The sequence below is a fragment of the Apodemus sylvaticus genome, chromosome 12 (genome assembly GCF_947179515.1).
Source record: "Apodemus sylvaticus chromosome 12, mApoSyl1.1, whole genome shotgun sequence".
In the NCBI taxonomy this organism is placed as follows: domain Eukaryota; kingdom Metazoa; phylum Chordata; class Mammalia; order Rodentia; family Muridae; genus Apodemus; species Apodemus sylvaticus.
The window spans coordinates 71,598,164-71,717,457 of record NC_067483.1 but is presented as its reverse complement, the minus strand read 5'-3'; the positions used below and the strand labels follow the sequence as shown (position 1 = coordinate 71,717,457).

Sequence of the window (119,294 nt, the reverse complement as noted above, 5' to 3'; positions counted from 1 at the left end):
GTTTGCATTTTGGTCTTCCCAGTGCTGGAATTTGAGACAGGGTCTTCCACACACGCATGAAGCTTCAGTTTTGCAATCTCAGTATTGATAATACTGTTCAGCTATGTCGGTCTTAAAAAGTCAACACTCTAGTTAAAAGCACCTACCTAGATTTGTTGCACAACAAGACAACAAAGTTGGCTCTGAAATAGTTTTCATGTCTCATCACAAATATTAACATATAGAACATCATTCTTTCAAGTAATAAGGAAATACTTTTAAGTATCTCTCAAGATGAGCTAACCTTAGGAACAAAAGCAGGTCTAAGGTCCAAAATGCAGGCATCAAGTCTATCCTGGTTCCAACCCCAATAAAAATATTAAGAGGCTCAGTTTATATGGAAAAAAAAAAAGGCTGTGGAATAATCCAGTTCTGACTAACATCTTCATCTTGGATAAGAAAGCCAAGACAATGAGAGGCATATGGGAATGATATTGTCTCAAAGGAAAAAAGTTGATTTTGTTTTGGAAATAAATGGGTATGCAAATATAAAATGGGCTCCCTGTATCTCTAACCTATAAATGACCTTTTCAGTAGCAATTAGAAGTCCTTCATACCAAAGTTTTAAAGACAAGCAAACCTACCTGATTAGCCTCCTGGGTTATCGGCAGGCTTTAAAATCTGCCTTTTCTAATGAAATGAGCTTCTCTGGGAAGCATATGAATAACACAAAAATGTACTTCTAAAGAACGTTTCCAAAAATATACAACGGTCAAATGGGAAACACTAACAGTCATACAGTGAAGTTTTAAAATCAAATTAGACATAACACTCCTTAGAGGACAGAACACTGAATCCGAGCAGATATTTCCATCTGTAGATACACACATGCGCACAAGTAACACTGAAACCAGAATGAGGCTGGACGGGACAAGTGCTGACAGATCTCGTCTGGCGTGACTTGTACTGTCCTGTGGCTTCTGAAGCCCTGGTCCCACCAGGCCACAGGTCTGGGCGAGTGACAAATGCGACTAAAAAACATCACACTCACATGCTAATCGAGGGGATAGCAGAGTCCTGCTTGATCACTTGGTTTTTCAAAATCAAGTTTTGTGGGGTTTTGTTTTGTTTTTTGTTTTTGAATTAGAAAACTTCATTCTTAAATTACTGCTCCTAAGCAATCCATGAAAAAAAAAAAAGCTTCAGCTCTGGCTTCTCTCAACAGTATTATACTAACTCCAAGAATGCAAGGTGTTAGTTGAGTAGCCTGCTTTGAAGCCATGAAATACACATTCATGTAGAATTATCTGAACCATAAAGAGTTTAAATACATCCAAGCAGTTACTGTGCAGAGTCCTTGCTTGGAAGCAGCAGCATTTTGGTAGCATGCTAGGAAGTGGCCGCTTGAGGGCTGGAGGTGGGCTCTTCCCGATTCCTGCATTTCTTTATAATGCTGACTATGCCATTAGCCAGGAAAACCATAGAGATGGCTGCAAAGTAACTGGCGTAAATCAGGAACTGCAAGAGAGAAAAGTAGACATTCATAAAATTATCACGATGGTTGTATGTAAACATACTCTACACCCTGATTCCAGAGTGGATGTGAGCAGCCATTCTGTGAGCTTTTGCATTCATGTTTTCTCAATGGGTCGGTCACATGTTGACAATCATAGCACACTCATCAACCTTAACTGTTTGGTATTTGGGCAAAGAAGGGCTTCATAAAAAGGAGGTAGGAGACTTAAACAACTCTGAGGGACTATGAAGCAGGCATCTCACACAGTACTTCAGGTTTATAGATTAAGAATGAGGGGCTGGAGAGATGGCTTTGCAGCTCAGAGCATGGCTGTCCTTCCAGAGGGCCCGAGTTCAAGGCCCAGTGCCCATATGGTAACCACATGCATCTGTAACTCTGACCAAACATCCCACAGTTGAGAAGGACCTTTAGGACCTCATCAAAAAGATAATGGTCTCAACATCCTCCAGAAAAGACCTAAGAATGGGTAGGTGGTGGAAGAAGGGGGATGGGATACTTAGGTTAGATCTGTTTGGAAAAATTTGAATTTGTTTTCATAACGCATGTCCCACTTCTGCCTCCCTGATCAGGTAAACTACTTTCAATGTCGACAAAGACATCTCACCTGAGTAGTAATGCATAAGCCAAGGCCCCTGGCATCTACCACAATCAGTGTGAGCAGAGTCTGCAAAGCCAGGGCAATGAAGGTGTTCACACCAAACACAAGGGCATAACGTTCCATGCTGAGGTTTGCAGCAATCTGAAAACTTTCAAAAGAAAAACAGTGACTGGAGTATGTTTACCCTCCTCATGAACTGTCTCCCACTTTTTCTTTAAACGGGACCATAACCCCTTCTCTTTACTGCTAACTCCCTTTCCGAAATATGAAACATGGTTTGTTGCTGAGTGATATAAATCTTATGCAAACATATGAAGACAGTAGGTGTACTGGCTAGTTCTGTGTGTCAACTTGACACAGGCTGAGTTATCACAGAGAAAGGAGCTTCAGTTGGGGAAGTGCCTCCATGAGCTCCAGATGTGGGGCATTTTCTCAATTAGTGATCAAGTGGGGAGGGCCCCTTGTGGGTGGTTCCACCTTTGGGCTGGTGCTCTTGGGTTCTAAGAGAGCAGGCTGAGCAAGCCAGGGGAAGCAAGCCAGTAAGAAACATCCCTCCATGGCCTCTGCATCAGCTCCTGCTTCCTGACTTGCTTGAGTTCCAGTCCTGACTTCCTTTAGTGATGAACTACAACATGGAAGTGTAAGCTGAATAAACCCTTTCCTCCCCAACTTGCTTCTTGGTCATGATGTTTGTGCAGGAATAGAAACCCTGACTAAGACAGTAGGATAAAAATACAAGAGTACAAACAAATCTTCCCTAAACACTTGCTGAGGGAAAATATATAACAGCTACAATACGATGCTCTTCCCATTTGCCTCCTTTACATATTAATTTTAATTTTTTTTTGCTTTATAAAGAAATCCAAGTTTATCTTGCCCATAACTTTTCCTAACACTTCGGAGTTAGAATACATACGTTGCTATGGTGATGAGTACCATGTAGATGATTCTGAAGACAACATAGGATGCATAGCACACCCAAATGCTCTCTACAGTGTCCATGACGTACACTGCAGCGGCAATCAGCAGAGAGCACAGGAATAACGTCATTTCTCCCCAAGTTGACCATGACAGCTTTATATAACCAACTGCAAACACAGCACTAGCACCTACAAAACAAAAAAGGATTCCAGTTATTGACTATAGAAAGTCTTTTTCAACACATTGAAAATTCAGCTCAGATTATTATGTATTAAGGCCTTTCAATGTGTAAATTAGGAAGCTTGAGAATACAGAGTTCCTTGAAACTTAAGCAAAGCAATTTTGAACTTGATGGATAGCATGTAGCCACTGAGGTAAGCCTGAACCAGCACATCTGGGAAGCAGACAGAAGAGGAGCACCAGGCCCAGGGATACTGCTACGGAAATAAGTATTTGGCCTGAAGCACAGGCTAGAGTCACAGAAAATTACTGCATCTAATTTGATTTGGCAATATGCCTGGGTGAGTCATCTCTGCTTCAGACCCAGAAGCAAGCTAGTATATGCAAAATGCTGTCTCTTTCCTTGAGTGACATGATGCGGGTGGTGACAGCTATAATATGGGAGTGCCTTCTGGGTGCCAGCCATAATTAGTAAGTGCTTAGAGCTGCTATGGAGAATCTCCCAACAGCCTTATGAAGTAGAGCAACAAATCAGAAAAGAACAGAGCATGTTATCAATGACACAGGCTCTGAAGCCATCATGCCCGAGTTCCAATCTGTACGTCACTAACTATCATTTAATGATTTTAGGTACATTATCAACATGTCCAAAGTTTCCAATGTAAAATGACAACAATAACTGTAACTGCCTCAGGAATTCTGAACTACAACTAATCTACAACTGATCTACACAATAGTGTTCGGTCCATATTAACACTCAAGAGACAGCAGCTACTGTCATCAACTATATAGTATGCTGCTACTCAAAATCTCAACAAACACAGGCAAATGGAACATGGATGAGAGAAGAAAACCATCTCGAAAATCAGTACATCCCATTTCTGAGACTGTGTCTGTCGGTCAAAGGCCCCTACCATTTGATTACATTCAAGTGTTCTCCTAAGAAGAAAATCGGAGCTCCAAACAAGCCTTTCCTCTGGGTTCCTTCAGAGCTGGGAGGACGAAGTGAGCCTGATCCCTGTTGGCTTAGCTACTTACCTAGCAAGGTTGAAACAGCCTCCACGCCGCCATTGTAGATGACAGCGTTCTGAGAAGGCATCACCTTCTCCCACAACCCCTGTGCGTAGTTCACCACTTGGAAATAGCCGCAGGTGGACAGGGCCCACCACACGGACCAGCAGAGCAGAGGGCGGGAGGAGTAACACATCAAGAAGTCGTTCCACAGGACTTTGAACACCCGCAGCCGGTCAGGCTTGGGCTCCTCCTGCATAGCAAATAGAAACGAGAGCTGGAACGCTGTGGTAGGGATGCTGCGGCCCACTGGGCAAGCCCAGTTTCCTATCTCACAGATTATTTTTTTCCTTTGTAAAAGCCAAGTGCTTATTTTACTCAAGTAAAAGGTATATATTTGAAAGGAACAACAGCACAGTGTAGTAAGGACAGAAGCCCTGAAGCTATTCTCAGTTTTGGTCCTGGCTCCACTGTTTACATTTACTTAGGTAAAGTATTATCAACAGTAAAACACACACACACACACACACACACACACACACACACACCTATACTTATTAGCAATTATGTTTATATCCTCTTTGGTAGACAGGAAAGACTATTTACAAACTCACAGTTGGCATTTATAGCAAAGGGACAAATTTGTTTGCTATCTGTGGTTAGTGGTGACATCAGTACTGGCCACTGTGTACGAAATGTCTACTCTGTATTCTCATCTGAGAGCTTTATATTATCCCATTTATAATCAAAATATAGGCAGACCAATAAGGGGGAAAAGACTGAAAAATTAATAACTTGCCCTGGAAGTACTAGAAGCAGAGTTTAGAGTCATATTTTTTTTCTTTAAAACACTCCACTTGGCTGCTGGGAAGAGCACTATTCAATACTACAGGAGAAGCGTGGCCATGCACACTGGGAATGTGTACTCAAAGGAACACTGTCAGTGTGAAAACTCCTTTACAGGGAGGGAACTGTTAGGAGTGAGTGACATGGCAATTTCTATCTCAGAGAGAGGTTAATTTGAATTTTGTTTTATTTTACTTCAAGACACTTTGTGATATAGCTCAGGCTGCCCCTGCCCTTGAAGTCGTTCAGCCTCAGTTTCCAGAATAAAGGATAGCAGACCAGTGCTGCTACACCAGACCGAATTTTACTTTTTTTCAGTGCTATAAGTTAAGGCAAGGGCCAATGGTTTCCCACTGAGCCTAAGTCTAGCCCTCCTGAAAGAAAAAAAAAAATCACTGGCTCTGGGGCTCCTCCCTCAGTGTTGGTCCCCTCTGCTCTAAAGCAATAGGCTACCTAAGAACTCAATGCATGAGGTAAGTAGTCTAAGGCATGTGGACCATCACTCTGACTCCTCCTACTTAATTTCCTCTTTCTGCACAGTCACGATAAACCACCCATCTACTCTTAAATTAATACTGCAACTGTGATTTAATTTGGTTATACGCTTTGCTAGCTTAAACGGCTCTGCAATTCTCAATATCTATATCCTGGCTTCCCTTCATGCTGTCTGTAGGAAAACAGCAGTCAATGTGGTGGCCAAAGCACTGCCCGACTACCAGCAGAGCCACAGAGCCTGGGAGGTCAGGGAACCAACGGAAGCTAATTTCTCCCACACCTCCAGTCTGCAGATGTAGCTCAGTGAAAGCCTTTATGAGGTAAAGTGGGAAGTAAGTCTCTCACATGCTCAAATTGTGTGTGAATGCTATCTGTGCAAGCATGTGTAAGTTACTGATCTTGGATCCCAAGCGCTATAAGAAGGAGGTAGGTGAGATCTAGTCTAAGCTCTATAAGAAGGGGGTAGGTGAGATCCAGTCTAAGCTCTATAAGAAGGGGGTAGGTGAGATCCAGCCCAAGCTCTATAAGAAGGGGGTAGGTGAGATCTAGTCTAAGCTCTATAAGAAGGGGGTAGCTGAGATCCAGTCCAAGCTCTATAAGAAGGGGGTAGGTGAGAGCCAGTCCTCTCTGAGTGCTCCATGCCCTGTTGGGAGATCGCTTCTAGTGAAAATTTTCCTATGCTTTAACATGTATTTTTGTTGGGGTCTTTTGAGACATGGCCTCACAATGTAACCCAGGTTGACAGGGAACCTGCTATCTTCCTGCCTCAGCCTTGGAATGCCGTGACGATAGGTCACCCAGTCCTAATACTGACAGTTTGGTTACTGACAGATAATGAAGTTCAGCTATAGAATCGCTATGTGAATACAAGATTCATCCCAGCTACACTGAAGCAGTTTGGCTTTTCCTCTGGAATGTCGCTTGTCTGTAAGCCTATATCTAACATTCCTGTCTTGCTTAGGGAATCTAAAACTGAACTGAAACTGCAACTCAACTTGGCAATAAGCTATATTTAATAGGCTGTGACTTGAATTTAAAAAAGTTAATAAAATAGATAACAGAGTATTGTCTTGTAAAGCTCTTGGCTTTTGTTATACATATGCATACAAAAATCACACACACATTTGTATGTAGTGGCTGTTATGAACAAATTTCCTTTCCCATATATTTCTTAGCATCCAAAATCATAAAACCCCACTATTCTATAAAAATCTTTAACTATAACTAATGTTAATATTTAAAGTATATATTTATATAACTATTAGGTATATTCAGGTTTGCCAAAGCCCCTGTAACACACTTGAAAACAACCAGAAGTTTATATGTTTTCCCTACTGCTATGTGATAGCAAATGAGTAGACCTCTCAACCAACCCTCTGCTGACTCTGCACTGCCACTTAACTAATTACACCAGAATCAACATCTCTTCTATACTAAATCCCTGGCCATTCTGATTAAAGATGGTACCCAGAGTAGTCAGAGGTGTATTCCATGAAGGGTGTATCCCTGTCTGTAGTAGAGGAGGACTGAGGCTCCTTGAGACAGAATTTCAACTAGTTCCCTGGTCAAGGCTTTTATAGGTTGAGAAGAAACCAAAAGGTTGGCTTTAGGTAGAATCAAGCTATTCATAGTAGTTCTGTATTTTCATTCAGTCTACAAAACTTGTAATTCAGTTTTAGATTCCCTAAGCATGATGGGAATGTTATGGGCCAAGCAACATTCTAGAGGAAAACCCAAACTGCTCCAGTGTCGCTGGAATGAATCTTGTCCTTGTCTTTCACACCCTATAACCTGACAGGAAAAACAACACACACACACACACACACACACACACACACACACACACACCTTTTATATTAAAAAATAAACCGGGTAGTTAACTCATCTTTCTAGTTACAAAGAATGGAGGGACTATTTAAAACACTGGACTCTCTTCTAAGAAAGAGCTTTAAAATCATGTCTTAAATTTGTCTGCTGTCCTCTATCACTGCCTCTATTCACTGACCTTCTACAACAAAACAACAAAGCACCATTTGAAATAAATAAATAAAATGCATCACTTCTAGCCCAGAAGAGGAAAATACTTCTTTTATCTTTAAATACTCTGAGCTCCAAGTCAGAAGCTGCAGGTAGACACTGCATCATTTCAAACACTCACTAGTAAACATTTTCTGAGTGCTTTCTTTGTGTCTGTCTACCAAGCAGTAGGAATACAAAAACAGAGACACAGACCCAAGACATTTCTGACATGATGCATAATGCTACGCCAGGATGACTTTGAGGACCACGCACCCACTCTAGGAGAGAATAAGTTGATTATCCAGTATAGAAATCAGCTGCATCTTGATGAGTGAGTGGCCCGGTGACGTGGGCTTGCCTGTCTGTCTCACTACCATTAGCCAATGCACAGAACAGCAACCGCAAATGCAAGGCTGAACTCACCGGTTCTTCCACCGGAGGCTCATCTACATTTAGAGGGATTTTTGACTCAATGTCCTCCCATCCAGGAAGATGGTTAGATGCTGGGGTATCAGTAACGATGCCACCATTCTGTACCTTGAGGCCGTTCACTCCATGACAGGAGGGAGGAATGTGGTGAAAGAAGAGGCTCTTCTGTGGCATAGGCAGAAACCAGGCCACAGCAAAAGCCACGGAAACGCAGGTGAGGGAGATGACGTTCAGGCTGAACAGTGACCAGCCCGCCACAGAGACGAGGATCTGCCCTAGGACAGAGCCCACGGTAAAGCCCACCAAGGTGGCACTTCTACAGTAACTTGTGACTTTCTGGTACATGCCCAGGTCGACCACAGTGTAGATGTAGGAGTAGTAGGCAATTTCAGTGGCTGTGGCGATGCCATAGAAGAATTCCAAGAACTGAATGGCTAGCAGTCCTTGGGCATAGAGCAGCATGAACCATGTAACAATAAGGCTGAATCCCTGCAGCAGAATGACAGGCTTGTAACGGAGGTAGTCTGTGGCGAGGAACACGGGAAATAGCAGCAGCATGTAAGAGTATGTCCACACTGGATAAATTTCATTGAAGACCTGGTAGGAAAAAAGTATGAGTTCGTTAATGATCAACAGACCCAAGAGGCCGTAACAATGTATTCTTACAACACAGCCACCCAACACCCCTGTCACCTGGAGAAACGGGCTACAGTAAGCTCAGGGAACTTCTGGAATGGCCTTTCCTACCCCCTCGGCTGAATAAAATCCTTTCCAAACACCAAGGATCTTGCTCTGTGACCGAGACTGGACTCAAAAGCACAATAGAGATCAAACTAGTCTGGGTCTGTGGAGCCTCCTGTTTCAGCCTTCCTAGTGCTGAGATTACGGGTATTTTCTCTCACTCATGCCCAGCACCCTTAAGGTTTCTAAGGTGGATCCAGCATCCTGTCTGGAAGACACAGGGACCAACACATGTTTTGGAAATTAAATCACTGCCAATTCTTATCTCTAAAATTTATTATTATTATTATTATTATTATATTACTTTTATAATTTTGTAATAATTTCATACATATGTGTGACCTCCCCCTGCCCACTGCTCTCAAGAATAGCAGCCAGCAGCCTGACCACCCACCTCCTGAAGAACAAGAAGAACCGGTTTCCAGTCTTCAGGGGAGGGGCTTGGTCTGCCTTTGTTGGTTGGGAAAAGAGGCAGGATTAAAGATGGAGACTTAAACCAGAAGCCATGTGTTTTTGTTTCTCTCCATGTGATTTCTCTTGCAACCTGTTCCTTACTCATCTCTCCTTCCAGAAAACCCATGGTTAAAATGTGTGAGCTGGACTCTACACATATGTACAAAGTATTTAGATGATATACTTCTCCTCTCCCCTCCAATTCTTCATTATTACTTTCTCCTCTTCCCAGACTACTCCTTTTTCTATAACCCAAAGTCCAACTAGCATTGCTTATGTGCACAAAGGTGTGGGAATGGGGTCATCCAGGGAAGCATGGCCAAATATTATGGGCCACCCCTCTAACAGTGTAGCAAGGCTTCTCTGACGTTAAGCTTTGCTCAAAAGAGTGTGTCTGTTATACCCTGATGAGACACCTGACCCTCGGCAGGGGATTATAGGCAGTATCTATGGCTTTCTTACTTATTGGGAACATGACCTAAAGTTTAAGTGTTTGATGTTTTATTTTTCTTTCTTAAATTAAAAAATATATATAGTTATACATATTTATGAGATACAGTATAACTTGGTACATGTACACACTGCAATACCCAACTCAGAATATTTAGGTAATTTATTATCTCAAACATTTATTATATCTTTATAATAAGTACACAAGAATCCTTGCTTTAGCTATTTTAATTTATATAACATGAGGTTAACTGAAACTTACTGCTATTTCTTTTTCGAGCACAATTTAAAATTGAGATTCTGTAAACATAATCTTCAAGATGCATTTTAAATGAGAAAGACTGCATTTGGAATTTCAGTTCCATTACTTGTGTAATTAAGAGCTGTTCCTCAGCGTGGAATGGGTAAGTACCAGTAAAGTTGCTCTCAGCTGAATGTAAAAAAAAATTCACTTGGGGCTGGAGAGACAGTTCAGTTCAATATAAACATGGGGACCTGAGTTGAGACCCCCAGTACTCATGTAAGAAGCTGTTATCTCAGCACTGGGGAGGAAGAGACAGGAGGGTCCCTGGGGCTTGCTGGCAGTTAGCTAACATAGGCAATTTAGTGAGTTACAGGCTCAGTGAGAGACTCTGTATCAGAAAAATAAAGGAGAAGGACTGAGGAAGACATCCTATGTTTACCTCAGGCTAAACGTATCACCCTCTCATTTCTGAAAGCATGAACATGCATCACACACAGATTAAAAAAAAAGTATTTAGTGTACACACCCCAAAGAACCTCATCATTTAGCAGCACAGCACCCTGTAGAGTGTGTGTTATTTTCCTACATAAAAGAATGGCTGAAAGGGAACCCTGACTCACTGCCCAGCATCGCAAGGAAATGTCACTGCTTTATAGCAGAGGAAAAGGTCAAATCCAGATTGTGCCACATTCAACGAGTGCAGTGCGCACAGTATCACAAAGGGGAGAAAGGTAAGGCAGAGAGCTGTAAGCAGGCGCTTGTGCGTAGGTAAGGTTTAGTCCCCTCCGAATTCATCTTTACCATCAGCACCAGAGGACAAAACCTACACTACCCTCCTGATGCAAGGATTAAATGCATCAGCAATCACTTACTTTTCTACAACTCTGAAAACCAGAAGACTGAATGAAAAAATGGTTCCTGGACTATACGAACTAGCACCAGTTCAACTTCGAGCTTCCTTCTCCTAATAACAGTGACCACTGAAATGGCCCTTCTTTTACGAGGAGCTGACCACCTAGCAGTGCACTAAAGGGTTACAGCTGTCAGTTTAGGGAGTTTCTGTTTTGTTGTTGCTCTGGGGTTTGGGGGTAAGGGTCCTTGTGATGCAGTTCTGACAAGTGGTGTGCAACTTGCTATGCACTCTGGAGTGGCCTTGAAATCTGCATGATCATAGGAACTGTTGAAGGGATTCTTTGTCAAAGTGTGTACTTTCTAACAAGTGAGAAACAAAGCCTTCTGTGTCCCCTAGCAAGGGAATCTTGAGAAAGCCGTGAGGTGGGGCAAGAAGCCTTCCCTACGGATATTTTCAGTTGTGCTTCAATCAGCAACTCCGGTTCCCCCAGATACTACCCTCCTTCTAGTCTCTAAAGTTTAACTGTCTCCTGTGTGACTTAGCATGTTTCTGTGCCTCATGGGTCCCTTACCATGTCTTTCCCTACCACAAAACCATTGGCCAATGAACCTTTTCTTAACTAACTCAAACTTCTTCACAGAAACCATGGTCTAGCTGCACAATGAACTGTTACTGCACCAAACAGAAGAATGAAGCTGGTCACCTGCAGTATCCTGGATAGAAGCAGAAGCTGTATTTTAAGTTAAGTGATCCAGACACAGAAAGACAAATGTTACATGGAAGTCAAAAACAATCCAATATAAATCCCGAACAGAGATTACTTCAGACTGCGAGCATAGTTGAGACAGTCCTTCCACTATTCTCTGGAATGGCTGCATTCAGTCACAACTGATTATATATTTTATGAGCTTATGAATAACTGGAAGGGAGCAGCTCAAGGGCGCCAAATATAAGGAGATGATGAAGAGGGAAATGCTAGTTGTTCTGACTGGATCGCTGAAGCTTGTTGCCTGTGCTGAAGTTGTTACAGTAACAAATGGATACATACAATTACTATGTTACTAAAACAGTTTAAGATGTTCTCTATCACTTCCTTCAGCACCCCATCTTCTTTTGTTCTGGAGTTTTGTCCAACTGTTCAGTCTAGTAAAACTTTGTTTAGACAGGTAACTTTCAGCAGTAGCTGTCCTTAATTAATTGCCAATGTTCCATTGCATAAATCCCATCCTTTATCAGTTTAAAGGGTGTGGTGGTGCCTGCCTGTAGACTGAGGCAGGAGGACCATTAAGTAGTTCAAGATCAGTCTGGTAACATAGGAAGCCCTTTTTTCATAAAATATACATACATACATACATACATACATACATACATACATACATACATGCATAGCCCTCACGACGTTAATGCTACACTAACACAAACCCACAATTAGGATAATGAAGATGAGGAAAAGTAATACTACCAGACTCACCACATCAACTAAGTACACTAAGGGATGGGGCGGGTGGACCACGGGAGACCAGATGGGCTCTCTTCAACTCCCTCTAATCAAGTGATCTCTATTTACAAGGAACATCAAACAAGAAAAACAAAAACAGAAACCTCCTCTCCCACTATCAAAAAACCTCAGTGGCACATCTCCCACACACCATGCTGTGAACTTTACCTCAGTTATTTCCAGCTAATCCAAACAGTCCTACAAAGTAAGTGCTTTACCATCTCTACTTTACATGAAGGAAACTTGGTGTTAGCAGATGCTGGATTATACAGTTAGGATTGGCAGAGAAATGAGCCGAACCAGATATTCCCCAGCCACTACCCCAAAACATCTTTCTTCAATTAAACTGTTATTGATTCTGAATGCCCTAAGTTTCCCTAATGCTTGCAGAAGTTTGCCCATCTCTGTGGAGGTACTATGACAGGGACTCCTCAGAGACGGAGACCACATAGTCTGCAGAAGTAGGTCTCAAAGAATATTCTTTTAGAACATTTCTGGTAGAGAAGTCTTAACACCAGAAAATCTTGCTTTAATAGATATTTTGACTCTTGGAGAACAACTTCTCACAGTCAAAAACATACAAATGGCACATCCTTATTAACTTTCCATTAGCTAGCTTCTCATGGCAAGTAAACTCTACCACGTGACCAAAAGGAATTGACTTGTTCTATTCCAAGTGCCTTTCACAACTTTAGGCAGAACTTGTTTGTGTGCATTTCCTTCTGGGAGATATGGCACAGTTCAGTTTTAAACCAATTCACATTTTGACCAAAGAAAACTGGGTTAACAGTTCTGTTACCATACCTGATGAACACGTATTTGCATAACCTACTTAACCTGTATAGAGATTAAAAAAAAGAATGAATGAACCTTTAATTCCAGGAGTTCTGAATCTAAGAGCATGCACAGACACAGATTTAAAAATGGAAACTGCAAACAGGGTAGACCCAGAAAGATAAGGAAGATATGAAAGCAACACACACACACACACACACAGAGACACACACACATACAGACATGCACACACACACAAATAAAGATTATCTTAAGCAGAGATCATACATTTGAGTGCTGGACCATACATACATGAGTTGGTGAATACGCTAGATTTAGGATATGAATAAAGCAAAAGGGCAAAAGGAGTCTGCAAGGCTCAGAGTACCAAGCAGAATCAAGTATCAAGTACAAGTCAAAGAAAAGCAGTAAACATCAAAACTGTGTGCTACCAAGAAAAGATAAAAGCAACTTTTCAGAGATAAAGAATTCTGTTGGCTATGACAATAAACACTTGTAATCCCAGACAGGCTGAGGCAGGAAGGTCACGAGTTTAGGAATATTCTGGGCAACTTATAAGAACATCCCTAAAAAATGGTCAACGAGACTAGAGATGGCTCAGTGGTTAGAAGCATCGACTACTCTTTCAGAGGACTGGGGTTCAGTTTCCCAGCACCTATGTCAGTTGGTTCATATCCATCCATAACTCCTGCTACAGGGGATCCAACATCCTCTTCTAGCATTCGCAGGCTCCCATACACACATGGCAAACACTCATACAGTCATGCACATAAATACAAAATTAAAAAATAAATAAAAGTATGGAAATATGCTCAGCAGTATAGCACTTCTATAACATGCAGAAGGAGCCCTGGATTCAGTGCCTAGCATAATAAATAACTTTTATTAATGTTTGGCTTAATGGAAATGGAGAGAGGAAATTTTGCCCTCGGGTCTTAGGCACTCAGCACCATTTAAGATGACCCAGGTTGGCACTTCGGACATCTTCAAGGGGAAACTACAAACTTCAGTACAAATGTCACTAACTATAACCCAGATTTACTTTGCTTAAAAATCACGCAATGTTTTATTCAACTGTCCACTGCTGAAAGCAAGCACTCATTCATGAAGGACAACAGTGGTTCTAATTTAGCTACTAGGTTTTGGGTTTTTGTTTTGTTTTTTAATGTAGAATTCTCAACCTGGAAAGAAGGGCAACACCACTAGAATTTTGGCAAAGACTCCAAGATCCCACATCTCAGATGACTAGATTTCTTTTTAAGTCCCCTTGCCTCTACTATTTGGCATAAGAGAAGCATCCTCGTGTTGTCATACAATGAACAAGGATTTGCTGGCCCAGCACCCTGCTGTACTCCTATACCCCCTATATGTAAGGAAGGCCTGCTGAGAAGGCAGGGCAGGGCAGGCCATCGTGTGGCACCCAGCAGCTCTCCATCCAGGTCCCCTGACAACTTTCTAGTGTCAACACCGAGAGCACGATTCTCCTCACAGGCTTCTGTCAGGCAAGTCCATACACTGTGCAGCTCACAGAGCAGTCTGCACGGAAGCTTAGTCTGCCCCCATGCTGAGTCATGTCTGCCTCAGTGTCTACACCGCAGGTTCAGAGGTTGTTCTGGGTCTCCAAAATCGCACTTTCTTATAGCCACAGAGTAATTTTCTTCTTGGAGAACTGTTCTGATCAGAAGGCAAGAAGCATGATGTAACATTCAGGCAAAAGTCAGCTGTATTGCCTAAATATTACAGGATCCGGGATTCCACACTGACTCTAATTCTTTCCCAGGCAATACTGGATAAAGGCACCTGACAGCTACAAACTGGACTCTGAGTAATCCTGCCAGTCAGAAAAAGAGTCTGGTAGTGTCACCTCTTGCTCTGACCTGGTATGCTGAGTTGAGTCAGTTGCTCCTCAAAAGAGATGACTGGCAATGTCAGGAAGGTTTACATGGAAGTAATATTCTATAGTCACTTGGGCAGGGACGCAGTGTGGTAAAGAAGGGAAGGGGTATAGGAAAAAAAAAGTGACAATTATCCAGCTCAGCTGACAGCAGGGAAAAGACATCGGTCTTGAGCTTTCACCCTCTTTGGTACTCAAGGAAAGGGTCCTGGAGCAGCACCGATTTAATTTCTTTCTCAATCGACATACTCCTCTGACAATATCAAGTGCCAGGACAATGTGCTTTTAATCAGAGGAGTTAGGCACATTTCTTAAGTATGCACTTCTGAAGTGCCATGCTTACAAGTTTTTATCTTGAGTAAATGACTACCCAGGAGTTCTCGATCATGGCCCATGTGCATCACAGCCTTCAAAAACTCCACCTGTCCGGAAGGGACAAAACCTGTCCGTGAAGCAACAATTCACAACACGAGAAAAGCTAAGTGCCAATTATATAGCACCGTCTGTTTTCATCCCAGAGAGGTACTTCAAAGGGGGCAGGAACTCTTTGGACACAATCTCACCTAATCAAACAGCCAGATTCGGATGGTGTAGTACTGTTTGCCCTTATGTGATACAGCAGCGTATCTATCTTGTCAGAGGTAAACAAAGTCAAGGAGAAGAAGGAAAGGGGATCCTCTCACAAAAGCAGTGCCAACTAACACCCATCCGTCCATTCATTCATACATCCATATATAAATACACACATATGTATGTATGTATATATATATATATATCCTATTGAAAGTATACAGTTTTCTTTGTCCACTCACTGTCCCCGGTCCCCAGCAGCTCCAGCAGGACTTGTCCGGGCAGAACCGGGTTATGTCACCACACAGCACTATCCACATACATGCACGTGGGCTGCGGCCCTTCTGGTTTAGTCCCACACAGAACGTGCCAGAAACGAAAAGAGTAAGGCCACTTTTCCAAGCGAGCAGAAATCCTATCTGCGTAGCCGGCTCCGGGGCTCCGCCGCAAGGCCCTCCGCAAACACCTGCCGCGCTCGGCCTCCCCGCCTGCCGCGCCTGCCTACCTGCCTCTCGGTCAAGTTCTTGAACGGCCCCAGCAGGTAGGGCGTGAGGAACGGCTCCGACGGCCGGAGGTTTGCGAAGAAGCCGTAGGCGCAGAGCAGCGCGGTCGGCAAGAACCAGCACTCGCGAGGGACGCGGGCAGTGCGCAGAAGCATCCTGGCCGCCGCCGCCGCCGCTCGTCGGGACACCCGGGCCGGCACGTCCATCCTGGGCGCGAGGGGCTGGACGCCGACACGGCCCCCTTCCTCCTTCTCGGCCAACGGGAGGGCGCCCGAGCCGCGGCCCCGCGCGGGCACCTGTAAGCGTGCGCGACGCCGCCTCGCGCCAGGGTCAAGGTGCTGGGAGTCCCGGCCGCTGGCTGCTATAGATCGTCCGCCGAACGCCCTTCCCTTAGGTCCGCCTCCCGGTCTGGCCCGCCACTCGTGTGGCCCCGCCCCCAGGCCATCCTAGCTCCGCCCCACGCCCCGCCCCAGCCGCCGAATGCCCTTCCACAGGTCAGTCACCCTGGCCACGCCCCCACACCACGCCCACAGACTACGGACGCTCCGGAGCCACGCACTCGGGCACCGCCCCCTCGCCAACGCCTCCAACCGCAGCCAATCTCCCTGCTTCCCCTTGGGCTGGTGACTCAAAAGACGAGAAAGGCCGCTAGGGCTGCGGGCTGGGGCTCTGACGTGAGGGGTTCTGGGACATCGGACTGTTAGGAACCGTGTCTGGACTCTGTGTCGCGGATCCTACGTCCCTGCCCACACACACACACATACACACACACGCGGCGGGGATCCTACGTCCCTGCACACACACACACACACACACACACACACACTCTGCGGCGGGGAATCCTACGTCCCTGCACACACACACACACACACACACACCGGTCGGATCGGTCACTCGGTATTTTCCGATCACGCGCCACTAAAGCGGGATCCCCGGATGTGCACTTCATCACAGCGAGCCTGCTCAGTCTTATCCGCCAACCCTCTGATGTCTGGTTGGCCCTCTGCCCGGAACACGTGGTGACAGAGGCTTGCAAACCTTTAACCTTGAAGCGGGAGAATGCAATCCCTGGCCTCCTAGAGCTTTTTGTTGTTGTTGCTGGGTTTGATTTGGTTTGGTTTTGGTTTTTTAACAATGTTTTCATCTGCGGTAGAAAGATGCAAGTCGGACCTGAGAACTGAGCTTTGGGGCCTTTTACTATAGACAGAAAATGAGAATGCCCGAGTTAATGAGCGAGAGGCCTTTGCTTTATTTCGTCACTTTTTGTTGGCAGGATACAAAGGACAATTACCTGCAATATATCCTATGGAAAGGAAATCGCCCTAAAAGCCAAGGTCCTAAAATAGGCTCAAGGCTCCTGGAAGTGTGCAGCCCACGAAATACCCCCAGGGTGCAAAAGTAAAAGTATCTAACTCCCACCCCACACTGGGAGGTTACTTGACTTATCTCCTACCTAACCATTTGAAGAAAAGTATCTTATCCGTCCATCCAGACAGGCTACTCGTCTGCTCTTTCTCCAAGGAAGCCCTGCACTCCTCCTTCCCTACTCTTGGCTACAAAATCTGGCTCAGACCATGCACTGCTGGCTCTCCTGCATCTCTGGTCACAGCGACTGAGATTCGCCTCTCAGACTGATAGTCCTCTGTTGTTAGTGAGGGCGATCTGAATTCTTTTTCTTTAATTCCGCCTGGGTCACTGCATCTTCCCAGAGGAGGAAGACTAGACACTGGAGGGCTGGCGGGTAGGACTGAGAAGGCTCACTGTGCAAAAGAGCACGTCCCTAGTTCCTGCTCAAGGGAACAATCCTGATACTTAATCGGATCAAAATACGGAATCACTAAAGCAGCCATGAACGTTTCTTCACTAAAACAGAAAACGAGTCAACAAGAGGGCAGTTTCCTATCGGAAGTTTTCAAGGGCAAAACATGACAGGAATCCCCAGTGCTTACTTTCATCGCCCTCTGTATGGCTTTTTGCTAGACTCACAGACTGAGTCTGTTGTAATATCAGCAGAATCAAGCCGCTTGAGTGAATATACAATATGTGTGCGTGGATCAGTTTGCAAAAATGCACGGTGCGGTGTTGACATCTTTCACAGTCTTTCGAAGGGATGGCCTAGGAATACTTTATTCCTTTTACCTCGCAGAGGCTATATAACCTGTGATATCAGTATGTAAATGAGGAGAATGTGTGCCTGTGTGTTATGTTTATATTTTCTAGGTTCAATTTACTATCTTGATAATATCAATATTTCTAAGCCATCAAAATCAAACACCCCTCAATAACAAGAGCTCTGAGACCAAAAAGCTTGAAGATGTTTGGTCTATTAAATATATGGTCACCTAAATGCCCACCATAATATCAGTTTCTCATCACAACTATAGAGAAAAAGCTGAAACAGTTCTCTTGTCTGCCTTGCATGCACATGAAATATTTTAGTAGAGAAAAAGAAACAAAGAACCAACAAGCTGGCAGGGACCTCACACTGAGAGATCTATCTTCTTTTGTTTTTTGAAAGATTTATTTTATGTGTATGAGTACACTGTAGCTGTATTCAGACACACCAGTAGAGGGCATCAGATTTCATTACAGATGGTTGTGAGCCACCATGTGGTTGCTGGGAATTGAACTCAGGACCTCTAAAAGAAGTCAGTACTCTTATCTGCTGAGCCATCTCTCCAGCCCGCAATATCTATCTTCAAAAGCCATCTTTATGTTCTTTTGTTTTGTCACCTTGCTATAGATTGAATACTGAGGTTTCCAGTCTTTGTGATGAGTCTGGTTATAAACAGTTTTTTCTGAAATGGGTAGAAAATTACTTATTTTTCTGAAAGAGGTCCTAAGTAGAATTCTACCAATGATCCAAAATGAGCCTTGTCTTTCTATAATCTCTCTCCTTTTGAGTGTAGCATGAATGCTTACGGGTTTGATGAGATAATACTCCCATGATTGCCCAACATTTTATAACACAAATGAAATTAGCTACCTAGCTTAGTCACAGAGGCCCTTTGTAAGTAGAGAGTTTTCTTTCCACAGTAGCAGAAAGACAACCCAGATTTATTTGAAGGGTGAACGGGGTTTGACCTTTTGCTGCCTATGAACCAAGAGGAGGGAAATCTGTGATAAGGGAGTGTGGGTCCTGGCTGACAGCAAGGAAGCCAGGACCCTCAGTCCTAAGAGCATATGGAACTGAATTCTTCTAAAAATCTTAAGAATAGTAGCATACATCTGTAGTCCAGCACGTGGTAAGTAGAAGCGGGAGTATTTCAAGGTGACAGCTAACACGAGTAACTTGGGACGTGCCAGGACAAGAGAGCGTCCAGAGCGAGAGCCTGTCTCACAAAACTACCGCTATCACCATCACTCAGCATCTCAGGAGCTTGGACTGGAGTCTTCCTCAGGGCCCGCAGAGAAAAGTCTGGCCAACATCTTGTATTTGGCCTATGAAACCCTAAACAGAGGTCCTACCTACCTAAGCCCATATTGTTATGCTCAACTGTGAGCTAAGCTGTTGTAATTATTTTCAGATGGTAAATTTGTGTGAACTTGCAACAATAGGAAACTAATGTAGAACTAATATATATGTGTGTATGTATGTATGTGTATGTGTGTGTATGTATGTATGTATGTGTATGTATATATGTACGTGTGTGTATGTGTGTATGTATGCATGTGTGTATGTGTGTGTATGTATGTGTGTGTATGTGTGTATGCATGTATGCATGTATGTGTGTATGTATATGTGTATGTGTGTATGTATGTGTGTATGTATGCATGCATGTGTGTATGCATGCATGTATGTGTGTATGTATGTATGTGTGTGTATGTGTGTGTGTATGTGTGTGTATGTATGTGTGTATGTATGTATGCATGTATGTGTGTGTATGTATGTATGTGTGTATGTATGTATGCATGCATGTGTGTATGTATGTATGCATGTATGTATGTATGTATGTGTGTGTATGTGTATGTATGTATGTATGTGTATATGTATGTATGTACATATGCTCTCATCCAAGTATTAACCACAGCCAAGCTGAGATGTTCTGAGATGAAATGAAAGTGTGTATGTTCAGACAGTATGGTCAGAATATATATTTTTAAGTTGAGAAAATAGTCACATAATGCAAAATAAGCTATGTTGAAAGAGACAGCTCAGTGGCTTACTACATTCCTAATACCATAGAACTATTGCTTCTTTCTACTAATAAGAGATGTTCTCAACCCCATAAAGCAAATTCACACTTAAGAAGCTGTTAGTCCCCACTGATCCCTTACCCACGGCCCCTGGAAATACTAATGAACCTGTGTGTCTAAGAATGTATCTACATGAACGTTTCATACGTGCGACCTCTCATCTCTGACTTCTTTCACTTAGCATAAGGCCTTTATGTTTCACTTATACCTTAACATAAGTCGACACTTTACTTTCTGCTTTACGGCTGAGCCCTGAGCCACTTTTATGCATTCACCAGTCAATGGGCATTTGGTTTGCTTTCACTTTTTGGCTGTTGTGAGTTATGAACTTTTGTATGTAACGTGTTTGAATGTGTGATTCCAAAGAGAGGGACTGCTGCCTCACTTGGGAACTGTTTCGACTGAAGAACTGCCAAACCGTTTCCCATAGAAGTGGTACCATTTTGCTTTATTCAAGCGATATATAAAGCTTCTAATTTTTCCACATCCTTATCAACCTGTATTTTTCTTTCTGAGGGGTAACCTACCCAGTAAGTGTGGTGTGGTATCTCATGTTTTGGGTGTGTTAACCTCCCTGGAGACTGACAGAGCCAAGCACATTTGCATACACGTAGTGGCTAGCTGTATATCTTTATTGGAGCATGTCCATTCAAGTTCTTCATCCCCTAAATTGATTTCTTTTGTTATTAAATTACAAGTGCTTTTTATATATTCTGCATACTACATTCTTCCAGGAAGTATGGATAAATAGGGTATTAAGAGTTTTTTCCTCACTCATATGTGGGAATATATGTTTTGAAAGAAGTAAAATTATGTTATACACGTTTCTGGTTTTTTATTTATCTTTCTGAGGAGCACTATGTGGAGAACAGCCCACCTAATAAAGTTTACTTCTACTACCTTCTATACAGCATTCGTTGTGTGGGGGTACTATGATTTATTTAAGCATTTTTGTGGCATTTAACCATCTTTAACCATATATTTAACCATATTTAAATATTTAACCATATTTGTGACATTTATACTTCTAGTTTTAGGCCGTTAACAATGCTATAATTAAATCACTGCACAATACATGTTTACATATGCTTAACTTCATTTATTCACTAAAGAGTTGAAGAGTACATATTTTAAAAAATTCAAATATAATTTAAATTTCTCATTTGTCCTCTACAAAAGCTAAAGCTGGCTAGCTTACATTTTCACCAGCAAATATAAGAGCATTTATTTTGAGAGCAGTTGAAAAGCAGAGTCTTTTGTAATAGTCTTTGAATTCCTTGAGAATTTCCTACAGTATATTTTAAACATTTTTCAACACCCTGTACTTAGCTCCTCCCATGACAGCCCTCCCCACCCTCCCATTTCCCCCTACCCACCCCTGAGATTATGTCTAAAGGCAGAATTCTCCCCTTGCTGGCAGGAATGCAGGCAGAGAATGCTGAAGGACAGGAGGGATCTGGTTTTCAGTTTCTCTGGTAGGTGGAAAATAGTGGTTCTCAGAGTGTAATGATTTTGCCCCACAGGAGATGTTTGTCATTGTCTGGAGTGTGTGTTCATTGTCGTGATTAAAGCATAGATATTCCTAACTCAAAGCCAGCGAGTCTGCTAAATATTCTCTGTTCTCCAAGACAGTCCTTACAACAATTACCTAGCACAGGCTCCCTACTGCAGATGAGACAGCAGATAAAGGTTGAGAAATATTGGTATGCAGACTTGAAAACAGGACTAATGGAATGCTTTCCTGGCATGTGAGAGAGGCTGAATTAGATCCCTAGTATTACAAAATAATGACAATAAAATTGAAAACATTTATACCTGTATTTAGCACCTTTCTGTGTGTTTGTAACTATGCGGATATACCCTTCTATAAACACGCTACTCCTGACCTTTGGCCATTTTTCTTTCAGTTTTTCTATCCTTATTATTTTTAAGGTCCTTTTATATTTTATAAATCATTTATTTTTTTCATCTTCAGTGAAAACATCTTTCAACTATGTATTATACGGATTTTTATGGATTTTTTTTGCCAAATTATAAGTAATTTCACAGATAATAAAACAAAGTATCAATTGTCAGACACACCATATCCATATAATTAAATTGTTCTTTTACCCAAAGTCAATTTATAACTTTAATAAAATTCCAACAGGGATCCAAGAAATAGTCAATTAAGAATTCAAAAGTACCTCAAAGTTTAGATAATATAGTAAAAGTGTCCAAGGATAGTCAGTAAAGTCATACAAAGGAAGATTACTAATAGGGTTCAGCCTCATCAGACATCAAGGCAGAATTTAAAAGCTTTGGGATCAAATCAATTCAGCAATATTCACAGAGTAAACAGATACACAGACAAAAACAGAACAAGAAACTTCTAAATTGGTTTTTATGTCTATGAGAATTTATTTATTTTCTTCAATTGTATGAAAATAATGATAATTTAATAAACAGAAAAAAAAACAGTCGAGTCATGTTTGGAGCACTCTTTTTATTATATTACTGGAACTTGAATCCAGAGCCTGGTGTACAGTAGGCAAGCACTCTGCCACTGAGATACATCCCTACACAAATTTGAAACAGTCCTATGAGACACGTATCAGCAAATTACCGAAATGTAAGTGACTTAAAGGTACATAATACACACAATACAGAAGACCTCATGAGTACTTTAGGTGACAAGTGAAGACCTTGACTAAGAAAGAAAACACATTGCTATAAGATATGACAAAGGAGAATGAAAAAAAAATCACATTTCACTGTCTTGATTTTACTGAATAAACGGCCTAACCGACCCAGGAAACCTTGAGTTAGTATCTCTTGTTTATCTAGGACAGGAACTACCAGGTTGAAGGAACTTAATGAACCTGAGAGGATGAATGGTCCCCGGCCAATCTTGATTCTAATGCTTTCTACGTGACTCATTACAAACCTTAAGGGCGGCCAAGTGAGCAAGCTGTGACCTACAGAGTGTGAGTGGGTCAAACACTTTTTAACACTTGGTCTACTGCAGGCTGGAAAGGAGCACTCTGTGTCACACAGAATTTTATTTTCTCTGTATTTATTGAATGATGGATCACAGAACTGGGGAATAAACCTAGAGCGTTATACATGCTAGACACATGTTCTTGCACTGAGCCACATCCCTAGCCCATGGGACGACATTAAAATGAAAAGAACTGAGATTGGCTTCCCCATTGCATCGCTCCCACAGGAAAGCAGAGAAGGAAAATGAGCTGTGATAAAACTTGAAAAAATGCTTTTGGCCCACTTTAAAATGTATTTTACATACTAAATAGTGGAATTCAGTAGCAAAAAAACCATATTCATAGGCTGATCATTTTGAAAAGCTTATTAAACTGGAAGCCAAGAGATATAAAATCGATTTACCAGACTCACTGAAAGAGGCAGAAACAAACTCAAAAGTGTGTGTGGTTGTCCACACATGTGCTTGTAATGCTGTCACACACAGTGCAACTCCCTATATTCTTTCTCCTAATCCGTATCTCTCTCTCTCTCTCTTTTTAAAGAATTTTTTAAAAGATTTATTTATTATATGTGAGTACACTGTAGCTGTCTTCAGACGCACCAGAAGAGGGCGTCAGATCTCATTACAGATGGTTGTGAGCCACCATGTAGTTGCTGGGATTTGAACTCAGGATCTTCAGAAGAGCAGTCAGTGCTCTTAACCACTGAGCCATGTCTCCAGCCCTATCCGTATCGCTCTACTTTCAATATGCAGTCTGCTTTCCCTGTGCATGGCTTCTGCACCCGTGGTTTTATCTAGCCATGGGTTTTTGAATAGACATAGAAATCACATCTGTATTGATTACATACAAACTGTCTTCATTGTCCCTAAACAATAGAATAACAACTATCTACATAGCATTGTCGAGTATTATAAATATTCCAGAGGTAACATGAACAGGGCGTGTCTAGGCCATCCATAAGCATCATGGTGAGACAGAGGAGAGGTTTTGTACCTGAGGGTTTTGGGACCAACTCTTTATGCATTTGGAGGGAAAATGGTTCTATACTGCAATGCAGTTCTGGAAAACAACACATTGAAACACCTTCAAGGGCTGGAGAGATGGCTCAGTGGATAAGAGCCCTGACTGCTCTTACAGAGGTCCTGAGTTCAATTCCCAGCAACCACATGATGGCTCACAACCATCTGTAATGGAATCCAATGCCCTCTTCTGGTGTGTGTCTGAAGACAGCTACAGTGTACTCATATAAATAAAAATAAATTAATTAAAAAAAAACAAATTCATTCACTAAATACTGGATTCTTACTACAGTTCTCCAAGTATGATAGCTAAAACCATAGACTTTCCCTCTCAATTTACAGCTGAGAACACAGAGAATCAGTCTTCCAGATTACATCTGTTCCTTCTATGTGTTTTCCGAGAACCCATTGGTGAAGGCATTGTGCTTAGTTTCATAAAATAGTCTACAATCAGAGAAGTCATATGAGAAATCAGACATGCATCATTACCCACATCCCATTGTGGGCTGTGCCCCTGAAATGTCTCTAAAGCTATACCAGCTTTCACAAACAAACCCAAGTTTTGTCGTGACAATAATTGTGAGCTAGATAACTAGACTGTGCAGGAAAATGCTTACTCAGCAAAGAAGTAATGAGTCTCCACCCATTTTCTTGAATTCTTGACCCAGAATTTTGTATGTACTCAACAAGACATCATCTTACATGCTGAACTGCATCATGTTGCATCCCAACAAAAGAATACCCTATTAATCTGCAGCTCAGCCTGTGTGGGCTGGGAATGTGTTACCAAGCAGGAGAGGCATTGTCACACCTACAAGGAGTTATGGGAAAGTACTATGGCATGCTCAGCAAATACTTTGTGGTACCCTTCTCATACTCCACTCTGTCTCTGCCTAACTTCTTCCATCCTTCAAGTCTAAACTAGAATGCCTTCATCAGTCACCAATCTCAAAAAGTTCTACCATGTGCACACCATCCAGAGGGATTTTCTTAAAGTCTAAACAAAGCCACATCATTCTTCTGTTTACATATCCTCCATGCAGACCCATCGAATTTAAAGTTAGATTCCAAATTTTTACTATAGTCTGTATCTTATTCCTTTTTCTGTTTCAGGAACTGATTATCATAAATTGAGTAGTTCATGTGTGTGTGTGTGTGTGTGTGTGTGTGTGTGTGTGTGTGTGTGTGTGTGTGTATGAGAGAGAGAGGGGGGGAGGGAGGGAGGGAGAAGAGAAGGAGGAAGAAGAGGAGGAGAGGAGAGGAGAGGAGAGGAGAGGAGAGGAGAGGAGAGGAGAGGAGAGGAGAGGAGAGGAGAGGAGAGGAGAGGAGAGGTTTATTTTGTTCATGGTTCTGGAAGCCCAAGAGCATGGTGCTGGTGCCATGTTGGTTTCTGATGAGGGCTTTCCTGCTGGCTTGGTGACTCTGCTTCTAAGGGAATGGGCAAAAGGCTGTTCTAGGGACACAACAAATGCCAAGACCAAACTTTTTAAAAAAAATTACAGTCCCATTCTTGAGCTAACCCCTCAATTCAACCCATTACTGTATGAGCCGATAAACCCATTCTAGTCTTATTACTTAATCACATTTTAAAGGGGCCACTTTATCCTACCTCTTAACACCCCACAACAGGGACTTTCAAATGAGTTCTGTTGAGTAAATTCAAACCCACAGTGGGTGGCCTATAAGGTCCTGCTTGACCCATCCCCCACCCCCACTGATGTCTATCTGTACTTTTCCCCTCCTCATCTCCATCTTCCTACTCTGGACTGGTCACAGGGACTTCTTCATCCTTCTCCAAATGCTCCAAGCATGTTCCCGCCTGAGGACACATGCCCTTGCTGCTGCCCTGACCACAACATCCTCTTTCTAGATGTTTTCCCTGACCACTTCACAGTTTACAGCTAGTTATTTTACTGTATCATTTTTATTTTATGTATATGGGTGTTATGCCCGCATATAGATTGGTTTTGCCACCATGTGGGTGCTGGGAACTGAGCCCAGGTCCTCTGGAGAAGCTGCCACTGCTCTTTACTGATGAGCCAAATTTCCAACCGCATGCCTTATTACTTTATTATTTATTCATTATTACCTGTGCCTTATTATTTTATTATTACTTTATCCTATTTGAAGTAGCACATGACCCCACCCCAGCCACTTTCTGTTGTTCTATTCGATTCGCCATCTTCTCCCTTACCACTCAGCTCCATGTCCTCTATTACATACATGTTTGCTTTTCACATTCCTCCAGTGAACACTAAAATAAGCGCCCCATGACTCTGCTTAGGTTGCTGGTCTAGAATGCTTAGCTACATGCTTGTGCATCCAATGTGTATTTGTTAAGTAAATGAGGGGGTGTGACATCAGTTCCTCCCTGGCTCCTCTCAGCCACTTGCTGTAGTCTCTACTTTGGAACTGTGAATTCACTGTTATCACATTTATCATATTTTATTGCCTCATTTGTCTCAGCCCTCACATACCTATGAACGCCCCCAAAACAGATCTCTTATTCATATCCACTGACACCCAGCATAAATTGGGTGAAAAACCTACATGTCTTTGGAAAGGTGACTATCTTGCAACTCTGATTCCTTCAACATGGGAGTTGAAGTAGATGATTTTTGCAAATCCTCCCAGATGTGAAGTTCTCCACTACTGATTCAGCTGGGACACTATACCCTGGTGGCAGGAATCCACTGAGTCTTGGAAAAGGATATGCTTTTCCAATATCACCAATACATATTCCCACTCTTACCAATACAACTGCCATATATATATATATGTATGTATGCATGTATGTATATATCAAGCAACTGGGTTCCCAACACCACAGAAAGGAGAGAGAGAAAGGGTGGGGCACATGGCTAGCAGGTTTGAAAGGTAAGAGAAGAGTTTGATCAAGAGAAAGTGAAATTACCAACATTTCATGGGCTATATTAGGCCTACTGCTGAGTTTTCTCTGGAAAATAGCACCTATGTGACCTAGAATTCAGGGTGTGTCCTTTGGAAATTCCCAGGGTATGGAATGGCCAGTCACTTGCAAACTGGCAGGCTTGGATACATCACCTTTGACTCAGCTGAGGCAGCCTCCTCATGACTTCGCATTAGACATTCGTACAGATAAAATGGGTTTCAGATGAGATCAGTACTAATGGGATTATTTTGCCAAGCCAGGTGTGGAAATCATTTAGGTTCTAATCCTCTGTTTCTTAAAAAACAAACAAACAAACAAACAAATAAAATTTAAAAAAATTTAAAAAAAGTACTGTCCCAGATCTTTGTATGAAAATGTGTTAAGTGCTATTTTCTATGTCAATGTAAGTAGGCTTTCATGATAATCTCTAAACACATTCACAGTCACATGTGAGTGAGTCACCAGAACTCTACAATGAACCAAACAAGGGTGTGTTGATTTCCCATCAGATAGTCATTGGGGCACTAATCAACTGAAGGAACAGATCTTCGAGTGCGTTGACATTCCCAACACCATGGGCAGGCCAGATCCGTTAAGAGTCTACTCTGCGGCTCTCCTCCTTCTCTAACAGTGCATGAGCGCGCTAGACACATCAGCCCACTCTATTGTTTTCCCCTCCCAGTTCTAAGTTTTTCATATGGCTTCTGTAGATCGAATGTTTTATTTAACATCCTCTCAGAGAGAAGAGAAGAGAAGAGAAGAGAAGAGAAGAGAAGAGAAGAGAAGAGAAGAGAAGAGAAGAGAAGAGAAGAGAAGAGAAGAGAAGAGAAGAGAAGGGCTCTTGAATCTCAGTCTGAATAATGATTCCCGGAACTGAAAAATTCCCCTTGTGGTTTTTTTTTTTTTTTTTTTTTTTTTTGGCCCTGATTCTGAGGATGAGAGATCTTGGCTAGCGCTTCAATAGAGGATCTTCAAGAGTGAGAGAAATATTTAAGTATATGAGACATGATGACTAAGCCATATTTATAGCCTTGTTAGATAAATAATCTCTAGTCTTTATATGCATGAATTCCTATTTCACTAGTTGTGGTTATTATTGTTGATGTTATATTGTTATTAGTCATCATTATTATTATTTTATTGAGAGACAGTTTTGGCTGTGCAGTTCAAGCTGGTCTCAAAACCACCATCTACCTGCTTCAGCTTCCAAAGTGTTGCGAATACAGGTGTGTACTACCATGCTCTCAGCTACTGTGGTTTTGTGTGTGTGTGTATGTGTGTTTGTGTGTGTGTGTGTGTGTGAGAGAGAGAGAGAACAGATTGTGTTTTTTTTTTACCGTTTTCTGTGTTTCCTCTGTTATTTTATCTAATAAATATGTTGGCAGACCGACTTCAAGGCATTTATACATTTTGCAGATCAATTGTATATTTATAATGTCATACTAACATATCTGTGAAGCATTTTGTGTCCATGGCCATCCAAGTTATTCTATTTTAGTGTAAACATTTTTAGATGACTCCAAATTTATCTATACGTGAGTTGAAATGGCCCATTTTTGTGTTAGAATATGAAGATTCCTTATCTCCATTCACACATTTTCTGGTAATGCATTTATTTATTTATTTATTTATTTAATGTATATAAGCACACTGTAGCTGTTGTCAGACATACCAGATAAGGGCATCAGACCCATTACAGATGGTTGTGAGCCACCATGTGGTTGCTGGGAATTGAACTCAGGAGCTCAGTCAGTGTTCTCAACCAATGAGCCATCTGTCCAGCCCCTCATTACATCTTTCTAAACTTGTCTTCTCTCAATATCTTCCAGGACTCTAGGGTGCAGAAGTTCTTCATGCTAGGAAACATAAAAGAATCTACATGGGACCTGGAATCTGCTCATTACAGGCACCAGGGACACACACAGTACACATGCATACATGCAGGCAAAACAACCAGACATGAAAAGAAAAACCTTTGCTCAGTGTTTGTGCAGACAAAAGGCATGAGGTGGGTTTCACATTTTCCTTTTGTTCTGTTTATTGTTGTAGAGGCTGTTGTGTATTCATAAGGAGAGGGGCACAGGGGGAATTCAGAGTTTTTTCCTTTTTGAAAAGAAAATTTAACAATTTAAGTATAATTTCTGATGAGTAAAAAAGTCACTCAAATTTAGGTGTATAGTTGAATAAGCTTTGATAAATATATAGAAGTATACTGCTATCTCTGGGAGATCCAGATATTTTTGAAATTGTCCTTTGAGTTGGGAACAGTGATGGAACTGAAACTTAGATGCAAAGTTTGGTGTTGACGAAAAACGGAGCTTTCTCTCCTTCTAGGAGGACTTAAGGCAGATAAACGTCGTTCCAACAGACTAGAGTGCAGAATCTAACAGACTAGATTGCAAGACGCATCAGTGAGTTATGGGAGCACATTGGATACAGAGGAAATGAAGCCAGGAAGCAGGAATAGTATTTGCGGAAGGAAGTCATGCTTTTGGAAGTGTGAAATCCTTCCGGGATTATTAAGCGATCTGAAGGTGGGTGGCGTGGGCGTGTTTCGGAGCTGAGACGCTCCACATCAGTTGGGTTTAACATCCCATGGGCTTGTGCTAAGGACGCAAGGTTCATGCTTGCTCATGGGAACTGGCCATTGAGGTAGAGTGGACGATAAAGTGCTGTCCTCTAACAACCGATAGAAGACACAAGAACCATTGGCATAACTGAACAGCGCTCCACAGTCAAATGAATTTAGGTCACGAGTCCTGCAGATTCTTATCAGGAAAGGCGTTTTTTAAAGGTTTAAGTAGGCCAGCACTTTATGGACTAAACACCAGGGGCTAAATGTGTTTTGATAGAGTGAGTCACAAAAATGATATTTTTAAAATAAATAAATAAATGACTGACTGACAATAATTTAATATGGTGGGTTATATTAATCTGTTGAAGCTAAACTGTTGTTGAGTTTGATAGTGGAATACTATAGTCTTTGCCACAATTCTATATTTAATTTGTTTCTCTGTGTTTTCAAAGATTATTAATTCTTTGAGAATTTCATACATTGTGTTTTTATTATATTCTACCCCTCCCTTTACTCCTCCAGATCTATACTTCCTTTAATACCCATCTAATTTGGAGTCCTCATGTTTTTAAATCTTTCCAGTCTAATAACTAAGCACCAACTATACACTCTTGGGTATACCCTTAAAGAAAAATTAATTTACTCTCTAAGCAGATTTCAATTACCATAAGCTCCTTAGCTAGAGATAGAACTTTGTGGGGAAAATATTTCAAGTCTCTTAAAATGAAAGTGGGGATTGGGGGAAGTTAGCTACTTTCCTGCTGAGAAATTTAAGTGTAAGGGAATTGGCTGTTAGGAAAGAGGATGAGAGAGATGGTTAAAGATAAACCTGGCTTAATTTTCAAAGCTTTAATCTTGTTGAATGGTAACTTCTGAGAGCAAACACTGTGTTTGGGGAGCGAGTTTATATTTGTATTTCAACATCTGGGTTATAGTCTAAGTGATTTCAATCTGGGAGAAACTGCTTATCTAGAATCTGCCCTGGGTGTATGGCAACACACTGCAAAGCATTATGAAAAAAACAACATGTAATTAGTAAAACAAGACCTTAGGAATTAGGAATTTTTATGGTGGAGTGTAGGACTCAGTACAGTGCTGGCCCGGCATGCTCAAGGCCCAGGCTTTCATTGCAAATACCACACAAAAATTAGAAAATTTCAAACAAGTTTCTGAATACTAAAGATTCTGCCAGAACTACCCTTTGGGTGTCCTTTCTTGAGATTATTTACAATAAATATTCCTTACCAAGTTGAAAGACTATGGATATTATATTCATTTTCAGAAAAAAATGATTATCATAAATGTTAGTGTGTCCAAGATAAGGAATGATTGGAATATATGCATGCATACAATGCTTGGGTGTTGATGTCCTTTTCATAGGTTGTGGAGAGAATGTAAGGGATTTGAGTTTGAAATATTAAAATATTCTATTGCCAAAATAGAACGATAATCTTTTCTCAAATAGCAGGGAGGAACTTAGAGACAAATGAAAATAATTTTATAAAATTACATCTCTTATTATTTTCTCCAAAGCACCTGATTTCTATTAATATTTGTGTAGATTAGAATGAGATTAGAGAACACACCTGCAGAAACAGGGACGTCACAGTTTGCAGAGTGCAGTCTTCTCTTTATTATCACCAAATGACTAACAAAATCATAATTGGAGAATCAATAATTATGATTGGAGTGTTTACGTGAACATAAGCTATCTTTAGAGACCCTAAGCTCTTCCTTCAGGATAGCCAAACTAGAAGGGAGCCCAGACATAGAGAGCACATAGCACTTGCCTTGAAAGCCTCATTTCCACTGGGCTGTGTTTTTCTGAAAGCATCCAGATACTGAGGGTTGCCCAGGAAAACAGACACTGTTCAACCTCCTCAAAGGCAGTGTCACATTGGGTGGTGACCTCTTTTTATAGACTTTTGAGGGGGAAATTATGTTTAATTCCAGCCTCCAGGAAAGTGTGCTTCTTCTGGACAATTTATGAAAACATTGCATTATACAGCTGACAATAAGGTTTTTATTTTTCCTTTGACTATTAAAAATTTTTGTTCAACCCAAACTTATCCATATAAGGTGAAGGGCATATGGATGACATTTTCTTTGTTGATAATTAAAACAGTGTTATATTCTCACACATGAGGATACCTAGACTTTAGTGAGGCAGAGGTTAAAGAATTTGCCCATGGGAATTTGGCCACTGAATGCCAAAAGCTGTGTAACTGTTGAGAACTGGATTATATTTTCGTGTCATGCTTTCTGAGTTTTACGTTCTGATTCCTAATCTTGTTTTCTCTCCTACTTCTAATGTGTTATCTCTCAATAGCTTATGATTTCTTCCAACTAACCTTAAGTCTTTTGTATATGGGGTTTGTGTGTACCTGTATGGGGTAAGCTTGCCTGCGTGTGCACATGTTGAGGGGGTACCCTCACCTGTGTGTGTGCACATGTACAGATGCACACTTGTGTGTATGCTTACACATGTAGAGAGGGTCACTTTGTGTGTTCACAGAGATCAAAGTCGGTGTCTTTCTTTATCACTCTCTGCCTTATTTTCGTAGGCAGAGTCTCATTGAACAGGGAGCTAACCATTCTGGCTATGCCCCATCTGCCTGACGAGCACTAGGGGTATGGACACACATTACCCAGTCACATTGAATCTTCTGGGGCAGGATGAAAGATAAACAGGAGCATTCACTCATACATAAAATGTGCTGTCTTTAGGGATTATTATTATTATTATTGTCTTGGAGATTAAACCTAGGTATTTATATATACTTGGCAAGTTTCATTGAGCTGGGCCCCCAAACAATCTTTCTGGATTTTACTTTTAGTTGAGAGTGTTGGCTTCCAAATTCCTATTTGATTTAGCATGCTGGCTGCTAGGGAATAGGGAACCTTCTTTATAATAGCCCACAATATCAGAAAACATTATGTCTCTGTGTAATGGTCTAGTCTACTTGATGACAATGCACAGTGTTCTCTATCATGCTATTTTTTCTAGTTTGTCTTTAGTTAAATTTCTCTCTCTCTTCACCACTGGCCCATTTGAGACAGGGTTTCTCTGTGTAGCCCTGGCTTCTAGCAGCTCCTTCTGTAGATCAGGCTGGCTTTGAACTCAGAGATCTTCCTATCTCTGCCCCTTGAGTGCTGGGATTAAAGGTGTGCACCACCACCACCTGGCTTATTTCCTCTGTTAACAACAAGTTTTTGTTTGTTTTTGTTTGTTTGGTGTTTTTGAAAGAAACTTTTCCCTTAATTTCTGTGGTGGTTTGAATAGGCATTGACCCCATAGGCTCATACTTTGAAAGCTTGGTGACCAGAGAGTGGCATTATCAGTAGGTGTGTACTTTTTGGAGGAAGTGTGTCACTGGGGTGGGCTTTGAGGGTTTCAAATGCTCAAGGCAGGCGCATTGTTTCTCTCTTCCTGCTGCTTGCTAGTCCAGAGCTAGAACTCTCAGCTGCTTCTCCAGCACCATGTCTGCTACGTGACGCCATGCTTCCGGCCACAGCAATAATGGACTAAATCTCTGAAAGTAAGCCTGCACCAATTAAAGGCTTCCTTTTATAAGAGTTGCCATGGTTACAGCACCTCTTCACAGCAATAGAAGACTGACAAAGAAAATTCCATTTAAAATTTCCAATTTTCTATGTGGATATATTTTCTGCATCTTTTATAAGAAGACCCAGGGACTCAGTATATAAACAAATGTTAACTGTACTTACTTCTGAGGCAAAAAAACATAATCTGGTCAGTTAAAATCTATTTTACAAAGTTCAGGTGTGGCATTAAGTCATTAGTTTAGCCTCAGTGATTAAGGTTTAACTTTTGTGAAGGTCCTGGAACTCTATACGTGTAGTTGAATACCAATTCCTGAGAAAAATGAGGTAGAAGACAAAGCAGCAATGAAGACGATGAGTGTTGGAGGCAGGCATGTTTGAGAGAAACTTGGTCTACAAACAAATGGAGTATTAGATGAGCCAGGCTGACATCACAAGTCTGTTACCAGCAAACACATCAGCAAAGCCTGGCAAGTGGCGGTGATAGCCTCTCAGTGGAGGAACAGTACTTAAGGCAAGGAGTCGAAAACAAGTAGACCTGTGGAGAGACTCTCTTGCGTACTGTATGGAAGTATCATCTGTCAATAAAAGGCTGATAGCTGAGATTAGAAATAGGAGGTGAGAGTTCTGGTCGGGAGAGAGGAACTCTGGGATAAGTGTCAGGCGAGGGAAGATATTCCTCTTAGCTCTTAGGAGGCAGATGCATGAGACTGAGGAGAGGTGACCAGCCATGTGGCACTCACAGAATAGAACAGGCTGGCTAATTAAGCCAGTCTTCTCCAGCTTTCATGACTAATAATGACAAATAATGTTTAGAATTTTAATTGTTGGTTTCTCTTTGCAAATCCCAATTCCTCTGTGAGTCACTCAACTTCTTTCCATAGGAACCAGCTAGGAGATAACAAACAGTGCATTGTCTTTCGCCAGGGGAGGACATACCAGGTAGCTAAAGCTGTAATTTCAGCTAAATAACTTCAAAGGGAGGGACAAAGTGTGAAACTATGTGTTGCTTCAAAGTCACTTATAGGCCAAACAATTTTTTGCTGATACTCATTATTTTTCAGATCAATTATGAATTATTAATTAACACTCATATCTACCTCTCTAGGGGGTGTGGCTTACACACATTTAATTTCCATTTTATGCTATGATTGTCTGCTTGTCTGGTTTTACCTCTGATGCTAGCTAAGAAGTAAGAGTTCTGATTCACTTTTCCCTTAGGGTCTTATTTATCTCATAGATAATATAACCAGGTTGCATGCACCAGCCTGGTCTAGTGAGTTACAAGGCAGTTAGGGTTATATTGTGACACATGGGGGTAGGGGGGAGAGAGAGAGAGAGAGAGAGAGAGAGAGAGAGAGAGAGAGAGAGAGAGAAGAGGGGGAGAGAGAGAGGGAGAGGAAGAGAGAGGAGAGAGGGGAGAGAGAGAAAGAGAGAGAGGAGAGAGAGAGAGAGAGGAGAGAGGGAGAGGAGAGAGAGAGGAGAGAGATATGAACCCATCTAATTCTATAGAAGAAATACCAATGACTTGCTTTATAAATTATGTGGCTTATTGAAAAATAAAAATATTAATTCTTTATCCTTAAATTAAAGGTGTCAAGAGGATAACGGCTGAGCAGGAACCTAAGCCCTGAGCTCCTTGGTAGTTGAATCAATTGTGTATCTACAAGACCAGACTTGGAAAAGGCAGATATGTTTTTCTTTAACTTCAGATTCTCAGTTGCTGCTAACACAATGAAAATCTTAGAGAAATTGTGGTAGAATAGTAGCATGACAGTAACAATGGAAACATAATTACCTCTAAAAAGTCACTACTCAATGGATGTTGAAAGCACTCGTGCATATTTGCAAAATTCTTGGGAAGATACACTAAGTAACTTAGAGTTTAGAAACTCCCAGTCAACAGTGGTTCTGTGTGCACATCACATATAGTTTTCTCCTACACTGAATCTTGTGTCCCCTATTCTTCACTTGCTTCAACCAATAGAAGGTGGCAGAAATGAGGCTCTGCCTCTGCTGTGGGCCTAGACTTTAAAAAGAATGATGGCCATTCCATTCTGGCATTTGAGCATTGGCCTAGAGACACCTGGACCATCATATAAAAAGCCCAGCTACTCACTGGAAACAGAGTTGGAAAACCACATGTAGAAGTCAGGTAGTGGGGACTGGAGCTGAGACAACATTAAGAAATAGAAAGGACCCCCAACACACACCTCCACATTCACATAAATCCCCTTAGGAATGCAGCTGAGGCCATGGTTTTACCATAATTCCATGGGTGACACCAAATGAAGCTAGCAATTAGACTGCCCAGCTGAACCCAGTGGTTCACCTACAGCACCAGGAAAGAGAATAAGTTTGATGTTTATGGCATATAAGCATGTTTTGATATATGTACACACTATAAAATTATATTAGCACCATCTATATTATCACCTTAGGTATATTTTGCACAATTCTTACTTAAGCATTGGGGTGGTTTATTTCACAAAACCAGATGGTTTCAACTTTCTATTTGAATGACTATCCTGTGTGTATAAAGTGTCTATCCCAAGTGACTTTACAGATGTTGAAAGGCTCCATAGACTGGCGAGCGATGTAGGACCATGAAATTCCAAGTTTTCAGAGCTAACAGGAGAAGCTACTAAGAGAGGAGAGGCAGAAAGAAAGACACAGAAAGAGCTCTTCATCCACTTGCCAATTTGACCTGGAGCAGTTTTAACAGGAACTGTTAAGAGCTTTGAGCCAACTGCCCCATATTCTCCTTTGCAGGTAAGTGAACCTTAAATGAACCCAAGTTTTGAAACAGTATGCCACGGTGTGCCAGCTTTTCGATCAAGCCAAGGCATGTGACCAGTTCTTCCAAGGTCATCACTGACATCTTTTTAATGTCTGACAGCTGGTACGTGTGTGTGTGTGTGTGTGTGTGTGTGTGTGTGTCCATATGTGCTCTCTACCCCAAACAAGACAGATTCACAAGTCCAGTCAAAACATGAGAAATATGCTCAATTGTTTCTTTTTTCATGGAAAGTCAGAACGCTCGAGATGACATAGAAAGACAAACTTTGGAAATCTTTTATTTACTGTTAGTGCTTGTACATGGGTGTGGGTGCACACACAGGCCACAGCTTCATGCAGAAATCAGAGGACAGCTTTCTGGAATATGTTCTCTCCCTTCAGTGGGTTCTAGGACTTGAACTCAGACCATCGATTTTGTTTTGTTTTGTGTTGCTGTTGTTGCTTTGTTTGGACAGCAAGCACTTTTTGCCCACTGAGCCAGCCCAACACTGGGTATTTTAAGTTCTCACTTAATTACAACAAGATATTTTTCTCTGTTGTATTTGCAAACACTGGAAACAAATTACAGTTTGCCTTTAAAAGAAAAGTATAGAAATAGAGGTTTTTCTAGGTCCATGAAAACTTTCCAAAAGTAATATCTTTTTTTGTTAATGTCTACAGGATTTGAAAGAGCCACAATGAATCGTATCATTCCATTATATAAGTATTACAAGGTATAATGTCTTTAATCAGAGTGAAAAACAGTCATATTCTTGCCGGATCTTAATATTTTCCCATTTATATTCAAATCAGTGAAGAAACAATGGCTGCAGTCTCACTTAATGGCAGCGATGAAGGGTCACTGTAAAAGCTTCTCACATAAACTTTATTTTCTATTAGAAAAAGAATAGCAGAAAGTTTGTTAACATTTAAAATACCCATACTATATCGCCTGTTCTGAATGGTTTAGGCCTGAAGGAGTTCCTTCAGCTTTTATTCTTTCTTTTCCTTTTTTCTTTCTTTTTCTTTTTTTGGTATTTAATTCTAATAAATGTCACAGCCAAAGAGTTCCAGGCGAATTGCAATGCTTTGGTTCCATGTTTTAGGAATGATGCGAATATATCTGGAAATAATGGGTGGGTTGAAAAAATTCTTCACATGCCCTTTGGTATTGCTATTTCCTTCAAAAATCTGAAAGGAAAACATGATAAAAAATGGTCAACATTCGCATTATGGGAATTCATGTTTTACTCTTAATTTATCTTCTTATACCAAAGTCAGTCATCATTGTTTTTTTCTCAGGATACTGGGAAATCACAAGCCAGGTAGATTAAAGGCCCCTTAAAGACACCCATTTCTCAATGAGGTGTGTCAAATTAGGAAAAATAAATAAAGCAGACAAGAGTGTTTGCAAAACTACTTCTTCTTTAGCCTCTTAGCTGCTGTGTGGCCTTGAAGAAGTCATTATGTTCCTCTGCACTCCACTGCCCCGTCCTTAGAGTAAGGATAATTGCTCTACCTCACACGTGTGTGTGTGTGTGTGTGTGTGTGTGTGTGCGTGTGCGCGCGCGCGCGCGCACAGCAAGTGCGGGTGGGGGGGTGGGGGGGTGGGGAGGTGGGCATCATGGAGCAGATGCCAAGAATAACTTGCGATTACTGACATTCAGTAGTGACCCTGTGGTTTTCTTTATTTCTCCTTTTGGTTGTATGCCTCTTCCCCTTGAGTGTTTGCTCCTGTTTTTTGTTTGTTTGTTTGTTTGTTTTTGTTTTTTGTTTGTTTTTTGTTTTGGTTTCACTCTCAGGAAGTTCCCTGAGATGAACACACACAGCAGTCTTTATGACAGAAGGTTTCCTGGTGTGAAGAAACCCTGCTATAACAAGATAAAATTCACTGCCAGGGGTTTAAAAAATGAGAAAGGCGCACAAACATGTTCCGCGCTGAGTGAGCATTTGGGTAGAATTCAATAAACCTCAGTTCCCCTCCGCGTGGGAGTTTTAGCCCGGTTCCCACTCCTGGATTACTAAGCACATTACCCTGGCTCTGCTTCTGTTTGCATTATGAAACCAGCTGGTAGAAGGTAGAGGGAGGGGCTTAGGAACGGAATGGAGCAGTTGATTTCACAAGAGGGGGTAGCAATGTGGGTACAGAGGCTTGTGGTCCTGGACATTTGATTTGCTACAAGCCGCCAGTCTATCTGCAGCAAGGGTTTTATCATTTTATCGAAAGGTTTCCTGGAGAGGTTCTAAGAGATAACAAAAGCCTCGCAGCATCCCCTGGTAGTTCGTCCTCCCTGTTTCACATGTGGCTGAGTCAGAAAAGTGATACAAATGGTCCCTAATGGTCTGCTAAGACCGGCCACCTATAGAAGTGGGTGGGGGTAGGGGGAGTGGTAGATAATCAGCACTGGCAAATGCAAGGTACTGTTATTTCTCATCAGGAAACAGTTTCCAGACAGTTTCCATAACTTTCACCAGCACAGCATCCTGTACCTTGTCCACCATGGAGGATTTCTGCCGGTAAGGTTTCCACGTGACACCCTGGTCACTGTACTGGATACTGTAGCTTCTCACGTACATCTCAGAGGATAGAGACTTACAGCCCTGCGTTATGATGGCCGTTACCTTCTTGATTTTGAGCAGGTCAACTTGTAACCACTGCTTGTTGTTGTTTGCCTATGGAAACAACAAAACAAAGCACTGAAGTGAGAAAGGTGTTGATCCTTTCTTTCTTTTTGTTAAGAACGCGATGTTTAGGGCGGAAGCCATGACTCAGCCATTAAAGGCTAGGCTCACAACCAGACTCATGAGAACACAATGAGAACAAGGTGTTTAGAAAATGCATCAAGCTTTCCCATCTCCTCCCTTACGAGTCTCTGTCTTTTAGAAGTCTTCCCCGTGATTTCTTGTTTGTTGTTATGGATCCTAACCAGGAGGGGGGATGAGAGAGAGACAGAGAGAGAGAGAGAGAGAGAGAGAGAGAGAGAGAGAGAGAGAGAGAGAGAGAGAGAGAGAGAGAGAGAGAGAGAGAGTATGTGTGACTGGGGAAGGCAATGCTGAAGGGAAATAAATGATTAAGAACAAAGTATAATGACAAAATGCCACAAAGAAACCTATTATTGCTTTGTATACCAACTTAAAACGATTTAATTTCTACTGATGTACTCCATATCATACACAATAATTATTTGCTTGTTTAGGTCTTTTGCTGCTCCAGGGTGAGGGCTTATTCAGTTTTTCCTCCTGGTGTTCATGGCAATACAAGGTACACAGTTGGTGTTTAAAAGGTAGTTGCTGGATACTTAGTGACAAATGCATTTTACTTTAAACAAAAAGAATATATTTCCAAATTATTTGAAAGTGTTTTCTTAAGCAAGTTTGTTTAAACGGTATAAATTTTTTCAAGGATGACTGAAAGAACTGAGTATCTCCTTGAGGCCTGTCACACAGTCTAGTCTCCCAAAAGGTCTCCTCGTGTTCAGTGACATGCTCTTGGAGAGAGTTCAGAAGGACTAACATCTGGAGCAGTCTGGGATGAATTTCTATCTTTGAGAGATGTATCATACAATTATATTGAAATAAATTCTATTTCCTCAACATCATTCATATTTATGTTGACATATGTGTGTATATGAACATATATATATATATGTGATAAAGTTTTTAGAAGTAAATTGATTGAATTAAATGATTAAAACTTTGTTAATTTTGTGAGACCCCTGTGTATCATTTTAGAGTGACTTAAAATCAAGATCATATCAACAATACAAGACACAGGTGAAGGGTTTTCGTATATATCAGGTAAGAGACATTAGGCCATGGGCAGCTTGGCTATGCATACCTGCATGTGTCTGGCTTTGATTTTCAGCCTCTTTAAATATGTCATAAAGACATTTTGTGCTAAGAGAAGATTAGATCAAACAGAAATTTCTAACTGAAAAATTAAGTTTAAAAATGACATTTAAAAAAACCAAAGGTAGCATTTATTTGGAGGGGAGTCTTAATTACAATCCCAGTGATTAAAGCTAACTACATAGAAAGGATTTATTTTAAAGATTGTAGAATAGAGTATAGGGTGACAAGATTTACCATGTGCAGGTCTAAAGGGATGCCTGGAGAATAACTATACGGCACCTTTTATTTATTATTAATATTTTATGCAAGTATGTAATGTAATTTACTATTTTAATTTCTCTTAGTATAAGTTTTATTCTGCAAAAATTGTAAAATGAAATGTTTGGGCTGCTTCACAGAGGGGACTGGCTTGAGTTTCAGCCAAGAATGGAATTCTAGCCAAGATTCTGCCTCGTCAGCAAGTCGAGATGGTTTAATCTGTTGTGCATTTAGACATGGATGGAGAGATTTAGAGAGATGCTGCATTATAAAATGCTGCCAGCCCAGCATTCTGAGAGGCCACCATAGGCAAGGATGGGTTTCAGAGCACAGAGATTGGCTCCTAAAATACTACGTGGGACTCACATGCCACATTTGTCTCTTCTTTCTATTGGCTTACGCTAAGATTAGAACCAAGAGTTCTTTAGATTCTAGGAATTGGGATGTATTATATATATTATATCTTAATATGTATCTTAAGGGAGGGAGATGGGAAGAGACTAAGTAATGAACTTGGATTGTCTTGTCTGAATGGATCATAAAGTTCTCATGGTATTGTGATCCCACTATCAGGTGAAGAATAAAATAAGAATAAGTGAGCTATTAACAGATATCCTCACATTAAATAACCTGAAATACTTAGTGGAGCAATATCAAAGGAACTTCCAGGAAGGTGTTTATTTAACTTGGATCACTGACTTATACTCCTGGGTTTATAGCTGTGCCGCGTCCAACTGTCTTGAGGAATGTCACAAAGAAAGGGAAGGAAAAAATTTTAAAGTGGCCAATTATGAAAAAGGAGATATAAACCATAATCATTTGTTCATGATTAATGTTAAAGTGTCTCACCTAGGAACTAACCAGCGATGACTGTCCTCATTCACTTACATGAAGACTTACTTGTTTGCCATGCAGAGAAGATACAGATAAATGAGCCTAAAACAGTGGTTCTCGGGCTGGAGAGATGGCTCAGAGGTTAATAGCACTGACTGGTCTTCTGAAGGTCCTGAGTTCAAATCCCAGCAACCACATGGTGGCTCACAACCATCTGTAATGAGATCTGAAACCCTCTTCTGGTGTGTCTGAAGACAGCTACAGTGTACTGACATATAATAATAAATAAGTCTTAAAAAAAAAAAAGCAGTGGTTCTCAACATACGGGTTGAGCACCTTTGGGGGTCAAATGACCCTTTTTCAGGGCTTGCATGCCAGATATCCTGCATACTAGATATTTACATTATGATTCCTAACTGTAGCAAAAATATAGTTATGAAGTAGTAACAAAAATAATTTTATGCTTGGGGCTCACCACAACAAGAGGAGTTGTATTAAATAGCCCCAGTATTAGGAAGGTTGAGAACCACTGGCCTAAAATATTTACTTTCTAGTTCTTTGCAAGCTGTTGTGCTTTTCCTGTTTTAAATCAAAGTTACCAAGAACCACAGGGAAGAGGTGTGACTTTTCTCGGAGTCATGGTTAGAGCTGAAAGCTGTTGATTCTGCAGTCTTCCTAGACTCTCAGACCTGGGACTTCAGAGCTTCACACTCCAGTTCCCAGCCCCCCACCCCCATCCCCACCCCAGTCCCCTGGGGTGGCGGTCATTGTTTCTGGAAAGTTAGAGAATTCCCATTTATATGGTTGATGTCACCTTGGCTTGCCAGGCATTCACACGGCCCTGGGCATTCAAGCGGGCAAGAGAAGGCTCCCAGTCTCCCCACCAGGACTTTTTAAATGAAGATGCAGTAATTTGCTTGCTTTGAATCCTTCCATCTTCCAGGCCCAGTGGTGTGGAACATCCTGTCAAGAGGAAAGCAATATGGTTAATTACACAGCACTAATGGTCCCTGCATTGCATTTTGTAACACAGAAGGCCAAAAAAAAAAAAAAAAAATTACTTCCAGGAAACAGCAAACAAAGAACATTTGTTCAATTCAAGTGCAAATACTGTTCTGGTGCTACTAATATACTATTCAATGCACATACGTCCATTTGGCAGAAGTAGACACAGAGTACAGCAAGACACAAGAGCTTGCCCAACACAAGACTGTCAGAACAGGAAACTGAGCTCAACATCCAGTATCCCACCCAACACAATATCTTAAGTGCAAGTTCTCCCTTCTTCAGACAGCTGTGGGATCTCAAGTCTCTGTTTTGAGACAGATGATGGTTCTGAACAATATGTACCATCACGTGGCACATAATGACATTTCTGTTAATAACAGACTACATAAATACTAGTAGTCCCATTAGGCTATGGAGGTGTTGTGACATCATAGCTGTCATAACATACAGCCTCTGTGTGTGTGGTGGTGTCCATATAAATCAGCCTACTGTGCTGAGACATTTGTAGAAGTACAGTGCACACAGTTAGGTACAATTCAAAGCATTCAGTAATAAACCACAACACAACTGCTTTGTGTATTGACTATTGTCCTTATCATTTGTAGTCCTTACATTATTTTTGAACGTGTGCCTTCTACTTGGAAGAAATTAGCTTACTGTGAAACGGTATGGTGCTGTGATCACTAGCCCCCGTCTCTTGATTGTATCAAGAGACCACATTGAGTGACTGGCTGATTCTGTGTAAACACAATTTATCATGTTTGTATAGTAACAAACAAAATAGCCTAAAGATGCATTTCTAAGAAGAGATTTCTGTGGTTAAGCAATGCATGTCTATATTGAAAGGAGAATTTCTTCCAACAGAAGCTGTAGAGATGTAGTGGGGCTTTGGTAGCCACCTTTTCTGTTTTCCCTGTCAGCATTTTGTGTAAGCATACTTTTGAGCATTGGAGGCAAGCAAAGCTGACCTATTGGAGTAGGAAACCTAGCTAGGGAGTGAAAGCAGCTGACTTTTATCTTAGTGCTACTTTGTTTTTCCTTGAAAAAAAAACCAGACATTTTCTTGAAGCAATAACTTTTACTTTTTTCTCTATGTCAAAAATAAAAAGAAGGAAAAAAAATCCTAAAAGAAATGGGCACTGCTCACTATTTAAGTTCCAAAAAGTGAAGAAAAACCCAAGTTCCTTATGTAGAAAAGGAATGTTTTTAGTAAATTAACAGAACTGAACCTTACATTCTAGGTTTGTTAGACCACATGATTGACTGAAGCTACCACTGACACTGTGATTATGGAAATAGAACTCCCAGGACTTACAGATCTGTTTTACGGAGTAATCTTGCCTACACAAAATTTGCATTCTGTATGGGTGGGTTTCTACACTGCTGATGTCTAGATATTGGCAAGTGGCCATATCCATGTCTCTTTCAAATGTCAAGTGCAGCATTATCTGCTTTGGTAAGAGACTGATTCCAAAGTTCAGGTACTTTCTTCACATGAGTTGGGCCTTCCTCCCCTACCTCAGGGAAAAATCAGGTAGCTTCCCAGGGCATGACACAGCATGTGACTCTATCCCTTCACTTACTGTGGTCTTTAGCAGTCAGCTGAGGCCTGGGTGAGCCGAGCCCTCAGCCCATTGTTTTTGTCTTTTACCCTGGAATGCCTGGACAATGATAGGATTTTCTACACGTGCCTGAAAGCTAAAAATACTGGAAAGTTCTGTAACTCCAGGATCCTTCTTACAGACATATATGCAGCCAAAACACCAACATGCATAAAAAAGTATATTATTAAAATGATCCTGAAAAGCCTTGCTTAAAAAAAAAATCAGAGAATAGTCAGTAGACTCTTATGACTGTTGACTATGACCTAGATTTATTAGATCTCAAGACAAATTTCATCCCCTGAAAAAAAATAGAAGCTTAGGAAGACTTGGGTACTTATGCAGGGTCCAAACAGAATACAGAGCACACTCATGGTTTCAGAAATTGGACTAAAGAGACAGTTTCTGTGAAGCTCACAGCACACAGTGAGGAGCAAGGTGCTGTCCCCACCCCAGTCCCCACCCCACCCCCAGCCCAGAACTACTGGAACCAGGCTGGCTGTGTCCACTTAGACCACACTGAGAATATTCCCTATTGGAACTTGTCTTGCAAAGATGCTTCTGGAGCCTAAGGCCTTGACAGTTCGTATCTACGAATTCTACTCTTCCACACTACCCGCATCTTGATCCTAGAGTGTCCGTGAGACGGTGATGCTTCTTGTCCCTTACCGTTCACCTCACAGCCCTGCAGCTCCATCCGAAGGGTGGGTCTGTTATAGGATTTTGTTGGATGTATCCTAATGTATCTAGCCACAATCGGTGGGTCAAGTCTGTTCTCTTTTATTGTAGAGGCATCGGAATTGCCAGCAAAATACTAGACGGAAAGAGGAAACCATTAATAACAATTCTCTAAAAACTGACTGTATTTTTAAAAAGCCCATCTAGCAAGTTTTGTAAGGTTCTTTTATGGAAATGCGATCAATTTATTGCTGATGCTCTTTCTCTTGTTCTTCCTGCTGCACAGCAACCCTTCGCTATGCATAAAAGAAGCAAAAAGAGCCGGACGTGGTGGCGCATGCTTGTAATCCCAGCACTTGGGAGGCAGAGGCAGGTGGATTTCTCAGTTCGAGGCCAGCCTGGTAATAAAGTGAGTTCCAGGATAGCCAGGGCTACACAGAGAAACCCTGTCTCGAAAAAAACAAAAACAAAAACAAAAACAAAAAAAAAGAAGCAAAAAGAAAGATGGAAAGATGGTGTGAAGAAAACACACTATCCAAGCTTCTTAGGAACCAAAGAATAACATGGTGCTGCCCCCCCAGAGCTGGGGGGCTTTTTTGCTACTTTCTTTGTTCCAAGCTTATAGGTGAAGAAGAAAAAAATCTCATTAGATAACTGTTGTAAACCATCCAACTATCACAGAAAAACAAACACCCAGACCCAAGCCAAGCATAGAAGCAATGGGTAAAATGAAATGTTAGACTTTGAGGCTCCTGGGGCTAAAGTGGTAGAAGACCCATGCTAGGAACTCCAGACTATTCTCAACGAGGAGCCCTCAGCTGTGTCAGGAGAAACCAGTGTGGAACTCTGTTATCTACTTAGCAGCCAAGGGAAGCGATGCCTCCTAAGGTGCTCCAGGAGAGCCTGGACTCTGACCCCTACCTGGCAGTCACCAGGCTGTGCCCCACAGCCCTTTCCCTCACAGAGAAGTACTATAAAATGTCCAGTTAAAAGAGAAGCAAAGAGTATGTATCTGTAAGACTGAGCACAATTAAACAGTAGAAGGAAATTAATAAAAGAACTAGCATTTGGAAAAGATTGAAAACAAATTGGAAAATCTACAGCAGGTCTGACTTAAAAGTAAAAGAAGAGAAAAATTATAATATCAGAGATTACATAAGCAATGTTGCTACAGACCCTGCAGATGTCAGGAGGATATCAGAAGAATACTAATACTAGATTCTACACATGTGACCAACAACTTAAAGGAAAAGGGCAATTCATATTTTAAATATGAAAAAAGCACCATAATCGCCTACTACGAAAGACTATTCAGATAACCTCCAAACGGTTAATGAAAAAATTGAAAAAAAATTGAATTTAAAATTTCCCACAAAGAGCTTTTCAGGTCCTGATAGGTTTATGGGTAATTTCTGCCAAATGAAGGCCTTCTCATGGGCTTCAGAAATCTCATCCAGAGCCCAGAAGAGAATACTTCCTGATTTACTCTACATGCCTTCTATTACTATGGTATTAAAGTTTGAGACCACCAAACTACAAAACCACCAAACTACATGCTGACGTCCTGCATAAATATGGATGCGAAAATCTTTGAAGTATTTTGACTGCTATCGAATTTTCTCTCCCCTTGATAAGCACCATCATTTAAGATTTTTAGTGATTTTATCTAAGCTACATTACAAATATGTCACTATTAGAAATAGTCAAGAGAGTAAAGAAAACGTAGCACATGGTAATGCGATTTACATAAAGTAGCAACAGAAACGGACTCAAGGTGGCTGTGCAATGAGTGATGGCGGGCAGGCTCTGTGCAATGATGGCGGGCAGGCTCTCTGTGTTTGGATGTTTTTCTTTGGGGAGGAAGCTGGGAATGAGGAATGATCTAGGAATCTTGTCTGGGCTCATGGAATACCAGACAGGAGTCTGTAAGTCCTCTGGCACGTCCTCTAATGCAGCCAGAGAGGCACAGTGCCTCAGGGTATCCCTGGGTGACCACAGTCACCAAAAATCAAGATGGGCGAGATAAAGAACAAAGTAAAATATGATAGTAAATCAAAACTCTTTGCAGGCAGTTTCTGGTATAGGTTCTGTGTTGAACAAGGGCAGACCCTGTGCTGTATACTATCTGCCAATCTGTTTTGAAGTGGTGCTTGCTTTAATGTTTTTCCTTCAAGTTCTGCAGAGATTTGAAGCTTTTGTTTTTTATTTTACAGATCCATCATAATAATCTCATTTTTACTTCCTATGATCCTTAGAAAACCATTCACTTTTCTAACTCCTTGAAATGTAATTTGAAAGGCTACTGCTATGGAAAGCCCAACGTGAGCCCTAAGATTTAGTTAGAAACGTGTGCTCAAACCATCACTCTCTTTGTGCTGTTCCCTCTGAAGATCTGCCAGTTGACTTGATCAGAGCTGTAAGCCACTTGGAACTCCGTGGTAAAGCAGGACTTTAGGTAGTGTTTAGCACCTTGGGTTTGTATCCCGGTGACTACAACTTCCTTCTGCATGTCCACCTGCAATACAGCCAAGCCAGTCAACAGAACCATCCTTGCTAGTGAGTCACGCCTTGTCATAACTCATGATATAATCAGCTTTCTTTAGCATTGGACAATGGCCAAGGTCTTAGCTAATTCATTCAAGGTCTTTGCTCAACTGTGGGTTGAGCACAGCACATCTGAATTCCAGTGTCAGTGTGGGCACTGACCAGCTGCTCTTCAGTTTGGGAAAGCAGTTGAGACCTTTGTTGGGGGCTTTCTGTCTTAGATTTGGAAATTACTTGACCCGCCTCTCAGGGTCAATTATGAGAAAGCATCTGCCGAGAACAGTAACTACATCTACTCATGGCTGTTTCCTTAATTGCCATTTCAAGAAACAACTAAACCCACAACCAGTGTTGTCATAATCTCAATCAATATTATCAGGTTAGTTAGACATACCTGGATCCAAGGTTTAATGGGAAAATTTAATGCAGATTTTTCTATACTCCAAGCATTATATGAACCACCATTATTTAATCGTGCTAATCTGGGCTCCCAAGAAGCTAAATTCAAAAGAAGAAAAAAAGAGGAATTTGTGAATTAATTTATTTTTGAAAGAAAGTCTTGTTATGTAGCCCAGGCAGGACTCAAGTTCACTGTCTTTCTGCCTCAACCATATACTACAATGTCTGGCTTGAAATACTCTTTTATTTTTCCAATAGAAAATTACCAATTTCTCAAATATGTTTAGAACAGCAGAGAACCACACCCTTGGAGGGTTTATGGTATAGTTAGGAGACCAGGCAGGTGGCATGAACATTGGCTGCCAAGCCAGTCCTCAATGACAAAACCTTGGCTTCTGGCCATGTTTAGTCAGCTGTAAACCATCGTCCACCCTTTCTTGCACATAGGTCGTGTTTTCTCAGTTATGTTGATATGGCTACTGCTGAAGGTGCCTACCAAACAGGAAGACTTGGGAGGAATACATGGGAGTCTCATTATTCTTTGGAAGACAGCCTCAAGATCTCAGGAAGGGATTTGAAGCAGAATGAAAACATTTAAGAAATATTTTGGTCATAACACTTCTTGACTAGATGAATGGCTAACAAACACTGGGACCTTCTTCTTTGGATGATAGAGCATTATGAATCTGCCTGGAGGTTGTGTGTGTGAGGCAATATAGGCAAGATAAGTGGAGTTCGGAAAATGATTACAAGGTCATAAGATTAAGCTATTTACTCCCTGCCAATTCCCTGTCTAGCTACTAGGCTGCCTAGGTAGATATATCAGAAAAGTTGAGTTCTTGATTTTTTCCTAGAAAAGGCCCTTTGGGAACAATACACATCACAAGAAGTGGAAATGATAAATGTATGAACAGGATATTTGCTCCCAAAATATTTCTTCTTCCTCTACCAGAGGAGTCCCCTAAATGGGGTTGTTTCATTAAGTTATGGCAGACGAAAACCTGGAGACAGGAATTGGCCCATAGATGGCTGTCGTGAATAGTTTTATGAGTTGCATACTGCGACTGTAGGCGTGGCCAGTCACAGGCTATGATGTCATACTTACTCAGATATTCTGAAGCCTTGATCTGTGAATCAGATATGGCACCAGTACTTAGTCCCATTGGCATCTTACACTCTAGGAGAAAAACAAAAACAAAAACAAAAACAAAAACAAAAACAAATACTTTTTGCTTAGAAAATACACATAACAAGTAAAACCTCTATGGGTAGAGATTATTTTCATTTATCAAAATTATAATGACTTTAATATGCCTGATTAGAAAGAGATAAACACTCAGAAAGACTGATGCCTATCAGAATAGTAACTACCACAGCAGAAAACAATTGGAATCTTTAAAAAATATATATGTTTAAGCTGACATATGTCCATCTGGTTGGATTTTAAAGCAAACTATTTACATTAAGTACTCATAAGACTGCACTCTTGTACATTGACCTGGAGAATACAAGGTTATTTACATCTTGCTCAAGGAAAGAGATACCAGATAATGGGTACCTGGATGTGAGCACTGTATTTGGTGGACGACAGATGCTTGGCAAGAACTGATAATGAATGGAAAGATTGCTACTACCTGTTACTGCAGAATTCTGATGACTCTTTCTGCTGTACTCAAGGAACTTAGAGATTTTCTTATGTATATTTTCCCATAGATCACAAATTTAGAGGAAGGGCACTTTCTATCAGTTCCTCAGTCATGGAATATTTGACCCATTTGTTAGGGTTGTATAGAATTGCTATGTTCTTAATGGCTAGAAAAAGCCTGGTTTGATGTTTTTACAACAGAATGGTGAGAAACAGATTACTTTCAACCTGGAAGTTGGAAATAGTCTAGTACCAGGCATTTCCTCACAAGCAGATACCATGCGAGTGATACCTTTATCTATGACGAGAAATGGTGTCCGCATGCCGGCTACCTGGTTTTCTCCAACCTCTGTGTCTAGGAGCCACCAGCCAGGCTTGGAAGCCTTCATTTCAAGAGTTTTAAATGAACCTAAAATAGAGAATGAAGGACAAAATTACAAACTCAAGGGTTAACAAGTTAATGTTGTGATGGAGCTCTCTATGAATCTTAAAGTCCCTGTATCCCATACGTAGGAGACTTTAATTAAGAGATGCGTTTCTCTTGAGGCCGTTTCAGATGAAAATGAATCCAACAGCAGCTACAGCACCAGCACCCACAAATCACCAAAACAAGGGCAGGGATATAACAGTCAGGAGAATGCTTGCCCAGAATTCAGAGTCCCAACTTTGATCAAGAACCCTATAAACTGGGCACCTTAGTGTATGCTGGTAGGCAAAGTGCTCATAAGGAGGCAGAAGGTTTGAGAGTTCAAAGCCGTCTGTTACTCCATGGAGACACACGAGACTATTTTGAGCAAATAAACCATCAAACTGACAAATAAGGAGTTTTCATTTATCTAAATGTACTGTTACAAGTTATGCCATACACAATTCAAGTACACAGTTTCAAGTTTCAAAATGACTTTGAATGACTCATTACTCAGCTTTATGAGTAATTATGGCTATTAAATGTGCTTTTACTTTCTTTTTTGTTCATATGTAAGGAATAAAAATGTCCTTTCCCTATGGTTTCAAATGCTCTTAAAAAGTGTACACACACACTTGGACAAAACTGAATATAAATTGTTTCAGAAAAAATGGAAAGGTTTCTAAAACTTCAGCTGATTTATACTGACAATTGATGTCTACTCTGCCAATTGACCCTGTGCTTAGATTCTGTGACTATAATTTAGGACCACACCCCTGATTGTGAGTAAAAATTAATAGCTGATGGCTATACACCTCAAACACACTGAACAAGATTTCTCATGTTCTTTTCTTGTGAATGTATGGGCTGAATTTGGTGTTCCATCCTGTCTCTGAACTTAAACAGAACATCATTTTCTATATTTCTTAGAGAGTGGCATGGGAGAACCAAACAAGAAGCCATTTCTCCATGTTCTTAATAAAACAGACCCATCTGGGTTCCCATTTTCACATATAAGACCAATTCACACAATGACTTCATCCATGTCCATATATGAGACCAATTCACACAATGACTTCATCCATGTCCACATATGAGACCAAATCACAGTGACTACCTATATGTCCATATATGAGACCAATTCACACAGTGACTTCTTCCATGTTCCCGATTCACAGTGACTACCTCTGTGTCCATATATGAGACCAATTCACACAGTGACTTCCTCACTCTAACTCCTGAAAAGGGATTGCCTTTCACTCGGTCCTCAGACCTTGGAAGAGATGCAGAACCCCAGCTCTCCTCCTCAAGATCTCTACTTATCCAAGGTGTCTGAGAGTAAAGTCTCAGTGGATGTGCATCCTATCTAGTGTTCTGGGTTTTCAATGGTATCTTACCCTCATAATCTCTTTCGCTAGCAGATCTCCCTAAAAACAACTTAGGGACACAACAACAAAACCTTCACTGATGACTGCAGTTCATTTAATTGCCTTCACCCTCCCACTTTCACATGCAAAGCTCTAAATACCCCTGTTAGTTCTTCCCGTCATTAAAAAGATCTAGCCTTCCCAACAGAGTCGTGGATCTGTTCAAGATTATGATTCCCAGAGTCACTTACTTTGATAGTCAGGGCGAAGGTTTCAGAAGTGGATTTTAAGAATCCAGAAGAGCTCAATTTGAATTTCTAATCAACCTCTGACCAGCAACTGTTTCTCTTTTCCTGTAGCTTATCTTCTTGGTGACTTATCTTGTTATATATTGATATCTAATTCTTATGATGCATAGAGGCCCAGGAGAGACTGCACTGAGACAGAGCATCTCTGAGGAACCAAGTGGGCTCGCAGATCTGTCCTGCGAGGTGCCTACATACAGCTCATAGGAGATGTTTTGTGCTCTGAATACATCATGGAAACAGAGCTTTGCCTTGGCATTTAGATTAGCATCGTCTTTTCTGATTCCTTAAATAGTAGATGCACAAGGAGAGAAAAAGAGCCGAATACAGGTGCCCCAGCTCACTATCCCTTCTCAGGGACCTCTCCCATCGCTCAGATCTTTACCAGGCAGAAGGGGCCAGACCCCTAACTGGTGCTGCTTGGTCCTGTTATCCAGCAGGGTCTGGCCATGGAAGTGGACCACGTGAATATCTTGGGAGCCGCCCATGTTCAGCAGGTGTAGCCTCACCCACTCTTGCTCGTACATTCTCAGGCCGGGCAGGTTGTAGATCAACCCGTTAATTGCTGAAAGGAAAGAGAGTTGTCATCAATTAAAACCTTGTATACACAAGGAGGAGTCAGGTAGGCTTCTCCATTCAGATATAGAAAGAGTCCTTGGCAGTTCCACAGAACCAATAAGAGGCTGAATTAGAGCCTCCGGATACTTCACAAACACCTTGAAAGCATGAATCAGCTCCATTTCAAAACAGTTTTTAGACTCTCTTTTCCCTAGATTTTGTCCCTGTCCTGCTTCAGGATTTGCTCCTTTGTCCTCCACACTGATAGTATAAATGTTCCTTTGCTGCAGGAAAATGAGAAAGGGCGGATAATGCAAAGCCCTAGGATGAGAACAAATGACAGGTTCAGTGTGTGTGTCACCCTCTCCTTGTAGAGACAACTCCTCTACCTACCTCTCAGGTTAGAGTCTAAGACTGCCATGTTGTATCTCCATTCCTTTAGTAAAATAGGTGGATTGTGTTTTGTTTTGAGATGGGTTCAGGCCAGCCTAGAACTCACTTTTTAGCCCAAGGTGACCTTGAGCTCAAGGCCTTCTCGATTTATCCTTGGGCACACTACCTCTGTTTTCCTGTGTGTGTGTGCGTGTGTGTGCGCGTGTGCATGTGCATGTGCGTGTGCGCGTGCGCGTGCGTGTGTGTGTGTGTGTGTGTGTGTGTGTGTGTGTGCATGTGTGTATGTGTCTGTGTGTATGTGGTGTGTTTGTGTGTATGTGATATGTGTGTGTGTGGTATATGTCTGTGTATGTATGTATGTGTGTATGTGGCATGTGTGTATGTGATGTATGTGTGTGTGTGATGTATGTGTGTGTGGTATATGTCTTTGTGTGTGTCTATGTGTATGTGGTATGTCTGTGTGTGTGATGTGTCTGTGTGTGTTTAAAGTACCTGATACAATCTTAATTGCTTTAAAAGTATAACACAAAAAGGTTAATTATAAATCTTGTTGCTACTAAACTTAACTGGAACATAGGCAAAGGAAGAAATCCTTTCTTCAGGGGATTGTTGTAGGATTTTGGAAACTAATCAAGAAAACTTTTGGAAGGAAAGGACTTGAAATTATTTTGGCACTTGTGAAATCATGCCAAGTATGGGAACGCCTAGCTACACACATGGGCACCACCCGTCACCCCCATGCTTCAGCTTCTGTTAAAGAATTAGATGTTGTAAGAGCGAAGGGCATGAGGTCATAATTGTGTGGCATTGTGGACGGCTGCACCAGGGTACAGGAGTGAGGACTTTAATCAGAAGTACTCAGTGAACATTTGATAGATGGAGTGGAATGATAGAATTTGTTCATTTATTCACTGTTTCATATATCTCCTGAACACATGCTACAAAAGCCAGGCAGGGACTGAGGACTCTAGAGATCTGTTTGTCACACAGCCTGATAAATAATATAGGCTGGGATCACATAGTGTCCATGGATTATGAAGCACGTATTTAGTATTGAAGCTGTACTAAATGTATTTGACTTTTTGAGAAAATCAGGAAGTATTTCTTGAAGGACACAGCTGCGAGGCAAGCCTGTCTGACTCTGTAGCCGGTGCTTTCTTACTAGACTGAGGGGACTTCTAAAGGGTGTTTCCTGCTGTGTGAGCAAGCTCCAGGGCCAAGAGACCTAAAGGGGAGGGGAGTGGAGGGGAGGGGGAAAGGGAGGGGAGGAGCAAAGAGCACTGTCTGTAGTCTGTCTGAATCCACTGTATTCTACTTAACAGAATTTTTTGACATTTGAATTTTTAAAATCTTTAAATGTTTTTATGAAAAGTAGACTTCATCCTTCATGGGTGGGACTTTTTACGACAAATCATTGTTTGCCTACCTCAAAGTATTTTTTGCAGGTGACATTATTGAAATCCTCCCCGGATTAGGGTCAAATATAGAAGTGTGTCTTGAGTACGCTACTGATACAGGGCTACCTAGCCTGAATGGCTGGCTAGAGGTGGCATCTAAGAGGATGTTATAAAAATATCTTGACTGGTATTTGTTTGCTTGTTTAAGTTTTTATTTATTCTTTGAGACAGCTCTCACCTGGGAGTTCAGGCTTGCCTCCAGCTTTCAATCCTCCTACCTCAGTCTCCAGGGTGTTGGGATTATAGGCATGTGCAAGTTTTTTCTCCTCCAAGATTCTGATAGACTCATTAGCTAAAGTGCGAGTCCTCAGTAATCAGAAATTTCAGGACAACCACCTCCATTTTCAAACTGTGAAAATAGGCCTTAGTTGTCTTTCACTTACTTTTAAATTTATGTGCATGTGTGTGTGTGTGTGTGTATGTGTGTGCATGTGTGTGTGCATGCATGTGCATGTGTGTGTGAATGCATGTGCATATGTGTGCATGTAAGTGTGCATGTGCCCAAATGGCTATGATCGGTATGTGGAGATTAGAGGCTACCTTTTGGGAATCTGTCCTTTCCTCCCATCATGCAAGTTTGAGATAGTGATCCTCAGGTTTGGAAACAAGTGCTCTTCTTTGCTGAGCCACCTTAGTGTATACCTGCCTTTATTTCCTTCTGATTTCTAGCTGTTGTCATTTGGGCTATGCACTAAGCCCTTCATTCAGCCTTTTTCTAAAACTGTTTTGTAATTTATCTGCCAATTTACAGGCCACAGAAAGGTCAGATGGAAGCCGATCAAAGGACTTCTGAACGGAGATACTTTCTCCACTGTGACCTTCTAAGTGCGGGCAGTCTTGCCAGTGTCCTGTCATCTGGCTGCTTAACTTCACAGTTCCTTAAATTTCCAGGCCGCCTGCATAGGTGATGCCTACAACTGCTGAGAGAAGGGCCTCCAGGAGTCACTCTGATTTCAGAAGACACACACATATGGCCATTTCTTAGAGTGAATCAAGAGCCAATGATTTCATAAGAGACAAGTGTGTGATCATGTCTTAGCGTGAATTCTCACCTTTTTAGAGAAAAAGAAGCAAGGTCATTAGCATCATAAAGAGTGATGCTCACTCCGAATATAAGCTATTGACTGGGGCACAGTGCCTATTTTCTTGTTGGCTTGTCTGGCCTGTGTGTGCTATCCTGCACTCTCTCAATGATCTTTAGCAGGGTTTCCTACCAGGCAAATCCTGTCTTTAGGATGTTGAGGAGTCAGGCTTAATTGATGCTCCTGACTCCTCAGGAACACCTAAGGTCCGATCTTGTGAAGCCCTGAGTGCAGGAACCGCTGTGACCTGGTGCGCTTTAATCAGAGAGTAGATCAAAGACAGAGGAAAAGTACCGTAAAACTCGTGGGGATTTTTCGCTTCTGGGGATTCAATTCTCCACGATCCTTTGGACTTTTCATAGTACCAACTCTTCTTCTCATCAAAGACCATGAAGAGCAAGACAAACTCTCTCATGTCTATAGGCAGGTTGCTCTCCCGGTGAAGTGTTCCCTTCCTGCAGATCAGAAGAGGGCCGATCAAGCCTGAGTGGATGTCTTTCTCCTGGAGGAAAAGAAGAGTTATCCTTTATCTGAGTAACAATAATAACATTGACAACCAAATGGATAGCATTTATTGAGCAACTATACTGTGTTAAAGGCATTATCTATAGTATCTCATTTAATCCTAACAACTATCCTAATGGCAAATGTAAATAAATGCATTCAGTGAGCACGTGTTTACTAATTTCTCCCCCTCCCTCTCCCTACTTTCTCTCCCTCTCTATTCTGGAACTGGGAATTGAACTGATTTCCAATCCCAGCCTCTTTTTAATTTTTCAAGATAGAATTTCACCAAATTGCTCACACAGTCCTTGACTACACCCTGAGCCAATTTTGTAGCCCCCTGAGTGACTGGAATCACAGATCTTGACCACCATGCCTACCTTTTATCTTATTTTATTTTAATTTTAGAACCTGCAGTTATGAAAGGGTGAATTGTTTTCCAGTGTCCCTGTAGTGACAAGAATGGGTATTTACATCTAAGCCTGTAGGAAGAGCACCTACACAGAATTGGGGGTGGGTGTTGCTCAGTGGTGAATATTTGCTGAATATATAGGAGACTCTGGGTTTGGTGCTCGGCATGGGAAAAAAAAAAGCCAAACAACACCATCAACATGAAATAAGAAACTGAGTCTGTGCTCTTTTCACTGCCGGAAAAAATGAATCTCTCTCTTTCTCTTCGCTGAAAAACACATGTGCATTTACTACGTGTAGTATGTGGTTTTGAATGTTGTATATATTGTGGAATGATAACTGAAGATCCTTAAATTTTTAGTGAACAGCTTATAAAAGCTTAGCAATACTATTCATAGAGAACGTCAAAGCTTTCGGCTGCACCGGGAGGGTTGGGTGGGTGTGTGGGTGTGCGGGTGGGTGGCCAGGTGTTGTTCCCCTCACCCTTGCCTTAGGCTAACTCAGTCTGTGCTGTGTTGAGTCTGGTCCTCAAGTGGCACAGATGACTGATTACCCACATGGTGGCCCTGGATTCCCTGACTGGTGCTTTTCCCCAGGAGCACCGTGTGTGTGTGTGTGTGTGTGTGTGTGTGTGTGTGTGTGTGTGGGTCTCACATGGTCAGAGACAAGCATGGCGTTTCTTGTGGCAGTGAGTTCTGGAGGCCCCTTGGGAATCCTCTGCCCTTGACAGGGACTCTCTTCCTTATTACTTGAGAGGCCTTTCACATGAGGTGGGGTCATCACTAGGTCTGTGATGGTTTTTGTTGGTACCGAGACCTGCGAGGCCTGTGACGTCATATAGGCAACAATTAGAACAGTGTAACTATAGGCCTATTGCCAAGGCAACAGCCACCACATACCCAGAATTCAATGGCCCACCTTTACCTGTAATTTACATCATCACCCGTATATAACTGGGTAGCGTTTCTCCCCCCCCTCCCTTTCTTTTCCTTCCTTCTTCCTGCCCGCTACCTCTTTCCCCATCTTAAATAAAGCCCCACATGGAACTGTTTGGCCTGGTGTATCTCATTGCGGTGGTGTGTCTCCACCGCACCCTGCGGCCCATGCGGTGGGCAGACAAGTGACCTGTGCTGTGGTGTAGGCAGACGACCTGTGTGGAAAAAAACAACATTTGGCAAGTTCAGCCAGGAGATTCTGCCTGCAACCGCTACGGACAGGACTGCAGACACCCGCCACCGTGGATTTTGCAGCCTGAGACTCACGGGCTTCATCACGAGAGCTGTGTGCTACAGCTTGCCACGTGGGTTGTCTCTGGGCTACTAGACCAAACAGTTCCACACTCCCTGAAGAAGGGATCTGGCCAACCTTTTCTAGAGCTAAGATTTGCCTCTCCAGCTAACATTCGTGATAGGACATTTAACCCCTCGGGTGTACCCCAATCCGGAAGTGACCCTAAAATTCCCCATTAGCTTTTACAGCTGCAGACAAAGTCCTGGCACAGACGGGCACTTCCTCCGACATCCTGAGAACGTTTCAGCTCCTAAAGGCCTTCGTGACGGCCTAGGCCCTTTAGCTTAGGTGCATTTTGTTGCAATTTCTTTCAGGACGCTGAAATATATCTAGCAACTTCCCACCCACCTGATGCGCAATAAATTGTCTCCAGCAGTACCTCCAGGCACTCCACTGGGATGTCTTCTGGAAAATCTCAAGTCTCTGAAACTAACGCCCATTTTGAGGCGGTCAAAACTAATAAACCTCTGTAATAAGGTCTGGACTCAATATAAGTTAGACAATAATTCCAAATGGCCACCTAATGGCACCCTAGATCCAATTGTTTTAAGGGATCTTAATTTATACTGCCAGCAATCCGGTAAATGGGACCAAGTTCTATATGTTCAGGCTTTTATCTATCTCTGCTCTAAACCTTCCCTCTGCTCTGCCTGTTCCCCATCCCAGCTTCTCCTAGCCATGAAACCTACCCACCCTCCGCTAGATGGTGCTACTTTTGATCCCGCTGAGGAGCCACCACCCATCCACGGCAGGTCTATTGGGACTGCGAAATCCCAAACTGCAGCCTCGGTCTCTCCTTCACACCAGGTCCCGGAGTCTTACCAACCCGACCTCCCCAGATCCCTCCTCTCCCTCTGTGCCAGCTACAGGTCACTCCAAACACCCTGAACTAGCGCCAACCTTTACCCCTCCGATTACACGTTCTAAGGCTACAGCCAAACCCCCAAGTTCTTCTCCTCTGAGGACACCTGACCCAGCGCCAGTCCTTCCTCTGAGGGAAGTGGCTGGAATTGATGGTCTGGTTAGAGTACATGTTCCTTTCTTGTTGAGTGAACTTTCTCAAATAGAAAGTAGACTGGATTCTTATACTTCTAACTCCTCTAACTTTATTAGAGAGTTTCAGTACATTACTCAACCTTACAGCTTGACTTTCCATGATATCCATATGATTCTTACTAACAATTTACTTCCTGATGAATGCAGGCGAGTTTGGGAAGAGGCAAGAATGCATGCAGACGAAATTCACCAGATAGACAGAACCTATCCAATTGGATCCGAGACAGTGCCTGACAGGACCCTCAGTGGAATTACAATTCCATAGGTGGTCTTTTAGCCAGAGACAGGTTTGTTACATGCCTTCTGGCTGGTCTCAGAAAGGCAGCCTTAAAGCCAGTAAATTTTGAAAAACTCCAAGACAAACACTGCACATCTTGTTCTTCATGTCTGCTCCAAGCTACATTTTCCATGTTTGAACAATGCAGCCTGACAGTTAGTTTGTTTAAATTTATTTCTTAAAAGTAAGTAAACATAAGTATACACTTAAATTTCTTAAAATCTATCACTGCTTCTTGTAAAATCTGTCAGATGTCAAATTCCAACTCAAGATATCGTAGTTCCCCTTTCCCTACCCATCAGGCTAGAGGTTCCCTTCCTGGAACTGACTGGCAACTTGACTTTACCCATATGCCTACTGTCAAGCATGCCAAGTACCTCCTGGTCTTGGTGGACACCTTCTCGGGGTGGGTAGAAGCCTTTCCCACCACTAACAAAAGGGTTCAGACAGTCTATGATCTCCTCCTCTGAGAGATCATCCCCTGATTTGGTGTTCCAGCCTCCCTTCAGTCAGACAATGGTCCTGAATTTACTTGCCAGATCTCTCAGAATCTATCTAAGGCCTTAAACATCCCTTGGCATTTTCACATTCTCTACCATCCTCAATCTTCAGATAAGGTAGTAAGAACTAATCGCTCTTTAAAAACCACTCTTGCTAAGCTATCACAGGAACTTCAACTTGACTGGGTAAAACTCCTACCTCTGGCTCTTTTCAGGCTACGAGCTCTCCCCAAGCGACCTCTTATCTCACCCTTTGAACTCATGTATGGACGTCCAGTTTTAACTCCTGGTCTTTCACCCAAATGCTCTCCCCTCCCAGACCACCTACTCACCCCATTGCTTTGCCACCTTCGCTCTCTCCTATGGGACTTTGCTGACCACCATCTACCGCGGCCACAGACTGTCTCCTGTCCACTACCTGTCAACACTGGAGACCAAGTCCTCTTATCCCCTCCAGATCATCAGCCCTCACCCCTTTCTCCCAAATGGCAGGGCCCTTTTAAGGTGATTCTCGTGACCCCTACAGCTGCTAAACTCGAAGGATTTTCTTATTGGGTCCACCTATCTCACCTTAAACCTTTCATCCCTCCACCTAAAAATGATTCTTCTTCATACACATCAACCCTGACAGGACCGTGCTCTATTAAGCTCCAGAGGACATCGAGCCCATCCACCTTGTCCCCAATTCCAGAACATGAGACTCCACTCCGGCAGCCGAGCTCGACCTCATTGGACTAGACATGGGTTTCTTGTCCTACCCCTGCTGTTCTTTGTTTCCATCCAGGGCAATCCTTACATCTGGAGATTCAAGGTTCAAGAAACCTTGTTTGTTATCACAGATAACAAACAGTCTTTCCAAATAGGGTCGGGAAACTGCTCCATAGCCAGATGCCAGGAACCGATTCAAATCACGATCATCCCTGTATCTGTTATCCCATCTAAGTATTATGATCTCTATACTTGCTTTCTCTTTGACCAGACAGATTATTTAAAAAATGGCCAGATGAATATGGCGGCTGCCCATATTGGTCTTGTCAGATACATATGCTAGGATCACGGGTCAATCATTTCTTCTATCAACACCGCAAGACACTTTTCTTCTACATATAAGACCCGTGGGATTCCAGGTGGGAGACAGGAGTTGTTGGTAAGCTCTATCGTAAAAACCAGCCCAGTTCCCCAGTAAGTACCATCCATATTCAGAGAAAATATATCTCAATCGCCCAACCCCTAGATATTGGAAAAGTGGGCGAGATAATTAAACACTCCTCTGAGTCCTTGATTCTTTGATAGCACCCCTCATAAATGGCACTAACTTGTCATTTCACCTGTTGCTTCAAACCCTGATCTCAGCATACCAGCTTCTTAATGTCACCAGGCCTGGTCGCTTTAAAGATTGTTGGTTATGTGTACCCCCAGGAATTGACTCAAAACTGTCACTTACAGCATCTCCAGTGATACTGCCAAATAACCTTACCTCACCTTTTGTTAGCTATCCTGACTCCGATGTCATGACTTCTGTCCCTCTCTTTGGCATGGCAAACTGTTTTAAGACCTCTGGGACACGTTCTGTAGGAACACTAAGCTCCCTAGACTGTAATAAAACCGTAAGCCTTGATATATCATCTCTGCCACAATGCCCTGCAATCCAGAACACATCAATTCTTTGTGGCACTCAGGTATAACATTGCCTAACTGCCAGCTAGTCAGGAGTTTGCACATTGGTACTCCTTTTCCCTGAGCTGGAAGTAATCCATGAAAATGAGCCTCTGCCAATCCCAGTTGTAGATATGATAGCTGCTCGACATGAGAGGGCAGCTCAGATCATGCCACTCTTGGTCGCTACAGGAATAGCCATAGGTGTTGGTACTGGTGTGGCAGGAATAACGACTTCTCTGGCCCAGTACAATACATTCACTTCCCAGTTTAAAAGCCATCCCCAGGGAATGACTGAAACTGTGCTTACTATCCAGAAGCAGATCAATTCTTTGGCAGCCGTGGTGCTTCAGAACCAACGGTGCCTAGATGTCCTGACAGCTAAAGAAGGTGGTCTTTGCCTGTTCCTCCATAAAGAATGCTGTTTCTATGTCAACCAATCTAGGATAGTGAGAAACAAAGTCCAGGAGCTTCAGTCAGACATAAAGAACTTCAGAGATCGTGAGACCTCCAGTTCTGGCATTTTCGAAAACCCTATATGGAAGTGGATACTTCCTTTTGTAACACCTTTTCTAGTCATCTTCCTGGTGTTATTGTTTGCTCCCTGACTAACTAATCTTGTTTCTACATTCCTCCAACAGCAAATAAAAAAATTTTCTAACCAAACTATTAATCAGCTTCTGTTACAGAATTACCAGCTGCTGCCCACGGAAGAGCCACTGTCTGCAGAGGTACCTGATTGTAACCGTGGTTGCTCTTAGTGAGGTAGACAGGGCTCTGTGTTTTGTTGGCTGTGAACCTGGGAATAGCCCTCAGCCACTTCTCGTCTGGGGGTCTCACTGTGCAAAGACCTCTGTGGATGCTGGCTCCCTCTGGCTTTCCTAGGCACCGAAGGCCAGCCAAGAGGATTGGTGGGGGGGGGCAGCGGCGGTCAGCACAGCCGGCCATGGTCAATACAGTTTGTCTAGAGAAACTAGTTATTCCTACCTTCCTGTGGGAGCTTCCCGGGGGAATGTGCCTGGATTATTGCTATGGGGACACCCGCAGCCTCCTCCCTGTGTCCTTATTTAACTCAGAACAGGATTGACTTATTATCAAAATACAAAAAATTCTTTATTAACAAAGGCTATTCATGAAGTAACAAATTGAATATCCTCCCAGCTTAGTTGGTGCAGGGAAAAACTTTGTTCCTTAAACTCCCCAACCCAGCATCATGTGATCTGTGCCCACAGTTGGCTCAGTCCTTCCCTGGCCCTCTCCTGACCCCTGCAGTCCCCCAAAGCCTGGTTTAAGACTAAACTACTTTTGAATTGTTAATGAGCACATTTCTCTGTGAGCACACCTCATTTATGCAATTCCCATGACGTCCATTGGATGAACTCTTTTCTCTGCTCCATTTTGATGGAGAATTCCTGGCTATGGCAGCCATACTGTGGAAGGCAGCCCTTTCTTGTGCCCCTCAAAAGCAGAAGAGGCCTTTTTGGTGTGTGTGTGTGGTGGTGGGGTGTTAGGTTTTAAGACAGGGTTTCTTTGTGTAACCCTGGCTGTCCTGGAACTCACTCTGTAGACCAGGCTGGCCTCAGACTCAGATCTGCCTGCCTCTCCCTCCTGAGTGCTGAGATTAAAGGTGTGCGCCACTACCACCCAGCTCCCAGGAGAGAAGCCTTTAACAAGAAATGGTGAAGGATGGCTATATGATGAGGGAGAGATCAGAACTTGGAACCTACCACATTCACTGCAGAATAGTAGGCCCAAGCCCTGCAGGCAGAGCCAGGGTTCTCTGGTCCCGAGCGCTCTACGGCGTGCCATACATATGTATAACTGCTGTTGGGCTGGACAGCATCATCTTCTTGAAACCATTCAGGAGAATCATCTTCATAAGTCTTTCCCTCTGAGGACTTTTCATAGGAAAGTCCATGGGCATGAAGAGAATATGGTCTGGATGCTAAATTTTTAAATCGAACCTAGAGAGAGAGAGAGAGAGAGAGAGAGAGAGAGAGAGAGAGAGGGAAAGTGACTTACAAATGTATTAACATACCAAGAAACACCAAACTCAAACCACAACACTACAGGCTGTAACAGGCAGTTATGACATTAGAGATAGGGTATACTGGATGCTTATACTTGCAAATTAATTTATGCATATTACTTGATATATTTTACCAATGATCACATGAGTTAGGGCCTGAGCAACTTAACCCTAGAAACACAAAAAATGTGTTCTTAGGCTCAAGCTAAGCTATCATAAGTTACCTCTCTAACGTTCAAAGTGTCTGTTCCAGACTCGTGGGTTGAGAACTTGTTTGGTTGTGGGACTTCAGGATGATGATTATTACCATAAGGGTTCTGACCAACAGATAAATATGATGGCAGATTCATAATCTGATCATATTGGAAGGTGGTGAAAACCAGGAGGTTGAACCTAGATGAAGGAAGAGGCTCTCTGGGGCACACCCTTGATACGAATATCATCTGCCTGATCCCTTCTTTTTATTGTCCGCTTCCAGGACTCCACAAGAAAAGCAGCTATGCTTCCTGCCATGATACTCTGCCTCCACAGAGACGGAGAACAGGTAACTATAAACCCAAAGCATTAAACCCATAAACCAAAAGAGATCTTTCCTTTTAAATAGTTTCTCCTGTGTATTTTGTCACAGCAACAAGGATCTAACATACCCACAAGTGAGATCTGAACACGAATAAGGCATGGTTCTTGATTGTAATAAGCTTTTGGAATTCTGAAGAGAGACAGACGGGTGTGGACCCAAAGCACGAATCTGGATGTAACAGGTGCTATGAACAGACTGTGAATGGGTTTGGGAGGGCTGCCTTGGAAACACAGCTGCCAGCTGAATGTTTAGGAGAATTTGGAAGAACCATGGAAAGGTTCTCAGGAAGAATGAGATTGACCTTTGTAGAGTGAACAAATCAGAAGAGAGTCATTTCTGGTTCCCAAAAGAACAGAAAGATGTCTGCAGGGAATGACTGGGTGTGGCTAGGTTGGAAAATGCAGAGATGGACTAAGAACCCTGGTGACAGCTGAGACTGGGCATAGAGTCATCAGGCTCATGGGGGAATCTTCTGGTTGCTTTCCTCTGTGACTACTAGTGACCAATCACTTGACAGAAAGCTTCCTATGTTTTCAGGGAATGTATAGAACCATTAAGAGACTTCTATCTCATTATTGTTTTATGCCCCCAAAACCATGTGTTGATGATGATGGCTTAGTCACCAGCCTGTGACACTTTGGGAGGTAAAACCTTTGGATGTGGGGCCACATGCTTAATAGAAGAAAAATAGAGTACTTGGAGCATGCCTGGAAGTGATTTCAGGATATTGGCACCTTCCTTTCTTTCTCTTTAAGTTCTAGCCACCTTGAGGTGAGCAGCCATCTTGTCCAGCCTCATGGAGGATGCGAAGCAAAGGAGTCAAGCAACCATGGATGAAATCATGGCTAAAAGAAGTTTTTCCTCCTTTGAGTTCCTATCTCAGGTGTTTTACCACAGCAACAGAAAGCTGACTAAAACAGATTTCCATTGTCTTTTATGATTGGTTGGTCTGGATGTGTTGGAGTTCAAGGACAGGGTCTTGCATGTTCCATGCTAAGCTGTTACTCTTTACCCCCCTGAGCCATCTCCCTACCCTCTGTGTGCTCTTTGAAAAGGAACAAATGGTCATTGACAATTTGGCAAATGCACCGGTAAAAGGTTATGTTTTTGGACACCAGAATGGTTTGCTTTAGAACCATATCATTTTCTCATGTGTTTTGCTTGCTTGTTGTTATTGTTATTTTGTTTATTGTTTGATATGTGAGGTGAGGAAGGATGGGGGAGATAAACTCTGTTATGATGTAACAGGGTAATGGTTTCTCTATCTTGTCTCAGCTGAAGCAATCTTTGATTTTTAACCACTGCCCTGAAAAGTCCCATGGGAAAGCATCCAACACTGTTCTAGAAACCCAGGCTCAAAGGGCCCCAGCTAACTGCAAGTTCTTGGCTACTGTAAAACTGCTTGCTTCCTTCCTCCTGTAACTACCAACCAGGATGTAGTTTTCTATGCTCTTTGTCTTTATAAACTTCCTATAATATGCATTCTGTGTCGCTGGCCTGCTTAATAAAGACACCCAATTTGAATTCAGGTTGTGCAGATATTGCATATCAATAAAAATAAGCTATTATCTGGGAACTGGATACAGAATTTTGAAAACAATCAATGACTAAGTCTTGTACAATACTTAAGAAACTGGCCCATTTTAGGGCAGAGAGACATCTTTACTCTGTTTTCTAGATTCCTTTCATTTCACTATCTTGTCTCTTAAGAAAGTATGGGTTAACTTTTATAAATCAATGCTTTTACTGTCCCCACCTTAGCCATAAAATATTGTTGACTCATTTTCCATGTTGGCTCAAGATAGGCTGGCTTCAGCCAGAAATCTCAGTGATATTTCTTCCAGATTAAATCATTTTCACTGATAAAAAGTATAAGATCTTTTCTGTAGCTCAAAAATTGTCAAATAGCCAAGCAATCTTTGTGGGGAAAAAACACAATTATTTGTTAATTCTGGGAAGCTGATCACCTACAGTTTTGTTGCCTCCACCTTAGCAAGTTTTGGTGCTTGTGGAAAGTCCCCTGAAGATCTAGAGGGTTCAAAAGATGACTTACTTGGATCACATCATCCACTTCAGCCCGAATTACAGGACCAAGAATACCAAGGTGCTCCTCGTATTCTGCCTGAGGATCACGACTTGTGAAAGTACTATCAAGATATTTTCTGAAAACGACTTTCTTGTATGTGGTGTCCTTTGGAGTGTGGTCTGCGTCTTCATGGTCCATTTCACTAAAGCGATGGCAATAGTATTCATTTAAAATAAATTAAAAACTATAGAAAAAATTTACGAGATAGTTCAGTCATTCAGGGTACCCAGGTTTGGTTCCCAGAACCCACTTTGGCACACTTACAACCACTTGTAACTCCAGTTCTAGTTACTAATACATATATAAAATATAATATAATATAATATGATATGATATGATATGATATGATATAATTAATATAATATAATATAATATAATATAATATAATATAATATAATATAATATAATATAATATAATGGATATTCTGGCACTTGAAGGTACCAGGCACATACATGACTCACATACATACATGCAGGTACTAATACATTCATATAAAATAAAAATAAAAAATTGAAAAGAACTTAAATAATCTGCTTGGTAGCATAGAATATTTAAGAACCATTTCATCAATAAGCTAGTGAATATATGTAAATGGAAACGTGGGTGACTACATATGTTTTAATTTCCTGCTCAAATATATTTTCTTAGGTAAGACTTCCTAGGATCTTTTGGGCTGCATCAAGTCTCATTTATTAAACATACATAGTATTGCTATAGTCCACACAGTAAATTCCTATAGTATTTCTACAGTATGTATAATAATTCAATGGATAAGTGGCCTTTTACCTTAAGAGTGGCTATTCTGAGTTTTGATTTTGCTAAAGCATAATTATCCACAAGTTTTTAAGACACTGATTTGAGCAAAGATTTTCATGATAGGACTCTTGAGATACAGGTACAAAATATCAATGGACAGATGGAATACCACAAACTTCCACGGTAATGGTTCTTGTTTTGCCTGGGTGTCATCCAAAGCATAGAAGCTAATATTAAAAATGGCAAAGGAAATATCACTGGAGATTCAGACTGTATAAAGTATAATTTGTTCAAAATCATCCCAAAGAAATTATGTAGGTGATTTTCATAGCAGTGGTGACAAAGAATGAGAGTGTAAAGAGAAAACTAGCCAAACCTTTGTGCAAACTTTGAATAATCCCAGGATATTTCTTCAGCAGCAATATAGTAGAATTTTTTGTTTCCACCATGGCTGCGGAGGTACCCTGCTGCAATAGTATCAGGATTTCTGGAGGAGTTGACATCTGTCCTGGTGTCTGTTTTATAGGGGTCATTATAGGTTACGTAGTCATCCTCGGCATAATCTTCATCTATGCTCTCTAGCTCCTCACTTGGAATAATCTCAACGTCATCTCCATCCACTCTACTGAGACCTACTACAACAAGAGGGTTAAATTTCTTTGGCAAAGAAGTGTTGAGTGTGGGAGATGGTAAAGGAGGTGGTATGTGAATGAGATCTGGATGAGGAAGAGTGTGATTCAGTTCTGAAAGTGATGAAACCTCACCAGAATCTGGACGGTAGGATGCTTGGCCAGGGTCTGCAGAGGATGTTTTGTGCCTGTGATTAAGAGCAGAGTTTGTCTGGATGAGGTCTGGAGAGAGAGTCACCTGACCAAGGTCTGGGGATAGGATTATATCATTAAAATCTGGCGAGAGGGTCAAGAGACTGAGGTCTGGGGAAAGGGTCACCTGACTGTCATCTGAAGAAAAGGGCATCTGATCCAAGTCTGGGGAAAGGTCTGTCTGACCAAAATCTGGAGAGAGAGTCAGTAGGCTACGGTCTGTGGAGGAGGTCTCCTGGTTTTGATCTGAGAAGATAGGTATCTGATCCAGGTCTAGGAAGTGAGTCTTCTGGCTGTCATCAGGAAAAAGGGGCACTTGACCCAGATCTGGAGAAGAGGTCTTCTGGTTGTCATCTGGAAAAAGGGGCACCTGGCCCAGGTCTGGGGAAGTCATTTGGCTATCATCTGGAGAAAGGGGCACCTGACCCAGATCTGGGGAAGTCTTCTGGTTGTCATGTGGAGAAAGAGACACTTGACCCAGGTCTGAGAAGGTCTTCTGGCTGTCATCAGGAAAAAGGAACTCCTGACCCAGGTCTGGGGAGGAGGTCTTCTGGCTGTCGTCTGGAGAAAGGGGCACTTGACCCAGATATGGGGAGGTCTTCTGGTTGTCATTTGGAGAAAGGGGCACCTGATCAAGGTCTGGAGAAGTCTTCTGGTTGTTATTGGGAGAAAGGAGCACCTGACCCAGGTCTGGGTAAATAATTGTCTGATCCAATTCTGGAGAGATGGTAAAGAGGCTTAAGTCTGAGGAAGGGATTGCTTGGTCATCATCTGAAGAAAGAGGTGACTTCTGACTTTGGTCTGGAAAGAAAGATGCTTGACCAGTGTCATCATGGTATAATTCATGGCTTAGGTCATAATCAAGTCCATGGCTGTGCTCTGGAGAAGAGGGTCTGTAGCTAGGATCTGTGGTAGAGTGTGTTTGATCAGGATCTTGGGCAGGAAATGTTGGAGACTGTTCCTCTGGAGGCACTGACTGATAAAGATCTAAAGAAGAGCTCTTCTGCTCAGTGTCATTTGAGGGGCTCTGATCAGAGTCAAGAATTGACCTGTCAATATTCATTGAAGGGGAGGTCTGATTCAGGTCCGTGGAAAGAGCTATTTCATTGGACTTGTGGAATAACAGTGAGTGATTAAGTAGTCTCCTGTCTAAAAATGGGGAATGATCAGCTACTCTCAGAGGATGAAAGCCTCTTGGAGATAGTGGACTGTGTAGTGTATGCTTCCTATTTTTCTTCTTCCGTGTCCTGATGAGCAACTGTCTTTTCTTAAAACCACTGTTTTCCTCCTGTCTTACTTGTGATGATTTACGTCTAACTCCAGAAAACTTTGGGAGGCCACTTAGCTTTCCTGTTATGTTTGTGTGGGAGGTGATATCTCCCCAAGGCATTGAGATATTCTGATTTTGAGGGCTATTTGTCAGCTTATCAACATCTGTGTCTTCACCATCTGCTGGTATTAGTTCATAACTACCCTTTTCAGAAGCCACATGCCATCGTCTGTTCAAAAATTTGGATGCGATCTTTTGTTTTAAGAGTAACAAATCACTAGGAATGTCCTCCTCAGACTTTATTCTGGAATAATTATTCTTTGGGTTTGGATGCCTCCCAGTTTTACCAGCTGGCGCTTTCATCCAGGAGAACCTGTGCTTCATCACGTGAGGCCTTCCCGTCTTGATTGTTTTAGGTTTAGCCTGTTCTTGACTCGCTGATCCTTTTGCACCAAGAGGAAGCAGGTATACCACTGTGATGTCTGACTGTGGATTTTCCATATCATTTTCATGATATGATCTGGAACCATGTTCTGTAGAAGGGTTGAGGATGGAGTTCTCATCCAAGCCAGTGAGGTTTCCAAGGAGGGTACCAGCCTTAGTGGCTCCTGAGCCAGAAAGTGGTCTTTGAGAGTCTTTGAGGTCATTATTGATGATCTTACTAAGGTTTCTTGAAGAGTTTGAGTCAACAACTCTGTCTGTCCTTGGAGATATGAACTCAGAGCTGTGCTCTAGAGCAAGGGCAGTGAAATTGAATTCATCTTCTTCTGGATTCAACGATGAGTTTCTGAATGACCTAATTCCTAGTTCTGATGCCAGTATGGACTGGTAATCATGATCGTCAGTGTCGAAGCCATAGTCATTTTCTGAGGGTCCATGAATTTTCCGAGTTGTCATGGATGTAGGTGCAACAGGTTCATAAATCTCGTATGAGTTTTCATAGTCATCATTCCGGACACACTTAACATCCCTGAATCTCAGTCTTAGATTTTTGCGTTTTGGATTGGAATTCATGGTGGCCAACATCCAAGTTCCTTCATAAAAGACAGAGAAGAGAAGGTTTAAAGCTCAGGAAAAGTTACAAAAACAGGAGGATCTGTTGGGGAAAAAAATTTCTAGTGAATTTTAACCAGAGGTAGCCACATTTGGGCTACAGATCAGACTCTTCTAAGAATGATGAGTTACTGAGCCATGGCAACATAAAAAGGAAAAACCAAGAATAAGGTATTTAGGAATTTAAGGAAAATATAACTTGATATTTTTTTGGCATCTAACCACAAGGTTAATGTACTTATAGGCTATGGTATTTATGATATGTGGAGATTAAGGAGAAAAATAGACTTTCGGTTTGATTTGGATTGTTCAAGAGTTACTGTTTTAGAATATATCAAGAAAAAGATGGCAAGGATTGATGATAAAATGGACCTTGAAAAATCATTAATATCTTCTCAGTTGTACATTTTGTCTAAGACTTGGGGAGTTTGGGAAGTGATGGTGAGGTTGTCTTTTCACAAAAAAAAGGATATTTAAGTATTTCTAGGAAATGATGTATGTGGGGACAGAGTGAGTTTGAGTTACATTGAAAGTGAATTACTGACACACTAAAGATAACCTGGGACATCTCCAGTGGGAACTGTGTGTTGAGTGCTAAGCACTTGGCATATCTTACAGTTAGGAGCTGGTGCAACTCTGTAAAGCACTTCCCTGAATTTCAGATGAGTGACTTAAGGACTAGTGAGGGCAGGTAACCTGTCTAAAGTTGCAAAAACACTGAGTGGCAGAGCATGTTTTGAACTTGGGTGTTATATGCCACTGCGGTCTCTGAGACAGCCTCCAAGGATTATCTAATTACTGTTCAACAGAGGGTGGGATGGTCTCTGCTAAGAACTGAAAAGTGGGTCTAGGAGATGGTTCACCTGCCCAAGGACCTAAGTTTGATCCTCAGAATTCATGGTTTTTTTTGTTTGTTTGTTTTGTTTTCTTAAAAGCTAGGCATGGTATCACATGTTTGTAAAAACAGCTCCGGTGGGGGTAGGCTGGAGTGATGACTCAGCAGTTAAGAGCATTGACTGTTCTTACAGAGGTCCTGAGTTCAATTCCCAGCAACCACATGGTGCCTTACAAACATCTATAATGGGATCCAATGCCCTCTTCTGCTGTGTCTGAGGGCAGAGACAGTATACTCACATACATAAAATAAATAAACAAATCTAAACAACCAACAATTCCAGGGAGGTGGACATGGGTTGTCCTGGGGCTCACTAGACACTTACTATGTCCTAGTTGGCAAATTCTATGCTAGTGCTTCATCAAAAGGTGAACAAGACCTGAGGGAAGACATCAAGTGTTGTTTTCATAGCTAATGTCTTTATGCTGGTTCTCCATGGTTTCCTTTATCTTCTGCCTATGTCTTTATTGCTCAGTTGTTCCAGGGAAGTGCAAGTTAATTTCCCAACTATAAACCACAAGAAGCAGTGTAAGGCAAGACTGCAGGGGTCCTGGAGACACACTAGGAGTGGTGGTAATTTGGAGACTCAGTGGACCCTTTCCACCTGAAATCCCCTGAGCTCTCTCCAAGTATCCCCACTCTTACTCACCAATGTTATCCATCGTGACAGTCACTGATTCACCGTGCATGGGGAACAGGGTCAAGGTGTCCTCGTGCCTCCTCCCATAGATGAAGGAGTGCCCAGTGAAGTGGATGGTCAAAATATCATCATGAGTTCCCACACTGCAGAAGTGCCACTGGACAGAGTCATCAAAACAGAATCCTAGAGTGGAAATGCTCTCAGGCACGTAGCCATTGATAGCTGAAAGAGAAAAAGCTGTCAGATGCCAGGCCCGTTCAACAGGAGGACTCTTACCTTCTAATTATACCCAAGTCCCTACGTTCATTTGGCTGCATCAAAACAGTGATTATTTAAGATAAAGTTTATAAGGTCTGATTATGTGTGAGCAGGCCATCAGCCACATTGAGCTTCGCAAGTGACGGCTAATGCTCCCAAGTTAGCGAAGTGAGAAAAGTCAGGGTGAGGACCAAGCCTTCCATGCGAGTTGATTTAGCCACTCATCCACTAGGCAGATATAAAATGTTACTTTGGGCTGGAGAGATGGCTCAGCGATTAAGAGCACTGACTGTGGTTAAGAGCACTGCTCTTCTGAAGGTCCTGAGTTCAAATCCCAGCAACCACATGGTGGCTCACAACCATCCATAATGAGATCTGACTTCCTCTTCTGGAGTGTCTGAAGACAGCTACAGTGTAATCACATATATAATAAATAAATACATAAATAAATAAATAAATAAATAAATATTTTAAAAAATGTTACTTTATGGGCCAGAAGATGGCTCAGAGGTTAAGAGCACTGACTGCTTTTCCAGAGGTCCTGAGTTCAATTCCCAGCAACCACATGATGGCTCACCACCATCTGTAATGGGATTCATTGCCCTCTTCTGGTGTGTCTGAAGACAGCAACAGTGTATTCTTATACATACCATAAACAAGTCTTTAAAAAATGTTACTTTATGCTATGCCATAAGTGTATTCTCATAATTGATTTAAATTGTTCAAGAAGAATCTACTGGGGGAAGACAAGATTATGTATAAGAACTCTATCTTTTTGACATAGTAGATATGAGCAGAATGAATGTCACAAAAAGACTTAGCACAATTGTCATGGAAACCTATTATCTGTAACCCACAGCTGACCTAACAGTTTCCATGCAACAGTGTATTCTTAACAAGTATTGAGTTCATGTATTTTTATTTCCTTTAAAGGAAGACTAGTTTAGGTAACATTTTAATTTCCATATGTACTGAGTGTGGTGATCCAATTTGAGGGCACAATCTATACATACAAGCTATCACTGTGACCAACACCCTAGTATGATGCTTGGTACTAAAAGAAAGATTTTAAGTGACTTTGTACCAAATTCATGTAGAGTAGCTGATGGTGTGTGTTCTACATCATTCCAGATGCTTTTCTTAGGGGTCTAATGTGATGGACACTGGTTACACATGTCTACTAAAGTGTATGTGGACCCACTGACATGAGCTTTAAGCACCAATAAATACATATCCTACTGCAAAGAAAGCATCATGGTTTGAATATGCATGGCCCAGGGAGTGGCATGATTCAGAGGTGTGACCTTGTTGGAGTAGGTGTGTCACTGTGGGTGTAGGCTTTAATACCTTCACCCTAGCTGCCTGGCTGTTCCACTATCAGCCTTCAGATGAAGATGTAGAACTCTCAGCTCCTCCTGCACCATGCCTGCCTAGATGCTGACAGGCTCCAGCCTTGATGATAATGGACCGAATCTCTGAGTTTGTAAGCTAGTCCCAATTAAATGTCCTTTATAAGACTTGCATTGGCCATGGTGTCTGTTCACAGCAGTAAAAGCCTAAGACAGACAGTAATAAAACAAATCTCATTTTTCTATTATATTTAAAAATTATAATTTCTCTATATAGCGAGACACTGTCTCAAAGAACAACAGAAAGGCAGTATCTGAAATATACTGAGCTGAGTAAAACATTATTCTAATTAATTTCACATATTTCTCTTTGTTTTTCAATTTTCCCAGAAAACTTTATGTCAGTGGCTCACATGTGATTTTTGTTGGGCAGCACTGGTCTAGAGCTATCACAGATCCATTACTGAAAGGAAATGATGTGAAGAAAGCTGAGTGTCTATCCTGGAGCTCTGTGCACGGACCATGGGGAAGCCACCAGCATGGAAGGGGTTATCTGTCAGAAAAGGCTGTGGAGGAGTGGTGTGGGGGACACTGGTGGTTGGGGGGAGATTCGCTTGCAGACACCACAGAAAACCTCATCTCAGACGTCTCATGACAATGAACTTCGGAATCATAGCACGTGCTCAGAGAGATTGCCCTCCGCTCCCAACTCCTCATGACTCACTTTCCCCTCGACCTCTGTACACGCTGCCTCTCCGAGATGCTTGGCTCTCAGAGTCACTTTGGTTGACTTTGATTTCACAATGCAGTGTTCTTTAAAAACATCTCATTTCTGTGCTGGTATCAACTAGAGGGTATTCACTATGAACATTGCTAAAATCCTCAGGTACCACTGACCAAAGCCCTCAATGCCTCAATGCCTCCCCCACCTCAGGCCTTCCTCACTGCCTATAGTGTTTACAGTTAAACACACATACACAGACCACACAATCACACACATATATCACACACTCTGCACCAAACACACAGAGACATCACATACAAACGTATACCATACAGACACTACATACAAACCACAAACAACCACATACACACACTATATACATACTACCCCACATACCAAACACACACAATCACACACATACTATACACACACCATACAGACACCACAAACAACTACACACGTACACACACCACACACATACTACCCCACATAACACACACACACAATCACACACATACCACAGTCACAGAACATACACACACCACACACCACAGATGACCACACATACAATCACACACCACAATCACACACATACATATCACACATCATATTACGTGCCACCCTTCCCCCACAAATACACTTTGCAAGCAGGATGCCATCCTGACTTAAAGGATCACCAGGCTTTGAGCCTTTTGCTAACAGACTATAGGCTTTGGATGCAGTCTTGTCCCGCCATCAAGTCCTTGAGCTGTGAGGAGAGGAGAGGAGGGGAGGGGAGATGAGGGGAGGGGAGGGGAGGGGAGGGGAGGGGAGATGAGGGGAGGGGAGAGGAGGGGAGGGGAAGAGGGGAGGGGAGGGGAGGGGAAGAGGGGAGGGGAGGGGAGGGGAAGAGGGGAGGGGAGGGGAGGGGAGGGGAGGGGAGGGGAGGGGAGAGGGAGGGGAGGAGAGGAGAGGAGAGGAGAGGAGAGGAGAGGAGAGGAGAGGGTGCACTGGAGAGGATTATATCCAGCATCACATTTTTGCCTTTGGATACAGACACACTGTGACCACCAGAAGGAGATGGGAATCTGACTTACTGCTCATGATATTTGATTCGTAAAACTTGGGGTCATCACGCTTCACCTCTTCAGGATTCTCACAGAACTTGTTGATGTTGTCCTCGATGTACCAGCTCTTGTTCTCGTCAAACACAGCAAACACGACCTGCTGCTCCCTGTCCGCCACCCTCTGCAGGGGAAGAGGGAGTGATCACAGCTCCCATTGGCTACCTATTTCCCTATGGTCGTGGGGTCCAGAGAAGCCATGTGTCAGGCCCCTAAGAGGCCAGTATCTACCAAACACTTGTCAGAGATAAAGCTAATATGTGAACACAAAGAGAAGGAGCCAGAAAATTCACTCAAAAATACCCAGGGAGAAAACTCCGAGTCAGTACAGCACCTGCAAGTCAGTGTACGTCTGTAATGGAAAACTTTTCAGAATGAATGACTGACTGTTCCAAATGGATGAAAGGCCAGGACACTGCACCAGGAAAGCCCCACACCCATCGGTCCCTATGGTGTTTACTTCGCCAATGAATCAGGATCTTGTAAATGTTCTCATTTTTCTTTTTTTCTTTTTCTTCATTTACATTTCAAGTGATTTTCCCTTTCCTGGATCTCCCCTCCCAGAAAGTCCCATAAGCCCTCTTCCCTCCCCCTGTTCCCCAACCCACCCCTTCCCAAGTCCCTGTCCTCGTATTGCCAGACATTGCTGCACTGAGCCTTTCCAGGACCAGGAGCCTCTCCTTCCTTCTTCTTGGGCATCATTTGATATGTGAATTGTGTCTTGGGTATTCCAAGCTTCTAGGATAATATCCATTTATCAGTGAGTGCATACCATGAGTGTTCTTTTGAGATTGGGTTACCTCACTTAGGATGATGTTCTCCAGTTCCATCCATTTGTCTAAGAATTTCATGAATTCATTGTTTCTAATGGCTGAATAGTACTCCATTATGTATATATAGCACATTTTTTGCATCCATTCCTCCATTGAGGGACATCTGGGTTCTTTCCAGCTTCTGGCTATTATAAATAGGGCTGCTATGAACATAGTGGTGTATGTATCCTTATTACATGCTGGGGAATCCTCTGGCTATATGCTCAGGAGTGGTATAGGGGGGGTCCTCCAGAAGTATCATTTCCAGTTTTCTGAGGAACCGCTGGACTGATTTCCAGAGTGGTTGTACCAGCTTGCAACCCCACCAGCAGTGGAGGAGTGTTCCTATTTATCCACATCCTTGCCAGCACCTGTTTTCTCCTGAGTTTTTGATCTTAGCCATTCTGACTGGTGTGAGAATCTCAGGATTGTTTTAATTTGCATTTCCCTGATGACTAAGGATGTTGAACATTCCTTTAGGTGCTTCTCAGCCACTTGATATTCCTCAGGTGAAAATTCTTTGTTTAGCTCTGTACCCCATTTTTTCCTAGTTGTATATTGGGCTTTGGTTTTATTTTTCAATATATTTTTTATTTACACTTCAAATGATTTTCCCTTTTCTGGCCCCCCACTCCCCAAAAGTCCCATAAGCCCCCTTCCCTTCCCCTGTTCTCCCATCCACTCCTTCCCACTTCCCTGTTCTGGTTTTGCCCTATACTGCTACACTAAGTTTTTCCTGAATGAGGGGCCACTCCTCCGTTCTTCTTGTACCTCATTTGATGTGTGGATTATGTTTTGGGTATTCCAGTTTTCTAGGCTAATATCCACTTATTAGTGAATGCATACCATGATTAATCTTTTGAGACTGGATTACCTCACTTAGTATGATGTTCTCCAGCTCCATCCATTTGTCTTAAAAATTTCATGAATTCATTGTTTCTAATGGCTGAATAGTAAGTACCCCATTGTGTATATATACCACATTTTTTGCATCCATTCTTCCGTTGAGGGATACCTGGGTTCTTTACAGGTTCTGGCTATTATAAATGGGGTTGCTATGAACATAGTGGAGCATGTATCCTTATTACATGCTGGGGAATCCTCTGGGTATATGCCCAGGAGTGGTAGAGCAGGATCCTCTGGAAGTAACATGCCCAGTTTTCTGAGGAACTGCCAGACTGATTTCCAGAGTGGTTGTACCAATTTGCAACACACCAGCCGTGGAGGAGTGTTCCTCTTTCTCCACATCCTTGCCAACATCTGCTGTCTCCTGAATTTTTAATCTTAGCCATTCTGACTGGTGTAAGGTGAAATCTCAGGGTTGTTTTGATTTGCATTTCCCTAATGACTAATGAAGTTGAGCATTTTTTAAGATGTTTCTCAGCCATCTGAAGTTCTTTGGGTGAAAATTCTTTGTTTAGCTCTGTACCCCATTTTTAATAGGGTTATTTGGCTTTCTGGGTTCTAACTTCTTGAGTTCTTTGTATATATTGGATATTAGTCCTCTATCTGATGTAGGGTTGGTGAAGATCTTATCCCAATTTGTTGGTTGTCGATTTGTCCTTTTGATGGTGTCCTTTGCCTTACAAGAACTTTGTAATTTTATGAGGTCCCATTTGTCAATTCTTGATTTTAGAGCATATGCTATTGGTGTTCTGTTCAGGAACTTTCTCCCTGTACTGATGTCCTCAAGGGGAAAAAAACTGGCTATTATAAATAGGGCTGCTATGAACATAGTGGAGCATGTATCCTTCTTACCTACTGGCAAATCCTCTGGGTATATGCCCAGGAGTGGTAGAGCAGGATCCTCTGGAAGTAACATGCCCAGTTTTCTGAGGAACTGCCAGACTGATTTCCAGAGTGGTTGTACCAATTTGCAACACCACCAACCGTGGAGGAGTGTTCCTCTTTCTCCACATCCTTGCCAACATCTGCTGTCTCCTGAATTTTTAATCTTAGCCATTCTGACTGGTGTAAGGTGAAATCTCAGGATTGTTTTGATTTGCATTTCCCCAGTTTTTTTTCTATTGGCTTCAGAGTGTCTGGCTTTATGTGGAGGTCCTTGATCCATTTGGAGTTGAGCTTAGTACAAGGAGATAAGGATGGATCAATTTGCATTCTTCTGCATGCTGACCGCCAGTTGAACCAGCACCATTTGTTGAAAAGGCTCTTTTTTCCACTGGATGTTTTCAGCTCCTTTGTTGAGGATCAAGTGGCCATAGGTGTGTGGGTTCATTTCTGGATCTTCAGTCCTATTCCATTAATCTGCCTGCCTGTCACTGTACCAATACCATGCAATTTTTAACACTATTGCTCTGTAGTATTGCTTGAGGTCAGGGATACTGACTCTCCCAGAATTTCTTTTGTTGTTGAGAATAGTTTTAGCTATCCTAGGTTTTTTGTTAATCCAGATGAATCTGAGAATTGCTTTTTCTAACTCTATGAAGAATTGATGGGCATTGCATTGAATCTGTATATTACTTTTGTCAAAATGGCCATTTTAACTATATTAATCCTGCTGATCCATGAGCATGGGAGATTTTTCCATTTTCTGAGGTCTTCTTCCATTTCCTTCTTCAGAGTCTTGAAGTTCTTGTCATACAGATCTTTCACTTGTTTGGTCAGAGTCACACCAAGGTACTTTATACTGTTTGTGGCTATTGTGAAGGGGGTCATTTCCCTAATTTCTTTCGCAGTCTGTTTATCCTTTGAGTATAGGAAAGCTACTGATTTGCTTGAGTTGATTTTATAACCTGCCACTTTGCTGAAGTTGTTTTTTAGCTGTAGGAGTTCTCTAGCTGAGTTTTTTGGGTCACTTAGGTAGACTATCATATCATCTGCAAATAGTGATAGTTTGACTTCTTCCTTTCCAATTTGTATCCCTTTGACTTCCTTATGTTGTCTAATTGCCTGAGCTAGTACCTCAAGTACAATATTGAAAAGATAAGGAGAGAGGGGGTAGCCCTGTCTAGTCCCTGATTTTAGTGGGATTGCTTCAAGTTTCTCTCCATTAAGTTAGATGTTGGCTACCTCGGTTTGCTGTATATTGCTTTTACTATGTTTAGGTATGGGCCTTGAATTCCTGTTCTTTCCAAGACTTTTTGCATGAAAGGATGCTGAATTTTGTCAAATGCTTTTTCAGCATCAAATGAAATGACCATGTGGTTTCTTCTTTGAGTTTGTTTATGTAGTAGATTGCATTGATGGATTTCCGTATATTGAACCATCCCTGCATCACTGGGATAAAGCCTACTTGATCATGGTAGATGATTGTTTTTATGTGTTTGTGGATTCAGTTGGCAAGAATTTTATTGTGTATTTTTGCATCGCTGTTCATAAGAGATATTGGCCTGAAGTTCTCTTTCTTTGTGTGGTTTTGGTATCAGCGTTATTGTGGCTTTGTAGAAGGAGTTGGGCAGTGTTCCTTCTGTTTCTATTTTGTGGAATAGTTTGAAGAGTATTGGTGTTAGGTCTTCTTTGAAGATCTGATAGAATTCTGCACTGAAACCATCTGGTCCTGTGCTTTTATTGGTTGGAAGACTTTCTATGACCCCTTCTATTTCTTTAGCGGTTATTGGACAGTTTAGATGATCTACTTGGTCCTGATTTAATTTTGGTATTTGGTATCTGTCTGGGAAATTGTCCATATCCTCCAGATTCTCCAATTGTGTTGAGTATAGGCTTTTGTAGTAGGATCTGATGATTTTTTGAATCTCCTCAGTTTCTGTTGTTTTATCCCCCTTTTCATTTCTAATTTTGTTAATTTGGATACTTTCTCTGTGCCCTTTGGTCAGTCTGGCTAAGGGTTTATATATCTTGTTGATTTTCTCAAAGAACCAGCTCCTGGATTCGTTGATTCTTTGTATTGTTCTCTTTGTTTCCACTTGATTGATTTCAGCCCTGAGTTTGATGATTTCCTGTCTTCTACTCCTCCTGGATAAATTAGCTTCTTGTTGTTCTAGAGCTTTCATGTGTGCCATTAAGCTGCTAGTGTATGCTCTCTCCCATTTTTTTTTTTTTTTTTTTTGGAGGCACTCAGCGCTATGAGTTTTCCTCTTAGCACTGCTTTTGTTGTGTCCCAAAGATTTGGGTATGTTGTACCTTCATTTTCATTAAATTCTAAAAAGTCTCTGATTACTTTCTTTATTTCTTCTTTGGCCAAGGTGTCATTGAGTAGAGTATTGTTCAGCCTCCATGTGTATGTGGGCTTTCTGTTGTTTTTGTTGCTATTGAAGACCACTCTTACTCCATAGTGATCTGATAGGAGGCATGGGATTAGGTCAATCTTCTTATATTTGTTGAGGTCTGTCTTGTGACCAATTATATGGTTGATTTTGGAGAAGGTACCATGAGGTGCTGAGAAAAAGGTATATTCTTTGGCTTTAGGGTGAAATGTTCTATAAATATCAGTCAAATCCAATTGGTCCAAAGCTTCAATTAGTTTTACTGTGTCCCTGTTTAGTTTCTGTTTTCCTGATCGGTCCATTGAGGATGTGGAGTGTTGAAGTCACCCACGATTATTGTGTTAGGTGCAAAGTGTGCTTTGAGCTTTAGTAAAGTTTCTTTTACGGAATGAGGGTGCCCTTGCATTTGGCGCATAGATGTTCAGAATTGAGAGTTCTTCTTGGTGGATTTTTCCTTTGACCAGCAAGAAGTTTCCTTCCGTGTCTCTTTTGATGACTTTAGGTTGAAAGTCAATTTTATCTGATATTAGAATGGCTACTCTGGCTCATTTCCTGAGACCATTGGCTTGTAAAATTGTCTTCCAGCCTTTTACTCTAAGGTAGTTTTTATCTTTGACACTGAGGTGTGTTTCCTGTATGCAGCAAAATGTAGGGTCCTGTTTCCTTATCCAGTCTGTTAGTCTATGTCTTTTTATTGGGGAATTGAGTCCATTGATGTTAAGAGATATTAAGGAATAGTGATTATTACTTCCTGTTATTTTTGATGTTATTTTTATATTTGAGTGGTTATCTTCTTTTGGGTTTGATGAAAGAAGGTTACTATCTTGCTTTTTCCAGGGTGTAGTTTCCCTCCTTGTATTGGAGTTTTCCTCCTATTATTCTTTGTAGGGCTGGGTTTGTGGAAAGATTTTGTGTAATGCAATATTTGTCATGGAATATTTTGGTTTCTCCATCTATGGTGTTTGAGAGTTTTGCTGGGTATAGTAATCTTGGCTGACATTTGTGTTCTCTTAGAGTCTGTATGAGATCTTCCCAGGATCTTCTAGCTTTCATGGTCTCTGGTGAGAAGTCTGGTGTGATTCTGATAGGTCTTCCTTTATATGTTACTTGGCCTTTTTCTCTTACTGCCTTTAATATTCTTTTTTTGTTTAGTACATTTGGGGTTTTGATTATTATGTGACGGGAAGTATTTCTGCTCAGGTTCAGTCTGTTTGGAGTTCTGTAGGCTTCTTGTATATTCATGGGCATCTCTCTCTTTAGGTAGGGAAGTTTTCTTCCATAATTTTGTTGAAGATATTTGCTGGCCCTTTCAGGTGTAAATCTTCACTCTCATCTATACCTATAATCCTTAGGTTTGGTCTTCTCACTGTGTCCTGTATTTCCTGGATGTTCTGGGGTACAAGATTTTTGCATTTTGCATTTTCTTTGACTGTTGAGTCAATGGTTTCTATGGTATCTTCAGAATCTGAGATTCTTTCTTCCATCTCTTGTATTCTGTTGTTGATATTTGCATCTATGGCCCCTGATTTCTTCCCAAGGTTTTCTATCTCCAAAGTTGTCTCCCTTTGTGATTTCTTAGTTGTTTCTACTTCTGTTTTTAGATCCAGGATGGTTTTGCTCAGTTCCTTCATTTGTTTGTTTGCTTTTTCCTTTAATTCTTTAAGAGATTTTTGTGTTTCCTCTTTTATGACTTCTGCCATTTGACTCACTTTCTCCTGCACTTCTTTAAGTTTTTTTTGTTTTTGTTTTGTTTTTTGCATTTCTTCTTTATTGGCTATCGCTTGAGCCTTATTCTCCTGAATTTCTTTGATTTTTGTGTTTCCATTATTCGGGTTTCTAGCTTATTCATGTTCCCCTGTATTTCTTTAAGAGATTCATTTATGTCCTTTTTGTTTTCCTCTAGCAGCATCATGACCAGTGATTTTAAATCCAAATCTTGTTTTTCTGGTGTGTTGGGGTATCCAGGACTTGCTGTTGTTGGACAGTTTGGTTCAGATGCTGCCATATTGCCTAGATTTCTGTTGGTAGTGTCCCTATGTTTGCCTTTTGCCATCTTGTTATCTCTGGAGTTAGTTGGTCTTGTCTCTGGCTGTTGTTTGAGCCTCCTGTGAGGCTGTAAGGCTATTTTTGCAACACTAGATGGCTGGGTTTCTCCTGTTGCAGATTGCTGATGTGCTGCCCTCCTCTTGTGCGCCCTTGGAGCCCTAGTGTGCCTTGCCCCAGATTGTCTCTGTGAACCCGGTGATGCCTGTTTGTTCCTTCAGGGAGTGCTGATGGTGTATGCTGCGGGGACCTTTTCCGAGTGCTGATCACTCTGCCGGGCAGCCGATCCCCCAACCAGGTTGGTGCACACAAGGCTAGCCTAGCTGCTCAGGCCCTGAGTCCAGGCAAAAGCCTGATAGGCTTAGGCCCAACCAATGTTTGCCTTGGCTATGACTGCTAACTGGTTCTGTCAGGTAGCCAAGATGGCGCTGCAGCGTGCCCCCTGCAAGTCCTGGGACAGTCTGCTGGGCTAACAACCTTCTGGCCGGGTTGGCACACAGATGGCCCACTGGACAGCCCAGGGCCTGGGTGCAGGCTAACGCCTGTCGGGCTTAGACCCCAGTGATGTTAGCCTCGGGCTATGACTGTTAGCTGGCTTTGCCTGCTAGAACTCTCTGGTGTCCCATAGCCAAAATGGCGGTGCTTGCTTCCTGCAAGCGCCAGGACAAACTGCCGGGCAAAAAACCTCCTGGCCAGGTTGGCACACTGATGGCCCCCCAAACAGCCCAGGGCCTGGATTCAGGCCAATGCCTGTCGGGCTTAGAACCCCCCCCCCCCCAGTGATGTTGGTCTCAGGCTAAGTCTGTGTACCTTGGGCTGTCAGTTCTCTCTGGCATCTGAGAGCCAAGATGATGGAGAGCCTCTCGTAACTGACTGGAGGGAGGCAGAGTTCTGATGGGCTTCAGTGTAGTGAAAAGCACTGTAACTCCGCCGCCACTTGCAACCCGGCTGGCGATGGTCAGTGGTAGCAGGCCTCTGCCACCCCTGTATCCCATTTTTAAGGGGAATATTTGGCTCTCTGGAGTCTACTTTCTTGAGTTCTTTGTATATCTTGGATATAAGCCCTCTGCCAGATGTAGAGTTGGTAAAGATCTTTTCCCAATTTGTTGGTTGCCAGTTTTGTCCTTTTGACAATGTCCTTTGCTTTACAGAAACTTTGTAGTTTTATGAGGTCCCATTTGTCAATTCTTGATCTTAGAGCATAAGTTATTGGTGTTCTGTTGAGGAAATTTTCACCTGTGCCCATATCCTCAAGGGTCTTCCCCAGTTTCTTTTCTATTAGTTTCAGTGTGTCTGGTTTTATGTGGAGGTTCTTGATCCACTTGGACTTGAGCTTAGTACAAGGAGATAAGAATGGATCAATTTGCATTCTTCTGCATGCTGACCACCAGTTGAACCAGCACCATTTGTTGAAAAGGCTGTCTCGTTGCCACTGGATGGTTGCAGCTCCTTTATCAAAGATAAAGTGACCATAATTCTGTGGGTTCATTTCCAGGTTTTCACTTCTATTCCATTGATCTACTTGCCTGTCACTGTACCAATACCATGCAGTTTTTAACACAATTTCTCTGTAGTACTACTTGAGGTCCGGAATACTGATTACCCCAGAAGTTCTTTTACTGCTGAGAATACTTTTTCCTATCCTGGATTTTTTTGTTATTCCAGATGAATTTGAGAATTGCTCTTTCTAAGTCTATGAATAATTGAGTTGGGATTTTGATGGGGATTGCATTAAATCTGTAGATTGCTTTTGGCAAGATGGCCATTTTCACTATATTAATCCTGCCAATCCAAGAGCATGGAAGATTTTTCCATCTCCTGAGGTCTTCTTCAATTTCTTTCTTCAAAGACTTGAAGTTCCTGCTATACAGATCTTTCACTTGTTTGGTTAGAGTCACACCAAGATACTTTATATTGTTTGTGGCTATTGTGAAGGGTGTCATTTCCCTAATTTCTTTCTCAGCCTGTTTATCCTTTGAATATAGGAAGGCTACTGATTTGCTTGAGTTAATTTTATATCCAGCCACTTTGCTGAAGTTGTTTATCAACTGTAGGAGTTCTCTGGTGGAGTTTTTTGGGTCGCTTAAATATACTATCATATCATCTGCAAATAGTGATAGTTTGACTTCCTTCTTTCCAATTTGTATCCCCTTGACCCCCTTTTGTTGTCTAATTTCTCTGGCTAGAACTTCAAGCACTATATTGAATGTTCTCATTTTTCTAAACATCTGCCTATTTGAATGCCTTTGGATGAGACCTCTTCCATTATTACTTAGCCTAATGGGAATTAGCCTAATGGGGAAGAATATGAGACTATTAATTGTCAATGAAGATAAACTCAGGCTGCTGAGGAAGTAGTTGGTTGCTAAGGTATCTGCTTGCATAAAGCCCTGGGTTTGATCCCCAGTACCACAGTAAACCAGGTAAGGTAGCTTTTGTCTCTAATCCTGGGACTCAGGAGGCACCTAAGTTGAAGGTTATCCTCGGCCAAATAACCAGTTTGAGGGCTGCCTGAATTACAAGAGAAAGCTATCTCAAAACAAAAATGAAAGCAAACAAACACCGCCAACACAAAATAAATAAATAAAACAGGGGGTGGGGCTCAAATGGTTAAGAGCACTGGCAGATCTCCCAGAGCACCAGGGATTCAGTTCCCATCTTCCATGTGCCAGCTCACAACCATCTGTAACCATAGTTACAGGGAATCTAACTAACACCTTCTGTCCTATATGGGGACCAGGTATACACACTGTTTCCAGATATACATTCAAGCAAGACACCCATTCACATAAAATAAAATAAACCTAAAAAGAGAAGGAAGGAACGAAAAGACAATTTTTAAAAACTTCAAGGCTATCCTGAGCTACTAGTGAGATGGAGGTCGTGTCTCAAAATAAAAACAAACCCAGAAGCCCCGATCTCTTTGATCACATTCTTTACTATAACTTAGTTTCACCGAAGAAGAGCTTTTGGCAGGCTCAAACTTCACTAAAACTATGGCTCCAGATGTCATGCTCGCAGGGGGCTCTCTCCTGTCTCCATTGTTTGCCCCTGAAAACAGCAGAGACTGGTACCAAGTTCACACTGAGCAGGAGCCATCCAGTAAGCATATTTCTAGGAGGGATATTGTTACTTATTTGACCAGGGGAAAGGATTAAAGGAGCCCCAATGGCGTCTTCATCACACAGTCGACAGATTTGAATCTAAAATACAATCCATCAGGATGTGCTTTCTGAGTCAGAGTCCAGAGGAAAGGAAGCAGAGGACAACACACAAGATGATGCTGATGATAAATATTATCCCCACACTGTTGCCATAGAAGAATAATGATTGGTGTGTTTTAGAAGGGAAACCCTCCTATTCAGTAGCGAGATAAAGATTACATTATAGATAAAATACCTGCACGCCTCTCTGGTCCAGGGACCTGCTCTTACAAATTAGAAGCAGCCCTATCAGCCCAGAGGCAATGTCCCTTGTAACGTCCACATCACTGTAGTATGGTCTTGTTAGGCACTGGGCATCGTTTTCCGTGGGTTCGTCAAACTCTAGAATGTTCCATTTGTAAGTGAAGGTTTCCCCTGGTTGAACTGGTCTAATCATGGTGTGATTGCCTGGAAGAAAATATATGCTATTAAATTTTTAAAAATTATTCAATTATAATAAATATCTACCTTAGTGGTGCTATATACACACCTTTAATACCAGCACTTGGGAGGCAGAGGCAGGCAGATTTCTGAGTTCGAGGCCAGCCTGGTCTACAGAGTGAGTTCCAGGACAGCCAGGGCTATACAGAGAAACCCTGTCTCGAAAAAAATCAAATCCAAAAAACCAAAAAAAAAAAAAAAAAAAAAGAGAGAGAAAGAGAGAGAGAGAGAGAGAGAGAGAGAGAGAGAATTACACACACACACACACACACACACACATTTGAGTGAGCTCCAGGAAAACCAGGACTATACAGAGAAACCCTGTCTTGAAAAACCAAAAAGAAAAATCTACCTTAGCTTTTATTTAGAGTAATTAATATGAAGAAAGAAATATTCTTTTTGTCTCAAAACTTGACTACATATAGCATGTAGCTGTTCAAGAACTCCCCACTAGATGGCGCCAATGACACTCAGAAAGGAGAAATACCACTTCTGTATTACCACTTGTCACAAACACTGAGCAAATAGGAGAGAAAACTGGAAGCAGTCTCCAAGAAGTGAACGGTTCTCACCTGAGGTGGAGGAAGAATTGTTTCCATCTTCGTAAGGAGAGAAGGTCACTCCATGAGGGTAAATGCTGTAGGGTCGGCTGGCCATATTTTTGAACACAATCTACAGAGTTAAGTCATAGTTATTATTTCTGTGTTTAAGGTCACTCTCCTGAGAACTCTTTCAGACAAGAGGATGGCAGCTTCTTGTGTGTTCATGTATGGGCACGTGTGCACACACATATGTGCAGGCAAGCAGTGGGAAAATCAGTTCTGTTTATCCCGGCTGCAGCCTCCCTCGTTGCCCGACAGGAAGGGTCCCTCACAGCACCTCAAATTCTCCCAACTGGTCCCCACACCCTTCCCTTCTTTCAGGTTGCACCACATCTACGCATCTTTCCTCCATGCCGTCTCTCCTCTAGACAACAATGCTGTTCTGGCTTGCCAGTGAAGTTAACTTCCCCAATGGCCCAAGTAGCCAGACCCTGAATTCCAGATAGAATATGCTTACAATAAAATCTAATGCACTTCAGTGGACCCAAAAATGAGGGACGGATCACAGGGAAGGAAGACATTGTCTATTTTCAAATGAACAAAATGTGTTTTGTTTAGGGCATGGTTTTCATAGAAGTCCTAATTAGCCTTTTGCTCTTCAATAGAAAACTTTAACCTTACCTTCTTGGTTTACTGACAAAGCCTTTGGATCATCATCAAGACTCTACATCCTAGGGTCTTGCCAATCATTGTAACCTCAATTGTCTGGGTTCCTACCTAGCTCTGTGGTATGGTGTAGTGTTCTAGGTAATTATTTGAAGAAAACTTTAGGCTTTAAGGGAATTGTTGTTACACATACTCTCTCTTTCTCTCTCTCTGTCTCTCTCTGTCTCTCTCTGTCTCTCTCTGTCTCTCTCTGTCTCTCTCTCTCTCTCTCTCTCTCTCTCTCTCTCTCTCTGTGTGTGTGTGTGTGTGTGTGTGTACAGGTCAGAAGACAGTAATGAACTCAGGTATTCAGGTTTGGCCTTACATGGTTTCATGCACTGAGCCATCTTGCCAGCTGGGGTGTGTGTGTGTGTGTGTGTGTGTGTGTGTGTCTTGTGCAAGTATAAAAACAGCTGTAATCGGAGAGTGGTTATTAGAACTACACACTTGACTGTAGTGAAGATTTATTTTTTTCTCTCTGCTGTGCTGACTCTGATGTTCACACTGGTAATGAGCAATGCCATTTCCCAGAGCCACTCAAGTCTTCTGTATTGCGACAGTTGTGGGGCTTTTGTCAAGGACACTTACTTGAAAACTCAGGGCAAGAAAGCTCTCCTGGCTCTCTACCCCAGGTGATCTGTGCTGCATTCACTGGTGTGTGCATCTTGCGCAGACATATTTACTTTACTATAAGAGTTAGGACAAACTTTGCAGACAACCTGGGGATGTATGGGGTGTGTTCCATTATGTGTGTTTGTGGCTGTGTGGGCTTAGTTCTGTATTCTTCACTCCTCCAGTGGTACCGACTCTGTTTCATTCCCTCTGTTCTTTTCTTGTTTGATTATCTATCCCAGATCTTCTGTATTATTAAGTAGGATATAAATACTAAATAAAACTGAAAGCTATGTTTGACGTTATAATTATATGAATACATTTAAATATATGAGAACTGTCAGTCCCTTGATCTGTCCCTGTTTAATTCTCCCCTGTGTCCAATTTTCTGTTACTTACCTTGAGTGTGTCTCTGACCTGGGCTCTAATAATAGGGCCCAAAATCCCACTTTGTTTGATACTGAGATTCTCGGTGCGTTTGGTGAAGGTCTCTTCTTCATATTGCCTGTAAATAACTTTCTTGTAATGTTTTCCAATTTGGTTTGAGAAATTATCCAAGTGCAGAGACCTGTATTTCCTTAAAGTGAAACAAAATAATGAAACAAAAGTTAGACTACTTCAACCGGTGAGTCCAACGGGGAAACCCTTGTGCGTGCAAATGCTGCTTGGGGGTTAGCTAAAAATGCTACTTCCGCGAATATTCTGAGTGTAATTTGCATCCCGATGTCCTCCATGTAGCAATCAAGGCTCAAGGCTCATCTCCTCTGCCACTGGATAAACCATATGTAACTGACAAAGAGCAGCTACAGGGACAGCATGTCTGTACCCTTCCTTCCTTCCTTCCTTCCTTCCTTCCTTCCTTCCTTCCTTCCTTCCTTCCTTCCTTCCTTCCTTCCTTCCTTCCTTCCTTCCTTCCTTCCTTCTTTCTTTCTTTCTTTCTTTCTTTCTTTCTTTCTTTCTTTCTTTCTTTCTTTCTTTCTTTCTTTCTTTGTATCTTTATATTATATTGGATTCATAGTATTCCTTTGCATGAATATGCTACAACTTGTTACTCTTTCCCAATTTTGTTACTCTAATTTTTGGAGTTTTCTAATTTTCCAACTTGTTACTCTAATTTTTGGAGTTAGCTCTAATCTTTCATCACTAGTAACATTGCGGCAGTGAGCACCCTTTTCATGCAGCCTTCTAACCTGAGAACAAGAACACCTTTATACCATTGAGTCTTCCAAGAGCACAGTGCCTGGGGTAAAGGGTATATGTGTCTACCATGCTAACACATTTTGTCACGTTGTCCCACAGAATGGCTTTAGCAGCACATTGGACCACCAGCAGGTGTGAAAGGTTTCACTTTCCACAACCTCCACAGCCTCGACAGCCGATGGTGGACTATGAGCCTGCCAGTCTGATAGGTACAGAATTGCACCCCAGTAAAAGAGCTTCCAATTTTCTTTAGCTTTCTGGCACCTTCCCTCAGATACGAGAACAGAAGAATAGCACGGAGCTTGTTAGAAATGATATGAATCCCTTAGCAAACAACTACTAAAAGGGTTAGCAATAACAAGCATTCAACAAGTTGTAGCTGCCATTGTCCCCGTTACTATCTTCAGGCCACATCCCCATGGGGACTTGGGGTGATTAAATATCTCCGAAGATAAGAATGCCTAGGTGGAAATCGATGCACACGTCCCTTGAGAGCTGGCCACTCACGACATCATAATTTAGACTCACACTCTAAGGACCCCGTGGGCCATGCCTCTGATCTTTGCACGGTTGTCTGAGCCCCGACTCACTTGTCCATATTCGCGGGTATCACAGGCGCATAGTTCCAAATGACCTCCTCCGCGGCGATGAAGTACTCCCACCTCTTCATGTGCCGCCTCTGCTCGCGAGTGAGGGTCTTCAGGCTCCTGGTTTTCTTTGGGCAGTTTTTAATGTCTATGTAAGCCTGCATCCCAGCTGGGTTAGAGTATAAAATGTGTGTTAAAAACAATCAGCTCACGGACATAAATGACCATAGCTCAGCCCGGCTCTGGCTATTGAGTCTGGGCTCTTTTTAACGGGTCACAGAAGGAGGCGAGAGTAGAAAACAGGAGGAGAGGAGACAGAGGGAAAGGTTGAAGAGGCTCTCTGTGTTTCGTCTGCAGCAGGAACAGACTTAGAACCCTGGGCCTAGAGCTGGGGAACGGCTCTGTGGTAAAGCGTGGGCTTAGGGTGTAGACAGCCTCAGTTTGATCTTAATACAGCTGTCCTCTCTCTTTTTCTCTCTCTTCTTCCCCTCTCTCCCTCCCTCCCTCCAAACTAAGAAAACAAGAAATCACTTTAATTTTGTCTTTTCTTGTTATTTGTCCCTTTGTTAAGTGAAGATTATCAAACTGTATATTTAGTGTGAGTATTAAGTAATAATACATAATAACAATTGTCTTCAATTTTAGTTTTATTTCTATTAGCAACTACATGAAAGTGATAGTTTATCTGGGTCATCATTTCGTCATAGTTTTGGTTGCTCAGTACAAAAACAAAATGTTCTCATACAGTGTTTATTTCTCGAGTGCCCACACACCTGGTTGTGATAAATGGTTTCCTATGGTAACAGTTTTTCATCTCTAGCAACATGAATGCTTCTCTCAATAGTTTAAAAGCAAAAATGTCTGATATGATAGATGTTTCATTTACATGGCTCCACATGATCACTGCTGGTACTCCCCCCCCCCCCCCCCCCCCCCGCCACACTCCAGAATTCACTGATGTACTCTGAAGTCTGTTTCTAGCTGATGTGGTGGCTCATGCCTATAATCCCCACATTGGGGAGGCTGAGACAGGAGAGTTACCATGATTTCAAAGCCAGCTAAGAACTTAGAGTAAGTTTTAGGACAGCTTAGCATACAACATAAGACCCTATCTCAATAAAACAGACAACATATCCTTTATGGACCATTCAACACACATTAATTGGGTTCTTTTCTGTGCCAGGTTCTTGTGCCCATTTCGTTGCACGGAGCCCTATTATCCTGTCTGGTCTGGCTAGTCTTGGTAGCTCTGCACAACTATAAATTTGTGGGTATTTACGTTCATCTGTCTAGTTTCTAGGGCCTTTCCTTAGGCTGCATAGGAAAGACATTCAAGAATACATTCAAATTCACAGAGGCTTTAGTTTTCTTCCTCCTTTACAGAAGTGGAGACCTCTTAAGCTCTTGCTTTATCTTAAAAGGTCTTTGTCAATGTCTGCACCTTCTTCATCCCCAATTAGTGGGTTTTAAGTCAAGAGTGGAGCGTCTAATGGTGTCTTAGGAACCAGGATGTACGTGTCTAGGTGGGGCCGACTAAATGGTTAAAGGAGAAGAAATAAGTTAGTAATCTGGGAAGCAATGGTGCTCACTCAACATAAGATTGTTGGGGAGTGTTGAGGTTTGGTCTGTTGCTATGTGTTGTAATGCTACACATAATGCAGCTCTGGTTGCCCAAGGGACAAGGAAATCCTCACCAGGGGGTGCTATAGAGACTTACACCTTAATTTAAAACTATTGGTTGAATAAAGATGCCTACAGCCTGTAAATGGGCAGAAGAGAGGAGGTAGGCAGGGCTTTGGTTGCCTGGCTTGGGATCAGAGGCAGAGAGCATGAGGAGGAGAGCAGGAAGATGAAGAGGGAGAAGATCATCATGGGATAGATGAGTTATGAGAACATGGCCATGGGGTCTGGCCAGTTGGAGAGAGAGCAGCAAGAGCAGCTCAGGCAGAACGTGGCTAGTCATAACACAGGGTTATTGATGTGGAAAGAGACAAAATAGCTTAGAGAGTTGGTATCTGCCCAGCTCTAGCGCTATTAAGGCTTATTATAAATATCAAGGTTTTGTGTCTTTTACCTGGGAACTAAATGATCCAGGGTGGGGTAGAAACCCCCAGTGAATTTTAGCCACAACAAGAAAGGTTTCTTGCCTTGATAATGCTTTGGGATGAGAGAAGAAACGATCCATTTTCCTTCTGGGCTCATAGTCATGTTTGCAGTCGTCGAGGTCCCACTGACCAGAGTGATGGTGGACACTTTATGCTGGTTCTGCTCTAGGACTTGGCCGTTGAAGTGAATAGAAAACAATTCTGGTCCCGAGCTCATCCCAATCAGATGCCAGCTGACATGATCATGGGCGCAGACCGTTATATCTGAGGGGGAGAGACAACACCAAACACAGAGAGATGGGAAACAAGGAGTCGCCACTCACGTACCAAGTAGCAGCACGAAGTAGAGTTTAGAATGGAATAGCCATTCCTTCAGATGCAGGGACAGCTAGGGGACAAAGGCTAGGGGGCAGCTAAGTACGTGATGCACCCTCCTGGTTTGTCCAGGGTTTAGAGGTCTCTCAGGACACAGGGCTCCCAGTGTGTGAACTGATAAAGTCCTGGGCTAAATGGAGTGACTGTTCCCACCCATCTGGCCTCACTTGGAAGAAGCCCCCAGAACCCCCAATAGACCTGTGTCAGGACCCAGTTCTCTTCTGCAAATACAGGTCAAACTCTGTCAACGTAGAAGAAAGAATAGATGTGCTGAAGGATTTCCTGTTGTGTCTTTACCCTTTTTAAAATTATGTTAGAAACAACGGATTACTCAGCTGTTACTGGTGTCCTCATTGTAAGCAGCCACTGAGAGCCTTTTGTGGACAGGTTGCTAACCATCGAGGAAGAAAACCAAGGAGAAAGCCCAGTTTTGCTTTCTTTGTTGCCACAGTGATTGAGAAAATGCTCATTTTCTCTGGGAGAGAGTCTAGTCTTGGCTCCTACCCACATCTATAATCACTAGATGTAAGAGGATGCTCTGGGATTTAGCTTCTTGTCCATACGGGCATTTGTCCTTTGTGAAAGCCTTGTGACCAGGAGGCTGGGAGGTAACTAGAAAGGTGTGTTCCTGTGGGTGCATTTATCCCATTAGAAACAGCCCACACTGAACACATCTTCAGTAGTATTGTCATGTCTATTCAGTGTATGTTATACTAGAAGACTGGGGGCTTTATCAGCACAAGTATTGTGTCTACTAAGGATTATATTTCTTTTGCTCCTTTGCACTTATTTGAAGCTACTCTTTTTTTTTCAAGTACAAATTTATAATCTATTAAGAAAGTCTAGGGGCTGGTGAGATGGTGCAGCAGGTAAGGATGCTTTCCTCCAGGTCTGATGATCTGAGCTGGATCTCTAAGATCCTCATGGTGGAGAGTGAGAACCAACTTTCACAGGTCGTCTTCTGACCCACACACATGAATCATGCATTTGTGCCCATGCCCATACACAAAATAAATAAATGACTATAAACAAGAGTAAAAATTCTAAACGTCCCAATCAAGTTTTATATATATATATACACACACACACATGCAGTCCACTATTTCAGCTTTTATGTATTTACATGGATTATTCTCCCTGACAGGACACAGACAGTGGGATTGTTGATTCCATTTCTGGGAACAGCATATTGAGACCCCTAGTTGGTTAGGACCACACAGAGTCAGGGAAAGGAATGAGATATGAATTCAGATCTTCCAAGGTAGAGGTCAGTTAGTGCGGTCTGGTCTCAGATTTGCAGGAGCCTAGTTTTGGAACTCATAATCAATACTCAGAGCTGCATGAGCCATACAGAAGATGGCACCAAATGGAATAAAATAAAAACTGAAAGCAATATCAGACCCTGACTCTTGACAATGTTGGTTTTTCTGTAAGACAAGCCATTGGTGATACTGATACACAGTGATGTTTCGAATTTTTACTCTTGTTTATAGTCATTTATTTATTTTGTGCATGGGCATGGGCACAAATGGCATGATTCATGTGTGTGGGTCAGAGGACGACCTGTGAAAGTTGGTTCTCACTCTCTACCATGAGGATCTTAGAGATCCAGCTCAGATCATCAGACCTGAAGAAAAGCATCCTTACCTGCTGCACCATCTCACCAGCCCCTAGACTTTCTTAATAGAGAAATATTTTCATTTTTCCTAAACGGAACATATATATATATATATATATATATATATTATTTATGGAATATATCTACACATATATATTATGGGATATATCTGTATGTATATGTGTGTGTGTGCATGCACATGCACATACTTATTAAGAGAACAATTCTTAACCCATTATCTTGTATCTGGTGATTGTAAATCTGAAATGTTAATCTGGAAAAGAAGTCAAGATTAGAATCTCCCACAGAGAAATAAACAGTTTCCCAACCACCGCGAGGACAAAGAAAGAGTAAATCGAGGCTTTCCTCCTTTAGGAGACATACCATAACCACAGCAACCATCTGTACCTCTTCTCTAATTCTTCTCTGCCTTTCAACTAGAACTGGATTTTTCCTTCTAAGTCAGTTCTACTAGAAAGACAGAGAGGAAGTGGTATGTGTGGTTGCTATGGTTACAGTATGTCCCCCCCCCCAAGGTGTATACACCGAAAGCTTGGCTCTGTGTGATGGATTTCAGGTGGTTGAACCTAGAAATGTAGAGCCTAGAGGAAGGTGGCTAAGTCACTGGAGGTGTTGTTCCTGGAAGGATTAATAGTTCTCATGGGACCCTGGTTAATTCTCACGAGAGCAAGTTATTATAAAGTTACTAGAAAGCAAGCCTCATCCCTGTTCTTAGCCTCTTCTACGTGCAGCCTATTCCCTCTTTGCTTCTTTTTCCCTGCTGTGACACAGACAAGTGGCCTCTCAGCAAAGGCTGAGCTGGTGACCTGCCAGTCTAGATCTTTCTGTTTCTAACACTGAATTTTTTTAAAACATTTTTTTCTTTATATAGTAGCCAGCAATCAGCATTTTGTTATAGCAACATAAAATTGGCTAGTAAAGTGGAAGTCTCACACACACACACACACACACACACACACACACACACACACACGCACGCACACACACACACACACACACACACACACACACTTAACAGCTGGTATGATTTTACTTTCTTACAAAATTCTATCTGCAGATGGGAAGAGAAAACCTTCTACTTGCCACAGGACATTATTTATCAATAGATTTTTGAACGGTAGAGCATACTGTTAAGGAGTGACTGTAGTTGAGTAGGCATTGATAGGCTCAGAACACTACACCTAACAAGGCTGTATCGAATACAGTTCCTTGTTAACTTCTGATTTATATTTTGTACTTCCTGGGTAAGGCAGAAAGGATGATGAGATCATGAAAATCACTGAATCATTGCACACGATTGTGATACTTCACCACTAGACACTGGATACCAGTGAACATGGTAGCTTCTGCCTTAAAGAGAGAATGGGACCAATGTTGGACAAGCGGGACACCGCCACTGCTGAGTGGCGCACGGCTCCTGTACCGCCATTGCTGAGTGGCGCACGGCCCCTGTATTACCTGGCATCGTTCTATTCACAAAGCCATTGACTGTGTACATTAAGGATGGCGACTGGCTCCAGCTCTTGCTTTCATCAAACACGGCAAACAGAAGCACATGCTGCTTGTCAAACATCTTCTGAGTCCCATCCTCAGTCAGGGTGCCTGAGAAAGAAGAGACAGGCCTCCATCATGTTCCAGATTGAAGAGCACTTCCCGTGTTCCCATACATATGAATTTGAGGCTAGAAACAAGTAATGCTGATATAAATTTGAATCATGCATTCCCAGCCAGGTCTTATGATGTATTCTTATAATCCCAGTACCCAGGAAGCAGAGACAGGAGGATCATGAGTTCTATAACAGTTGGGCTACATAGGGAGTTCAAATCCATTCTGGACTATTAAAACTTTACCACAAAAAGTCAAAATCTAACATCATCAACAATGAAAAACCCAATTTCTTTCAGTCATCTAGATCAGAATACATACCCTATGCTGAGTTAAGCCTCCTTATTAGCTGGGACATGAGACTGGAGAAATGGTTGTATCAAGATGAATCCATATTTACATGAGTAAAAACAGTGATAAAATGAAAATGCCTTTTATAAGATTAACAGTTTTTTCAATGCAATCACATATCTTTTATATGTCAGGAAATTTAAAAATATATTTGTATGATGAATAAGAGAGCTGGGTATATGATCTGCTATACATATAAATGATATTATCTCCACGGTACAGTTTGTTATGGTTCTTTGGATGCTTTAATGAAAGATGGGTTGAAGTCTCTTAGAGCAGGAGAAGGAAGAAAGAAGAAAGTCAAGTGTATTTCTAAGAAGCACAGCTAATGGAATTCCTGACTGTTGGGACATGGTCAAAAGGATGGCCCATGCCTTGATAAGGACCTTCTATCTCTGGTGCATTTTGTTCACTGGATTGTTATTGGACATGATTTTATGGTTCTTGGGACAAACACTTACATTCAATTTGTAAAACATGTTATTCTTGTTGGATGTCAGAACATAGCTATAGAACCTAATCTGGTCAGCGCACTTCAAATCTGAATATGGCCTTCTGCCTTGCTTTCATGATTTCCAAGATATAATCTCTCTATAGTATGTGCCAGGCAATTGGGTTTAAATTGGTCTGTCTTGAGAAAGTTCTGGAAAGGGATGCTCTGTCAATATTTAGTATTACTAACTAAGCATTTATTTGCTTATTTTTCTGAACTCAAACATCCTTCCTTGATTTGTTTCAGTCATGTAAAAAGTACACTGAAACTGAAATAAAATTGTCTAGAGCATTAGACTATAGTCCATTCATTCTTTAAAGACCTCAAATCCCAAGCCTCACAGACACAGATCTGCATAGGTTGGCAAATGTCAACATTCACAAAATCTTCAGACTATACCTAAATTGTTCAACTTGTTTTAAAGGACTCAAGCTGAGCTGGGGATGAATGACTCAAACCTGGGATCCACCACTAGGGAGGCTGGGGCAGAAACATCACTGTGAGTTCAAGGCCCTTTCTACTAAAACATATAAAGGCCAAACAACTAACCCACCAACCCACCTTCAACCAAATAACAGCAAAAAAGAAAGCTGGAGTTACACATGCTTATAAACCAAATCACCAACACAGACTTCAGCCATGTCAGTTGTACCAGCCAATGTCATTTCTAGGAACTCTCCCAGTGACTACGTTGTTGTACACTTCAAAATGAATAGACCTGGCTGTGAGGTAAACATCGCTGGCCATACAAATATGCAGGCACAATGTCAGAGTGGACAACTTGAAGGAAGTTGCCCTGGCTAAGATGAAGGGAGGTTTTGGAAGAAATGAGAAAAGCCAGTACCAAGTGCCACTTTCTCTTAGCCATGATTTGATCTCCACTCCCTTCTCCTGCCTTGCCTACAGGAAGGCACCAAGAAGGTTCTCCCAAGCTTCAGCCCAATATAATCTCCCAGCCAGCCCCACATCTTTGCTGTGGTTGAATCTGCTGGTCTTGTGTTTACCTTGCTTGCAGATGAGCAGAGGCCCAATCAGACCTGAGTTGAAATCCTGGGTCAGGTTTTCATAGGAGTAGTAGATATGGGTGAGGCATGATGGGTCATCAGGTGTGGGCCCGCTGTCCTCACTGATAACCCATTCATAGGTGTATTCTTCTCCAGGCGCCACGGCATCATCCATCCTCTCAGCAGGGGACGTGTGGTCCAGGTAAGAAGCCCCTGGAGAAGTGACAGCCACAAAGACATCCAGAGTTTTCCACTACTCTCCAGTGTGGGGAAAGCAAGCTGAGCTAACTCTCTGCAGATGACCTGCTTTGCATAGCAACTTTTATACTCAGAGGAGTCACACACACACTACATACACCAACCTCTAACTCCATACTTACACTCCACAATGCCCTGAGGAATAATTGTCACCAGCAAAGATTAGTTAAGGTTGACCAAGTTAGTTTTCAGAGTATTAGAACAACTGTTTGTATGTAATCAGAGATTCAAATCACATTTTGTCAATAAACCACCTCATAATGCAAGAATCAGTATGTTTTCTTCAGAGTTCTTCACAAGTCATGCTAGCTCACTGTTCGCATGGGATGTGTGTGTTGCTTACATGTTGCCTTGTTTGGCTCTGAAAAATGTCTTCTTTCCCAGGGTGATCATCCTCAGCCCTGTTTTCTTTCTGTTTGTTTGTTTCTGGTTTTTGTCTCTTAGTTGCCCCTTGCCACTGGACCTTTCTGGATCTTCCCACCCTGACAGTCTATGCATCCAGCTCTTGTATGCAGTCTATTCCTTGGGCATATGAAGCCAGTCTGTCCCAGGGTAAAGATGCCTTGCTTCCCTGTCCAAAGTCCCATGGACAGCCTATGCATATCGGGCGTTCCCTCCAGCACCAGAGGGGTGATGTAGAAATCAGTCTTCCGTTTTTTGAAGAAGGACCTAGATTAAGAGGAGTTTGGAGGGTTGAGATGTGGTAGAAATGGAGCAAGCAGAGCAGGAAGGGGAGAGGTCAGGGTCCTAAGCAATCAAGAGGGACTAGCTTCCCCTTTTCCAGAGGCACTCTTCATCCAATTAAGTGAAGTTTTCGCTATCATCAGTCGATGCCAAGGTTCCTCTTTGGGATGAAGTTAACTTTGTTTGGCAGAAAGTGAGACTGTCAGAGTATAGGGAAACAATCCTGAAGTGTTTCATATTATGGACAAAGGACCGGCGGGAACTATTTTTTCCTGGATTGATATGCACTTTTGAAAAGAGAAATGCTTGGTCTTTCTAGCCTTGTTGTTTGTTTGTTTCTTTGTTTGTTTGTTTCTCTTTCTTTCTTCCTTCCTTCCTTCTTTCCTTTCTCTCTTTCTTTCTCTCTCACTTTCTCTCTCTTTCCTTCCTTCCTTCCTTCCTTCCTTCCTTCCTTCCTTCTTCCTTCCTTCCTTCCTTCCTTCCTTCCTTCCTTCCTTTCCTTCTTTCTTTCTTTCTTTCTTTCTTTCTTTCTTTCTTTCTTTCTTTCTTTCTTTCTTTCTTTCTTTCTTTCTTTCTTTCTTTCTTCCTTTCTTTCTTTCTCTATCCCTGTCCTTCTCTTCCTCCCAATTTTCACGGTATATGATTGATATATGATAAAGTTCATCAAATTTAAATATAATACTTAGTGAGTTTTAACCGATATGTATAGTCATTATAGCTAATCACAGTGAACGCAGAGAATGGCTCCTTTTCTCAAAGTATCCCTATGTTACCTATAATCAATGACCTCTCCTACCCAGGTCTAAGAAGTTATGGATCTGTTTTCTTTCACTAAAACTTTGTTTTTATATAAAGCCACATAAATAAGATGATACATTATTTACCCTTTTGCATTTGGTAGGGGTAATATTAGGGTTTCTGTTGCTGTGACAAAACACCATAAGCAACTTGCTGAGGAAATCCAAGCAGGAACTCAAACAAGACAGGAACCTGAAGACAGGGTTTTATGCAGAAAACATGGAGGGGTGCTGCTTACTGATTTGCTCTCCATGGCTTGCTCAGCCTACTTTTTTATAGCAACCAGGACCACCAGTCCAGGGATGGCTCCACCCACAATGGGCTGGGCTTCTCACATCAATCATCAATGAAGACAATACCTCACAGGCTATTATTGTAGCTCCCAGAGTTCATAGCTGCATAAGGCTGGTGAGTATGTCCTTTCCCCAATATATGCACAGAATCTTTCTGTACTACAACGCCTAACCAGTAGAGAAGGAACTTCCCGGTCAGTACCAGTTTGATTTTCTCATATCCTATAACTCATGTATATCTTACCACAGAATGTTACAGATCCCCGTCACTGTCACGTGACTTGCATTGATTCCAGAGTGAGAATCTGCTATCGTTTCTTTCTCTTTTTTTGAGATTATTATTTTTTTATTGAATATAATCTTCATTTACATTTCAAATGCTAAAACCTTTCCCGGTTTCCCCCCCTCACAGAAAATCCCCAACCCCTCCTCCCACCCCCTACTTCCAAGTATATGCCCCTCCACCCGGCCCACTCCCACCTCCCCCCCACCCCTCGATTTCCCCTTTGTTGGGGCATCTATTGAGCCTTTACCTGACCAAGGACCTCTCCTCCCACTGATGCCTGACAAGGCATTCCTCTGCCACGTTTTTTGGCTGGAACCATGTGGACCCCTTGGTTGATGGCTTAGTCCCTGGGAGCCTTGGGGTGTCTGGATGTCCAGCATCATTGTTCTTCCCATGGGGCTGTAAACCCCTTCAGCTCCTCTGGACCACCCTCCAGCTCTTCCATTGGGGACCCCACACCCAGTCCAATAGTTGGCTGCTCTGCTACCATTTCTTAATTTTGCCCCTCCTCGTATGTGGTATCTCTTTTTTCTGACGACTTTGGATAGTTTTGTTTTATCATTATTTTTCAGTCATTGGTGAAGATATACTATGGTGCAGTTTTCTTCCTGTTCCTACTTCTCAGTATTGTCAGCTCTTTTTCTCTTTATTAAATTTTTCATACTATATTTTAAACATATTCTTTCTCCGTCAACTCCTCCTAGATCCAACCTACTTCCTATCCAGCTTAGTAATCTCTCTCTCTGAAAAAAAAAACAGGAAAAAACAAAATTAAAAATCAAAACAAACAAAACCTGACTAATAAAAAGAGAACAACAAGACAAAAATAATCAAAACCAAAGAACACATTCAAACACAGACACACACAGGCACACACACACACACACACACACACACACACACGCACACGCACACGCACACGCACACGCACACACACACACACACATGCACACGCGCACTCACATGCACACAGACACACATTTCCCCAAAACAACAACAAAAACTCACCCCAAAACATGGAGTCCATGTTGGATCAACCCACTAGTCCAGGGCATGAGGCCAGCCTTAGAGTGGGATTCATATAACCAGTGTCACTCTATTGGAGAAGAATAAATTTCCCTTCCCTAGCAGACACCAATCACAAATAGCTTCCTGATGATGGGTGGGACTTTGTGTCCATTTCCCTATCTCAGTGCTGGGAATTTCTCTTCTTTGAACCTTTGCTCTCTCTCTCTCTCTCTCTCTCTCTCTCTCTCTCTCTCTCTCTCTCTGTATGTTGTCTAGTTGTGGGTCTTTGCCTTAGTTCCCATCTACTGTAAGAAGCTCCTCTGATGGTGAAGAGCAAGGCACTGATCTATGATTATAGCAGACTGTCACAGGGAGTCATTTTATTGCTATGTTCCTTTGGCAGAATAATTGTTATTGCCAGGGTCCATGATCCATCTAGCCTTGAGTTTCTGGCCATTTCTAATCAGGAAGTGGTTGGTTACTACCATAACATTAGCACCACTATTGTGCCAGTATATGTTGCAGGCAGATCAAGTCTCTGCTGTAGGTTGCAGAGTTTGTGGCTAGATAAAATTGATAATTATGTCTCCTCTGGTAGTGTTCAGAGTGCCTTCCAGATTCATGAATGCTAGTCAGTAGGTGTGAATGCTACTCTAGGTGGGGACCAGCTCAGCTTTTCCATGTTTAAGAACATAAATAAGCTGTATCTTCAGCAATAGGGCCTTAACATAAGATATGTAGAGTAGCCAATAGCCTATGATATTGGGGGCAGGGTGAGGTCTTGTCAGACCTTTCTTCACCTGTAGGTCTGTAGTCTATACCACATTGGAAAGGTTTTAAGATATCTTTTCCTTCAAGTTCTTTTTCTGTTCCCATCACTTTTGAGACCCAATGACAAACGTTAACATGGCATTATATTGCAGTTTGTGAATGTTCTGCTCATCTTCAGTATATTTTCTAATAATTTCCTTGCACCCTCTGATGTGTTGTTAATATCACCTGGTATTCTTTTCATCTCTGGTTACACTCAGATATTTTCTAATCATCCATCTCTCTCCTGAGCATACTTGTCTCTACTTCATGGCACATAATGAAAAGACTCAAAAACAGTTCCCTAAATGTTAATATTGCAGCACTGTCGACCTCCCTAACCTAAAACCATTCTCATAAAACACATGCACTCAGAATGTGGCATGAGTTTTGGTGGCGCCAGCACGCATCTGCGTTCTCTGGGTATGAGTGGGAAACAAGGCACCTTGTTTGGTCAACACTGGTGGGGGGAGCTTGGCTGCTGCTGTGCTGTGTACTTCCGCCATGCTGTGCAAGGGTTGAGAAGTTATATCTGGATGTGCTTATTTCCCAAAATCTCTAACACTGACCGTAATGCCACATATGATGGGTGGATCCCAACTTCTCTCTGACCTCATCATATGTGATTCTTGTCATTTACTGTGTGTGTATCAGTCACCCATGCCTCCTCCAGGTGCCTCGGACATGCTCAATGCTGTCTTGTTCAGGGTCTCTGCAGATACAGTTCCTTCTGTTTAGAGTGCTCATGCTTCATTTCATCCTTTAGATAAATGATGCTCACCTTTCTGTAGCCAACGCAAATACCAGTTACTTCTTCCCTCATCTCTGATTGTTTGGGGTAGATTTGCTTTTATCATACTTATCACAATTCATAATTACATACTTGTGGTATATTCTTTTCTACTGGGCTACAGTTATTGACATTCTGCATATTTTGATTGCTGGAGTGCAGACTCCTTAAGGGAAGGGTTACGCCATGTATGTCCAGCATCTCTGATATCTTCCATAGCACAGGGGAAGCATGGAATATACGCTCAATTCATGTTTGCTGTAAGGTCACCGACTCATAGCTAAATCTATTAGGATTGCATGATATGAAAACAGATTAAATGCAACCATAAGAAAATCTGGTTGTATTATTTGGGGGCCCTACATCACTGATTGCTCTTTGAAAAACAATCAAAATGCAAGTCTCAGCAATCTGGTGGCATAGCTAAATTCTGGCACAAAATCTGGCTGATCTGGAGTCTTGGCTGTGGACAGTTTGTTTGTTTGTTTGTTTGTTTGTTTAGTTTCTGCTCAGTAGTGTCCATTACAAAAATTTTTTGTGTAACTACTTACCTCACTGTCACAGACACCTGAGACTATGACTCTTATTCTAACGTAAAGATCAACAATTGAGTGTATTACATCTACCCCACCATAAAAGGTTTAACACTAATAACAAATATTTACTGTCAGAGTAACTCCCACCCCAGTGATAAATAGATTTGAATGTTAATGACGATCAGGGCCAAGGAAAGAGAACAGCTTAAGTAACTTTCTGTGAGTTATAGCATGAACTCTCAATAGAAAAGTCTCTGAGGAAGTCTCAAAGGACAAACAGGGAGCTTTATCTTTGAAGGCTCTGAAGCAAACACAAACAGGACTGATAAGGTGTGTCACCCTCCCAGTTCCGGCTTCGTACAACAACTGGTAGGCATGTGGTTCCTTGAGCTGCACTACATGAGGCGTGCATCCTGGCCGTTACTAAGTGACTCTTCCTCCAAAGCCTTATGGGTTAAGACATGGTGTTTTCTGAACTGAAGCTTCCACTATTCCAGCTGCTGCAACCCCACAGAGGATTCTTGCAGTGGGAGGTAGCATCCTCCTTCTGTCTTTACAGGCTCTCCAAAAGCAGAAATTGCCCTACTTTGTGGGGTAAGAGGTTGTCTGATAAGATGTCTGCTTATCTTTTAGATGTCTGATTAAATACAGCTCACTCCTTATTTGACTTCTGTGCTACATGGTGATGATGGCCTTCTTTAAAAATTATTTGATTGTTTTCATATATGTATATGTGATATGTAGGTGTGTGTGTGTATGCTTGCATGTGTGTTTATGTGCATGAAGGGGCTGATGTTGACATAAGGTATCTTCCTCAATGATCTCCAATTTATTCATTGGGGCAGAGTCTCTTACTTGAAACCAGAGATTACTAGTTAACCAGTTTGACCCAAGGATCCCCTATCTCTACCTCCTAAACCTCCTAAGCCCTGGGATTATAGAAGGGTGGTTACAGCCGCATCCCCTTCTGGGGATCCAAACTCCTGTCCTCACACTTGCATAATAAGAATTTTACAAATTAAGCCAATTCCTATCCCAATTTATGATTAAATAGAATCATGATACCCTTTCCTGCTAGGTTGAGGGAGAAGGTATATGTATTAGTTTGGGTTCTCTAGAGTCACAGAATGTATGGATAGTCTTTATGTAGTTAGGGAATTTGTCAATGATTTACAGTCTATAGTCCAACTCCCCAACAATGATTATCAGCAGCTGTGGATGGAAGTCCAAGGATCTTGCAGTATCTCAGTCCCACGAGGCAAGCAGGCAAGGAAGAGTGAGAGTGAATTTTCCTTCTTCCAAAGTCCTTATATATCTCCAACAGAGGGTGTGGCCCAGATTATTGGCGTGTGGGTCTCCAGCAGAGGGTGTGGCCCAGATTAAAGGCGTGTGCATCCATGCCTTTAATCCCAAATGATCTTGAACTCGGAGATCTCCTTGTCTTAGCCACTATGCTTCAAGGTCTCCATGCCAAGATCCAGGTCAGAAACTTATATCTCTGAGCCTTCCAATTCTAGACTGTAGTTCATTCCAGATATAGTCAAGTTGACAACCAGGAATAGCCACTACAGCATACAAACCTTGACACCAGAATCAGAACTTTTGGAGTTGTATTCTTGGGAACTTGGGAAGGGATCTTAATATTGCTTTAAAGTCCTTTACCATAAATTAAGATAAAATAATCCCTTTTCTAGAAATACACTTTGTATGGGTTATGAGGGCTATCACACACACACACACACACACACACACACACAGAGAGAGAGAGAGAGAGAGAGAGAGAGAGAGACAGAGAGAGAGAGAGAAAGAGAGAGTCTAGTCTGTTTGTTTTCCTGACACAGGGTTTCCAGGGTCTTCCTCCATATCCCAAACTGTCTTGTCAATCACAATCCTTCCATCTCAGCCTCTCGAGTGCGAGCAGTACAGATCTGACCCTATGTTTAGATGAAAAATATCTTAGTGCTCTTGTGTTCTAACACATCTGAGAAAGACTAGATTGGGTTGGCCCTAGGTTTCTATGAGAGTCCCCTAGCTTGCGCAGCCTCTAAGCAAGCCATTCTTCAGGTATCTTAAGGCTGGACATGGTTTTCAATATAACGATTCTCTCGTGAGGCCCTCATTGGTAGAGAGAGGGCTCATTTCATCTTGTTCTCAGGAGGTACACAGAGGCTGTGGGGGATCCTCCTGAAGTTCCATTTCTAAGGGCACAAAACCCGTCATGAAGGTTATGCGTCTATGACCTGAGTCCCTCCCAACGGCTCCACCGTTTTTATGGTCTCATCGATGATCAGGTTTCCAACATATGACATTTTAAAATCACAAACATGGCTTTCAATATCAGTAGTGTATCTATTCTAAGGTGAGGAAAATTGGTAATAAGACAGTATTACTGCTTAGACTCACTGACACAATATGTTTCTGAGCAAAGGGAAGATGATACAGTGTCCTTGTTTCTCATAAGTCCCCAGTCCTTCAGTTTAGCTCAACAATGATTGCCATGACTCTCACCACTCGCCCGAGCATCCCAGGCTCTGTGTCAGACGCAGATGCAAAAGAGTCCAGGGGAAACACACAATGGTGTTGTGATTGTGACCTCTGGTTTTCCCCATGGCTATTCAATGCGGAAGCTATAATCAGAACATGCTACGCGCCTGATCTGAAGAAGAACCTGTGTAAGAATTGCCTTCTAGGTGTTTGACTGATTTTCCTAGTGTCATCAAACTTATTTGTGAAAGTTTAGTGGCTCACACTTAAGCTTAACACCCAGTGGGTTTTAAAATCTGTACAAAAGAGGATTCTGTGACACGAATGCAGGTGCTGAAAAGGTTGCTATGGCAACACAAATGGACGTCCAAAAGAAAAACTCCATTTCTCAATTTAATGTAAGTTAGCATTTTGTATACTTGAATGGTGATTTTAATTGTTTAAAAGGTGAATCGTGGTAACCAGGAAATAAATAGGGAACAATATAGATTTGTACATGGAACGTATCCTGTGAGAACTCTAAAGTTCTAAAAAGAGGATGATTTATCAATGCTTTTTTTCTTTTCATCACACATTATTTTACCTCTAGAATAAAATGCAAGTGTTATATTTTTCATTCTGTAACCTACACAATATGAAACAAAATAGAAACAGCTATTTAAAGAAAGCATTTGTGAAGTGTGGTTTTTTTTGATAAATCTTAAAAATCTTTGTAATCCAAATAAGTTAAAATTCTAAATTGAAAAGAAGAGAAATGGACAGGATAGGTGGTGATAGGAAACACAGGTCCTCGTCCATCCTGTGGCAGAGTAAACATCTTACACGAGAGGCCTTCATTTTGTATTTGCTTAGTTCTGTGCAGTTCTTGCTCAGTCCAGTCCAGTCAACTTCATAATGAGTTTACCCATCATGATGAATGATGTATGAATTATTTTCAAAGAGGCCCCCAGTATGTTTTTAATGTTAAGTGGTGCATGCAAGCTTCAGGGAAAAACACAGTTCTGTAAAGTTCTGCTGCCCTTCAGGCTGCTCGTTCATTAAGTCTCCCTTTGTTATTATTTTTTTGTGAAAATTTTTCTCCTGTTTATTAAACACAGTGAATGCCTCTGTGCATGCAAAGAATCAAAACATTCATTTAGAAACTATAAACTGGACAATGGGCAAATTAACATTGGTTTTATATAATGAATTTGATTCCATTGCATAAATATATGAGGGGTTTTTGAAATGGAAAATGTAGCTTTTATGCTTTATGTGAATTGTTATATTGATCATTACAATTTGTTTCATACTTGGTAAAATAAATAAACTGTGTTAAGAATTTGAAACTTACGAAAATTCTAGAGGACCAACTTTTCATATACAGAATTTTGTAGCACTTAGAGGCAAAATAGAATCTTTATTGGGTTTTTTTAAAATTTGGGACTCTAGCTTACTAGCAGGTGGCTAAATGCAATAGAATTTTAACATTAAATATAATTTAATTTATTTTATATAGCTCTAAAAATGATTTTGTAGTACAGTACAAAGCAACTCCACAGATAAATACAAGAATATAAGTTGAATGAAAGAATGATATCAAGGAGCTGGGTATGGAGTTCAGTGGGACAGGGTTTGCCTCAAACTTTTGAGATGTTGGGTCTCATCCTCAGTGCACACATGCACACAGACACAGACATACACATACACACACAGGGACAGAGACACAGAGAGACATAGAGAGAAGGAGAGGGAGAGACACAGAAGGATAGAGAGAAGAAAGAACAATATCAATGTTAAGACTTATCATGAAATAGACTTTCTTAAAATAATCACTCAAAATTTGAAAGTCTTTGGACCACAAAAATCTTTCAGGATCTTAACCTTAGTGCAATGCATGCTACTTATAGACTTTTTGGAAATTAAATTAATTTCAATTAAAAGTATTTTAGTGATAGAAAATTGGGGCTTTTAAAGTATATGTGTGTGTGAGTGGTGTGTGTGTGTGTGTGTGTTCATGTATGTGTGTGTGTGTGTGTATATGTGTGTATATGTATGTGTGCATATGTGTATATGTATGCATATGTGTGTATGTGTATATGTTTGTATGTGTGTGCATGTATTTATGTCTGTATGTCTGTCTGTATGTGTGTATGTGTGTGTATATGTGTATGTGTATGTATATGTGTTTATGTGTGTATGTGTATGTATGTGTATGCATGTGTGTGTATGTGTGTTTATGGGTATATATGTGTGTATGTGTGCGTATGTGTGTACATGTGTGTGTGTGTTGACTATACGCATGAGCAGGTACACTTGCCCATGCATGGGTAGAAACCAGAGAACACCTGAAGCCCTGATCACTCTTGCCCTAGTGCGCTGGGACAAAGATTCTTAGTGAACACAGCTCAGCTGTGACCAGCAAGCCTCACAGGTCTTCTGTCTCCATCCCCCGTCCCCCATCCCTGAGCACTGAATGTTATAGGTGTTTTTTATGGGAGTTCTGGAAGTTTGGACTCATGTCCTCACGCTTGTTGAGTTAGCACTTGTATCTGCTGAGCTGTCTTCTCAGACTTGATACAAAGCCTAAACTACCATTAAAAGGAACTGTATTTCCACAAGTCAGTTTGTGTGTTCTGTCAAACAGGGGAGGGAGCCCATTTTAACTTACTTGCAACCATGGATTCACAAACCTATGCCTCTTATCTCTGTGCCCCACTGTCTGCCTGGTGAACATTTACTCCTGGGAGAAAGAACTTGGACTCTCACAGAGCTGGCTCACCATGTAGCTAGTTTATCCTCACACAAGTAGGTCTAACTATAGAGGTAGACGGTAGGCAATAGTGAGGGCTGACACAGATGAGGAGAAACTGCATTTTAACACAGAGGGGCATGACACAATAGACTTCTCTCTACATGAAGGAAACTCTGTACTGAGATGATAAATTGTTTTCTGGGAAAGTTTCCCACACACACACATATCTGTATTTACCATTTAATTTTGAACTTACAGAACTACAAATACGCATATGTAATGCTATAATATATGTGCTAGAACAGATGTGTGGGTGCATTTTTGATAATTCTGTCTCACCAGTGCTTGCTGACTGAGTAATGGAGGGTCAAATAAACATCGGGGGATGAGTGATGTTGCAAAGTTCATTCCCTCTGCAAACAGCTGAGCTGAGGGGCAGAGTCCGCAACCCTACCTCCGCCCACGCTGGGAATGGAGTTTGAAAGAGACTGTCTGGCCATGGTCTCCCATCCTGATCTGCATCCTGAACTCTAGTTTAGAAACCCAATAAGCAGGCTCATCACTGTATGAATCTGGGGAACATAGAGGAGACCCCTGTGTACCCCCATCTCACCCAGGAATTTGCCAAGTCTCCAATTTCTTTCTGTTGCTGTAAAAATAACACCAACCAAAAGCATCTTGGAGAGGGAAGTTTGCCCAGGTTACAGGCTAGCATCCGTTATGGAGAGAAGCCAAGGCAGGAACTCAAGGCAGAAGCCGGAGCAGAGATCGCTCAGAACTGTGCTCACGAATCTGTTGTGAAAATGCTCCACAGATATGCTCACAAGCAAAGTGCATGAAGGTAACTCCTCAACTGACACCTCCTCTATGCACGACAGCATGAATCTTATTCCCTGCAAAACTGAATGTATTAATTTATTTAGTAGTTGGCTTAAAAAAAAAAAGTTTGCTCGCCCTGCCTTTCCATGGGTTTGGTTTTTTGCCTATTAGAAGTCACAGAAGCAGGGAGGGGAAGCAGAGCAGCCTTCGAGTTCAGGAACAATCCATCCATTTGCCCTACACTTATCTGTTTGATGATGAGTCTCGCTTGTACTCACCATAGAACACTGACTCCTTTCTGCCTTAAACCATCCTAGAATGGATTGTTATTTCCATTTTAAGATTAACATATGGAATAGAGAGATTCAGCGACACGAGGTAATTTTCCCACCTACCTTACCTGGAACAGGAACCTAACAAAATCCCAGTGCTTAGATGATCCTAAAATCATTTGTTTTCATCTCTGAAACTGAAAGCAGGTTCAATTTTTTATAATTACAGTTTTTAGGAAAATAATTTTTCTCTAAGAGTGTATGGTTAGCAATACCAGTCTTAATCTTTAGCAATGATAGTAAAGTGGTCGACTTCTCCCGTCAGAGAGATAAGTTCATCTTACCTTCTGAAAATTTACTGTATTTAATTCCTTGAGGATGGATGCTTAGTGGTTTGTCTGCTTTGTTTTTAAAGTGAACTTTAATGATGTCGCCGACTTCAGCATATAAAGTAGGTCCAAGAAGTCCTAAGGAAAAAGAAGTTTGAAATTATTTATATTCAAGATGATGAAAGACAGCTGCTAAGCAAGAAGAGCATCTAGAAAGGCCAAGGTGATTGCTGTCACTCCTCCTGGTCCTGATGTTGGCTTGCTTCCCTTGGACTTGACTTGACCCACCTTCTGATCTTTGCATCTTTGTTACCCCACCAACTCCATCATGGCTGATCATATAAGAACTCAAAGGCCTTAACCCAAAGCAACTACACAGAGTTGAAAGTTAGTTTGCCCCAGATCCTAAATCACACAAACAACAAAAGGCAAAGCTATGATTTAAACATAAACTCTAGGTACTGAGTTGTAAGCCATCTTTTTACATAGCACCTCACACCTTGCATCCATCCATCCATCCATCCATCCATCCATCCATCCATCTATCCATCCATCCATCCATCCATCTGATACTAAGTAGTTATACTGTCTTAGATACCAGCTTGTGGTTGACACATAGATGAGAAGTGGACGAGATGAAATGAGATGAGAAATATTAAAACATTCTAATAATCACACGGGTATTTAATTATAAACTGGAATAACACTGAAGAAGAAGCCACTCAGAAGAGTGAAGTTGGAAGGGGCGTGTATCAATAAGCACAGGCAGGTCTAGCTGATGGGAAAGATGGCTGCCGTCGAGCACTGTAGAGAGAAGTCCGTTCCAGGCTTGTGAATAGGGAGTGGGTCAGGGCTGCCAAACACTTCTCTGAGGAAGTGATGCTTTCTGTGAGGAGCGAAGACAGAGATTGGTGAGTGAGATCAGCAAAGGCTCTGAGACACCAGCAAACTTGGCCTACTGAGGGAGGGAGCAATCGATGGCCACTGAAGCCCTCAGTAGGTAAGAGACCAAAGCATTGAAACACCGAAGGCATCATCATCTTGGTTTCAATCACTCAGGGCCGGATAGATCACTTGGAATTTGCTTTTCATCTGATAATGGTGAGGCTGTTAAGTTTTTTCAGCAGGATACAGCATGACTCAGACTTTCAATATGGTTTTGGTTCTTTAATTTTTCGGTTGCTTTCCATTTAAGTTTGTGTTACCTCTCTCTCTCTCTCTCTCTCTCTCTCTCTCTCTCTCTCTCTCTCTCTCTCTCATCCAGATTTTGATTTTAAGTGCTGGTTCTTAAAACTGATCTGAGGAAAAACTAGGGTAGAAGCTAATAGAAGGCTCTGAAAGAGACATTGGTAAGATGAAGGGCATAGTGGAGATCTTCGGCAAAGAAAATACCAGATATAAATGCTGGAGATGAAACCTTTGAGTTTTAGAATGTATTGGCTATGGACTAGGGGTGGGGCCAACAAGGTATTATAGTGTTAGCAAGGATATGTCTGGGAGCTGTGTGGATAATGGTGACGTGCTATAGGATGGAAGATTCGATGTGATGATTCTGTTCATTGTATGTGTTGGGTAGAACAAAGCCCCCCCTTCCATGTTGCAATGCCTTGCATAAAAGAACTTTGTACATATGATTAAATTAATGGTTAATGTGGGAGTCCGAGTTGTTCCTGGGTTAACAGGCAAATCTTATATAGTCACAAAGATACACACTAAAAGGGCACAAGAGAAGCTTAAGAAGGAAATTAGAAGATGCCACTCTGCAAACTGAAAATGGCAGGAGGAGAAGCCATGTCAATAAACACAGGCAGCTCTAATTAATGAAAGAACAAGGAAGTGACTTCTCTGGGGTTTCCAGAAGGGACAGAGCTCTGCCAACACCTCTATTTAAACCTGTTGAACCCTACTCTGATCCTCCACATCCAGAACTGTAACTGTTAATAGAAGAAAAAAAACTTGTGTTTTTATGCAGGGTCTTGTCATGTAGCCCAAGCTGGCATTGTCGTCCTCATGATCTTGTTGTTCTGGCTTCCCAATGCAGGAATTATAGATATGTGCCAGGACATCTGGCTGATTCCTTTTTCCAAAGCACTAAATGTGTGGTAATTTGTCACAGCTCAACAGAAGTCCTGCCTCCCCTGGTCTGCTCCCATCTCTCTAGCCTGGTCCTGTCTCTTCCTTCTCTGCCTATCTTTCCAGCCATTACCATCCTGTTGCTGCCTTCTCTGCTCCTATCTTTCCAGCCACTGGCATCCTGTTCCTGCCTTTTCTGTTCCTATCTTCCTGGCCACTCTTGTCCTGTTCCTTTTGTGGAAGCATCCATTTTGAAATTTGTATTGTTTTTTATGCCAGGAGCTTTTTGTTTGTTTTTCTGTTTACTCTGGACGGGATGATGGAGGCCACATTCTTCACGTCTCAGTTTAGAGATCATTAACAGAGCTTGACTGTGTGTGTGTGGAGAAAAGGATGGAGAGTGGGGATTGGCTTGCCCAAGACTGGTCAGTGACTCCCTGGCATTGCTGAGACTAGAATTCAGGTCTTGGAACTCCCAGGAAAAATCTTCCCCTAATTCTTTGGGGGCAGGTTAAGACCCTGTCCTTCTTAGAATATTCCAGATGAATTCCTCTTTTGACTTCTGGTGCTATCTGCTTTACTAGTTGACCCTGTGTTCTAAATATTACCTTTCATCCTGGCTTACCATAGAAGTACAACCTGTCCAGGCTGCCCACAGTCACGGTATCTTGTTTTCCTGCCTCTCTTGCATGGTTATTTGTTTGTTGCTATCACATGACTACAGATGCCAGCTGCCAAGAAAAACCTTCCTAGGTTATTTGACCCAGTAAGACCTCTTACTTCAATGGGCATTTTGTCAGTTTGGGGTATTTATTTAACTCCCTTCCTGCTTCTTTATAATTAAGACTCAACTAAAGGATGTTTTCATAACTGATTCAAATACTTTAGTGCATGTAGCAGACCCAAGGCTGAGGATTTCCTCCTATCCGAGCCATGTAGTCTAAGCCCTTTCCACTGATGGTTTGATGGGAGAGAAGGAAGGTCAGGGGAAGGTGTGATGTACCTCAGGGCTTGAGAACACTGTATAACATGTAGCCAGACCCATTTAGTTGAAGAATCAGGAAGACCCCAGAAGATGAGCTAATCTGATTCTTTGCTCTCAGCTGAACAGAGTTACATCACACAAGACAGCTGCAGTTAGCAATTAAAGCTCATTTGGGTACATGAATTTCATAACCTCTATTAGAAAAATTTGGAGATTCAAAACTTTGAAGCCCAAGTTGGATTCCTGAAACTGCATCTGGCCTCTCCAACTGTCTAGGTGTTCACAAACCTCATGAGGATATCACCTTCAGACTAATACCACAAACAAATTTCTCTGCTTTCAATTCACTAAACTAAGTCTAGGCTCCTGCTATGGAGGGGTGAAGAACCACAGCTTGTTTGAGCTCAGCTAGAACCACACCCACCAAGTGTTTGGGAAAGGAAACATGGCAAAGGTAAAATAACACAGGGCTAGATCTAGGCAGAACTAGCTAGCATTCAAGCAGACCTCAGCCAGATCCTCCGAGGCTCTCTTTCTCACCAGCCCTGCATCCCTGAGAGTTTAAGTGGGGACAGCCTAAGAAGGGATGTTTCAATTCCCCAGTTCCCCCACATTGAATATATTCTGCAACTCAAAGGCTCTGACAGGAAACTAACGTTTAAAGTGAAAGGGCTTAAACACGATCCAGGCTGTTCTCACGAATCTTCAAGGAATCTACTTTGGACTAACAAGGCTGTGTGTGTCTCAGGAGCTCACTGCAGAAGACATCAATCAGACAGGATGTCTGTCACAGTGGTCTCCCTCTTGAAAAACTACCGGTGCCTCCTTCTGTCCATTCAAAAGTCTCCAGCCTGGGCATGGACCTTTCTGTCCCCGTGCTTCTAGCACAATGCATTGCCGAGTAGTGACATCAATATTTGGTGAACCTGGCAAAAGCCGCAAGGCATTCAGCTTTGAATACTTGCCTTCTCTTCTTGGCCTAGTTAATATATTCCCACTTCCTGACACGTCACACAGTTCCTATGAATCTGTTAAACACACTCAACTCTGAGCTGAAGTATGATCTGAGTGTCCCACCCTGGGACTCCCAGCAAGGACAGTAGCCTTTCTATTTAAGGCTGAACCAGGAACAGTTTTAATGCCAGCGCGTCCTGCTTCTTCCGTGTCTAGGCCGTCAGTTATCCCCCTGGGTAGCTTCTCTCCTGAATTAATAAACATCACATTCCTGTGCGGCTCCCAAATATCCTTGAACGGTTCCTTGATCTCCAGAACGCCCCTGTCTTCTTCCCAGTCGGACCCACATTGCAGGAAGAATTATTCTTTCTGTCTGCTTCCATTTCGTCACCTGCCATTCCCTCCCCGGAGTCCTGTCATCTTTTCTCAGCCCACCACTGCTGCAGAAAGCAGGCGCTGTCACCCTCTCTGTGAGTACTAATTGTTCTCGGTGACGTTTGGATCTGCTTCCAGGGGACCCTCTAGCCCTCCCCCACCCTCTCTAGGAAGACTCTCTTAAGCTTTTTAGTGGCCATTGCTTTCTTGGCTTGTCCCTTGGACTCCGTTGCTCCTCTGAGATCTGTTTACGGCCTCCTCATCTCATTATATTTTCCTTGGGTGATCTTGTGTCCCCCTCAGAGTTTCATTTGTAACATGGTTATGATGTCTCCTGAATATTCATATCCAGTCTAGTTCAGCTCTCCTACCTAAAAGCTCTCCCTCCTCCCATAGCCACCTGCTCCTTCGATAACACTAGGAAAACATTCCACAGACACCCCAGACTCCCAGCCTGATCTCATTATCTTCCCAAACAAGCATCCTTCTTTCCTTCAGTTTCTTTCTCATTGAATGACACATTCTACCATGTACACAGTATATTCTACATCCTACTATTCAATCCAGAAACTTCGATGTCAGTTATAATCCCCTTCTCTTGTCTTTATCCAATTAACTATGTGTTTTGTTGATTTTACCCCCTAAGTATCTTTGGAATCCATTTAATGTTCTCTACCCCCTGCTGTCTTGTTTCCTGGATTGGCACCAAAGCCACATTACCATTTTCTCTGCCCATGGCGGTGGACTTGGCTATTCTCTAATCCAGCTTCCAGATTTGGAGAGAACAAAACTTTTAATTAATGTTGGTGAGCATGGGGAACAATGGCACTTAGGACGGCATTTTCCTACATGTGTGGCACTGCACTTGGTGTACACTCAGAGCAATATTGAAACTGGTACCTGAAGTGCAAACCTGGGTCCGTCTCTCTCCCACTTAAATGATCTCACTGTCCCTCTATTTCCCTCAAGACAAAGCTTTTACCTTTTAATGTAGTTCAGCATGTTGTGGTGACCACCCCCAACCATAAAATCATTTTCATTGCGACTTCACAACTGTAATCTTGCTACTGTTATGAGTCAGAATGTAAATATTTGTGTTTTCCTATGGTCTTTGGTGACCCCTGTGAAAGGGTCATCCAATTCCTAAAGGGTTTCAACCCAGAGGTTGAGAACCTTTAATCTAAACCCTCATGTTCTCCACTTTTATACCCCTACTCACACCCACTGTTTGGCCTCTCAATACCGGCTTTCTCTCTCTCCTCACCACTAAAGTGGATAATCTTCTGTATTGTTCTTCCTTAACACTGCACTATGATATTCCACTATCAGTCATATCAGTCTCTCTACCTGTTGGCAGATGACTGAAAGTCAGAATCCACCTTTATGGAGCCTCAGATGTGGTATTCTTAGGCTGTGATCATTAACAGAATACTTGACTGTCTTTATTTAAAAGTAAATAAATATATAAATTATAATGCACAAGAATACAAAATGAGCAGAAATGTTGTGTTGACATATCAACAACATTATGATATGCACGTGGTAATGGAGACCTAATTCATAGCTGGAATAGCAGCAGTAACAATAACACAGCTAGCTTCTGTTAAGTTCTTGTCACCTGTGAGCATATTATAAGACATTCGTGTTCATTAAACCTCACAGCATCTCCAAAAGGCAAGGGCAAGTCCGGGTGCTTGGAGTATACAGAAGAGAGAAATGGGACTTAAGCCAGGCTAGGGTAGGAATCCAAGCTGTGCCCTAAAGAATATGGCTCCTGGGTAGGTAGCTGGAAAAGCCACAGTTGTGGCTGACTTTGGAGCTTTGGCAAAGAAGAGTGGAGACATTGAGAAGAAGCGGTAAAAGAACGGAAAGATGTTTACATTTTTCTAGATAAGATTGACCTGAAAATTATTCTGTTGATGTTGATGTTGATGTTGATTTTTTTTTTTTTTTTTGGACTAAAGGAAAAGACTTGAGTTGAGGGACATTTGAAGAGTAAGAGACCAGTGGACACAGGGCAGAGCAGGAGATGGAGGTGGGGGTGGGGGGAAGAGGGGGGTGAGGGGTGGGGTGGGGAAAGAAGGGGGTGGGGTGAGGGGTAGGGGTGGGGGAAGAAGGGGGTGGGGGTGGGGGTGGGGGTGGAGGTGGGGGTTCCAGCAGAAGAGGCAGAAGGTGCCTAGGAAAGAAGAGATCATCACCAGGCTGGGGGAAGGTGAGGAGACTGAGGGCAAAGGACTCAACTGGAAGATGCTCTCCCTGGAGAGGCCTCTGCTGTTCCTGTGAAACACCTTTATACAGTTAAGATCTCAGAGCCCTCCATAAGTTAGTCTTTGATTAAGGAAGCACAAAAAAAGAAAAAGAAAGAAAGAAAGGAAAAGAAAGAGAGAGGTTTTCTTCCAATGCCACAGCTATTGGAAAAGCTAAATGTAAGGATCAGGCAGGTAGGTCCTCTGAATGGGTACAGGAAGCCGGATAGACACAGTGACAGATTCATTCTGTTAGGACACACCTGTGCCCAGCCAACTGGATCACAAGCCCCAGGAAAGTCCGAGTTGACTTTGTCTACTCTTGCGCTCACAGTGCCTGATTCAACGTCAAACCGCAGAAGGTGCTCACCTGTGGTTTGTTAGATGAATAAACAAGTGAAACACTGAAACTTTTTGTTTGGCTTTAATGACCAAGGCTAAAGGCATGGCTGGCTGTGTACCATGCGACTTGTTCAATTCCGCACCAACCCCATGCTCAGAAGAACCCCAGTTTGGTTTAAATTTTACCATCTTCAAAATTCTCAATAACTTGAAAAAGGTGGGGGGGCCATTCCCCCCATATTCTCACTGGGTCTAAGCATGCATGCAAATTATACTGCTAGTGTTTGATAAAAATATCACACATCCTATAACAGAAGATAACTAAATGAATATTTAGTTGTTTATTCTGAGGTGTGTTTGTGTGTATGCATCGTGGTGCATGTGTAGAGATCAGAGGCCAACTTGAGAGATTAAATTCTTTCCTTCTACCATGTGGGGCCTGGGGATGGAACTCAGGTCTTGAGGCTTGGCAGTAATTACCTTTAGCCACTGAGCCATCTGGCCAGTTCACAAGGTAGACATTTTAAGTGCAAAGAATACAACATTTTCCATGAAAAAATATATTTAAAATAAAAAATACAAGCTGTGTCTAGAGGCACAGGCCTATAATCCCAGCTAGTTGGGAAGCTGAGACAGAAAAATCACAATTCACAGTGTTCCCCAGAGACTTTGTCTCAGAATAAAAGTTTAGATGTAGACCAGGGATACAAATCATTGGTAGTGGTTTTTTTCTCTTTCCTTAGCATTCATTAGACTGTAGGTTCAAAACCCCAATATAATAATAATTAAAAAAATTTTTTTCAGGCTTACCTGAGTTGCTAGGTCGTGGTTTTTCTTTCTTAAAATATGGCTCATACTCTCTGTAGACAATTTTCTTGAAGGAAGGTATAGAATTCAAACTGGAAATAAAGTACAGAAATGAACTTGAAAGACACACGCGATATCTATTCCCATTCCAGAAGGAGAGGTGTCCATGTGACTGACTTTGTATCAGGGCAGAGTGATCATATTTTACTGTATTTCCAAAGCCCAGGGTTTTATAAATTTGGATCACAAGTGAAATCAATGGGATAATCGTTGGTCTTTTCAAAGATAGTCTGCCTCAGCACGCGTGCCCCCGTGAGCACAAGCCTCGTGCCTCTCTACTTCTGCTCTTCAGAGTCAGCTTTTTCTATAAAGGCAGTTAAGCTCATCATGCAAACTCAAACTTCAGGTCTAAATTAAAAATATAAGTCACACAGAAATATATACGTGACCCGTGTTTCAGTGCATGAATCAGAAATAACACTTTCTACTTTCATTCCATGATTTTGAACAACTAGAAGATGTGTCCATTTGGTGGAGCCTGCTTCTAGTTGGGAGAGCAGAGACAGCAATAGGACAAAACTCAGGGGTTTCTATTGGAAACAAACCAAAAGCCAGCATTGGAAAGACTAAGGCACTTCCTAAGAAGATGCACAGGATAAACATCACAGCCAAGATCCAGGACTGTTAAGCCATTTCCCCAGCTTTAGGGGGACACAGTAGGCATCTGCTCCAGGTCTAGAGTCAACAAGGTCAAGCACCTTGATAACTCACTACAGATTTCACAGGAGTGATGGAGAGCTTGGAGCTTCCTCTAGCAGTTTTTCCAACCAGTAACTCACCCACTATTCTTTCCTTACCAGGCGAAGACCTGCCCACGTAATGCAATGTTGTTAGCTAGAGTCCTCATGTTGTACATTTGATCTGAATTTGTTCATCTCTAACCTCGTGTCCTCTAACTTACACCTATCTGTGCCTTACCCCAGGCTGAATGCAGTCACCAAGTCTGTGTTCTCTACCCCTAAGCAGGAAAATTGATGCTGGAAATAATGTTATTTTCTTTGGGGCTTCAGTTAATGGTAGTTTCCTAAGAGTATGGGCGTGGCTTAGATTATTACTCTGAAATGCAATCTTTAAAATCATTTTAATGTGATGTTTCTTATTAGCATAATACCAATGCCTTCCTAAATAGCCAGCTCCAACAACAGCAAACTCAAAGACTGTTTATTCATTTATACCAAAACATTACACATTGCTTTCAAGATATTACATTTTTTTTGGCCAATTGCTTTGGTTTTGCAATTGTAAAAGAGGAACACATCTTTCACAATCGCTTAAACTTTGATGTCAACTAAAAGGGAAAAAATGAGTCAACTAGAAGGCTAGGCTTACCATCTGAAATAAAAGCACTAGTGGACGTAAGCGCTGAGGTGTCTATGATCTGGGTAACTGCAGGGAGGTTTGAATTTAACCTTCCAATCAGCAAGATATATTCTGCAACTCAAAGGTAGATTTGATATTATTTATGCCTCCTCTTAGTTACACACGCCTTCGAATGGTCACTTTACATGGTCACTAAGATGGGCAATATTCAGGGCAGACCAAAATACCCAAGATAAGCCATATTCCAGGAAGAAACCCAAAGTGAGAAAAAAAAAAATGAAACCACACTAGGTAGCCAGGATTAAGTCTAGGAAAAGTGAAAATACAAGTGTGTTTTCCCCATGAAATGGCCTTGAAAATCATTTATAGGAAGGCAACAGACTTAAGGCAAGAGTCACTAAATTGTCTCCTTATAATGAAGTACAGGGTGATATCTTTTTCTTTAGATGATGAACTTATGTCTACCAGGAATAAATATTATGTAACTAGAAGTTCCTTTTTTTTTTTAAAGCAGACTGTTAAAAGACTGGAACCGAATGTGCAGGAAGGGCTAAGAGGGCTGTGGAGGTGTGGAGGTGTGCCATTTCAATCCATCAATACACTAAACTAACAAAAGTGCGTGAAAACACACTCAGGCTTGCACCTGGAAAGAAGCCCCAGCTAACCATTCACACTGAAATTTCCACATCCTCATAATGGTAAAATATATCAGTAGAGACAAAATTAGCACCCACACATTATTCTCTCATTTCTCTCTCTCTCTCTCTCTCTCTCTCTCTCTCTCTCTCTGTCTCTCTCTGTGTGTCTCTCTGTGTGTCTCTGTCTCTCTGTCTCTCTGTCTCTCTCTGTGTCCCTCTCTCTGTCTCTGTCTCCCTCTGTCTCTGTCTCTCTGTCTCTGTCTCTCTGTCTCTCTGTCTCTCTCTCCCCCCTCTCTGTCTTTCTCTCCCCTCCTCCTCCCCACCACCCCCACCCCCGAATTTAAAACCTTACAATTATAATGGATTTTCTTCCTTGGAGAAGCCCACCTGGCTTTCACCCCGAGTTACCTTGGATCTGTGGGCTCAGGATGGTAGTTCCAGAGGATGCCCTGAGCGGCCACATAGAAGTGCCTTAGCCTCGCCGCCTCTGCCCGGTGGCTGCCCCAGCCAGCCCAGCGGGTGCCCAGAACCACCAGGAGGAAGAAGCGCGGGCAGGCTAGGAACATGGTCCTTGTCCTGCCGCGCGCGCTGCCACCGTGCTCAGTGCTCTGTCCCTGCGCGCTGTCCTGGCTCCCTGGAGGGCTAAGAAGCTGCAGGGCACAGTGAGTGTCCCTGTCCCCTGTGGTGGCTGTCTCACCCTACCTCTCCCTTCCCCTCTAGGCCTAGTGTAGGCAGGGGCTTGCTGAAGTCACTCCCTCCTGTGGTCAGAGGCTTTTATTAGAGAGAATGCCAGACAAGGAATTTATGGGGAAAGGAAGGGCAAGCCTGCTTGCTGGAGGTTGTGGCTCAGGAGCAGTGCCCCAGGGTCTCCGCCCCATCACGAAGCAGCATTTCCCCCACTTCACAGTAGGTGGGAGCAGCAATCCCATTTAACCTGCGGTGTGTGTGGGGGCGTTGGGGGATGGGATAGAGGTCAAAGTTTAGGCTTGTCAGCCCATTTTTGTAAGATCCAACACCCAGCCGCTGCCACGGTAACTAGGAACAGAAAAACAGCCTCAGTACAAGTCCACCCACAGGTTAGTGTTCTGAATCGCTTAGGACAGTCCACCTGGTATGGGCTTGTCACCAACTCCAGTGTAGCAGAAAACAGGGCTGAGAGAACTCATCTGAGACAGTCAGTAGCTGTGTGGTCTGGGGCCAACTCCATTTCCAGAGTACCTTTTTCGTCTGCCAAATAAGGATGGCCATTCTAATTTTCCTTGATCTGATTATTGGGAGGGGACAAACTATTGTAAACTGGACGCCCCCCAGTGCCTAGGCAGCCCCAGTCTGTGATCTTGTCCATGCTCGTTCTTCCGCTCCATGATTCTGTGTTTTGAAGGATCCTCGGCACGGTGTTTTAGATGTTGTTTTTCTGTTGGAGGAGAAGCTGCGGATCTGAATCCGCAGGATGACCTGTCCCGACCTCCCCAGAGCTCGGTTTCTGATCGTGCTTCCAGCACATCCAGTAAATTGTAATCTGGTGCCACCCAGGTTCGGCAGCAGCCTCCCCTCCCCCCGCGCCCGCTTCTGTTCCTTTGCTGACATTATTCAGTCTATTTAGAATGCCCCTTCTCCAGTCAGGCGTGATGGCACATGTCTGCAATCCCAGTGCACAAGGGACTGAAGCAGGAGAAGGTGAGTTTGAGGCCTGAGATCAGCCTAGGCTATGCAGTGAGACCCTGTACCAATAAAGCAATTGATTAGCAGACGTGTGCTCACGTAACTACATTAGAGGAGTGCTCACACGCCTCTCCTTCCC

General features: G+C 42.1%; 2 protein-coding genes across 3 annotated transcripts; both read right to left on the bottom strand.

The window, feature by feature from the left end:
• Positions 1 to 380: 380 nt before the first annotated feature.
• On the bottom strand, positions 381 to 16,417 carry Slc19a2 (solute carrier family 19 member 2). The gene is made up of 6 exons (XM_052200811.1): positions 16,019 to 16,417; positions 8,010 to 8,612; positions 4,254 to 4,479; positions 3,031 to 3,223; positions 2,121 to 2,262; positions 381 to 1,497 (listed from the first exon to the last, which is right to left on the bottom strand). Exons 1-6 carry the CDS (start codon positions 16,220 to 16,222, stop codon positions 1,369 to 1,371), a joined length of 1,497 nt encoding a protein of 498 aa, XP_052056771.1. The 5' UTR covers positions 16,223 to 16,417; the 3' UTR covers positions 381 to 1,368.
• Positions 16,418 to 36,327: 19,910 nt separating this feature from the next.
• On the bottom strand, positions 36,328 to 118,296 carry F5 (coagulation factor V). 2 transcript variants are annotated; one of them, XM_052200006.1, is made up of 26 exons: positions 117,902 to 118,296; positions 115,479 to 115,567; positions 107,709 to 107,831; positions 95,593 to 95,805; positions 93,597 to 93,740; positions 90,167 to 90,388; positions 88,023 to 88,188; positions 86,632 to 86,809; positions 84,946 to 85,045; positions 84,129 to 84,340; positions 73,664 to 73,814; positions 70,266 to 70,478; positions 66,944 to 68,702; positions 65,954 to 66,889; positions 64,788 to 64,962; positions 61,853 to 62,089; positions 54,726 to 54,933; positions 51,327 to 51,506; positions 49,156 to 49,272; positions 48,324 to 48,395; positions 47,214 to 47,317; positions 46,635 to 46,790; positions 44,267 to 44,411; positions 41,803 to 41,951; positions 38,535 to 38,717; positions 36,328 to 37,235 (listed from the first exon to the last, which is right to left on the bottom strand). In XM_052200006.1, the coding sequence occupies exons 1-26, from the start codon at positions 118,057 to 118,059 to the stop codon at positions 37,089 to 37,091; spliced, it is 6,537 nt and encodes a 2,178-aa protein (XP_052055966.1). In that variant the 5' UTR covers positions 118,060 to 118,296; the 3' UTR covers positions 36,328 to 37,088. The 2 variants fall into 2 exon arrangements, with proteins under 2 accessions (XP_052055966.1, XP_052055965.1); XM_052200005.1 differs by having other exon boundaries at positions 65,954 to 68,702.
• Positions 118,297 to 119,294: the final 998 nt, after the last annotated feature.

Bases quoted from the DNA above. Each gene is read 5' to 3' on its own strand.
- Slc19a2 (XM_052200811.1), bottom strand. From the start codon at position 16,222: ATGGACGTGCCGGCCCGGGTGTCCCGACGAGCGGCGGCGGCGGCGGCC. The intron at 2,263-3,030 runs GTATGTATTCTA...TTCTTTTGAAAG, and splicing joins GTACTCATCACCATAGCAAC to TTTTCAGATTGCTGCAAACC. The intron at 1,498-2,120 runs GTGAGATGTCTT...TCTCTCTTGCAG, and splicing joins GCTTATGCATTACTACTCAG to TTCCTGATTTACGCCAGTTA.
- F5 (XM_052200005.1), bottom strand. From the start codon at position 118,059: ATGTTCCTAGCCTGCCCGCGCTTCTTCCTCCTGGTGGTTCTGGGCACC. The intron at 51,507-54,725 runs GTACTTTTCCTC...CTTTCCTTTCAG, and splicing joins AAATCCCCACGAGTTTTACG to CAATTAACGGGTTGATCTAC. The intron at 38,718-41,802 runs GTGACATCAACC...TTGTTTCCATAG, and splicing joins TGAATGCCTGGCAAGCCAAG to GCAAACAACAACAAGCAGTG.